Below are 107,184 nucleotides of genomic sequence, written 5' to 3'. Positions count from 1 at the left end.
TCCTGGACCACTATAGTCCCTCGTGGAGCTCTCTCAGCGCCTTGGCCTGGCGGACCTGCAGGATGGCCATGGCGTAGAGAGAGCAGGCAGTCTGGCCCGCGGCAGCGCAAGCCTTCGACACCAGTGATGCTGAAGTCCTACACGCTTTGGACGGTAGAAGTGTTCCACTCGGGGGATCTCGACGTAGCCTTTGGCTGCCCCAAGATCGAGGGACGGGATCTTGGGGCAGTCAAACCACAGCTAGTTTGACTGTAGCGGGCCGTGTGTGGAGCCCTTCAAGTTTTACATACCTCCTCATGCACCTCCGGGACTAAAATGGCACCCAGGGTGGGCGCGGTTTGCACCGCGCTCCAACCTCAGGAACCACGTATCCACGGGTTAACAAGGCTGACATCACTTCTGCTTCCTCCTGAGCTCGACCCCCCTGGGGGGAGCTCAAATTTGTGTTGGATGCCAGTCTCCCTCCGATGCTGCGAGCGAAATCTCATCTACGTCACGCATAGTTTCCGAGTGCGTGCCTGAGGAACCGGTCGGTATGCCACCGCTGGTTGGGGAACGTTCAGAAGAGCGAATCGGGGTGCGATCGGCCCGTGAGCACTTGGCTGGCGGGTTTACGTTCGCAGAGTTCCCCACATCATTAACGCTGCTAACACATGCGGACTTCGGGGCCGTAGCCACCGATGTCACGGCCCGGGTAGCAGACGAAATGGTGGCTGGTTCCCGTATGAAGACCCTGCATTTGTGCAAGAAGCACTTTTTTCGAATCAACCAACCAACATTTACCGTTCCATATATCCATATATCTCTACCAGCGCGTGTCGATGCGACCCCTAGGTCGGCACCTAGAGCTCCCGGTAGCCGGAAAGGTTAAAAATAGAAGTTCCGGACCCGGTGGCCCAGCGGCTAGAGGCGTTGGCACAAATGGCCATGTTCAACATATTGTAATATAAGATATGTGGTGAATTTTGAGCTGTAACATCATCACAGAGAAATTTTGTGGATATCACTGGCTATTTTTACATTGCAGAAAACACCTGGATTTCTGGCCTCAAATAAAAGAGGGAATACATTCTCAGAGATTAAACGACTTCTATCTCTCTCTACTTTTTTATATAAATAAAAACTCAGCTATGTATACTGTGGTAAGCTTATACTTTTTTTTTCCTTATGTACTTGTAGCACAAACATTGCAAGTTCGAGCCTAAATACCAGCAGGGATTGTAGGTAGGGAGAGTGAATGATCAGCACTTTCAATACCACGGCTGTAGTGAGACAGTAGAGCAAGGCACCGATCCCCCAACTGCTCCCATATGACCCATCAATGGCTGCTAACTGCTCTGGATGTGTGTTCACGGTGTGTTACTCACTGCTGTGTGTGTACACTTGGATGGGTTAAAGGCAGAGCACAATATGGAACACCATACTTGTCTTACATCACATCACTTTCATGTTGTTCCAACTGCTTCCGTTGTTTACCTCATTTGTAAGTTACCTTGGATAAAAGCGTCTGCTAAATGACTAAATGTAAATTGTTTATTTCATTCCTTGTTTGTTACAAAACCAAGACAAACAAATTCATGAGAAAAATTATACCTGTATTTCCTTGAATCTTTGAACATGATTCATGCAGTTGTAACCGTAAGAAACCTTTATAAATAAACTACAAAGAAATCACAAAGGAGAAATATTCTGCTCACACAGCATTCCAATGACGTGGTAGTTTTGACAGCGATGTTGTTTGTATTCTCTCACCTCAATCTCTATGGATACTGAAAATCTATTATGATATGGAGCCACAAGAAACAGCAGCGACCAAACAAATCCTTTACTATAATCTAATGCAATATAAATTATAAAAGGGATAGAATTCTGCAACTATTTACATCTCATCCCCCCTTCAGTCCCATAGTATTTATTTTACCTACTAATGCAGTACATGGGGAATTAGATCTGTTTGGTTAATGACATTCTTCCAAATATCTACCTTTGTGTTCTCTCACCCCCCATTGGCATTTTATTCTTGTTTTAACCATAAAATCTTTTTTTTATATAATTTTTTTAAGAAAACAAGACTTACTATCTATCTTTCATTTTATAATGTATCTTGATTTTGAAGCTTATGGATGCTTGCGTTGCTCGAATGTGGGGAAAGGGGCAGTAGGGAACCAACTTCTTAACTTTTTTTTAGGTGACTTTTCAACTCTCTTTAAAATTGTAAGTGCTTGATATTGTTTACTCATTTTCTTAGGGTTATTGTCTGTCTCTTTTTTTTGTACTGTATTTATCTGCTATTATCAACCGTCAAAGTTTGGTTACAGTGCTAAAAGACACAAGAACAGAGAACAATAGTTCAAGAGTTTTGGAAGTTTGGAAGTTTTGCCGCAGTGGCATTCAACTAAGATGGCGCATTTTTCAATGCTTGGCGAAGTGTATAGGGGTGAGAAAATCTGAAGATTCAGACTTTTATGCAAGACTGCTTCATCGCAAGCTACGTTCTTCGTTAAACAGTGCCTAAACCCACGGAAAATATGTCTACTAAGTCTCGCGCACGTTCCGAACGTGGTTTGTCTCATGACGAGAGTGAGACGACTAAACGGACACTACAGCTCGTCATGCAGTTGAATGTTAATTCAATTGTTTTTGGTACGAAACTGTTTTTGTTACATTTTCAGATGTTTGTGAACGCCAGACCACACATGCCCAAAGAAACTTAAGGAGATATTTGGAGCTGAGATAACAAGGCTTGTTTTTGAAGCATTTCCAATTTATGGTGAGTCTGCCATTGCCATGGAAAGATTTTGACGGTTTGTAGCTGGTCTTGACCCTGTTCTTCAACCAAAATGTTATGAACATGGCGCTATTAGCCTAGAAGAAGCTTTAGCTGTTGCTTGTAAGTGGGAACGAGCAGATGAAGTTCTCAGGCCTGCACCTCTTCGCCCTCTTATCCAAAAGACCTGTCTGTCACCATCAACAACTTTGCCCAGTGAATCAGTTTTTCTAAGGTGCCCACAAAGACCACTTCACCTGGGGACGTCTCTTGAAGTTACTAACTGCTGTCTTAGTCTAGAAGTCAATCAATTAAAGAGACAGCGCGAGTTTTCATAATGTTTTTCTAGACACAGGCTTGGAAATATCGTTGATCAATGAAACATTAAGACTGTCAATTCCTTCTCTCAGTAAAAAGCCCATTCAAAAATCATTTATCTTAGCAAAAATCTATGACAAGTGATTATCTTGACACTTATGGTATGTTGTTTAGAACCAATAGGCTTGGTGAGGAAGTGTTTTCTCATAATGTGCAGGTGGTTAGGAATGCAACATAGCCAGTTTCGTCGGTTGTGATTTTCTTAGCATACATCACTCTGTAATTGACCTGAGAGAGAATCGTTTGGAACTGTGGAATATGTCTGTACCTCTTTTGTGTTCACAGAATATGGTTCCTCTTAGGAGTGTTGCAGTGGCTTTGGAGCCTATTCTGATCCCTGATAGATCCCAGGTGAATGTTTTGGCAAAAAAATCAACCCAAGATTGGTGAAAAAGAGTTCACATTTTATTATGGTGGACTCTTAGACCCTGATGTTCAGACAGTATCGGGTCTTTTTGTAGCAAGAGCAGCAGTACCCTCAGTGAAAGCTGGTGTGACTTGTGTTCACTGTGTTCACTGTGGCACAAGGCTAGGTGAGTTTCATTTATTAGTAGCTCAACCAGGCAAAGAGTACTAGTCAAGCGAGAATGGTGCTTACATCCCCGGGCGCTGCGGAGGATCCACGGGTCGGGTGGATCGGGTAATAAAAAATACATTCTGTTTAATTGTGGATGGGTCGCGGGTGGATGAGATCAGTCATTAATGATACAACTATTAACAACATTTCTTTAAAATACAAATGTGTTTTAAAAGCAGTTTCAATCAGGCAAACGGCAATTGTCATGTAAAAGAAATACGCGGGTGGCTGCAGTAGAGGGGGGTCCTTTTCTTAAAGTAGAAATGGAGGCGAAACAGATCCGGGAGAAAATTAAAAAGGGAGAATTAAAAAAACAAACAAAAGGTAGGAAAGAAACGTGCCGTGTTGGAGGGCTTTAGCGAAGTGGTCAACGAAGATGATTCAAGTGCTGGGTATGTGAAATGCAACAGCTGTGATGCACTGTATGTGTATGAAAGCCACAAAACTGGTCCCTCGAATATGGTCCATCATTTATTGGCTAATTCGAAAGGCCAGTCGAGTCAGACAAACAGTTTAAATTCTTATGTCCGTAGGGATAGCAAAAAAATACCGCTGGACATTAAGTCTAGTCTCGTGGACGCATGCGCGGACCTGTGCTGTCTAGATATACGGCCCTTCGATGTTGTCTCTGGCAAAGGATTCCTCCAAGTGGCCCAAACCCTTATTAATATCGGCGCCAAGTACGGTGCAGTTGACGCTGATGACATCATTCCCCATCGCCAAACTGTTTGTGACAGGACAAAGCAAAAAGCTGCCACTGGTAAAAAAAAACTTTCAGAGGCCATCCAAAAAGTTTTGAAATACAGTAACAAGAGGGCATATACTGTTCTTACATGTCACTATAGTGGCATCTGGAAAGTCACATTCTGGCAACGGTGGAATTTGACAGTCATCTAAAAAAATGCAGAAAATATCCATGATCAAATAACCACTGTGTTAATGAGTTATGGAATTACAGCAGACTATTTTTTTTTGTCAGTGACCAGGGACCGAACATTATGGCTGCACTTCGGACCTACCAATGGGTTCCTTGCTCCGTACACACGCTGCACACTGTGTTAAGACACATGTTCAGTGAAAGGAATGCACCAGAAGGCATCAAAGACCTGCTGGAAATGATAGATACGTGCAAAAGCCTGGTGACATTTCTGAAGAGAACCGGTGCTTTTGCTAGTTAAACACACACTGTCATTCAAGAATGGGAAGTTTCGTTGGAACAGCAAATATGACATGATGGTATCTATACTAAAACAGTATAGTGAAATCAGACAGCTCCTTGAAGAAAAAGGCCAGCTGCATCGGATGGAGGACATCTTTCAAGACAAGCTCACTCACTTGATCGAATTCCTCACTCTCTTCAAATTAGCAATTAATGAGCTTGAGGAGAAAAATACCCAACAATTCACATGGTGTTACTTTGGTTTTTCAAATTTAAGAGACACTGTGAAACCAAGTTTGGAGATCCATCATACATAGTCCTTCTCCGTAATCGCGCATCCAGCCTGCTTGACGATCAAACACAAACGATCGGCAAGTTTCTATGTCCCAGATTTAAATCATTGAAGATGTTCACTCCAGAGAGACAAGTGCGGGAGTTTATGAGTGAGGAACCCAGTGTCAGCCAGAACGCAGAAGGCACCATTCTCTCCTCACCAGCGGCAGAACAAGGTAGTCAAAACTGTATTGAAAATTTAAAACATTAATTATTACAGTTTTAAATGAATACAATAAATGAATAATACAATCCATGTATTATGTTATTTTGTCCCGTATTACCTTCGCACATAGACCACTGAAACTGTTGGTCAGTGTGCGCTTACGAGTTTAATATCCCCCATTGCAGCGGAACATGGCAGCCGACGAGCGAAAAAACAGGAAGTGGACTTCGCAGAATGGGAAGAAGAGACACCCAGAATGATGGATGAAGTGGAACAATACTGTTTTTCAAACTTTCAGTTAGTTGAGCCCTCAGAGGAAAATTTGCTTTTATTCTGGGAGAAACAAGATCGATAATTCCCACAACTGCGGCGCCTTGCTAGGAGAATCTTGTGCATTCCTGCAACAAGCTGTGCAAGCGAACCGTCTCAATCCTGACACAATAGATGCGATTCTGTTTTTGCATAGTGCAAAATAAAAGGCAAAGTAGCTAATACTCTAATATGGCATTCAAGCTGAATTGGCACCGTTTTGTTATCGGACTTTTTTCTATATCTGTTATCTTGAAAAAAAAAAGTTCTTAATTGTTACTTTTCATATCTGTTGAATATTCCAAATTATTTGAGCTGTGTTTGTGGGGCCAAAGCCAAACTTTTTGTTTTATAAATAAATGTTAATTTAAAAGCATTTTACGATTAATGTATAATTTTAATATCGGATATTGACAGATTAGATCTAACATCACTGAATCTGATAACATCATGCTTAAAGAAAATAATAACATGAATTAAAGTGACGATTGGGTGCGGATATCTATATCAGAGACTGAGGTTGACAGGCAGGTTAAGCAGCTCCTTTTCCAAGATGTCATTGAAAAAAGTCCCCGGGCCTGCCCTGTCACTTTGGTAAAGAAAAGAGTTGGCAGTTACAGGTTCTGCATTGATTTCAGGAAGCTTAATGAAGTTACTATCAAAGACTTATACCCCTTACCTTGACCCTCAGATGCGCTAGACAACTTATCTGGTGCATGCTGGTTTAACACGATTGATATGTCTAGTGGATTATGGCAAGTGGAACTAGTCCCTAAGGATAGGGAGAAAACCACTTTCTGCACAGGCAGTGCTTTATATCAGTTCATGGGTTTATGGATGCCGCTCTAACTTTCTAACGACTTATGGAGCTGGTGCTTCGTGGCCTTCGTCGGAAGGTTTGCCATGTTTATCTTGATGACTTGAACATTTTAATAGTCTAGATGAGGTTTTCTGTTGTTTCCTCTCTGCAGATATGAAGCTTAAGGCCAGCAATTGTCATTTTGCATGGAGTGAAGTGTCATATTTGGACCATGTTGTGTCGAGCCACATGAAAGTGTCCTGTGACAGTCCATTAATGCAAACAGACCTTTCCAAAGAATTGATGCTGACATCACTGATCAACCTGTAACTTCACAGGGTAATGAGTATGTATTGGTCGTAATGGACTATTTTACTCGTTTTGTAAATCTATACCTCCTGAAAGATCAGTGTGCAACAACTGTAGCACAGTGTAATTTGAGGATTATATTAAACAGCATGGGTCCCTGAGATAATTCTCACAAATCAAGGTAGACAGTTTGAGTCAGACTTAATCCAGCATCTGCGCTGTCAACTTGGCCTTGAAAAAACCTGCACCTCTCCCTATCATGCCCAAGGGGATGTTGATTTTGTGTTTTTGGACGATCCAGCTCAGAGGCAGAATAAGCTGGCTCCTAAATGGAAGGGGCCATACAAAATGCTGAGACGAATGGACAAGGATGACAGCCCGGGTGTAATTTGTGAGATCACAGATCCACACAATCCACAGTCAAGAAGGTGGGCGGCTCATCACATGGATCTTTTAGCACTTTACCTGTCAGTTCCTCACCAAACATTGTGCCGCCTGTTGTGGGTTATGCTAATACATCTTACTTCATTCCCCTCACTGCATTACCAGGAGCTTTGCCCTTCCACCCTTCCACCCCACCGTATGTGCCTAACAATCCTGTAAAACAGCCTGCTGATGTGACAAGAACTGAATGTCAAGTTCCAATTGTTTTGGTGCCTGAGCTGGAATCTATGCCACGGCCTTGTGTTTCTCCTACAGCCTCTCAGGCTCTCAGGGCAGGTCATGTCAGTTGACCCGTCTCACCAGACTCGTAGTGGCCGTATGGTAAAGAAGCCTGAAAAGTTTAGGATTTTCTTTGTTGATAAGTTTTGCACCTGTTGTGTGTTTGTTGATCCACTGATAATTTAGTGTATTGTATATGCACATAACGATTTTATATACGATATTGTGTATTGATTGTAATACAGCATATGCAAAATGTGTTCTGATGTTAGTATTGTCATGGTTTAAATCACCTGATGTGGTAATTTAGTTGCAATAATGTTATGTTTTCTTTACTGTAGTGTTGCCATTTTGTCGAGTTTATACTGTTGTTGATGATGTGAATGCTGTTTGTAGTCTATGTAAATGGGTTATGTACTTGCACGGTATTATATTACGATATGGAATAGTCTTCCCTGCACTGTCCGGGAGGCAGACACACTCTGTCAGTTTAAATCTAGTCTAAAGATGCATCTTTTTAAACTTGCATACACTACACTTCCCTAATATAAATCCTCTGAGGGTTTAGGCTGCATAAGTTAGAGCAACCGGAAACAGGAACACTTCTATCGACGACTGATGTACTTGTTGCATCATAGAGTGCAGAACAGTAGTCTACTCTCAGCCAGTCTTGTCTCATTGTTCCAATGTTACCACAGTGAGCACGATTTTATTTTATTTCTTTGTTTATTTTCTATTTAATATTAAAAGATAAATGTAACTCCATCCAGGGTGTATCCTGCCTTGATGCCCGATGACTCCTGAGATAGGCGCAGGCTCCCCGTGACCCGAGGTAGTTCGGATAAGCGGTAGAAAATGGATGGATGGATGGAAGATAAATGTATGTTGAACTCTAGTTTAACATGTTTTAGTTAAAAAGTTATTTTGTGCATCGGTGCATGCGACAGGAAGTTAGAGCGCAAGTCTGTCCAATGTCTCAAAAAAGCCAAAGTGCAGTGCCCTTAATGCACACTAAACCCACACTATCTTGAATAGTGCTTCTGAGCGATATTCAGGGATATTTGCATCCCATCATGCATCACGTTCTGGATATATCATGAGACTATTTGCTGAGGTCTCGGAAGATTTTATGGAAAGTTTTCCATAAAGTTTTTCCTTTTTTTAAGGTTATATCCTTATTTATTCTATGCATGGCTAACATGAGTTTTTCTTTTGTTTTTGATGTTTTTGGGTACTGCTGCTTTGATAAAATAAAAATAAAAAACTATACAAACAAATCTGACTTGACTCTATAATTAATTACTGTAGATATATCATATAATTTCTTTACAGTAGGCTGCACGTTTAATTGGTGAAAACTTCAGTTATGTAATTTGTAAACCTGCATTTTATCAAATACTTAGAAACGGCAAATTAATTATCATCACATGATGGCACTTGCTAAGTTTGTCCTTATACAGGATATAAAACAATACATGCTCACTTGGGATCTTCACACCCACTAGAACATTTGTGCCAAAAAAAGGGAAATACGTCATGAAAGTTGTCAAGTGATCAAGTGCAAAGACTGCAAGTGGGGGTATTTGGACACAGCCAGAGACAGAGAAGCAGCGAGTTTGAGTTTGCGTTAAGTGGCTGTTGTGCCTGATGGCGATGTTTCCAAAAGTAAAACTGAGGAGCGTAAATCTACCCGGTGTAACCTCTGTTTTATTTGTGTTATTTGTATCCACGTTAAAGAGACTGGAGTGTTTACAGCAGAAAATAAGGGTAATGATAATACAAATGATATAATGTATGTACAAATGTTTTTTTTTTGATTTATGATTTAAAATACATTTAAAACTATTAAAAATACATTATATTAGTTATGTTTGGTATAAAACGTTTCACTGAAATTTTTAGTGTGACTATAATTTACCTTAAAAGGAAATCTATTTAAAAAAAACAATCCAAACAAATACAGTACAAGAACAAAGATTGTACAAGATGTACATTTGCACAAGTCAGAATCCACCCATGATCCAGGAGCACTGCATTCTCTCTTAGACAAAGCTCAAATTTGTATTATTCATGTAAACCAGGAAATTAAAACCTACGTTCTCCATTCTATTTTAAGACAAAAATAACTTATTGGCTAAAACAGTGGTAGCTTTCTAAATTGTTCAATAAATTCGATTAAACTTTACAGCGAGCAAGAAATCTTGAACCAGACTTGAAATCAGCAAGGCCTAATTTCAAATTTTCAAGTGAGCATAATATAACGTATCAAATGTAGAATTTTTTTTTGATTTGTTCAATGTACTGTTACACCTGTGGACCGGTTGGTGTGATATAGTGGGACCAAAACAAAAAGGTGAAAGTTTTACAACTATTTTTAATGGATACATATTTTGGCAGTTTGCAAGACATATCTAGGCCTGTATATAAATATGTACAATTTATTATATCAGTCATTATGGCATGTTAATAAAATCTTTTATTTCAGTGAACAAAAGTGACACACCCTTAAAACAAAAAACAAAAGATGGGTGGAGTATCTGTCTTATGTCAAATTGAGGTCAGACCTCAGCCAGCATGTATTTAAATCATTTATAACATTGTGAATGCTTACATATCCATTGCTCAAAAGAATTCAATTTAGATGTCACAGCGCTTGCTTTCATCTGATCAAAAAATTGGAAACATGTTTCGCCTTCTTGTATGTGTTGGATTGGCTTTACTGACAGGTAAGATGTCTTCTTAATTTTAAATACATATCTATATGTATAATACTGTCAAATACTGTAGTGTAAAATGGCATGTGACATGAATCATTCTTAGAGAAATGGGATTACAAAATAAAAGCACCAATCTGGCCCTTCTCCTCTTATCTTCTGCAGTCTTGTGGGATGAATTTAAATAACTGGCATTTATTTAGAAACTATTCAAAGATGAAAAACTTTGAATCTTATTTTGCAAATATTTTTTCAAACTTGTCAGATTGTTTATTTGTAATTTAAATTTTTTCATTTTATGTTTGTTTTACAACATAGTTCCCATATCTTATTTTGTGTTTTTTTTTCAGAGTTTGAATGACATTACTCTTTTCTCAGAGTGGAAAATTGTTAAAAAAACATTATTGTGTTAAGATTTGAGTGAACAATGTGATGTGTCATTTACATTAAGCAGGCTCCTTTATCTCTAAACCTACAGCGATTTATGATAGGAGGCAATAATACAAGAAGTGCTACAACAGATTACAAGTTTTCAACCATGCTTGCAAATACCTGTTGAGACATAGAGTAGGGTTAAAGAAACACAATAAGCATGTTACAGACAAATATTCAGGAAAAATATGATAAAGGAATGTGGCTGACTGGACTGAATTTGAAAGATCCTTCATGAAGTAAAATGAGCATATAGTAAGAGTGATTTTTATGCTGGTGTACCTGTTGAAAAAATAGTATATGCCATATGTTTAGATGCTGGTTTGCGCTGGTTTAAGCTGGTCATAAACTGACCATATGACCAGCTAAGGTCTTCAGTGGCCTACCTCAGTCTAGCCCTAATCCCAAAATGAAACTATGTTAAGGGATAAGGACGCGCAACAAACTTGGCCTGACAGCCCGGAGACAACTGATTACACAAAATGCTCAAAGCAAAGATAATGAAAATGAATTAACAATATAATTACAACAAAAGATAATAAACCAAACGGGGAACCCGCGGTTCATCACGTGAGCTGCAGAAGACTGCAAACAAAACATACCAATGAATAAGAAACTCTTCAGATTAACAAAAAAAAAACTTAATCATTCATACTCAAATCAACCAGCGAACAAACGTCTAGTTGTTAAGATGCCTTCATAAAAACTTTAGTTCGACTAAAAACACAATAGACAACCTTGAGTCTACGAGAGATAATCTAACAACAACATAGCAATGTTAAACTAAATTGGCGGCAGATGTCTTGAAATCTGTATGACGCAAGATTTCTATGCGCGATTTGAGTGGACGAGATCACGTGACGGGACTGATTACATGAAAATTAAAGTAAATAAATAAAGTAAAAGTACACCATTTTTAAACTAATTAAAAAGTACAATTCCTGGAAAATTATATAAAGACTCTGGATTATATCCAGACGTTCCCTTTCTGTCGGTCTCTCGACGTTGTGTCGAGAACGACAGATGGGGTTCGCCCTTGAGAACCAATCAACTCTGACTAATATAGAAAAGGCCAATGAAATTTGGCGAATGAAATTTGCATGCAGCATCTAGTTACCTTTTGTTCTTCAGACAAAGACAGTTGCCTTAAAGGTGAATGTATGTAAAAGCCACTTCCTTTTATACCCGTATGCACGTGTCACACAGAAATGGTTTACAGTGCTGTTTAAATTGAAAATTACTTCAGTAATAAAAAAAGGAGCATGCTAATAGAAGAATCTATTGTATTGATTTCATCCTCCATATTTTGTGGGGTGATGTATTTTACTTATTTAAATACATAACATAAGCAATGGATAAAAACACAGCATGATGTATTCATAACTTACGTGTAGTGTGGCCTAACGGACCATAGAAAAATATACGTTCTGGGAAGGTTACTCTGGTTCCCAGAAAGGTTTTTTAGGTTTGTTTTTGGTTATCTTTACGTAAATAAAACGTTAGTTTCATAGTTTCTATAACGTTAGGGGAACGTTCCCTAAGGTCCCTAATGATAGCATCTACCTGTCCTGTCATGTTGATGGAACAATCTGTCATCTCCATTGAGCGGACAGATTGTGAGGAGCGAGCTCTAAATGAAAAACATGGAGCTGAATATTTGGACCTTTAACGGTGTAAAAAGAGAAAGTTCCCTTTCTGTCGGTCTCTCGACGTCGTGTCGAGACGACAGATGGGGTTCGCCCTTGAGAACCAATCAACTCTGACTACTATAGAAAAGGCCAATGAAATTTGGCGAATGAAATTTGCATGCCGGTCTCCACCCCCAGATATCCGGTATAAAACGAAGCCAGCATTCATTTACCTTTTGTTCTTCAGAGCCTTCGCTCATGACTATGAACAAGACGAATTCAACAAATTCTTCTCCTACATTGCCGGATCTACGACGTAGAGCAGTGGATCGTCCCGACCTGCAGCGACCTTCCCCTGGGCGTCTCAGCGGTTCCAGAGGTGTTAGAGATATTTTCCAAAAGGTGCTTTTCAGGACTGAGCACTGTCCAGCGGGGCAGTCCCGCTGTTCTCTTGGGTTCGTTACCCTCATCGAGGAGGGGGATGGACATGATAGGTGCGTCAAGTGTCTGGGCGTCCTGCACGCTGAGGCAGCTTTCGTTAACACATCTAGCATGGACTGCGGGCAGATGGTCATACAAAAGTTGCGGTCATGGGTGGCTGTCTTCCTCCTGGAACCAGCTACCATTTCGCCTGCTACCCGGGCCGTGACGTCGGTGGCTAAGGCTCCGATGTCCGCCAGTGTTAGCAGCGTTAGTGATGTGGGGACCTATGCAAACGTAAACCCGCCAGCCAAGTGCTCACGGGCCGTTCACACCCCGACTCGCTCTTCTGACTGTTCCCAAACCAGCGGTGGCATACCGTCCTGATCCTCAGGCACGCACTCGGACACGATGCGTGACGTAGATGAGATGTCGCTCGCAGCATCGGAGGGAGACTTGCTGGCATCCGACACTGACGACTCCGAGCTCCCCCCCCCAGGGTGGTCAAGCTTAGGAGGAAGCAGAGGTGATGTCAGCCATGCTGACCTGGGTAGCCGCGAGTATTGGGTGCCAGTATATGCACTGTCTCTTCCCCAACGCTCTCGGCTGGATACGTGGTTCCCGGGGTCGCAGCGCGGTGCAAACCGCGCCCACCCCCAGTGCCATTTTTCCCGGAGGTGGATGAGATGCTGTGTAAGACTTGGAGGGCTCCACTCACGACCCGCTCCAGTCAAACCAGCTCCGGCTGCCTCACTTCCCTCGACAGTGAGGCATCCAAAGGCTATGTCGAGATCCCCCAGGTGGAACGTGCAGTTGCGGTGCACCGGTGCCTGCAGATGGCTGCCACCTGGGGGAATCGGCCATGCCTACCGCCCAAGGCGTGTAGGACTTCGGCATCATTGGTGTCAAAGGCTTGCGCTGTCGCGGGCCGGGCTGCCTCCTCTCTCCATCCCATGGCCATCCTGCAGGTACACAAGGCCAAGGCGTTGAGAGAGCTCAACGAGGGTAAGGCCGACCCGGGTATAATGCAGGATCTCCGGCACGGTCCCTGGGTCGGACTACGTCCACGGTAGTGGTACAGGAGAGACACCTCTGGCTGAACCTTGCGCAGATGAGTGACACAGAGAAAGTCCGCTTTCTTGATGAACCCGTTTCGCAGGGTTTGCTGTTGGGGACACCGTCGAGGATTGCGCTCAGCAGTTTTCTACGGTGAAGAAGCAGACAGTGGCGATTAGCCACATTTTACCGATGTCTGCTTCATGCATTCCATGCGATCTCCCCCAAGGGCGAGACCATATATATTTCCACAAAATTCCTCCCCCCGGGTAGGAAGTGGCCTCTGCAGCGCATCCCTAATTAAGGAGGTCACTCTCACCCGGTGAAAAGCCGATCCGGACGGCCTCTCGCCAGTAGGGAGCTAAGGCCTCCGTCCGTGAAAGGTTACCGGTCAGGGCTGTACTCATCTTTCTCCAAGAAAGCACTGAGACCCCCCGACCACCACACTGGAAGGTTACAGTTTCGCGAAAGCCTCATGCAGACACGCCCAGGACTGTTACCGTCGCTTCGCTAGAGATTGTTACGTCTGTAACCTCAGTTCCCTGATGGAGGGAACGAGACGTTGTGTCCCTTATGCCACAACACGTATCGTCCTCTGCTGCAGTCGTGTGAGGCTCTCAGGCTCTTCAGAACAAGAGGTAAATGAATGATGCAAATTTCATTCACCAAATTTCATTGGCCTTTCTATAGTAGTCAGAGTTGATTGGTTCTTAAGGACGAACCCCATCTGTCGTCTCGACACAACGTCTCGTTCCCTCCATCAGGGAACTGAGGTTACGATTAACCTAGACTTTATTAGCAGCGATATGAAACCTCTACATACTACTCCACTTCGACTTACTTGGAGAATCACAAACATATATAAGTGGCAGGTATGTTGTCTATGAAAAATAGAAAAACACATTTTTAAATTGTTGAATTTTGAACAACTATTAGTTTACTCCAATTTCAAATTCTTTTTATTTGGAGTCTTGATTATGTATCCAGAATACACGCAATCCGTTACTACCCAGCTCTGCTGATAACAACCAAAGTAAACCAAGAAGAACCATTACAGAACCATTACTTGGCTAAACTTGCCTCAACAATATTTAGAATTTAGACTGTAGTTCACCTGCTAGATGTCAATGTCCCACACGGATTCTTCAAATGTTACAGGACACATTTAATAAAATTATTTATTAAATGAATTATACATACAATGAAATTAAACCAATAGTTTATTTGATACAATTATTATTATACAATAAAGTAATAATTTATAAATTAATATGAATATAAATTAAATAAATATAAAAGTTATATTTTTAGCCACTACCCAGATCAATCAAAGACCAGAATTTAACTTGGGCCCAGGAATTTGTGTCTGATTAAACCATCTATTAATAGTAAAATCAGAAAGCTAAAAATTAAGGGGAACACAAAATTTTTTGCAAAGGAACTTGGAGAGAGTAAAAGCTTTAAAATATTTTTGTACACTTTCATATTTCCATCACCTATGTCCCTTTAAGGGCTCAGTCGCTTCTGGCTTGACAGTGTGAGGTAACCTTTTAGATAAATAAAGACTTGCATATCAAAATTATAGAAACATATAGAAAATATCTGAGTTTTAAGATTAACGTTGCAACAGTGTCTCGGCACAACATTTCTGTCTGTACATGTCTTTAATAAAATACTGTGCCATTGACTTTAGACCAGGTTTTGGGGGGTTCAATGGCGCAATTGTTTTCAGTTGCTATAATATAGCAACACACCAACAATGCACAAGAACACACCACCATACCTCAGACCTATATGCCCATTGATGAACAGATAGGCACAAGTGCATTTGCAATTGGCGTGGTGGTTCTTAACATGAAAATGATAACTGCGCTGGGGCTGAAACTAGTAAAAAAATACTTGCACAGTGCCTGGCAACGCTTCGAATAGGGTGTATATTAGGGCCCTAGGTAAAATGTTGATGATCTGTACTATTAATAGGTGGCAGTAAGGAACAAAGCTCCATTTAAAATACTTAAGACAATGCACTTTTGCTGAAACCATCGAGAACAGTGTTGGCAATTGCTTGTGATTTATGTTTCCGTTATTGGCTAAAACTTTAAACATTGCGCTTTTGTAAGTGTACGATGTATAAATCCATAGTGTGCTTTGAAAGAAAGCGCCTTTCTCTATCAGCAGCAGCGGGTGTCACCCTTTGTTTCTCAGATCAGGAATATGTGGTCTCTTTGCTCTAATGGTTAAGGAAAAAGTCAGGTCAAGTATTTTTTTATGTTTGTAGTGTATGTTTGATCATAAACGGATCATCAGTTCTACATAGTTGCCATCAGTGGATTCCTTATGAAAATTTGGCATTCGATGGCATTCTATTTTAATATTACCACATTAACCACTACTATATTTACAGATTAGTTACTTCTTATTGTAATACCTTTGATGTTTAATTGTATTTTACATCTAAAATAGTGGAATCTACAACTACTGCACAATCAACTACAACTGAAGCTCCAACAACTACAACGACTGCAACAACAACTAAGACAACTATCACACCAACAACTTCAACTCCCGCACAAACAACTACAACTACTGCACCAACCACTACTGCACCAAAAACTATAACTATTGCACAAAAAACAACAACTATTGCACAAACAACTACAACTGAAGTATCACCAACAACTACAATTATTGCACAAACAACTACATCTGAAGCACCAACATCTACAACTACTGCACCAAAAACTACAGCTACTGCACCAACCACTAAAACTGAAGCACCAACAACTACAACTATTGCACAAACAACTACAACTGCTGCACAAACAACTACAACTATTGCAAAAACAACAACAAATATTTCACAAACAACTACAACTGAAGTATCAACAACCACTACTACTGCACCAACAACAGCAATTATTGCACAAACAACTACATCTGAAGCACCAGCAACTACACCTACTCCACCAAAAACTACAACTGAAGCATCAACAACTACTGCACCAACCACTAAAACTGAAGCACCAACAACTACAACTATTGCACAAATGACTACAACTGAAGCATCAACAACTACAACTACTGCACCAGCAGCTTTGCCTCAAATCAATTGGGTAATCCAAGTTTGGGATGCAAAAATTTGCGAAATCCTATATTGGTATGCAGAAACGTTTTTATGTGCCAGATGGTATTATATAAAATGTTGTCATTACCCAAAAACTACAACTACTGCACCAACCACTAAAACTGAAGCACCAACAACTACAACTATTGCACAAACGACTACAACTGAAGCATCAACAACTACAACTACTGCACCAGCAGCTTTGCCTCAAATCAATTGGGAAATCCAAGATTGGGATGCAAAAATGGTTGAATTTGGCAGATGCTATTATAAAAAAATCTGTCTTTACCGAAAAACGACAACTACTGCATCGACAACTCCAACTGAAGCACCAACAAATACAACTACTGCACCAAAAACTACAACTGAAGCATCAACAACTACTTCACCAAAAACTACAACTGAAACATCAACAACTACAACTACTGCACCAACGACTACAACAACTGAAGAACCAACAGCTACATCTACTGCACCAACCACTACAACTGAAGCACCAACTAATGCACTGACAACTACAACTGAAGCATTAACAACTACAACTGAAGCACCAACGACTACAACTGAAGCACCAACTACTACAACTGAAGCACCAACAACTATAACTACTGCACCAACAAATACAACTACTGCACCAAAAACTACAACTGAAGCATCAACAACTACTTCACCAAAAACTACAACTGAAACATCAACAACTACAACTACTGCACCAACGACTACAACAACTGAAGAACCAACAGCTACATCTACTGCACCAATCACTACAACTGAAGCACCAACTACTGCACTGACAACTACAACTGAAGCATTAACAACTACAACTGACGCACCAACGTCTACAACTGAAGCACCAACGACTACAACTGAAGCACCAACTACTACAACTGAAGCACCAACAACTACAACTACTGCACCGACAAGTACAACTGAAGCATCAACAACCACAACTGATACACCAACAACTACAACTGAAGCAACAACAACTACAACTATTGCACAAAAAACTACAACTGAAGCACCAACAACTACAACTACTGCGACAACAAGTACAACTGAAGCATCAAAAACTACAGCTGATGCACCAACAACTACAACTAATGCACCAACCACTACAACTGCATTACCAAAATCTACAACTACTGCACCAATCACTAAAACTGAAGCACCAACAACTACAACTACTGCACAAACAACTACCGCACCAACCACTAGAACTGAATTACCAACAACAACAACTACTGCACCAGCAACTACAACTACGGCACCAACAACTACAAACACTGCACCAACAAGTACAACTACGGCACCAACAACTACAACCACTGCACCAACAACAAAAACTACTGCACCAACAACTACAACTGAAGTTCCAACAAATACTGCACCAGCAACTACAACTGAAGTACCAACAACTACAGCTATCGCACAAATCACTACAACTAAAGCACCAACAACTACAGATGAAGCACCAACAACTAAAACTGAAGCATCAACAACTACAACTGAAGCACCAACAACTACAGCACCAACAACTACAATTACTGCACCAACAACTTCAACTGAAGCACCAACAACTACAGCTATTGCACAACTCACTACAGCTGAAGCACCAACACCTACAACTGAACCATCAACAACTACAACTGAAAGACCAACAACTACAACTGAAGGAACAACAACAACAACTACTGCACCAACGACTACAACTACTGCACCAACGACTACAACGACTGCACCACTGATTACAACTACTGCACCAACAACTTCAACTGAAGCTCCAACAACTACAACTACAGCACCAACAACTTCAACTGAAGCTCCAACAACTACAACTACTGCACCAACAACTTCAACTGAAGCTCCAACAACTACAACTACTGCACCAACAACTACAACTATTGCACCAACAACTACAACTGAAGTACCAACAACTACAATTGAAGCACCAACAACTACAACTGAAGTACGAACAACTACTGCACCAACAGCTACAACTGAAGTACCAACAACTGCAACTACTGCACAAACAACTACAACTGAAGCACCAACAACTACAACTATTGCACAAATCAATACAACTGAAGCACCAACAACTGCAACTGAAGGAACAACAACTACTCCACCAACGACTAAAATTACTGCACCAACGACTACAACTGATGCACCAACAACTAAAACTACAGAACCAACAACCACAACCACTGTACCAACAACTATAATTACTGCACCAACGACTACAACTACTGCACCACTGATTACAACAACTGCACCAACAACTTCAACTGAAGCTCAAACAACTACAATTACTGCACCAACAACTACAACTACTGCATCAACCACTACAACTACTGCACCAACAACTACAACTGATGCACCAACAACTACAACTGAAGCACCAACAACTACAACTGATGCACCAACAACTACCACTGATGCACCAACAACTACAACTGATGCACCAACAACTACAACTGAAGCACCAACAACTACAACTGATGCACCAACAACTAAAACTGATGCACCAACAACTACAACTGATGCACCAACAACTACAACTGATGCACCAACAACTACAACTACTGCACCAACAACTTCAACTGAAGCTCCAACAACTACAACTACTGCACCAACAACTTCAACTGAAGCTCCAACAACTACAACTGAAGAACCAACAACTACAACTGATGCACCAACAACTACAACTGATGCACTACCAACTACAACTGATCCACCAACAACTACAACTGATGCACCAACAACTACAACTACTGCACCAACAACTTCAACTGAAGCTCCAACAACTACAGCTACTGCACCAACAACTTCAACTGAAGCTCCAACAACTACAACTACTGCACCAACAACTACAACTGATGCACCAACAACTACAACTGACCCACCAACAACTACAACTGATGCACCAACAACTACAACTACTGCACCAACAACTTCAACTGAAGCTCCGACAACTACTGCACGAACAACTTCAACTGAAGCTCCAACAATTACAACTACTGCACCAACAACTTCAACTGAAGCTCCAACAACTACAACTACTGCACCAACAACTTCAACTGAAGCTCCAACAACTACAACTGATCCACCAACAACTACTGCACCAACAGCTACAACTGAAGTACCAACAACTGCAACTACTGCACAAACAACTACAACTGAAGCACCAACAACTGCAACTACTGCACAAACAACTACAACTGAAGCACCAACAACTACAACTATTGCACAAATCAATACAACTGAAGCACCAACAACTGCAACTGAAGGAACAACAACTATTCCACCAACGACTAAAATTACTGCACCAACGAGTAAAACTGATGCACCAACAACTAAAACTACAGAACCAACAACCACAACCACTGTACCAACAACTATAATTACTGCACCAACGACTACAACTACTGCACCACTGATTACAACAACTGCACCAACAACTTCAACTGAAGCTCCAACAACTACAATTACTGCACCAACAATTACAACTACTGCACCAACCACTACAACTACTGCACCAACAACTACAACTGAAGCTCCAACAACTACAACTACTGCACCAACAACTTCAACTGAAGCTCCAACAACTACAACTGATCCACCAACAACTACTGCACCAACAGCTACAACTGAAGTACCAACAACTGCAACTACTGCACAAACAACTACAACTGAAGCACCAACAACTGCAACTACTGCACAAACAACTACAACTGAAGCACCAACAACTACAACTATTGCACAAATCAATACAACTGAAGCACCAACAACTGCAACTGAAGGAACAACAACTATTCCACCAACGACTAAAATTACTGCACCAACGAGTAAAACTGATGCACCAACAACTAAAACTACAGAACCAACAACCACAACCACTGTACCAACAACTATAATTACTGCACCAACGACTACAACTACTGCACCACTGATTACAACAACTGCACCAACAACTTCAACTGAAGCTCCAACAACTACAATTACTGCACCAACAATTACAACTACTGCACCAACCACTACAACTACTGCACCAACAACTACAACTGATGCACCAACAACTACAACTGAAGCACCAACAACTACAACTGAAGCACCAACAACTACCACTGATGCACCAACAACTACAACTGAAGCACCAACAACTACAACTGATGCACAAACAACTACAACTGATGCACCAACAACTACAACTGATGCACCAACAACTACAACTGAAGCACCAACAACTACAACTGATGCACCAACAACTACAACTTCTGCTACAACCACTACAGCTGAAGCACCAACCACTACAACTGATGCATCAACAACTACAACTGATGCACCAACAACTACAACTGATGCACCAACAACTACAACTGATGCACCAACAACTACAACTGAAGCACCAACAACTACAACTGATGCACCAACAACTACAACTGATGCACCAACAACTACAACTGATCCACCAACAACCACAACTGATGCACCAACAACTACAACTGAAGCACCAACAACTACAGCTATTGCACAAATCACTACAACTGAAGCACCAATAACTACAACTACTGCACCAACAACTACAACTGAAGCACCAACAACTACAACTGATGCACCAACAACTACAACTGATGCACCAACAACTACAACTGATCCACCAACAACTACAACTGATGCACCAACAACTACAACTACTGCACCAACAACTTCAACCGAAGCTCCAACAACTACAACTACTGCACCAGCAACTTCAACTGAAGCTCCAACAACTACAACTACTGCACCAACAACTTCAACTGAAGCTCCAACAACTACAACTACTGCACCAACCACTTCAACTGAAGCTCCAACAACTACAACTACTGCTCCAACAACTACAACTGATGCACCAACAACTACAACTGAAGCACCAACAACTACAACTGATGCACCAACAACTACAACTTCTGCTACAACCACTACAGCTGAAGCACCAACCACTACAACTGATGCACCAACAACTAAAACTGATGCACCAACAACTACAACTGATGCACCAACAACTACAACTGATGCACCAACAACTACAACTGATGCACCAACAACTACAACTGAAGCACCAACAACTACAACTGATGCACCAACAACTACAACTGATCCACCAACAACTACAACTGATGCACCAACAACTACAACTGATGCACCAACAACTACAACTGAAGCACCAACAACTACAGCTATTGCACAAATCACTACAACTGAAGCACCAACAACTACAGATGAAGCACCAACAACTACAACTGAAGCACCAACAACTACAACTGATGCACCAACAACTACAACTGATGCACCAACAACTACAACTACTGCACCAACAACTACAACTGAAGTACCAACAACTACTGCACCAACAGCTACAACTGAAGTACCAACAACTGCAACTATTGCACAAATCAATACAACTGAAGCACCAACAACTGCAACTGAAGGAACAACAACTACTCCACCAACGACTAAAATTACTGCACCAACGAGTAAAACTGATGCACCAACAACTAAAACTACAGAACCAACAACCACAACTGATGCACCAACAACTACAACTGAAGCACCAACAACTACAACTGATGCACCAACATCTACCACTGATGCACCAACAACTACAACTGATGCACCAACAACTACAACTGAAGCACCAACAACTACAACTGATGCACAAACAACTACAACTGATGCACCAACAACTACAACTGATGCACCAACAACTACAACTGATCCACCAACAACTACAACTGATGCACCAACAACTACAACTGATGCACCAACAACTAAAACTACAGAACCAACAACCACAACCACTGTACCAACAACTACAACTGATGCACCAACAACTAAAACTACAGAACCAACAACCACAACCACTGTACCAACAACTATAACTACTGCAAGACAAATCAATACAACTGAAGAAACAACAACTACTCCACCAACAACTATAATTACTGCACCAACAACAACAACTACTGCACCAACCACTACAACTACTGCACCAACAACTACAATTGATGCACCAACAACTACAACTGAAGCACCAACAACTACAACTGAAGCACCAACAACTACAACTGATGCACCAACAACTACAACTGATGCACCAACAACTACAACTGATGCAACAACTAAAACTACAGAACCAACAACCACAACCACTGTACCAACAACTATAACTACTGCACCAAAAACTGCAACTACGGCACCAACAACTACAACACCTGCACCAACAACTAAAACTACTTCACCAACAACCACAACTACTGCACCACCAAGTACAACTGTGGCACCAACAAGTACAACTGTTGCACCAATAACCACAACCACTGCACCAACAACAAAAACTACTGCACCAGCAACTACAACTGCTGCACCAACAACTAAAACTACAGAACCAACAACCACTGTACCAACAACTACAACCCCTGCACCAACAACCATAACTACTGCACCAACAACTACAAATAAGGCACCAACAACTACAACCCCTGCACCAACAACTAAAACTACTGCACCAACAACTAAAACTACTGCACCAACAACCACAACCACTGTACCAGCAACCATAACTACTGCACCAACAAGTACAACTGTGGCACCAATAACCACAACCACTGCACCAACAACAAAAACTACTGCACCAACATCTACAACTGAAGTTCCAACGAATACTGCACCAACAACTATAACAGCTGAATTAACAATTACAACTGAATCACCAACAACTACAAACACTGCACCAACAACTTCAACTGAAGTACAAACAACTGCAATTGACGCACCAACAACTACAACTACTGCACCAACAACTACAACTGAAGTACCGACAACTACAACTACTGCACCAACAACTACAACTACTGCACCAACAACTACAACTGAAGCACCAACAACCACAACCGCTGCACCAACAACAACTGAAGTACCAACAACTAAAACCACTGCACCAACAACTACAACCCCTGGACCAACAACTACAACTACTGCACCAACAGCTACAACTGAAGCTCCAACAACTACAACTACTGCACCAACAACTACAACTACTGCACCAACCACTACAACTGAAGCACCAACAACTTTAACTAAAGCTCAAACAACTATAACTACTGCACCAACAACTACAACTACGGCACCAAGAACTACAACCCCTGAACCAACAACTAAAATGACTGCACCAATAATCACAACCACTGCACCAACAATAAAAACTACTGCACAAACAACTACAACCGAAGTTCCAACAACTACTGCCCCAACAACTACAACTACTGCACCAACAACTACAACTCCTGCACCAACAACTACAACTGAAGTATTATCAACTACAATAGCTGTACCAAAAACTTCACCTGAAGTACCAACAACTACTGCACCAACAAATACAATTGACGGACCAACAACTGCAACTACTGCAACAACAACTACAAGTACTAGACCAACAACTAAAAATGAAGCACCAACAATTACAAATACGGCAAAAACAATTGTAACTAGAGCACCAACAACTACAAGTACTGCAAAGACAATTACAAATAAAGTACCAACAATTTCAACGACTGCACCAGCAACAACAACTACCCTACCAACAACTACAACTACTGCACAAACAACTACAACTGATACACCAACAACTATTGCACAAACAACTACAACTACTGCACCAACAACTACAACTGAAGCACCGACAACTCAAACTACTGCACCAACAACTACAACTGATACACCAACAACTACAACTGAAGCAACAACAACTACAACTATTGCACAGACAATTAAAACTACTGCACCAACAACTACAACTGAAGCACCAACAACTCAAACTACTGCACCAACAACTACAACTGATACACCAACAACTACAACTGAAGCAACAACAACTACAACTATTGCACAGACAATTACAACTACTGCACCAACAACTACAACTGAAGCACCAACAACTCAAACTACTGCACCAACGAATCAAACTGAAGCACAGACAACTACTGCAACAACAACTACAAATACAGCACCAACAACAACAACCCCTGCACCAACAACTAAAACTACTGCATTAATAACCACAACCACTGCACCAACAACAAAAACCACTGCACCAACAACTTCAACTGAAGAACCAACAACTACAATTGAAGCACCAACAACTACAACTGAAGTACCAACAACTACTGCACCAACAACTACAACTGAAGGACCAACAACTGCAACTACTTTACCAACAACAAATGCACTCACAACTACAACTGAAGTTTCATTAACTACAACTGAAGCCCCAACAACTACACCTGAAGTACCAACAACTGCTGCACCAACAAATACAAATTCGGCAGCTTCACAAACAATTTTAAGTACTCCAAAATTACTAACAACAACTGCTCATGCAACTCTCAAGGTCAGGTTCTTTGATGACCGGAATACTACTCAAGTGGAACATTTTAACAGGGTAAACCCATATTTTTACTTTATTACTATATTCATTTTTAAGATTTTTTCCATTTATTTTTCCGTTTTTAAACATTTATTATTTATTTATTTATCATTTATTTATTATTTTGTCAGTATCAAGTTCAATTTATCCAGCTATTGCAGAAGGAATGCAAAATACATTTGGATATTACTATTACTGCATTATTTTTTTCATTGTCAGAATGTGTTTTTGTTGGAACATTTAAATGACTTTTGAAAGTAAAAGTTTCCAGGTTGGTTTAAATCCTTAGTCAACTATATTAGTTTTATAAATGCACATGGCACTTAGATCATGTAGTCATTAAAGGTACATTATCTCCTTAATGTGACCACTATGCTGTATATTGGCAGTTGACAGACTAATATGCAAATTTGTCCCATGGAGAGATGGCAAATATAAAAAACTAACAACCAAGATAAATCTTTGATATGCTATTTATATGATAATATAAAGATATAAGATAGAGAATATGATAGCCAAAATTTCTTTTATTATGTCACAACATGGACACATGGACGATTTATTTGTGAACTACCCAGATACACTTCAGTGTTTCCCGCACATAGACTTAATATTTCAGGGGTGAATTCACAAATGTAACCAAATAATGTTAAAATGCTTATGAATACTTGTTTTACAGCTTATCGGGATTATTCAAAAAAATGTTAATTGGGCTTTCAACATTACTGTGAAGAAACTTGTTTAATGGACATCTCAGCGCAGGCAGATTCAATTTATGCAGGTACAACTCCTTTCTACTTAATGGCAGAAGACCTTCAGAACTGTTTGTCGTGGTTGTTTTATTTCCATAAACCACTGTTCAAAATTAGATTTTTTTTAAAAAATTTACATAAATTGTAAATAAATACAAAACACATTTTGGTAATTGATTATTTTTCAGGCAAGCATTCTGATTATTACTTTACTACACTATTATCATATTAAAATCCATAATATTAAAATGTAGTAGTTGTTCCTCATCATAGTTGTTCCAGCCCTGCATCCCAGCCGGGTTCCAGCCCAGCAGTCCTACAGGGGACAAGGACAGTCCCTCCAAGGACTTCCCCTGTCAAAGCTCCTGGGGCTCCGCGCTCTTGCGCGTCCCCAAGGGCTAGAACTTCCCCACCCATCCCCACCCCTTCTGGACTTCCCCCAATGTTCTCTTGTGCTGGTTCATTGTACGTCTTACCTCGTGTGTTTGATGTTTTCCAGTTTTATGCTTGTTCTTCGTTCCTTGTTCCCGGTGTCCTCCATTGTCTAGTAAGTGTTAGTTTAGTTTTTCAAGTTTTTGTTTTTGTTTTTGTAGTTTAGTTAGTCCTTTTTTTTTTGTTTAAATATATTATCTTGTCTTGTTTTCCCCCTCGTGGGTTTTGTTTTGCCTTTTTTGTCCTGTTTGTTATATATAATAAATACCCCTGTTTACCCGTACGTCTGTGCCTGCCTGCAATTGGGTTCTCCCGCATTGTCTTTCGTGACATTACTGTGGCTCAGTGGTGGAGTCGGGAACTCGTCAAGCCGGAGGCCCGATTCCCGTTCCTGACTGTTTCAGCACAGCCTTAAAAACTAGGAAACCATTCAAATAAATAAATGTGGCAATTTAAAACTTTTTTGTTGCAGCTATCAACTTGCACACCCGAAAAAAATGGCTTACTTTTCATTTCTTTTGAGAGATCATATGGCTGGAAATATGTCTAGAACTTGACAACCCTTCACTAGTTTATTGTCTGTTATCGATGAGGATGTTTTTTTGTGCCCTTAATTATCTGGTGCTCTGTTTTTGTTTTTTTATGGATTTATTTCATCCATGATGATGTGGAAACTGTATCATTTTTTATCTTATCTGCCCTACTTAGCAGACCTTCCAGCCGGTTATTGACTTTGTTCACCCCAAGCCCACAGTAAAATCCCCCCGGACTCCGCACTCTTGAGCGCCTGCCCCTAAGACTGTCCCACCCTGTCCCAACCCCTCTGGACTTTCCTCCATGAACTCTGTTGTTCACCTGGGGGTGTTCATTAAAGGGGCACTTCTGTCATGATTCTGCCTCTCCATGTCATGTCTTTCTTGATCTTGTGGCAGAGACATGACAAAGCCTTAGGTTTTGTGAGGAGAGAATCATATTATTGTCGAACATGACTAGTGGTGGGCCGTTAATGGCGTTAACGCAGCGAGACTCTTATCGCGCGATAAAAAAATGTTGCCGTTAATCTATTCTCAAAGTTGGGTTGGGAGCTGGGTCTATACTACGCAAGCTATGATGACTCTCCCCTTGATATTTTTAGCACAACAAAACCTATACTGGATTATAAGAACATTTAAAGTTAAATTTATAATATGTTTATTGCTACTTATAAGTGATGCAATTGATTTTCAATTTGCATGCTCAAAATCCATTATACTCTGATTAATAATTATTAATTACAGTATTGTATGGTTCTGTAGGATCTGGCTAGACCAAAGGTGACCATTTGGCCATCGTTAAACACCATGACCTCTCAGCATGAGTCTAAATGGCGCCAGCAAGTCTGATCCAACTGCCCTCTCTTAAAGCACCCATCATTTGACAAGGATAGATTCCAATACACTCCCCTGGACTTCAAAGGAGTCCCAAAGAGGAGGGTGGGGTGCTCCCCCAACAAGGACGGCAGATGTTTCGAGAGATGAATTTGGCAAATGGTTTAATTTCTCTTGAAATGTCTGTCTTTTACCTTTTACCACAAAAGAATAGTTTAAATGGATGTACATCTATATCTCCACATTGTATGTTTGTCCCCATGTTAATCAGCCTCGCCTATAACCTCAAAAGCATGTGTGTTTAGTTGTATTCTGCTTATATTTTCATTCTTGTACAAACTTCAGGTCAATGTACTTAAAATCCTGGCATATTTTATATCTAAATGTTTTTCTCTTCATTCCTTGAAATATGATGTATAGCACAGTAATGTGTTTTATACCATACTCATTTTATGTCATTCTAAGAGTTTTACAGTGCCAAACTTCTAAGTGATCCTAAATGCAAATGAGCTAATAAGCTAAACAAGGAAGCTTGATTTCACGCCTTAAATCATCTCATCGCATTGGATTGCCCACCTTGGAGGGGCGTGAGCCCCCAGGCTTAAAAGATCCGTGAACAGAACAAACAATGCTCTTCCCAGTGTTCACGCATTTCATGTTCAAGAACACCTCCTGAGACCTGTCTCTCTCTTCAGAGACAGTTTCTTCCAGCAGTTACTTTGGCAAAGTTTGTTTCTACCTTCGTCATGCTCACTCTAGATGTTGTGTGTGAGCTCTTGTTGTGGGATGTACAAAATGTCTTCTGTGACACACAGTGTGATGGGTATAGCCTTCCTCTACTAGATATCTCCTGTAGGCTCGCCATTCATCGGTCACAATGCTTGTGGCTCTCTTGATAACAACAAATTAGTGCAGACAGGAGGAGAAGGGGTTTCTCCATCCGCTGCCTGGATTTGGGTTCTTCTTCATGCTTAATGCTTAATGCTTCAATTTTGAATGGCACTTTGTTTGATATTGGTGCATAGACCTGTATAGTATATTAAATCAACTAAAATAAAAGGTAGAACAATTTGACCTTACTTGTTTAATGACTGAAGCCATTTTCGACAATGTCTCACTGCTTGATGCAACACCATCCTTCCATGAGGTCAAACGGTCTCATCCGCAATCCTTGTGAAAACCTTTTTGGAACAAAGCACATTCATTATTTAAGATAAGCAGAAAAATAAGTTTGTGTGTATATATATATATAAACAAGCAGATGTGCATTAACTTAACAACAGATGTGGAAAAAGGTGGCTGTCAATTTTTTAAGTCACATGAAAGGGTCCTCAAATTCATGGCAGAAATAAACCTATTACTTTTACCAGTCTTAATATGTTTGTTTGTGTGTATGTGTGTGTGTATATATATACGTGTATTTATAGATATATTTCACGAGTCAACCTACGCAGATAATATAGTACTTTGAGGGTATGCGTATTTGGCATGCTGTCGGGGAGAGGGCTCCGAGCTCGTTCATTCGGCATTAGCCTGAACCCGGAACATCCCCCCCTTTTTGTGTCTTTCTGGAGACGAGGGGCTCCAGTTGAGGAGCCGGGGTGGTGGTGGGATGCTTGAGACTGAAGACAAGTGAAGGTAAGACGTCTTGACTATTTATAGAGAAACTCTCTCTCTCTCTCTCTCTCTTTGAAGTGATAGGTTGATTGTTGTGATTACTGACAGCCGACCAGCCGAGTTAATTATCTGCTCCTGCTCCTCCCGAACTTAGTTTAGTTTATATGTATATGTATATATATAGTATAGTGTGTATACACTGCTCAAAATAATTTTCCCCATAAGACTTGGTTCAATTTGAGCACTGGCGGTACCTGTAATTTAACTCCAGGTGGTCCTTAAGGCTTCTGTTTGATTTGTAGAATATTGTGTCTTTACGGACACACACTCCACGGTCTCGATGTTTCCTGCAGATCCTTATTGTGATATTAGATAATTATTTTATTTTGAAGGTGCCTCTAGGCTTCAAAACGTCTTGGTTACTTCTGTAACCTCAGTTCCCTGATGGAGGGAACGAGACGTTGTCGTTCCCTCCATCAGGGAACTGAGGTTACAGACGTAACCAAGACATTCCCTTTCTGTTGTCTCTCGACGTTGTGTCGAGACGACAGATGGGGTTCCTATGGAAAACGCCACAAACGCTGTATCGTGTCACAATCTCTAGCGAAGCGACGGCAGCAGGTCTGGGCGTGTCAGCACGAGGCTTTCGCGAGACTGTAACGTTCCAGTGTGCTGGTCGGGGGTCCCAATGCTTTCTTGGAGAAAGATTGGTACAGCCCTGACCGGTAACCTTTCACGGATGGAGGCCTTTACTCTCTACTGGCGAGCGGCCGTCCGGATCGGGTTAACATCAGGTGAGTGCAACTTCTTTAATTAGGGATGCGCTGCAGAGGCCATCTACCCGGGGGGAATATAGTGGATATAGAAATGGTCTCGCCCTTGGGGGAGATCCCATGGAACGTGCACAGTGATTAGTTAACCGCGAGGTGGATGTCCACCTAGGGAAGGTCATGGGTTACCAGGAGTGGGAACCACCTCATGAGGATACATCAGACGGAACAGCCCTCGGAGTGGGTGTTACAGATGTCCGGTAGCACTAGGTCGGGTAAAAGCTATCTGTGATAGTTCATATGTTCTCCTGGCCTAAGGGGAAAGGCTGCTCTGCCCAGCTAACCCCTAGGGGGTGCTTGCTTAGTGATGGATGGAATGCCTGTTCAGAACCAATGGTTGGGTAACTCAACTCAACTCAACTTTATTTATATAGCGCTTTTTACAATTTTCATTGTTACAAAGCAGCTGTACATGATACACATTTAATACAAGTATGAATTATAAAGCAGCCCCCCCGGCCAGGCAGATAGTGCAAAACAATATGCAAACGGTGGTGAGGAACCCAAAACTCCCATCGAGAAAAAAGCCCTCAGGGAACCCAGGCCCAACCAGGGGATTCCAGTTCCCCTCTGGCAAAAGCTGCTGCCTCTGCACAAGCTCAACAGTGCTTGCACAACAAGGCTTAATAAAAATATAAAAATTAAGGATTTAAGATTATCATTAACAATCTAATAGCATTTGAAATGTTGTAGGAAAAACAAAGTTGTCGCGTCCTTTATCCAGCTCTATCCTCTTAGCTCTTGTCAGGTCACCGCTTCCCATTCTCAGCTCTGCCATCAGGTCTGGGCATGAACTGCATCCTGCGGTAACCTTGGAACAAAGAGACAAGACTGGCTGAGAGTAGAGTACTGTTCTGCACTCTTTGATGCAACAAGTACATCATTTGTTGTTGGATGTGTTCCTGGTTCCGGTTGATCTAAATAATGCAGCCTAAATCCTCTGAGGATTAATATTATGGAGGTGTAGTGTATGCAAGATTAAAAAGATGAGTCTTTAGTCTAGATTTAAACTGACAGAGTGTGTCTGCCTCCCGGACCGTGCAGGGAAGAATATTCCAAAGTTTAGGCGCTAGATAAGAAAAGGATCTACCACCTGCACTTGATTTTGAAATTCTAGGTATTACCAACTGACAGGACCCCTTAGAGCGTAATGTACGTGGAGGTCTGTAATACAATAGAAGTTCATTCAAATACTGCGGCGCTAGACCATGTAGGGCTTTATAGGTAATAAGCAAGATCTTAAAGTTAATGCGATGCTTTATAGGTAACCAGTGCAAGGTGGACAGAACCGGGGTTATATGCTCATACTTTTTTGTACGTGTAAGAACTCGAGCTGCCGCGTTTTGAACCAGTTGCAGTTTTTGTAATAGGCCCGCAGGGCAACCACCTAGAAGTGCATTACATTAATCTAGTCTTGATGTCATGAATGCATGAATTAATTTCTCTGCATCTGACAGTGACAGCATATGACGTAATTTAGATATATTCTTTGTGGCAAGGGGGGCGTGATTTAGCACGGTCTGCGGAGAGAGGGCGTGTCGGGAGAATGACGGTTATTAAGCAGATCAACGCTATAGTGAAATCACCTGCTTCTCGTTCTAGTAATTGGCGAGGAGACGCATTTAAGGCACGAAATAGGAAGAGAGAAACGAGAGAGAGACGGCTGAGAAACATACCGAAGGAGAAACCTCGAGGAGTGGACTCCAGGACTATACAAAAGAATCTTACTCTACGAGAGAGGAATATATCACAGTGACTGTGTCAACCCGGAAGTTGAATACCCGGAAGTGGATTGTAAAATAAAGTATCTTTTGTTTCTCAGCCACGCCGACCCCGCCTCCTTTCTTCCTTCATTATTGAACCTGTTACATTCTTAAAATGGAAAAATGCAATTTTACAGCTGTTGGCGACATGGCTTTCAAATGACAGAGTACTGTCGAATACAACGCCAAGATTCTTAGCTGATGACGAGGATTTTATGGAGCATCCGTCAATCGTTAAGCAGTATTCTTGGTTGTTACGCATAGCAGTTTTCGGTCCAGTAAGTAACACTTCTGTTTTGTCCGAGTTTAGTAGTAAAAAATTGTTACTCATCCACATTTTTAAGTCAACTATGCAATCCTTTATTCGATGAAACTGCTGGGTTTCATGAGGCAGCCCAATTTGGAAAAACTCTTGAAAAATAAGGACCAGCTTCATGTATCTCATTAGATGAGACTTGCTGCACTGCTTTTAATCGTGATCTACTGTAGAAAATAATTGCAATTTCTCCTTAGGGGTGCTGTAGTTAGTTTGTTCAGCGGATTTCACTACAGGTTGCATTGTTATAATTTTTTCTCTTATATCTTGGATTTTACTCGTGAAGTAGTTCATAAATTCATCACTGTTATGCTGATAATCAGAATCTGACGTTGATGACGACTTATTTATTGTTAATTTAGCCACGGTGTTAAAGCTCCAGTATGTAATAATTTTGTATTAAAATTTCAGAAAATAACTTGCACAGTGTGATATATTTCCTCCAGTTGTGTACTTACAATATTTCAAAAGTCTCTAAAGATTTTTTATTTCAGAGAAATTCCGATTTTAAATAACCGGCCGTCCCGGAAAAAAATGTCGCCTCTCAGTGACGCAATGTCCGCTCTATACTTTCTTCCGGTGTAGACCAGAATATCACATGGTCAAATGCGGAAGTGGTTGTTATGGATCACGATTATTCTTTGGCGAGTATTGAAGTCCCCGTAAAACAGAGGCGTCAATATTTTGATACACGCAGACTGTGTGACAAACGGAGGAATAAAACCAGGATAAATATCGGCCAGGCGTTTTCAAGATGGAGAGAGCTGCGCGACAATCTTGGACTTGACAGAGACTCTGCTCTCGCGAGTGTATTGATAGACAGGTAAGCAAATCAATTATTTATTTTGTTATTGTACAAGTACAAATTCCAGTGAGGATGTATCTGTGTTTCCCTGCAACAAATGCAACTGTCAATAATAGCACTTATAAACAAAGTTATATTGCTCTTTGTACTAAGGTAAGGCTTTTTATCACGTGTGGTGAACGAGATTATGGCAGTACAATTAAATACAATCGGATACGTGTTGTTAACATAATATATTTAGTCATTACTTGCAAATGTTCGTTCAAATTTAATTTTAGAACGATTGGTTTGAGCACGTTAAACAACACGGCATTAACCATAAACACGTAACACTGCACAACATTAACCCAACAAATCATTTAACAAATAGCTGTAAGTTGTAACGGGATAATATAGCATAACATTTCACGTTCCTTGCAGTTCATTAATTATGATGACATAAAATAATACGATCAGATATACAGGTAATACAAAAACTAATAAATGACCTCATCCGTGATCATGATTCGTTTATCCAATTTAGATACATCGCTATGGCGAAAACGCATTTAAAACGACATCTCCCATCGTCCCCTGCTTCATAGCGTCATCAAGCTTCGCCTTTGTTATTGTTGGAAATGCGCCCTCTTGTGGTCCAATACCAAGGTTACATACTGCAGCTTTAACTGAAAACAACTTGTACTGATAAATCTTAAAGTTGATGAGTGCCTGTGTTTTTTGTCTCAAAATGCAAATGCAAAAGTAATGTTTATTTCAAAGGCAAGTTTGTAAAAGTTTAACTTCAATGACTTAACATAACAGTCTTTAAGTATAAACCCTGTCTAAACCAAGACCATAACTTTAGAAAACATACAATACAACATTAACATGAAACGTGAGAAAGGTACAAAAAAGTAACTCACCACCACCACTGCCTGAAACAAACAAAAATCTGAAAACATGCATGAAAGGGAGATACATTTTCAAAACATAAAAAAGACAACAACATTAAACAACATAACAACATTTAATAAGACGACAACATTAATATGCAAAATGCGCCACAAATCTCCAAAATAGAGAGAAAGTGACAGACACATTATCAAAACGCAAAACAATGCAACAACAATAAACAAAACAACAAAATTATAATGCAAAATTTGTTGAAAATCTGCAAAATATAGAGAAAAAGACACAATTACATTTTCAAAACACAAAACAGGGCAACAACTTTGAACAAGACGACAACATTAATATGCAAAATTTGCCACAAATCTGCAAAATAGAGAGAAAAAGAGATCAATACACAAAACAAGACAATAACATTAAACAACACAAATACATTAAACAAGACTACAATGAGGGATGATTCAATGGAGGTTTTCATCTGATTTCAGGTCAGACGTGCTCCACAATCTGATTTTGCAGCATATTCCAGCTCTAAAACTATTCACCTTCAGTGTATATAACGTGATCTTGTTTAAAGGCCTGGCGTCTTAAATTAATTCTAAAAAGACCACTGATGGTCTATCACTTAATCACTATATGTACTTTAAAGAGTACCATGTTTATGTCGAAAACCATGATATTAACACATTTTTGGCACATTTTCTTGCTTATAAAAGGGAAAATTATAAAAAGTCTTGTTTTTGCTAAAAAATAAATGTGTGAAGCAGTGAGAGCAGAGGCAATGATGTGGTTGTATGAGTTCATTCAAATGTTCAGGTTTACAGAGGCCAGTTATTTACATGTTTGTAAGTGCTGGAGCCCATCTCTCAACAGCCCAGAGTTTGCTTGGGATCCGTCAAACCTCTGTGGTCACTACCTGAATAGGAAAATGTTTGAGGTTTCTATTTCTATGAAGATTTATTCACCTGTGCTCAAATCATCAATATGAAAACATCTTCTACATGGTCAGAGTGTCTGGAATGATTCATGATTCATGATTCATTCAATAAATTCTTCATTGATTTATTTGTTCAATGCAGACAGAATAACCCCTCTATAGTTTAGATTAGTTTAGTTTAGGAATTATCAAGAATGAACCTTTCATTCACTGCAATTCCAAGGGTCTCAGTCAGCTACGCAACGTGTTTATTTTAGCATCTATTTAGTATTATTCAATCTTATAATTAGAACTTAAATAACAGAAACATTAAGTAGGAGAAAAATAATTTGTATGGTACTTTTATTTCAACTTTTACTAGCATTAAAACATTTGGTCTTGTGCCAGTGTACTGTAGGTTTCTTAGCCACATTTGAATGACCAATCGGTCACACCATTTGCCAGCCAGTATTCCATTAAAAAAAGATACAGTGGCTTGTACACTTTCCATAACTGATGAAATGCTTGTTTGCATTTCTTTTCTACATAGTAATATTTATACATGAAAGTGTATGATAAAAGCATCTCCCCATCAGGTGATAACCTCATCATTTGATTATACAAATGACTATGGGTGTAAGTAAGATCTATAAAATGTTAGTATTTAGTATTTCCAAAACTCCACTTCATAAATGAGACAAATATTCCTAAAACCTGTTAAACTAATCCTGTTCAGTAAGAGACTAATGGCTTTTATCTGTCTTCCAAGATCCTGGGTAAGAATATCTGAATTTATGCTTCACTTTTTATATTTGACATTACAGGGAGCACTTTACATTTGATATTTATGGTTCAATATAGCTGTATTTACATGTGATAGTGTTTTGCTCCTGTTATACTTCAATAATAGCTAAACTGGAGACTACAGTCTAAACCATGGACAACCACTCTCATCTGCCTCATCACTAACTTCTTTCTGAATTGTAAGATTTCTTGTTAAAATAAACACAATATCATTCAAAATACTATGATTTTAGACCCTTAAAGTCTTTAGACTCGAGTTCTACACGATGCCGTTGAAGAACAATGTTTGACTTGCATCCGACGAATCCTTCTTTTTCACAAAAGGTTCTTTGTGATAGAAATGGGCTCTTAGGATTATAAAAAGTAAGCAAGAAATTGAGCATAAGAACCTTTGACAGAATGGTACTATGGGGAAACAAAAAAGGTCCTTCTATGGCATCGCTGTAAAGAACCTTTTGTAGCACCTTTTGTTTTTAAGAGTGTATTTGTGTTCACTGGTGAATGCCAAACTACATCTTGTAATTCCTGATTTGTGCTTTCAGCTGTGTTACTAAGATCCGTGGAGGCATTAAACTGTTCTCAGCCAACAACAAAATCTCTCCTTCAAGCGATGAAAGCAGAAGTCATGAGCTACAGGGAAGCAAGACCGGTTATCAACCTACAAACTCCTACCAATGTCACTGTAGACATGACTCTCTATGGGATTTTAGGAGTGGTAAGAAATATGTGTTGCTTTGAAACTTAAACGTTTAATTCAAAACTTTACATTAAAGCATTCATTATTGGAGAATATTTTATTATTCCCATTTCAGAATGAAAAATTTCAGGTGTTGGAAACATATCTGTGGGTGAGGCTGGTGAGTATGACATAAACTTTCGGCAATGACTTTGTGAGACTATGTCACATTTTATTCAATTGTATCTAAGACATTAGATATAGACAGATTTTTTTTTAACCCTTTTAAAGAAAAAGATTAACATTTAAGTATTTGGGCACCAGGCATGATAGAATTAAGTTTTTTTGTAGACTTGGCAGATTGAAGGTTTAAGTTGGGATCCGGCTGAATGCGGAGCAAATAAAATCTCACTTCCACGAGAGACAGTATGGATTCCAGACATTGTCATCAATGAATTGTAAGTTGCAAAGCATAAAAGGTTAAAACTAACTCTGATTGGGTCAAAGTATTTAAAGACTATTTGTTAACATGTTACAGTTTTTTAGTTTTTCATATTTGTCCAAATATTGTACATTGTCATTAAAATATGCCAGAACTTTTGAGGAAAACGCATTCAATCAGACAAGCAGGATAGTTTACCCTAAAAAAATGTTTTACTCACCTTTAAGTTGTTCCAAATCTGTATAAATGTGTAAATATGTTTTTGAAGAATACTTGTAATCCAACAGTTCTTGGCCACCATTGACTACTATTAGGAAAAAATTACAATATAGTCAAAAGTGCCCCAGGAATGTTTGCTTTCCATCATTCTTCAAAATGTATAATTATTTGTTCAACAGTACAAAGAATTTATAAAAATAAAAAATTTGTTAAAACAATTCAAAAATGTTATCAAAGAACTGTTTGGTTACAAGCATTCTTCTCAAAATCTTTCTCTGTGTTCATCAGAACTAAGAAATTTACACAGCTTTGGAAGAATTTGATGGTATGTAATTATGACAATATGATTTTTTCGGTGAAGTGTTCTTTTTAAAGTCGGCATGAAATTCAAAATGATCATTCTAATAGTTTTACACAGTGATGAAGTATTTATTAGAAATGATCAATTTGTGCACATCGTTATTTATTTTTATGCGATTGCACTTGGAATCTTAATTAAAAACGCTAACCTCCTTTCAAAATGTCCTCTTCTTACTTCTGGTCATGAGGAATGGTGAGAGGGCGGGGCTGCAATGTCTGACAGATTGCACGTTCAAATCTTTTTCCTTTTAACAATCCATTCAGTTGTAGGTGGATGAAATAAAAAAAAATCTCATTTCTAAAGTCGTTTCACTTGGGTATAAGTCACGATACTAAAGAAAAAACAATCGCTACTTCTGTTTCATACTGACTTTAAGCACCTGTGTAACTTTAACCGTTACTTTACAGCATGGATGAAAACAGAGCACCAGAAACACAGTACGTGTACGTTATGTCCAATGGTGAGGTGAGGGACGGCAAGCCATTTCATGTGATCAGCTCCTGTAAACTGGACATCTACATCTTTCCTTTCGATATTCAGAACTGCTCGTACACGTTCAACTCTTACAAACACAATGGTGAGTAATGTGACACTCCACTGTGAATTGTAGTGTTTGCTATAATCCATGTGATGATTTTGTACCTGATGGTCTCTTTCTCTGTAGTTCAGGATGTTCGGTTGTCATTCTATAAATCCGTGAAGCTAGTATTCAAGGAGTCTTTGGAACTCATGGCGACCCAAGGAGAGTGGGAGCTAATTGACATGCTGGGAGAAAAACCCGAACACACTTATGAAGAAGGAGGATGGGATGCACTTATAGTTCATGTTTGTGGCATTTTTAAAAAATTTAAATTAGGCCGGTCAATTTTATATGTAAATTTGGCACGATTTTCTGTAACAAAGATGTCGAAGTTCTTTTACAACGAATAGAGGGAAGTGATGTCATAATCCTGCCTCACCTTGTCATGATTTTCTGGTCTTATAGCAGGGTCATGACAGTCCCACGTGTTTTGTGTGCAGAGAAACATATTATTGTATATGCGTTCTCTCCAGTCCCGTCTTTGGCCCTCTCGTTTCCTCTTTTATCTTCCCATTAGTGTTTCATTCCCCACACCTGTCCCTTGGTAATTATCCTTTGTTTTTCTCCCTATATAACGCCCTTGTGTTTACTATCCTGTGCTCGTTCATTTTGCGTTTTGGAACTACAGCGCAAGCACACAATACATCATAGTATTATCTCTGCATAACTGTTGATTCACTATAAGTTTGTGTTGTTGAGGTACCTTATGCATGTACACACTGATTTTCAACAAAACACAAAAATAGATAACTTACCGCAACTTACCTTCATTTATAAATCATCTTATGTTCAAAGCTTTTTCAGTAAATATCGATTCATGTTAAATTGTGATTTAAGACATATATTGAGATTAATACATTTGTCAGACACCAAAGTAACATACATTGCATTCACAATTATCTTTCTACCAGGACAGGTATGTGTTTTCCCTGGTATTCAAACCCATAACACAAATTACATGGTTATGTACAATATATACAATATATATAATATATAGTTTGTGTAGATGATTTACAACATAGCTTGTTGGTTAAATGTGTCTTTTTGAAAGGAGACTTCATATTGTTATTCACTGTTGTGCACTATAGATTGTGTTGAGACGTCGAGCTGCACTGTATGTGGTGAACCTCTTGATTCCCAGCTGCTTTCTGCTTTCTGTGGATCTGTTCAGCTTCTTACTGCCTCCTCAGCATGTGGATCGATCGTCCTTCAAAATGACTCTCATCTTGGGTTACACCGTATTCCTGCTGTTAATGAATGACCTCCTGCCTGTCACAGGAAACACCTTACCTCTCATAAGTTAGTTTTCAAACTCTCTGTATTCCCTCTTTAACCTGATGAAAAGATCAAGACAGCTCGTGTTTACTGCAGGCTATTTCAGTAACAAGACTTAAAAAATGTGTTGTTTAACACCGTCCTAGCTAGCATGTGCTGCTACTGTAACGACACCAATATAAGATCAAAGGTTATTTCGACTAAATGAGCGACACAGAAATCAGTTTGGTTTTTCGGATATATTTTGCTTTTCCTGGAGAGCTTTAACAGGTGTGATATTGACGTTACCATCAAAGTTTCACTAGAATTCGTAACTATTTGACATATTTTATGTTGTTAATTCGCTTAGATCCTATTTGTATGTCCTGTCCACTTTATTCTCGGTTTCCACTTTCACTGCCATATAAATCATAGTTGCGTTAATTTACATGAAGAGCTGCACTGACCGATTAGTGTACGACATTGTTCTTGCGATATTGCTGACATACGTCAATCGATCCATGCAGCGCTGCATGCAGTCAAACTCAGCTCAATGGCAAAACTCATACATGACACTGTTGTTGTTTCTATCAAGTCTCTGTTGGCTAACGTTGTAATGCAATGGTTATAAAATGTTTTTTGATTACATCATGCATGAACATGATTTGATCTTATCAAATTGATTTATCGGCAGTGGAGGCAAGGACTAAAACTCTCATTGTTCCATGCTCCTTCACACAAGTTACGCCTTTGTTATCGATTCCTGACATATTTTGTGCCTTAAAGCCTGAAAGCTAGACCGCAATAGCATCTACTGAGCAGTGTAAACTATGCTCTACTCAATTCTTGTCGATCTGTTCTTCAGGGCACATGTTAAACTATAAAAAATATTGTACACCGTAAAATTAATTTTACAGAATTAAAAATAATGATAATAAAAAATTGCTTAAAATGTTAAATGAATACATTAATAAACTGAATGTTATTTCACAGAATTTTTCTGGCACCCCATTTGCTTGAATATAACTTTTTTTTACATTGTACTACTTTTAAGAAGATGCTTAAAAGGTTCTTCACATCGATTCCATTAGAATTTTTATAAACCTTATAAACACCACAAATTAACCTTTTTTGAAGCAGAAATGTTCTTCAGATGTTAAAGGTTCTTTATGGAACCAAAAGGTTCTTCTATGGCATCAAAGAACCTGTGGTAGCACGATTTTTAAGAGTGTAAAGTAACCCGTACACCAATCTGCTTCTCTCGATCTAGATTTGTTCTTCTCTCTCTGCTTTGCCTTGATGGTGACAAGTCTCCTTGAAACGGTTCTCATCACTAATATCCTGTGCGGTTCCAACCATTTTCCACCATTACCAAAGTGGATCAGAATTCTGGTGCTTAAGTATCTTGCTCGACTTGTGTGTATGGAGCAGATGTCTTGCGATCAAAACTCAGAAGGTAAGAGTGCTTTTAAAGTCAACATATTGTTTCCTTTGGCATGTTTCCACAGCTTTTGTTTTGGACCCGATTATGTTGATGCTCTAACAGCTTAAAAGCTGTTTTCCAAACTGGGGTGTGTCCTAGACCTAGGGTTGCATCATTCTGAGAGTTAACACAAATGAAAAACAAGGAAATTGCAGGTATATAATTGGCTATGAGTGGCAATTTACATTGACATAATTATTGCTTTTTGTTTTTTGCCAAAAGGAAACACACCTAAGATTCTTGTCTACAGTAACAGCATGACTGAATACTCAAAGAAAGATTCAGTTTGTTCATCCCCAGTGAGTTTCCAGGAACGGTGTCTAGAAGAGATGCAGAAGCTGAGGAAAGATCTGCTGGCTATCCGCCGTCAGGTTGAAGAACACTTCAGTAATGAAAACAGGACAGATGAATGGATCATGTTCGGTCAGATCATTGATCGTCTGCTCTTCATAGTGTATTTTATTTTCGTCACTGTGAGCTCAATAACAATATTGGTTCTGTGGATACACTCATCCCGTCTAGACAAAAACCCTTAGTTTACTTCTTATCCTTTATAAACTTTTTTGTTTTCTTGTATTGTATGTATGATCAAAACACCTTTTGTTATAGTTGTTTTATTATAGGGTGGTACAGTATGTAAAAAATCTTTCAATAATATCATCAAAAACTTAATGTTAAAAAAAATGTTACTTGTTCTTGTGTTCCTGTTCAATATATGGTATAAATAAATATATGTTATAATACATGATAAATATGATCTGTAGATCAATCTATTTCTTTTTTTGTAACTGCTTATTATGCTGAACCCTGAAACTATTGTTTCTTTTGGTGGAACAACATATGAGAAAATAAAAGCGATAAACTTTATAAAGAGCCGTAACAGTTCATGCGTGAATGTTCTTTCCTCTCATTAAATGTGTGACACAGGAAATGTGTTTTTCTTCTGGTGGAAAAACAAGGTGGACCTCTAATGAGTTCAGGTAAACTTCTCTTCAGCTCTTGAAACAGGATAGGCCAGCAGCTATCAAAGGTGTTAAACAACATGTACAGTAACCAACATGACGGTGCAAGTAGAGAGTCATTTCAGTTCACTTGAAAGCAGCGTTAAGTTTTAAATTCAAGAAATATCAAAACAGACAGATCTCTCATAGACTTGGTAACAGAGGATTATGGGTCATCTTCAGCATCTTTTGACATGTTTCATTCTATTAACAGGTAATGACCCACTCATTTGCTTCTATATGTATTGGTGTCGTGCTGCTTGGGGTTAGGAAGTTAGGTATTCTAGGAAGCTAGTTTGTGTTTGGAAGTCTGGTAGTTGGTCTTGACATGACTTTAAGAATCTGTTTATTCTAGAAGATATCTGTAACAATTTGTTATTGTTTTTTTAATTTGATGTTAATTTTATAATTAAAATATAATTTATTTATAGTATATCTAATTGTAGTTAAAATAATAGTCAAATTAAAAGTCTGTTTATTCTAAGTGATTTGTAACAATTGTTTATTGTTTTTATGTTATTGTTACTTTAATTAAAAAATATATATATTATAGTTTATTAGAGTTTTTTATAATTATTTATTGTTTGGTACATAAATAAAAATGTTTAGTAAAAAATATTGTCAAATTAAAAGTCTGGTTGCACTTGACATGACTTTAATTTAAAAACTGCTGATTTTAAAAGATCTGTCACAATTTTTTATTCTTTTGTTTGGTTATTGGTATTTTAAAATATATATATATTATAGTTTATTGGAGTATTTTATAGTATAATATATTGTTTGGTACATAAATAAAAAAATAAGTAAGAAAGTATTGTCAGATTGAAAGTCTTGTTGGTCTTGACACGACTTTAATTAAAAGTCTATTTATTCTAAACTGTAACAATTTGATATTGTTTTTACATTTTTTGTAATGGTTATTATATTATTAAAATAACATATATCAATAGAATATGGTAGTATCATACAGTATTATATAGTGTTTGGTTAATAAATAATTGTGGTAAAACAAAATTGTCAAATCAAAAGTGATGAGTAAAACACCCCTTTTTAAGACTTAAAGCCAATTTCTGTATTGGTTTTCAGACGACTGTTGTGATTTGTTGTGGATAGACCTAGTTTTACACATACTGTATACATAATTTTTAGAGCCACTGAACAAAACAATGTCTACAAATTAAGTGGAAACCGTCTGGTCTGTCTTTGTGATTAAAAGCATTGCCGTGTCTGTTGAGTTTGCTCCGTTGTGAAGAGGGACAGAGTGGACCCACGTATGAGTCTCTACAGCAGGTCTTTGACAGAAAGCCCATAAGACCGACTGTGAACCTCAGCACCCCCACCATAACCAACATCTCCTTCACTCTCTATGCTATATTAGGAGTGGTGAGTTAAAAATGGGCAATAACATACATTATTAAGAAATTATGAGTTATAAGATATAAGTTTTTAAACAATTATATTCAGACATTTTAGTGCAATTTGCTATTGCCCTAGTGACACTAGGATTAGGGGTGGGGTTAGGGGAGGGTCTTTAGTATTGTCTAACAATCGTACGTTTTTGTATGAATTCATACGAATTTGCCACCTCGTAAATGTACAAATTCCTACGAGATAACATTTGATTGTTATATTTACCCTTATAGTTATAGCCTATAGCCTAAATACCTTTAAATACCTTTCTTGTGTGAGCATCACATTTCTTTGAATTGCATGTCAGTGCACCATGTGAGCTTGGCCAATACCATGCAAATTTCAACATATTCATAAACATTATAAATTCAGAATAATTGTACCTAAACTGTTTTGCAGAACGAAAAGGCACAGATTCTTACCACCTTCCTCTGGCTCAGACTGGTACGTTTTTAAAGGCTATAAATGGACGTTTTCCTGACACACACATCTGGGAGACGTCTTTTTTTGACATCTGCAAGACGTATTTTTTTTATTTTTGCTCATCTGCATTACGTCTCTTAGATGTCTGCTGTCAGAAGGTCATTTATTAGATGTCTGTAAGATGCTTATAATGTACAATGTATGTAAAACTACCTTTTCTAAGACGTTTATCAGACGTGATTACAAAGCACATGTTTTCCAGACGTGCCGATCTTTAGCAGACATCTTACAGACGTACCTGTGCTTTCTTTGCTTGTGTTTTACAGTACTGGATCCATGAGTTCCTCATTTGGGATCCAGAATCGTGTGATGATGTTAAGAGAATTTCCCTTCCTGTGAAAGACCTCTGGACACCTGACATCATCGTTTATGAGTTGTAAGCGGCTCTTCTAGGAGGCTTGTGGATGTTTTACACACAACAGAGAAACGTCGATTTGCTTATAGATTTCTTTATTATCGCAGCTGCATGTAGATCCAAGAAGTTTTTGGAAAATCACGAAAAAAAAGAAACAACACTTAAAAAATAATACTATGCAACACAACTATGAGACAACTCACAACTTACTAACATAACTCATAACATTTGCTTCTGGTGTTTTTTTATCTCACGGGTGTCTAAGAGATCTCAGTTGTGATATTCTTTGTTGTCGAATCAGTCACAGGTATATCTCATTAATATTTATCTCTGTCTTTCTGCACAGTGTGGATGATGACGTGTCTCAGGCTTGCCCTTACGTTTACGTGAACCACAACGGAACCATCCGCTATGACAGGATGTTGAGGCTGGTTAGCGCCTGTAACCTTGAAATCTTTAGCTTCCCATTCGACATACAGAACTGCTCTTTCACCTTCGGCTCCTACATGCACACCAGTAATGTTTCTGCCTTCATGTGTCCTATGGCCTATATCACGTTTTATTTATGTGTGATCATTTTTTTAATTAAATTAATACACATACGAGAATATTGCACGTATTTCAGTGCCCGTATCTGGTTGAAACTCCGTCAAATAGGTCCTGCACGGTATTGCATCTGTTTAACATTTTGAAATAGGAGTCACACTGTTTTCAGACTCTTTGTCTGTGCCTATTGTATTGTAAGGTGATTAATTGGCCAAAATAGAGAGAACATGCAGTATAATAAACACACAGTTATAATATTGTGAATTATTTTGGCCATGATAATCGCGTAGTGAAAATCAGCAAACATCACACGCACATGTGTTTGCATGTAACATTAACACCTGTATTCTCTCCAGTCAGGGATGTACGTGTCAGCCCTGCCCTGTCCTTTAATGAGATGACGGAGAATTCAAAGCTATACCTGCAGGCCAGTGGAGAGTGGGAACTGGTGGTCATCTTGGGGGAAGCGAGCATTTTGAACTTCGGAATAGATGAATGGGACATCATCACTTTCTGGGTGAGAAATGAACATGTACAGACATATTTAATTCAGACACACTGAGTTTTTGGAATAGCATCCTTACTTATTGCTACTTACTATTACAGTATAAACAGTAGTATGTATGCTGTGCACATTATGCAAATTTGTGCGTAGAAACCTTCTTCACAAAACATTCTTCAGAATAAAATTCTTATCTGAATTTTAATTTAAGAAAAAAGATAGGAATGTTATGTATTCTCGAAAAAGCTTCTGTTTTTAAAACTTTTCTCAAGATTAATTTTAGACAAAAATGAAGAAGAATCAAAATTCTTGAAACAAAAGCTCTCGTAAATATCATCTTAAAATCATGGTTGTTCTTCATATCAAAGCCCAAGATGTTGAAGACATGTATTTGGTTGTTTCACGAGTGAAGTGTATTGAGCCAGAATCATAATTTTGACATTTACTTGCTATTGAGGATTTTTTATAATCCTATAATAATGATAAGGTCTAGCTCCCTCTCTTTTATTATTAAAAAACGGTGTGCTTTTTACATTTATTCTGGGACAAAGCGACTAGAAACTGACAGGGTCACAAATATTATGGGAAGTAAAGCACAAAAGGTTTTATACAAATTTTGTAACTCTTGCTATCATTTTAGCTAACGTGCGATTGTTAATGCTGTTTAACACATCACATGCTAATATATATGTTAAATAAGAATAAATGCAAATAAATGACTTTCTTACTCATCTTTTTTTCTTGTTTTCTAGTTAAAATGTCTACAAATTCTTGAAAATCAAGATGCATTTTCTTGATGAGCAAAATGACCTAAGAAAATAAGTCTTGATTTTAGCAAAATGGGTTAAGCAAAATAATCGTGAATTAAAGTTTACCTTTTTCTAAGTCACTCAATTCAAGATTATTTTTCGTAGGCAGATTTTTTGCTTGTCCTAAGCACAAATTCACTTTTCATTTTCAGTTTCCATGATATTTTTCTAGACATATGATTTCATAATAACCATGAAGTTATAATATGATATTATGATAGTTCTAAAAGCGTGACTGGCTGTGTCTGTTGGTTGGCTAAAAAGCATGAGCCAATAAGATTTTTATCATATTTAATGTTGCATTTAAAAAATGACTTAATTTAACAATCCACCTCTGTTACGATTAACCTGTCCTGTTTCTTATTCATTAGGTGGTAATAAAGCGACGGCCAATACTGTATGTGGTGAACTTGATCATCCCCAGCGCCTTTCTCATGATCATTGACATTCTGTCCTTCTACCTGCCACCACACAGCGTGGATCGCGCGTCCTTTAAAATGACCTTGATTCTGGGCTATACTGTTTTTCTGCTTATCATGAACGACCTGCTTCCCAGCACTGCTAATGGAACACCTTTAATAGGTCAGTCACACATTACACACTTGTTAGTGGCAATGTGTGAACGATATTAGACCTTTACCCACAAGGGTTTGTAAAGTACTTCTGATTGTACTGTATTACTATACAATAAATATTTTAAGACAATTTATACTAAGGTTTTATAAAACGAAATAATTACAATTTTAAAGCCCCACTGAAGTGCCTAAACATGCGCTGCTTTGGTTGTTGCAACAAAACATTTTGCAACTCTTTCTGGATGGTTCTCAACCTGTTTCACAATGTTTAACACAGGAAAATTCTTCATCACCTCCTCAGGTATCTATTTCTCGGTGTGTTTGGCGCTCATGGTCATAAGTTTACTGGAGACGGTCCTCATCACCTGCGTTCTCCATCACAACACTATGAAGTACAGGGAGGTGCCGCACTGGGTTCGAGTGTTTGTGTTTGGCTTTCTGGGCAAAATCATTTGCTACAGTTTTCCAGATGACCCTTTTTCTAACCCACCAGAGAAACAGGACACTAATCCATGGGTTACTCCGTCTTCAGAATCAACCTCCAGTCAACAGACAACCAACAGTGAGATGACATTGATAGCAATAATATAAACTGTGAGATGCTTAATGTACAACATTTAGATGCTATATTTCATTTTTGTGACCTATAGGCTCTGGAACCATGACATTGGATGTACCTGAGCTCAGGCAGATCAGTCGGGATCTTCGAGATATGCATTCGTATTTCTCTATTCTACGAAGGCAGGATCAACTACAGGACCAGTGGTGTCACGTGGGCTACATCCTGGACTTCTTTCTGTTTCGCATTTATCTGCTGATCATCACAGGCTACGCGCTTGTGATTATATGCATGTGGTGGATCTGGATGGAGCAGTAGAAAGAGGTCAAAATGTTAAGATACAATCTAAAAAAAAATCCTGGCAGCTGGGGCGTTAAAAAATTCACATAAAAGATACAATGCTTAAAATTTGCGGTATTTTTCTGTTATTTTCGGGTTATGCCCATATTTTCAAAAGCAAACTGTAACAAAAAAATCTTGTAAAAACAAATATTTTCCAGCAACTCGGGCACTGAAATAAATCGGTTTTCCCGTTTTCTTGTAAATTTGCAGTCTTTTTTAAAATTTTATTTATAATTTTTTTAAATCTGTAAAATCGGTCATGTTTTTAGAAGTTGTTCCCTGTATTTTTATTATTATACAATGTCAATAGGAAATTTTGTTGTTAAACCTTCTCTGGTCCCATTATGTTTAAAGACAACTTTCAGTTGTATGAGCTCCATTATAGCAGTAACAACTATTTTAGATACCCTTGGCCTAAAACAACATGTTTGTCTTGTCGTCTAGGATGGGGGTGGTTCTTGGCCACAATAACCTGCAACGTGGACCATTCATTATGCTAATAGCAACCAATTTTGGCTATGCAATAAAAATAAAATAATTTCCAATTTAATGAGCAACACAAAGACAATGAAACAGTCTAAACATCTTTAATAATTTGTTACATAGATATATAACAATAAGAAATTATACTGTATATTTTATTTACATTTTCTGAAATAGTGCACTTTGGCTCATTAAAAGCCCCTGAATAAAAAAGGCAATCCAGTTAATTTAACAATACACTTAAGTGAACATCAGCAGGATCAAACTGTTACAAATCTAAAGGAAAGCAAGTGTGTCCATTCATTCAGTCAGTGCATTCAAGTTATATACCTCAGAATAGCACACGGTTGTTATTGCTTCAAATATATTCACAGCAGCAAACAAATGTGATCCAGAGTACAACATTTCCAAGTTAAATCATAAACAGATAAAACTATGTAGTGAATTATAACTTATTAATGTAATAAATTCTCTTAAGCAAACAACGCTTTGGTTGACTCGTCTTCTTTTACACAAGTACTTTCATTGGACAGATATGGGTCTCACTTCAAGATCATTTCTGATTTTGGATGGAAAGTAAGATGTTGGAATGATTGATAAGTCATACATTAATACTATTCACATTTCCACGAGCATTATTAAACTAGTGCAAATTAAATATCCAAGGAATTTTTAGAACAAAGAGAAGGAAAACATACAAACAAAGTGCCATTTTTGGTAGGTGCAAAATGTTCAAGCAAAAACATGTCAAATGTAAAAATAATAGGACCGCATTCTTGAAGCAGAACAAACACTGGAATAATTGTTCGTGAAACTATTTTTACGAAAATTCATGATTCGCAAGAACAAACGTTTGGTGTTCCTTCTATTCAATTTGCACACGTTTACAAATGACTAAAATAAATTTGTCATTTTTTATTTCTGAAAAATATGTTTTCAAGAACGTGGATAATACATTTGTTTTTACTAATTGTAAGTAAAACCAAAATGTTTTTGAAAGTTAAAAACGGCTTTACAAGTGAGCAAAATACATAGTTTAAAAATTTCTAAATTAGTTTCAATATGATTTACGCAAGAGTGGTCTTACCAATTATTCACAGTATTAGTTCTGTTAGTTTCTCATCCATGATTTTTATGATGCACTGAACTAAATGTACCAATGCATATAATAATGTGCCTTATTTATAAGGTTTTATAGAGAAATTTGTTCTGTTCAAACTTAAATGAGTTTTATTGTAGCAGTGCACTTCCGTAGTAAAAATTGGAAAGCTCTTGAATAACCAACACTGTGCAAAAACCCCCATAGTTGCATTTCTGCCATAAACAAACTCCATTAAAGAGGCACATGACAGTTATTATATTACAAACAAATATGACAAACAAAGAGAAGAGGCGACAAAAACATGAATACCCATGAATGGCCCACTTTTAGGAGCATTGAGGGATGTAGGCGATAGAAGCAATCAAAATAGGGCAAATTGTAAAATGCAGAAACGCATTGTTTACACATAAAACTTCATAGCTTTGATATTCTGAAGCTTATTTTGGATGGAAATCAGGTAAGTGTTGCTGAAACCAGGCACTACATTCACGGTTTCATTGTGCTCTTAACAGGGTTTTGGTTACTTTGTGTGCTAGGTCCCGCTTGCCTGCTGCTCTCCGTCCTCCTGTTCCTCCATGTTCTTACGAGCCATGCGCTCCCTTCTCACTGCCAGTCTCTTACAGCGAGGACACTCCTTTCCACTTTTGAAACATGTCTTATGATAGCATGCACGACATTCTGTGAATAAAAACAAAAACCAGGGCTTGAATACTGTACATACTGTATACTGTGTTGTCAAAGTTGACAAAAACATTTGAATACTTTTTATTAGTTATACATTTGCAAAACCCAGTGACAAACATTAATGGTGCCTAATAATATTGATTTATGGCAAAAGTAAAACCGCAAAATGTGGAGATACGAGGTTTCCAAAGGACAGAAGTGATATCCCCAAACTGTTCTGGCCCTTTGCTGGGTCTCTCCAATAAGGTCTCACACTCACCATCACAACGCAGGCACTTGTTCAGCTCGTAGGGGAAGATAATGTCCTTCTCATTTCCACAGAACTCACAAATGAAGCCCTTGGCTTGGCAGAGCTACAGAGAAACACAAAACCAAGCAAAAGAACCAAGAGATGAAAAAAAGGAGGTTTGTAGGCGTGTTTCTGGCCATTTTTGCTAGCAATTTTGCTGCATCCACTCACAAAAATAAAGTTTTTATATATTTACGGTAGAAAATTCACGTAATATCTTCATGTAACATTATCTTTACTTATTATCTTAATGATTTTTGGCATAAATCTATTTTTTTTCCATAAAATATATTGTTGGCTATAGCTACAAATATACCCGTGCTACTTAAGGCCATGTTCAGACTTGACCTCTTTTTGACAAGAAAGTTGACATAGGAACTTTTTTTGTTAAAAAAACGCTGGCTGCGTTTTGTTACAAAATAGAAGCTGAACACCATGAATCTTCGGAGTCTGTGCACAAAGGCAGCTCAGAGAACAGATAGCAGCGTAACTGAAGTCTATTCGAATTATAAACAGAGAGCGTCTTTGCAATAATAAATATTCTGAGCTACAGAAAAAGATGGCAGCGCTGGCGTTTAAAAAAAAAATCGCTCAGGACGGTTTTTGAAAACACGGTTTAGTCCATAGGATTACAATGTAAAACAGACGCTAGGAGCTTCAAAAAAGAGGTTAAGTCTGAACACGGCCTAAAACTGGTTTGTTGTCCAAGGTCACAAATATCAATTGGAACAGATTGTAAATCAATTCCACAAAGCATTAAAACAGAGTTTTAGAACTGTCTTATTAAGGGTCATGTCTGTCCTCAACTGTCTCTCACCACACAGTCTGTGACGTGGCTGGAGCCAAGGCGGAGCAGGTCTCGTAGCCTCGGGGCTAAGCTGCCGCTGCGTACAGCGGTGAGGTCATTGAGAGAAAAGAGGTGCAAGTCTTCTGTAAGATGTCCTGGAAGCGTGTCGAACTGATCCAACACCCTGTCAACAGAATGAGGGCTTATAGGGTGATGTTTCCAAGCATCATAAAGAAGAAAAATGCAGGAAAACACTCACTCTTTAGACAAACGACAAGTTTTTAATAGATTCTTCATGTGGTTTAGCTGTTCTCTCAGTGCCTGCAACAGAAAAGATGAATTTGGTTTTAATAAACAGCTAAAACAAGTAAATAAAAAGATGAATCAATCTAATCCATAATAAAATTGGTGCTTACATAATACTTATAATACATGTCTGTGTATATAAAATATATACAGGTATGCTTTTATAAATACAAAATTAATATGCACAGTAAACAGACATTTATTATGTTAACACGAACTTCTATTTTGGATGCAATTAATCGTGATCAATCGTTTGACTTCCCTTAAAAAATATGCATTAACCAATGTTAACAAATCCTTTATGAAGAACAGTCAGAGCTGGGCAACTTCACACCAACGTTTGATATTTTGGTTATGTGTTCGTATGGAAAGTGTATATGTTCAAGAACAACAACAAAATGTGCTTACTCGCACTGTATCCAGGGCTTTCATTTTCTTGTACAGGGTGCTGTTGATGTCATGCAGGTTGAAAAGAGGGTCTCCAGCGATCTTGGCCAGTAAATCTCTAGCAAAGTTGCTGACGTAGCTTTTACTGAAGTCCCACTTCCTAAGGATCTTTCCTGGCAGCAGAGCCTGTGCGTTCTCATGACAGCACTGACAGAAGAACCGGCCCAAATACTCACAGTACCTCAAACGCTTGATGTAGTCTGTAACACGGAAAGAGTTTTCAGCTAAACGTTTAAAACAGGAATTGTATATGTACATCATCAAGCTTGGACACACTGAAATGTTTCTCATGATCATTCGATCCAAATGGGTTTTTTTGTATAAAAATATAAAGATGTTATATTCTGAAATGTCATTTTGAGACTGATTTATTTGATCTCTTGAATATGTATTATACTATTGATTTTTACTACTTGATTAACGCTAAAATGAGTAATGTGTCCTAAGGTATGGCAACACATCCATGGATTAAGATTTTTTAGGTTAAAATATATATAAACATTAGAGAAATCATCTATATGCTATATAAAGTATCTATGTTTTTATAAACAAGCCATTTTATTTTTTGCCGATACTAATACATTTGAAATGGTTCTGTGCTGTGACAAATGCGTTGTAAAAGCACAAATATTTCATGTATTATCTCATTTAATAAAAGTTTAACGATTAACAATTTACAGTAATGTTGTACTTGTAAAAAATAGTAAATGCAATAACTAGAACTAACTACCAATGAGCAATATAGCTTTTCAACTTTTTTTATCATTTGTTATCAATCATTCATGTTAGTTCCAAAGTTATTATAGTTTTGTTGTTAGTTTTATTTATATTTTTGCCCAGTCATTTTTATTGACATTTCACAGTATAACAGAGTAAAGCTTATGAAAAATACCATCAAATAAACATATTACTCCCCCACCCCTTACCCCGGCTACAACAGAGTCCACCGACCCTGAACAGTTGAGTTTTATTAATATTTTAATTTACTTCTATTTTTTGTTATTTTAGTTACATATTTTTTTGCCATTTTAACAATGCTTTTGTCATTTTATTATTTATTTTATTATTTTTATGTTGCTATATAAGATTAATTTATTTTAATTTAGTCTTAAAATGTATTTAAGTGGCAACATTTAAAATGTTCATTTAGTTTAAGTTTTTCCAATAATTATAAGGCTTTTAATTTAATCAGATTAATACCAACAAAACCCAAAACTTCTAACTGATGTATATATTGAATATGTTTTATACCTGGATCGATTCGAGTGCCGCATCCAGCACAGCGGTAGTTCTGCTTGGTGACCTCAACTTTCCTCCTGATCACACAAATTAAAAGACAAATTAAATGCGATTTTAAGGTTGATTATTAAACACACCATCGAGTGAAGGTCTTACTTTGGAGCCGGATGAATGTTGAATATGATCTGTGGTCTCGGGGGAGCCCACTCCAGATTTCCTCGGACCCGGATGCGTAGTTTGTAAATGTCTGCGTGTTCGCCGTCGTCAGGAGATATTGGAAGAGAATCTGGTATTGGAAGAAGCTTTAAAAAGACAAACAACGATAAAACTGGTTGTATGAAAATTTAAATGTAATAAAAACTGATATCAGCCAATATTAGCAAATTTTGAGATGATCTGTGCCCCTGTTGCAACACTCAACCAGCTTAGCTACATGTACTTCACGGGCTTAAGGATGGTACCTTCTGAGGGGCATCCTGTTCTGGGACCAGCCAGTCCAGCTCAGAGGCAGCAGGAAGCTGCATGCCCTCAAACTGTCGGAGGAGACCCATAGCCACTGACTCGGCTGAGTTAGACTGTAACATTGATGGAGAACTGTGCGGAGAGATATTTCATCATTCAGGGCTTTAGATTACTTACGCAACTGCACACTACTGAAATTCAAAAGATCTGAGAATCACGTCCCAATAACTAGACAACACGTCAGAGCAAAAATACTGTAAATGCTGTCATGTTAAAACAAAGGTAGAAACAAATGTAGGAGTATGTATGATATCAACATTACTTACATGGACTCTGAACTGAGGAAAGATCTACTGCTGGATGTTACACTGCGTTTGATATCCGCATCTGAGAAACATCAGATGAAACAGTTCATCTATTAATATCAATAAGAGCTGTTTAGTGATCAATATGTAGACCACCTTTTTAAGGAATATTTTACTTTTCTGTTTTTGAAATACTGTTAAATATTTAGAGTTACATTGATCAATATATATTTGTATCTTATTAACTTATTTTCTGCATATTACAGTTCAATTGCATTAAACAACAATTTATGGCATAATGTCGATTACTTGTATTTAAAGGGTAAGTTTATGCAACAATTAAAATTGCCATTATTTACTCATCCTCATGTGTTCAAACTCCTGGTGGCTTTATTTATTCCATAACTATAACACAGGCTTTTTCTGTGCGTTTTTATTTATAATTATACTGGAATGAGACATTCTCTGAAAAGATAAGCAAAAGCATTACAAAATAATTTCAAGTGACTTGTTCCATATATTCCAAGTGTCCAGGAGGCATATGAATGGCTTTGTTGAGAAACAAACTGCAATATAATTCATTAATGGATGCTTCAAATTGAACTGCATTTTTGTAATGCAATGAAATGTAATGTAATGAAAATCTGTAAAAAGAATAACAGAAAAAAATCTGTAAAATTACGAGGTTTTATATATTTAATGTGGATTGGTGATGCATCAGAGGTCATCCCTTAGTGTTCACAGGAAGAAGCACTTAAAAGAGTAGTTCAACTTTAAAATGAAAATTCTGTCAACGTTTACATGCCCTCATGTCAATTCAAACCTTTATGAGTTTCTTTCTTCCGCAGAACACAAAAGTCTTTGTGTCCATACAATAGAAGGGAATGGGGGCTGTGCTGATCTTTTGCCAACATTTTTCAAAATACCTTCTTTTCTGTTAAGCAGAAAAAGAAAGTCATACAGGCTGGAAACGACATTAATGGCGGAATTTTCATTTCGAAGGTGAACTATTCCTTTAAACACAATCGTACGTTGAGTTTTAATATGCACCCAAGGACAATTACATTTTTATTTTAATCTGGTCCAATATGGTTGTACTTTTAGTATCTTTTGAAATTAGAGAACACCGCAGAAATATGAGAATGACAGCACATGAAATGAAGATGCCAGAAGGGTTTGGATGATCAAGCAAAAGCAGGGAAAAGCAGAAACAGTCATTGCTCAAATATCTGTCAAGGTGACAACACACATCCTGACCCACAACCCATCATTCTTATTAATACTCGTTTTTTAGACACGTATGCAAGCAGCAAAGACTTTGAAGCTGCAAACATGACTTCCCATCCCCCCTTCTGTCTCTGGTACCTGAAAACAGGGACGCGAGCGACAGGGATAGTCCGATCTGAGATACCGCCAGCAGGGATTGACCTTCACTGCCATCTGAGAGACAGAGACATCGCTGAAGACACGGCCACATCCAACATAACAGTGAACTTAAAGTGATTGCTGTGTCTGTTGTCTGCTCTGTCTCTAACAACGCCTATATTCACCACATCCTCCTCCGGCTTATTGCTTTAGTGTAGAATAAAACTGCAATGACCATCCTGCTATTTCCATCTTCAACACATGAATAAATTACCAAGCACAAAATGATTAAAAGTAAAATTCATGAGAGAGTGAGTGAATGTTATCCATTAGAATCTGGTAATGTGATTACATATTTTAAATCACATGACAGGGGTAGTGAAGATTGTGGATGGATTGGATGATTATATGATCACGAACAGGAATGAAAACTTTGCGAGGCGATTACCTCGGAGCTCAATGTCCTCCACTTCTCTGTCTGAGCCGGAGTCAGAGGGGTGAAAGGAATCCTGGGAACTCCTGCGTGAGCCGGCGCTGTCAACAGATGGAACACCTGCCGAAACCAGACAAAGATAAGACATATTTGCTCTTCACATTTACAGTTTTTCAAGGTTATTATAGTTTACAGAAAATGATAGTTTGAAAACATTTCTGTTTATTGATATCAACTAAAATATTGGCCTAAAAACTATTGAAAAAAAACTCAACGATTTTAATGAACCGAATTAAAAGGCACTAAAATTATAATAATAAACTAAATATATATCTATCTTATATAGCAACAAAAAAATAATAATATAATGTCAAAAGCATACAAAAAATTGATAGGAATTTTAAATAATTTAAATTATCAATAAAAAACAATAAAACTGAGGACAAAACTGTAATACCTCTGTTCTACATTGTGCATAAATTAATAAAAAAATGATCAAATTAAATTAAATTTAAATTGAGTCATTGAAAGTGTTTTTTTTTTTCAAATAATCATATATATTTAGTGAGTGAAAGCTATTCAAATGACTAGTTTAGAACAGAGATTAAAGTTCATCAAGAACATGTTTTTAATTCAATGAGTCACGTAAAATGTCTTCCAAAATACTTATTTTCTAAAATCGAGCAAAAATTTCAAACATTTAAAATATTATTTAATTATTGAAATAAACAGGAAGTATGTATAAAAGGAAATAATGGCCCACCAACAATGAAGCCTAAACAAAAAGGTGTCGGCCATTTTGTGAAAACAAAAAAAGTCTACATTTCTACCATGATCATTTCCATTACATAATGAACGGTGAGGTGGTTGAAATGACACCAAAAGTGGCTAAATCTGTTTCTGACGGATGTATTGTGTCTGTTGGACATTGAAAGCGGACAAATGAAATATTTTGTTTTTTGAAAACTCACCGTGATGTGAAGCAGCAGTCGGGGGCTGCAGTCGGCTGCGTCGTATTAGTTGTCTGCGCAGGCGGATCTTTTGTTTGAGTTGTTGAATCTCAGAGTCGCTATCGCCCTCTTCCTCCGCCTCATCATGCGGCCTGCGCATGTTACACTTCATCAGCTCAATGGCGGCTATCAGAGACTCACAGATACTGAAGTGGGCGTTCTCCTGCAGACACATGAGTTTAAGTTATAAAGTGAACAGTATAAGACAAGAACAACAATGACTGCGACGAGGACATTTGACTTACCTTTTCCAGATCAGCACAGCTGCCGAAGTCTTGTTCTGAGAGGTAACTGATCAGACTCTGACCCTCGGAGGGTCTGCGAAATAAACCGTCCGGGATACTGGTGTCATGGAAACCATCTACAGGAACACAGAGACTTAATATATAACAATGTAACAATATACTTCCTTTACAGAAATATCAAAAAGGTATGACAATTTGGTCTAAAAGGATTCTGACTACGCTGTCATAACTTTACAGAAATGTTAACAATTGTTAGAATTTTTTTATATCTTCAATGCATTAGTGTATTCAACCTAGAAAAGACAAGTGTGATTTTTTGTATTTAAAGAAATTTCGTTAATGTTGTAAATTTAATTTTTAAACAACAGCATATTAAGGGTGTGCTTCATATCTTGATGAAGCCTGTGTTGTCATTTTTAAAATACCGCACAATTAACAAAAAATGTCCTACTAACTTCTCAAAGCTTTCAAGGTTAATCTACCGAACTCAAAAAAAATCAGTTCTGATTTACAATGATTAATTAAATGATCAAACTTCCTATTTCTTCAACTAAACCCCTTTAATGTCTTGTTCTATAACTTTAAGCTGTAAAACGAATTATACTTCCAGACAAGCTATTGTTATACAAGCATGAAATTAACTAATCTAAATACAGTTTTAAAAATTGTTGCAATGCCACTGGCAGCCACTAGTGGCACTAATTTCAGTTTTTATAGATTTTCTGGAAAGCAAGCATGCATGTACTCACTAGACTCCATATAGAGAGAACTGTGAGTGCTGCTATCACCGATCTGAGGTGAAAATGGACCACAGCTCTTCGAACATGGTGTATCCATAACCGATTCTGTAAAACACAGATACACAAGCCAGTTCAAATGCAGGTACATGATGTTAAAGAATACATCTTCCCAGTTTCCCCACCTTTCCATGAGAACAAACATTGATGAAAATGTCTAATCTGAATGGAGGAACAAAATAAACAAAAGGATGTAACCTCTTTGCCTGAGAGGTAAAACCAGAAACTTTTTTAAAGTTACTTTTATGTACATTTAATAAAATATACCAAAAACACAAATACGAAAGATTACAATTAAATAAAAACTTTTATGAATAAAAAAAATATGGAAAAATAATATAAAAGAACACGAATGGCTCACTGCTTTAAATGAAAACAGACCAAATGACATGCGAGAAACGTAAAAACAAAATGCTGCAAATAGAATTCATGCGAGGGTGTCAGAAAATGGATGGTTTGGACAAAATGCAGTTTCAAAGCACTGCAAACCTGCGACAGGGTCCTCGATAATTATGCTGATTTTCCTGTGACCCTCTCCTTCACATACAAAGAGATAGAAGAGAAAGAGAGAATAGAGTTGAAGTAGTAAAGATAGTACCCAGACACCCACAGCAAGATCAGAAAAACAGCAGAAAAATAACAGCACTTACAAGCAAGATGTTAAGATTTCATTTAAATTAATACAAATAAAAAAAAAAATCTAATTTCATTAGTGAGTTAGTGTGTTTATACTTTATATTTTCATGAAATGTTTGTAAAAACATTATGCAAATTCATATCACTTCAATAAAAGATGGAAAATGATATTTTCTGGGTACATTAAAGATGACTAAAATAAATTGATTCACTGAAATGAATCAATTCACTGAAATGAATCAATTCACTAAAATGAATCAACAGGACCCTCTGAATCACATTTTTTGCATGTTTTTTGATGCACAACTCGACACTGATTTGATGAGGTCTTCCGCCTCAAAAAACATCTTTACCCACCATTTTTTAGTTTGTGAGAGATGCCCGTATCGGACAGAGACCGTATGTGTCCCCTGGTGCTCCGCCCCATGTTCTTCTGAGCCTCTGAGAAAGAGCAACGTCGTGCTGGAGGTGGAGCCAAAGCCATGTGGGTGGAGCCCTTTGCTTCTTGGTGTTCACTGCTTTGAGTGGAGCTGGATGAGTCCCGTCGTCTGTGCTTCCCCAGATTACCGATTGCAAGATATTCTGGACCGTCATCCAGATCCGCTTCCCCGCAGTCGCGGATATCAGCCGGAGCGGGTGACGTGGGTTCTGTAAAGGCGATGTGAGGTATTCCCGTGTCCGGGGGGCTCTGATTTCGTCCACACACCCATGGCGCCCTCTGCGTGGTGGTGGACGGCAAAGAATCTGAAGACAAACACAAATGTAATGCGAATATGAGGAATGGTCACATTTCTTCACCACCGCCCACTTTCCATCACCAGAGTTTTGGCCAAACAACATGGCATTTTCTTTTTGTATGAGGTCTTTATGTGCGCAAAAAAGCCAGCGTTCACAGAGCGTCCTGTTGTTCTCGCTCTGAAATCTGCTGACCTGAGCTGTTAGTGGAGTGTGGGGTGCTGGGAATCTCCGTCAGTCTGCGGCACTGCGAGTCGTCTGCAGTTTTCCAACTTCCTGTCGCCCCTGGCAGCAAACACATACTCTGACTCTTTAGCAAACCCAGGGATGGAGACTCTTTCAAGTGCGAAAGCTGTAAACACACAAGAGATGGACGAAATTGACAAATCTGTATGTTACGATTAATTGCATCGAGAATAAAAGTTTGTGTTTACGAAAGTCTGTGTACTGTGCATATTCATTTTGTATTCATAAACACATACATGTAAATATATATATATATATATATATATATTAGTGGTGGTCATAGATTTTTTTTTTTAATCTAGATTAAAATGGCTCATTTGAATTCTGCCGAAGGCATTCAGAATGTGTGCTACCCAAATAATGACTAAAAGTAAGTCTTTGAGAACGGGTTTCTCAAGCCAGGTGGCGCATTAGACCAGGGGCTCATCTCCTGTTTCCAAAATGCATCACAAACTGCTTGAGAAAGCTGTTCTACTATGATAATTGGTGATGAAAATTAAATTATGTTCAATAAGATGAACTTGTGTTTACTTCCGCATTAGCTAAGGGATGATTTGCGTTTAGGTGGTACTTGAGACTGGAAGAGCTCCTACAGTACATTTACATTTAGTCATTTAGCAGACGCTTTTATCCAAAGCGACTTACAAAGAGTGAGGGAGCAACAAGCGATATGTCATACAGGAGCCATAATACATTAGATCTCAATACAAAGTTACTGGTTTCAACTAAAGCTAGACCACTACCTGTTGAGAGAAAGTTTTTTTTTTAAACCAATTCCGCATTGCACAAGGTGCAAACAACCTTAGTCTTGTCGATGTTTCTATTGAGAATTTTTTCTAACTTAAAAATTAATATTCCCTGAAGCAAACCCGGCGGCTTCATAGCTGCATCCATGTTAGCACGTCACGTTTGATGCGATAATTTCACAGTAACGTTATGTTGTGTTCAGACCAAACGCGAATGGCGTGTCAAGCGCGAGTGATTTATATGTTAATGCAAAGAGCCAATAGACCTACTTGCTGTGCGAATCGCGCGAATGAAGCCCTGGTTATGAGATGATGAGGCGGCTTCTGCTACCTCGAATGACGCGAATCACGCGAGTTGAAAAATCTCGTTCTCGCCCCGTACAGTGCAGTTAAGCTGGTATACATCCGCGCTAAAATATCAAGGTGAAAGTCATCATAGCTTGCGTAGTATAGACCCAGCTCCCAACCCAACTTTGAGAATAGATTAACGGCGACATTTTTTTTATCGCGCGATAAGAGTCTCACTGCGTTAACGGCGTTAACGCCCCACCACTAATATATATATATATTAAATGTTTATATATGGTTTTGTAAATATAAATAATATGTACATGCAAATATGTCCCAAATATATACATGTACAGTATCTCACAGAAGTGATTACACCCCTCACATTTTGGTAAATATTTTATTATATCTTTTCATGTGACAACACTGAAGAAATGACACTTTGCTACAATGTAAAGTAGTGAGTGTACAACTCAACACACAGCCATTAATGTCTAAACCGCTGGCAACAAAAGTGACTACACCCCTAAATGAGAACGTCCAAATTGGGCCCAAAGTCAGGCTCATATTTTGTGTGGCCATCATTATTCTCCAGCACTACCTCAACCCTCTTGGGCATGGAGTTCACCAGAGCTTCACTGGTTGCCACTGGAGTGCTCTTTCACTCCTCAATGACAATATCAAAGAGCTGGTGGATGTTAGAGACCTTGAACTCCTCCACTTTCCATTTGTGGATGCCCCACAGATACTCAACAGAGTTAAGGTCGAGAGACATGCTTGGTCAGTCCATCACCTTTACCCTCAGCTTCTTTAGCAAGGCAGTGGTCATCTCGGAGGTGTGTTTGTGGTGGTTATCATGTTGGAATACTGACCTCCGGCCCAGTCTCCGATGGGAGGGGAGCATGCTCTGCTTCAGTATGTCAAAGTACATGTTGGCATTCATGGTTCCCTCAATGAACTGTAGCTCCCCAGTACGGGCAGCACTCCTGCAGCCCAAGACACTTCCACCAACATGCTATACTGTAGGCAAGACACACTTGTCTTTGTACTCCTTACCTGGTTGCCGCACACACTCTTGACTGAGCCAAATAAGTGTATCTTGGTCTCATCAGACCGCAGTACATGGTTCCAGAAATCCATTTCTTTCATCCTCTGCAGCAATGCTGGCAGCACTCATACTACCTATCTATTACCCATATACAACCTCTGGATATGACGCAGAGCACGTGCACTCAACTCCTTTAGTCGACCATGGCGAGGCCTGTTCTGAGTGGAACCTGTCCTGTTTAACCGCTGTTTTGTCTTGGACACCATATGGTCGTGCTGCAGCTAAGTTTCATGGTCTTGGCAATCTTCATATCTCCAAGGCCATCTTTATGTAGAGCAACAATTCTTTTTTCAAAACCTCACAGAGTTCTTTGCCCTGATGTGCCATGCTGAACTTCCAGTGACCAGTATGAGAGAGTAAGAGTGATAACACCAAATTTCACACATTTGTTCCACATTCACACCTGGGACGGACCTTGTAACTCTAAAGAATCACATGACATTGGGGAGGGATAATGGCTAATTGGGACCAATTAGGATATTTTCACTTAGGTGTGTACTCACTTTTGTTACCAGCGGTTTAGACATTAATGGCTGTGTGTTAAGTTATTTTTAGGGGACTGATAATTTACACTTTTACACAAGCTGTACACTCACTACTTTACATTGTAGCAAAGTGTAATTTCTTCAGTGTTGTCACATGAAAAGATATAATAAAATATTTACTAAAATGTGAGGGGTGTACTCACTTCTGTGAGATACTGTACATCTTTGTGTATATAAATACAAAATGAATCTGCACAGTACACAGACATATAACATTATGTAACACAAACTTTTATTCTGGATGAGATAAATCGTGATAAATCGTTTTACAGCACTATTTTAGTTGTTAAGATGTAATGCTGTACAACATTATACATATGTATGTGCACTAAAACATTCCTAAACAGGTCCTTTTTACTGTTCTTCACAGTTCTTTTGGATTTTAATCCATTTAGTCTAAAACTGTGTCTACACTGGACGCAACACAACACACATCTTGTTCTAATGGCATCGCACTGCATCCAGTGTGGACAAAATTTTAAATGATATCCCTAACATGTACAATGTTATATACAAACAATGTAATGTAATTCTATTATTTTAAAACCCACAATTAGTAGAATATTATGGTATACCGTACATATCACAGTCATTCCTGCAATTTGAACTCTATGACAGCCAACTAGGTAGTATCTTGATGACATATGTTGCAAAAGAATTTCACAACAACAATTTTCAATACATCACAACAAACATATTGGCCTGTTAGGGCTAGTATGAGTTGCTGGCCTTGTTCTTGTATAGCAGTGTAATATCTTTATTACACAAACTGTTCCTGACCTTTTGTTTGCTCGGGGATTTATTAGATAAAAAGATCTGTGACAAAGAATTTGTGCCAGACGTTTAGGTCAAAAAGGTCAAAGGCCACTGCCTATTCAACCTATCAAACACAAACAAGCTGTTGTTATCTTACATGTTTCATTATGAGACCTGCATTCAGGTATAAGGATTTCTGACGATATTTTGACTTTGGCCACCATAAATCGAAGTTTGGAGATTTAAATCTCTTTAAAGTCCCTGTGAACTATAAGAGGTGATCAGTATCCTGAGTAAAATGGAATATCTACTAAAAATTGTGGGCATGGCTTGTGTTTTTTCACCATACAATTTTTGATTTCATGGTGACATGGTTCAATAAAAAGGTTTTAAACGGAAATTATATCTGAAGAATGCTGGGTTATGGATATATAATACAAATCAACAGTTCTCACCCGGACAGTGTCGATGAGGGCCAACAGTCGCGGGTTATTCTGCTCCACCGCCTCCAGACACTGGAACATTGCACTCACATGTGGCTCGCTCAAAAGGAATGCCCCATCTACAAAAGACGAAAACAAATTTTGATAAATACCATCACAATGCAACCAAAATGCTGATGTGCGGATGTTGTCGTACTGTTGTAGTATTTCTGTATATTTGCTCTGTGGTGAAGTAGCGGCTTGAGCTGTGCAGATAAGATGTGACTTTGTAGACTGTGTAAGAGCCAGCGTTCAGCTTTAAAACCCTCCCCGAAACACTGCATGCCACTGGTCAACACAGGCTCCAACTGACTGAACTGCAAAACAAATTCATTCTCATTTAAGATGGCACAACAACAGAAGTGGGAAATCTTACTCGGTTGACAAATACCTGTTCTACATGACGGGCCAGATGAGGACAGAGGTACCGCACGCACCACACAAAACGCCAGTAGTCTTTTTGTTTGTAGTAAACCTGCAGGGTGAAAGAATAAGACCGTGTACCGCAGTGGCAATTTTTTGGCCATGTGTTCGGCATGCATTGTGTAAACTGTTGTATAAGAACACGGCAACACGAAAGCATACTGCAGGTTTATCCATACTTTGGCCTGGAGTAAATCTAACATTCTTTTTGGTTAGATACGTCACATGGGTAATTTATGATCTCCCTTAGAGTACAGAAACTAAAAGGATGAAGAAATGAAACTTGTTCAATTGGCCACACAGGCTATTTGTGTCTCATACTTCCTGGTATATCATGTTGTTGTTTAGGATAATGTTCCTGGGTGGCAATACTATTTGTATACATTTTTCTTTCATGTTTTTGAAAGAAGATAGCAGTTTTTATCATCAATGAACATACAGCACCTGTTCATGTTTCAGGCCATGACCCAGGATATTATTCATGTCCTTGTGCAGGCGCTGAAGACCCCCATAGCGAGACCACACATTGGGATTGTTGGTTGACAGCAGCCCTTCAACGGTGGTCTTCAGATTAGACAGAAGCTTCCAGTGTTCCCATCTAACAACAAACACGTGAGACCAATCAGACTGGTCATACTCATAAAGTTAAAATAATAGAATTGTGCCAAAAAAAAAGATTAAAAAACTCATATTGTGCTCTTGAGAGTTAAATTGCGCTATGGAATAGTTACAACACCTTTGATATAATGAAACCATAGTTCATTTTCATAAGTGCTAGAATAAGATTTAGCAATGTTTCAGCTCTTTCCTATTGTAGAATAAGATACACAAATAAAAACATAAACAGGAAATAATGATATTTCAAACATGACATTAATGTAAAAAGTTAAATAAACACTACTATACCTAAAGAAAGTAAGCATTGAATTTGGATTAGATCTATGAAAACACTTCAAGTATTTTTATTATTATTTAGTGATGTCGTCTGGTATTTAACAGCTTGACGCGAGTGCATCACGAGACTGAAGATGTGCAGTCAATGTGTTTGCTGCTAGAACATAAGATGCTAACCAAGTACGAATCCTACTATGATTATGGCGTATTCATAAATATTTTAATGCGTCAGTAGCCTTACTTGGGAAACTTCCTGGATTTTCCGTTTTGCTATTGGTTTATTCTCATACGAACCACCGCCCACATATCAACGGTTCCATTTCGGCCAATCAGAGATCTCTATCGAGCGTAATTACAAGTCATGAGCATAGCCTTCGTTGTAATACGATGTATAAACTCACTAGCCGGCTAGCTCAATATGAATGTTTTAATCGATAACGGTGTCAGCAAACAAGAATGTTGTTAACAGATTATATATGTGCATACGCAGATATTTTTAAGAGAACGAGAAGGTGAATGAACAACATTTGGCTGAATAACCGAAACCTAAACACCTCTGTATCTAACTTAGCTGTCAAACTCAGAACTGCGATATATGTTCATTTCATTTACCTGCGCTCGCCCTCTTCCGACTCCTTCGATATTTCCATCAATGCCCCGGTCAAGTGTGATTATTTCAGCCAGATTTTGATCACAGATCAGACTGAAATAGAGAAAATCTCCAGAAAAGCAGGAGAAGGTGTTTCCACTGGGCGTCCCGCACCATAACAAGACAGAGAAATGTGAAGCCAGCGATAAAACGTTTACACGGGAAGTGCATTGCAGGAAGAGCGGAAGCAGACTTATTACATGTAATAAAAGTTTCTGATTTCATCTAAATAAAAGACATGAAAAATTTCAAAATCACAATGACATAATTTATCTTTAAAGTAACGACATAAACACTATTTAAGTTTCATATTGTTTCTGTCGTTTTTTTGGAGCTTGACAGAGGAGCTTGGAGTTAGTGGAAAGAATGAGTAAAATTATATTCTTTCATTTTTTTCTATTGTTTAATAAATCGTAACCTATATATTCTAAGCTATGTAACGTTGTATTTGATGAGTTTGGTTTGTTTTGATTTAAGCCATAATAACTAAAAAAACTAACATACAACTAACACAATAAAAACATGATGACACAATAAAAAACACATGATTTTTAGAACCCAAACTCTTAATATAGTGACCAGACGAAATACCTTCTACATTTTAATATACATTACATGACAGCCTAATGGTAGCATATTACATTTGGTATTGCTTAATTTGTATCCGGATTTCCTTTCGCATTTCACAAATTCTCTATTGTCCATTTCTATAAATGGTTAGTGTTGCAACTTCTGTTTTTAACGTGTATTCTTTCAACTGTGCTTTTTACACTCCTTCAACACATGACGGCGCTGTCCAACACACATAGTTCCGAAAGGCGATAAACTTGTTTTATAAGTAACTTCAGTATATGTGACACAAGCGTCAAACTACAAGAGATTTCCACTGAGTCACACTGTAGGCATGTCATGTCAAGTTGCTACAAGCAAGTTATTCTTAGGTGCACAATATTTGCATAGAGAGGTTATTGCCAAAGGAAAGATAACGTGATTTGGGGGTCAAAACTATTTTCACTAGAAATAACCAAAAAGTGTCAGCTTTATGTGGGTATTTTGTGAGAATTACATAACAGACACTATTTCATAATATTAAGATAGAACTGTTATTTTAAAACGTTGAAAAGATGGAAAATGTTGCAGACTTGGCTGAAATGTGTTGGCACATATCGGCTCAAGCCCCTTTATTTGCATTGTTCACCAGCATACTGTATATAGTCATACTATTTAACACCAGAGGAAAGGGGGCATGTGCAAAGTAGTTTCTATATTTGGCAACATGTCTATTGGCAGAAATAGCAATCTTAAAATATTTCTTGTTGACAGATTCTTCACACCATTCCAGCTGTCTTAACTTTAGGAATACTCATTCATCTCATCCACCCACCCACAGGTGGTTTAAATCTATGTAAATAAACTACTGCTGAAATTCCAACATCTTTCCTTTCTGTTGTGAAGTAGGTCATTGATTTATTTGGGGTCTTCTGTTTGCTATTTGTCTAAAACAGCAAGAGGATAACACATTGAGTTCCTAGCATTAAGTGACTTATTTCTTTAAAAGCTTCTTTCCTTCTCAAAGTACTTTTGGCAATTGAACCCAAACCAGTTTGAGATCAAAGGATTAAATCACTTTTGCATAACTCATATGTCGCCTAGCAATATAATAATTATATTTTGTTCTTATGTGTTATGGTTTTACTAATCCTTTTTATGTTTGATTTTATCATATGCAATATTTGTATGACACAATGATATTCTCAAGGCTCAGTGATCAAGCACAATACATTTTGCTTGTATACTACATTTCCTTCACCAAATATAAAATAAATCAAACCACATGTTCGCCGGATGATGTACAATTTATGTTTGTCTCTGACGGCAAAAATAAACCAGACTGCTGTAAAGCACATGATATAAGAGGCACAAAAGACATTTAAAACAATGGACATGCCCTATACCAAAATAATGACTCTTTCTGTGAAATGCAAACTTTCACAAATTGATTTCTACTGATCGTTTGGGATGACAATTTACCTTTTATGTGTAAGTTTAGCAATCACTGTAAACTACTATTGGAAATACTGTATTTTGTACATTTTCTGCAATGTATTAAACATTTGATGTATATTAACACAAAGCATTTAAACAAGATGGCTCATTTTTACCCATTATCAGGGTTGTATTACCGGGGCCAGAAATTACCCTTCACCGTCCATACTCAAATAATATGGTTCACAGACTTCTTTAAGTTATTATGTTGAATAAAAAAATTGAGGTAAGAAAACAGTCTGAAAAGATCATGCAGGACATGCCAACCAGCAAACAAAGGATTTCTTGACATGGCAAAGTAAAAACAAACTAAAGTCAGAAAGTGTGCATTACAAAACAAATCTACAGTTTTTCTTCTTTGGTTACAAATACATATGTATGAACAAATTCACAGCTTTTTCCCCATCCCAGGATTTAAAAAAAGGGTATTTCAGATAAAATTATAAGTGAAGAATGTTGGGGAAGTATGGTATACTTAAAATTAGAGAAATACTTGATAACTGGTGCTCACCTGTACAACTGGTTATAATACGTTATAATACAATCTATACACATATACATTCAACCCCGATCCATCCAACTATACAGGACTGTATATCAACGATAGCAAAGATTATTCAACCTTTCCAGATGGAACAGTGCCATGGGGATATTATTGCCAAACTAAGTTGTCGATGCTTTAACATCTATTTTACAATTTCCAAACCAAAGGAAAGTTTCTTAATATAATAGACCTCTGTTACATATTTTTCATTTACATTATGAAAATAGCAGCCCTCTAATAAATATATGCAAACTGTAAAACTAAAAAAAATCATGCTGTAGAACGTTTGCTCTGGAAAAACTCCCATCCTTTCCATGCTAGTTACAACTTCAGTGTTTGTCTTCACCCGCAAAGTCTAGGAATAGACGCACACTGTATCCCTCCTACTAAATGGCCATCTCAACTTCCCGTTCTCTATTCCTCCCATCAGCCCATGCCCGGGACAACCTGCCGCAACCCTCTTCAAGCCAAACGCGAGCTTTTCCCAAAATGATTGTCTAATACTGGGAAAGCCAAGCAGCATGTAAAATCGAAGCATGGTTCTCCACGACATGGCAAACAATACCATAACTAAAATCTCTTTTGCTGATTGCAATATGTTTGTGCATTTCTTTATACAAGTCTATGGTAATGAGTTTTTCACGCTGTGGATACGTTGGGTTGTGGGGGCAAGGCCACGAGTTTGCTTCCCTCCTGTAAGATGTCGTTCACTTCTGTCTGTTGGGGAGAAGTGCTTCCGGGGTTGTTGAATGGAGTCAACTGTTCAGAGTTAGCCAGAGATTTTAATACTGCATTTTCTCTTTCCAGAACAGAGTTCCTTTCATACAGCTCCTTGATCTGTTCCTTCAAGACCTCCACCTCCTCGCGCACAGCGTACATTAAATGGCTTTTCACAAGATCCTGAGGAAAAGTGGAACAAATTTATTAGTTATACACATTATTTCAGAAAAACAATAAAACGATCTGAAAAAAATCTTACCATAGCTTGCTCTATCTTGTTATCAATGGCAACAACACTGGCGCCAGAGGCACTGTAGAAAAAACAAAGACATTATTTATAACAAACATCCACTTCTTAGGAATATTCAAGTCCCGTCACGTCCATGACATCATATCAGACGAATCTCACCCACCAATAATTCAGAATTCCAAATTTACATGACATTTCCTTGTTATGCTTATCAGCACATGGTGGATAAAATCATACACGTTATGATTAAATCTCCAGATAAAAATACTTAGCAGATATGCACATACTTTCATTTCAAACCACCAACCTACATTAAATACTATTGCGCAATATGTCATATTCATGCAAAAACAGAACATATACAATATACACCATACACCATGTTTCCTTATTATTAATAAAACAAGCTTGAACCTACTTGCGAGATAAACTTTTCAATTCCTTTTAAATCTTGCCAGTTGTTGGTCCTTAAAGCAAAATGTTCATTATAACTTTCGATGAGCTTAACTGCTGTATGATTCGACCAAAACATAAGAATCCCGTTCAGATACCCCTATGAATAATTTGAGTAATCTTGAGTAGAAATTACAGCGTAAAAAGCAAGCAAGTGTTCTTGCGTTTCATCTGCGCTTTATTTATTGCGGGTCTATGCATACATGGTCAAGCGGACCCTTTTGGTTGTTGCGTCGCGTCTCAAGCCCTGCGTTATGCTGAGTAAATTTAAATATAGTTACTAATGTGTAATAATGTTGAATACCGTCCTGCTGTGTTTGACCACAAGAACGTATCTCGCGTGAACGTCCACATACACATATGACATTAATGGTGAGTAAATAAAAATGAATAATCTTCTCTAGCTGGGCATCTTTAATACAAATGCAAACAAACCTGTAATGCATTTAAAGCATGACACTTTATTCAAACGTAGTTTATGACATCCATATTCGGTTTACGTTACTATCGAGACGGCTCGTACGTGACGCATAACACGTACATTTACCTTTGAAAACTGAAGATAAAACACTTCGCGTTTAGAAACAACAAAGAAGGCAACAAAGAAGGCATTAACACTCAAGGAAAAAGCAATGCCTCCGAACAAGTTTTGTAAAAAAGTAAAGCCAGAATCTAATCTTTTGGTATTTTGTAAAACATTTACCTGCATCGTTTGGACGCTATTAATCTTGTAGAACATGTAGGAGATGATCCTGGCGAGTAGGGCAGGCAATAGCTCATTTTTGAGCGCATGTTGTTCAAGGGTTTTAGTGTCAGATTCAGTCCTGTCTCTCTCTGTGTTTGTATCGTGGAACAGGCGCTCTGCAGGATTTATGGAATGTGTGCTCGAGCAGGGGGTGTGGCAACCGAGGGGGCGGGGTCTGAATTCAGCACGCTGTACACGAGGAACACGCTTGGCTCTGTCTGGGACACCACCGTAAAAGTTGAGAAAACTGAAGCTCAACTCTGATATTGCTTGTAATTGCTCATTTACTACAAACTTGTAAAATTACTTGAGCTCATTTTTTACAATTTTAAACTACAAAAGACTTCCATGCTATTCTTAAATGCATTTAAATTATACCGTTTTTAGACTTGTACACTTAAAAGATATGAAACAAAACTACACGTCTCATGATGGATGTGATCTTAGACACCTTTATAAAACAATAACTTTTTCAATACAAATGTAAAGTGCTTGCAAAATCGTGATAGCAGACCTAATTCTATCAATGCAAGTCACAGGTACAGAAATAAATTTGACACAAATACGCCATTGATAAAAGTGTGTTTTTCTAAGAACAGTTACGGTTCTGTTTACAAGTTATGATTTTATCATTCTGAGAAGTCAATGAGAAACTCCAGAACATGATCGTCAGTCTACAATTGAATTTTGGCCAATAAAACATTTCAAAGGACTCATGCTCTACATTTCCTTCTCTTGGACACATGACTTTCTTATACAAACAGGTACCTGCATATCCTTACAAGGAAACAGGTTCCGGACCACAGACGTCAAGCAAACATGAACACGCAAACTGTGACATTTAGGCAGAACACAGGTGTCTCACAACCTGTGTAAAATCTCCTTAATTTCACAATCTACTTAATTTAAAGCTTTTCCTCGGTGTAGCTTGTTCAAATAAAAAAACTTTAGAATGCCTGCCTTCTGTTATATGCATGTATACGTTCAGGCATATCAACTTTGGTTTATATTCTGATGTTGGAAAGCAACCTTGGAGCGACAATGTGAACAGTATGAAGAAATGCCATTGCTTGCTTATTGCTTCTATCCTGAACTCAAACAGCTAGTAAAAAGTAAGAGAGATAACGTTTAGATGAGCAGGTGTCAACCGGCATTTCTTGTTAATGAAACCATAAAAGTTAAAAAGTAATAAGTCAGTTTGGTGCAAACCACAAAAAAAGTTTTAGTGACTATCAACGTCTTACAATCCTTCTCTTAGCAACACGTTTTACTTACTGCGATGCCATAAAGTCAAATACATGTTGAATCCCGAACAACAACAAAAAAACAGCATTCCGATCTGACCATTCCAAAGAAAACTTCTTCCTGTAGCCTACACAGTGGAAAAACTAAGACGGCATTATATTTCCTGTACAAGCTAGCGATTTCCAATGAAATCCATAAACTGCCTCATACCTTAAAACATTTTCTATATGATGAACAGTTAACTTAAAGTAGCAAAGTGGGTTTTGTTTACCAAAAAAGGCCCCACGGGAATTAATCGGAAGCCCTGTTTTTTCAGACACCCTTAACACAACAAGTAAATGATGATGCATCTACTTCAAATCAGAGTCATGGGTGAGTCTTTCCTCACATGTAAACAAGTCTAGAGTCTTGAGAGATGCCTTTTATTCATTCGCCAAGCTGTTACATAAGGTTTTTGGTCAACAAACAGCTGGCCACAGAACAGATGGCCTAAAACCAATGACCTCCGGCCACTGGCCTGAGTCATGCAGACTGCTGTGATTGATGTGGATAAACCCTGGTGTTACCTCCATCCACATGCACTCCTACAAGTGCCTCCTGCTGCTCGGCAGTGTGCATGTTCTAGCTTTGTCAAAAATCTTGTCTAGTCTTTAACCACTATTGATCTTTAACCAAAAAGACAAATAAACAGTGTTCATAACCACAGCCTCACTAATATAATTGCTCATAGTGAGGGATTTGAAGAAAGCTAAATAAAATTGAAAACTACAGTATGTAAATGGTTATTCATACAGTGACTATAAACATGAATGATCTCAAGTTTTAGAATATACACACTCATGGTTGCACACTTCATCTCAATAAAGTTGTGTGTCCTGTACCACATTAGAAGAGCAACACCATTATAAGCAGATGTCTATGCCAGGATTGAACACTCGTGATAGCATTAATTTTTCTAACCAATTTGTTTCCATTTACATTTTTATCCAAAGCTTACATTGCATTATACTATACATTGTTTGCTAGTATGTGCAATCCCCTGGGATCAACCCATGACCTGCTCTAACCACTGAGCCACAGAAAAGTTTCACGAAAAGTTTTACGCAGTAATTTAATTCCATCTTTACGTAACCGTACAAAGATACAGTCATCTTTTATGTAGTGTGATTTGATAATGTCTTTCAAGGTATTTGGTTTCTTTCTAAGTATTTGTTCTTATAAATGATTCAATAAATATGAATATAAACATGCCTCTCAAATCCACTTCAGGAAGAAGGTTCACAATCATTTCCTTGAACTTTTCTAATTTCTCGGCTCGTGATTTGAAATTCCAAACTTATTAGAGAACAGTTACCAAAAATAACAATCTTCAAAATCCATCTTATTTTCAGTGGGATCTGTCTGTAACAACCCAGAAACATGTGGACAGAGATGAAAGAACATGATAATGGTTTAAATAAGCACATAAGATGAAACAGAAGTTTTACATATCTGTCATAATGATGACTAATGAACGTCACAGAACTACTCAAAGTAATAAACGGCTAAAATAAAAAATATTTATCTAAACAATAAAGACTTTATTGTTGCAAAAATTATAGCTTTTCCTGTGGTTTTGAATGTGTTTTTGAATGCATGACGTGGAGCTGACCTGGGATCAGCATCACCTGGGCAACAGCCCGGCAGCTAGCGCTGATTGCGCTACACGTGCGCTGGATTAGCTGCTGGGCATAAAGGCCGCGTGCACAGAACACTCAAGGTCCTGGGTCGAGAGACAACAACCGCTGTTCCCATTCGCCCCAGAGTGGAAGACAGAAGGACAGAGAGTGAAGCAGAGACAAGGACCTTCATTCATGGACTGGCAAATTATTATTTAAGAGCACCCCGAAGTTTACCTTTTGGGACCATATATTTTATGTTGTTTATTAAATTCCCCACTGGGGCTGCTTGCACCGTTGCTCTGTGTCTGCCGTGTCTCTTACCCCTTCACAAATGTAAGTATTAACGGTGGGAATCACAGCATACCTCACGATAGATTGCTCACGGTGCCTTTTATATCATGATGCAATGATACTACAATAATCGATTTATTGTTTGGCAATTCTATAACGATACATCACGATATCGAAAACAAGATGCCAGTGAAAAGGTTAAGTGCAAAATTTGTCCTTTTATTCAGGTCCACAATACATTTTTCAGTAGGTAAATTAATAACATATTACCAACATGAGTAACATTTCAAATAAATTAAACATGTTATGCTCAAATTAAAAGCTTATTGTTGTAGTCGGACACATTTAACACATAATAAATTTTATACTGGCACATTTCTAAATGTAACGGCCCCTTATTTAAACCTGGGGACATCTTAGTGTTAACCAGCTTAAATAAAATAAACCTAAAAAACATTTCAGTGCAGCAACTTTAAGCACATTAACGATCATTCACAAATATGCATGGAGTATAATTTATTTCACATGCAATGCTAAACTCTTTCTCAGACTGTTCACGTTAAACCTCATTTTTGTTTTATTCATTAAAATATTGATATTTGGCGCAGCGTATCGATTCTCGTATCGCACGTAGAAGGTCGACAAAACATTGCAATAACAATATATTGACACCCCTACTAAGTATTACAAATCTCAGTATTACATCTCTAAAACCCAGGATTTTAAACTCTCCAAGTTTAATAAAAACGTTTTGAACATTGTGATTCTTTGAGGACAGGAATGAACACGTAACAGTATCAAATCTAACCATCGGTAACATAATCTATCCTTGTTTTTTTTTTTTTAAGAATTCTATCTTTCCCACCAGCGTAATGAGTCACACAGAAATGCTAAATCCTTTTGGCTCAATGACAGTACAAACCTCCCTTTGTACAAAGACCTACCGAATTTTCAATCATAATCAAATGTCAATTCCTGCCTCTAACCATCAAGCTGGTACGTGATGTAAATGATCACATTTAGTACTGAGCAACACAAAACAAAGCGCTTCTGTACAACACATAACACGCCTTACAAAAAATTCTGATCATATTAATATCAGAAATTAGAAAACTGTAATTAATATAATGCAAATTGTCCATGAATGTATTTTTTGATTGTGTAGTGTCATGTTTATGGAGAGACTAATGTATTTTCCATAGCCTTATTAGACATGTCTTGCATAATAAACGGGGCCCTTCTCTTATTCATTCATAAATTACTTACATCTAGTGGTGCACATCTAACGCTGGCATGCAGTCAGCCAGGGCAGGCTGAGGTACGTGTGTATCATGTACTTCACTTAGTTAGCGTTGCAAATCTCGACTGATGACTGTGTGTTCCACTGCGTGTCATGGGTTATATAGAATTTTTCACTGTATTTCTAAGGGGAGATAACGTCAACATTGTTACTTATCATTGCCATATACCAACACATGTCTACTGGACAATTAACAAAAGTACAAAACATAATTGTGTTTACAGTACATTAAACGGTTGGATCCAGAGTCTGTTAGGGTTTACTGTCAATACTGTCAGTCAAACAAACAACAATCGTGCCAATAAACATCAAAAGTTGCATTTGTTACAGATATCAGTGACGTGATCATAAAAGCCGCTTCTGGAAATGTCATGCTCACTGCAGCAGTGCATGCAGAATCATGACCACCAACAGTGCAAAATATTATGCACACAGACATCATACCCATTACTGATGACCTTTGATCTGCAGTTGGGGAAGGCTTGATAGAAAGCTGTGGAAGGGTTCCTTGGAGATTAGAGAAAAAAAAGAAAGGATAAGATGTGAAAATGATGAAATAAGAATAACATAGGCGATAGGGGAAGCTTGACAAACAAACCCTTGTTTACACTATATGAAATATATGATCTGTTAAATTTGAAAAACAAGATGCCTATTATAATTGTCTTTCAATAAAACGCTGCCATGAATAGACATTTATATTGAAAACGCACAGAACAGTATTTGTAACAGTTAACAGCACTGTGTGGTATCAGTGCCCTTAGCAGGAGCCCTCAAGGATTGATAGTTCAGAATGAATGCCAAACAAGTCAGAACAGTCATCAGTGTGACAAAGACGGATCCCCTTAACAAATGAACACATTGATTTACAGCCAAGTTTTTACAGCTTAACTAAAAGCAGATTAATTCAATTTCCTTCGCCTGATCATGCAACACTATGAATGTTACAAAACAAGCCTTATCCTGTGACTCGCAATGATTCAAGACTACTGATGACAGAGTTGTAACATTTGGGTGAACTATCCCTTTAAATTTTCTCAACTGATTTGCAAAACACAAATTCTGAATGTGTCTTTCCACCATATATGACAAGTGATGAATATGACAAGTGACGATATGAAGTTTCCTGGGGAAATGAAGCTGGCAGAAAATTAAAGAGCAAGAGGTTGACCTGGTTATATCTACCGGATATGCGAGCCAAGTTTAAAACCTTTTTTCGCCACAAAGAATCTTTTGTGAAACAGAACATTGTTAACAATCAAACACACAAATAACTCAACAGCTGAAAGTAATTAACTCCTTTTGGCAGTTTTGTTGATTTCTGTCAAATGTTTCAAGTTTAAGTTACACAAAAAACTTTCCAGCGTTTCCGGTTCGGCTACTGCAAACTGTGCTGTTCATTACGTAGAAAACAACCTGCAAAAATCCAACCATATTGTACCATATATTATAGTTTTAAATCTTCGCCTGCCCGACAATTTGATTAGATTACGATTCAGAGGGTCACGATTCAATGCATTTAGTCTGCCTTTATTCTTAAATAATACAAATACCTCTCTTACAACCTTTTATCTGGCAGCTTTTTAAAGCAAAATAATAATCATGTTTTTTTGACAATTATCTAAATGTCTAGAATTATACCTATATGCTTAAAGGAAGAACTCAGCAACACTTGCCAATACAAACGTTTATAAATATAGTAAACAAACACACAATACACAGAGCGGCAGTGGGTCTGTTCATGTAAACGGACTTAAAATGTGATTTTGCCGCATGTCACATCGGCACTCAAAACTACATCAACAGATCATTTACATCTATATGTGAAGAGTCTGCTGTGTCTCATACAATGGTTTGAGGTCTGCTTTAAAACATGCGGTCTGATAAAGGTCTTCAGCAATAGAGAAAACCACAATGACACGTAGTTATGAATCACAAGGAGCCTGACTGAATAAACCAGTCTTACTAAATGAGCAAAACTCATTCACACCTTGCATTCTCTGTGATTCTGAGGTGGCACGTAATTTGAAAGAAGCGGCTACCTCTAATTTCTCTATGCAGGAAAAACCCTGTTTTAAGGCACTATGTGAGTTTATTAGTAATGGTCTAACTTCCGCCTGAGTACGTACAAACAGAAGTGCCACTTTACCATTTACTTCTAAAAGTCACTTTTGTTAAAAATCTATAATTTCATTCTGTGCATCGTTTCAGTTTTTTTTTTTTACATCGGCATCACAATGCATCTTATAAACTATTATTTTCCACAGCTCTACAATATAGACAGGTAAGTAAAGATGCCCAACAACTTAAACAAAAGGCTAAAAGCAACTTTCCATTTTCTAAACTTGTGAACTTTGTAACGCTTTCTACAGTAATCCTGTATCATTCACCCGTGCCTCAAGTGTCATACCATTTCAATCAGTGAGTTAGCAGTTTAAATGTCTCAACTGTGTCTAAATGTCACTTCCTCTTCAAAGCAAAGTCTATAGAGGAACTGAAAGTGATGAACGAAAGATGAACATTATTACCGTCCATTTCCAAGGTACTAAGTGCTGAGGAAGAAGTGCTTAAAACTGTCCATTTAACTTCAGTGACTCCTAGTTTCAGTTTCTTTACTACAGAAGTTCTCAAATCTCATATCGGATGCACACAAATTTAGCCCCAACCACCTCATACTCCCCTGCCTGCAACTTTCCATTAATCTTAAAGACCTTGTTTAGCTTGTTCAGGTGAGTTGGAACTAAACTCTGCCGAAAAGTAAATCGAGGGCCAGGGTTGAGAAATTCTTCTCTACAAAGTTACAACAGCCATACAGTTTGGAACGTGCAGTAGACAGAGAGGCTTGCTTGTGTGAAGTGTGTTTGTCGTTGTGCTTGTTCGTGTGTGAGGTTAACTAACACACTATTTATTTTCATCTATATTTATCTTTTGCGATTTAAACTTGTTTTCAAACAGCATTGAGTCCATTTATCCAGAGCCCTATGATCAGCGCCATGTGGGATAACATTGAAAGAATTACGAAAGCAGAATTCTACTATTTCCATATGTCATCATCTTGTTCTGCGTGTGTACGAGTGAATGAGCCGCAAACTTTAACATGTTACAAGTGAGACACTCATGGATTTGACTGCATCTCAGTCTACGAGACATGAACACGTCATGAAAATCATCCAAAGAGTGGTTCTGAGTTCATATAGGGTTTCACTGTTGGGTGAAGCCGCCGTCAAAAACGCTAAACCTCAAGCGTCTTTGCAATGACCCTCCAAAATAAGAGTAACGAATCATTTGAGGTCCTACCGAGTGTCCAACTTGTTGTTGGACACTCCATAAACCAAAGTAGGACCTTAGAAATTATATGATACTTACTCTTTAATGTTTCTTATTTATAAATTTGTATTATATTGCATGTTGAATGTAATATGGCAATGTAATGTATTAAATGGGTTAACTTTTCACAGATATCAATGTATGCAATCTCTAAAAAGGAAAAAAATTGTATTGCTCTTTAATAAGTATTAATTATCCGAATACGCGATTAATCGATGAAAAAATCAGTAGAATACACGATAACATAAATAATCGATAGCTGCAGTCCTACCTGCAGGACATATATGCTGCCCTGTACAGTACTGCCCTGGTTGCGGTTGTCTGCTACTGTACAACTGACAAAAACATCATTCAAGGAGCTCCCTAATGTGGCTCTAGAAGTTCATACAAGTCAGCCATCTCTCGAAGATAAGCAGATCCATTATAAGATATATAGTAATATATAAGATCATAGTAATACTGGAAAATAAAACATTTTACTATAAAATAAACATACAGAAATGAAATGCCAACAGTGACAATAAGTCAGTTTAACAAAACTTGCCTACTGTCCTCACCTCTTGTTTTATATTTAACCCTGAAACATATTTGGCACAATTTGTAGAAATGTTTCAGGGCATTATATATGGCTATATTCAGATTATCAATGGTTTGGAATGGATTGAAAACTACATTTACTAAAAGCAGGAATCTCAGAATGTCCTGTTCTGTAGAAACTGAAGTCAAGCTACTTACGAGACTCCACACTCACAAAAGCAGTGAAAAAGATTTTATTTTAAAAGCTGAATAAAATGATCAGGGTTACGTCTTCCATAGCTCAAAATACCAAATTACAGTATTTATTATGGAATATGCCATCATTTTATAATTCAAGGCACTCGTCAAAAATGAACATCACACATGCAGACCCCAAAACTAATGAAAGAATCTCCAGTGAAGGACTACTGGATCTAAAACCTTTTAATGACATAGAGCTCATAATTCTATCTCAGAGTTATCGCAAACACACACTAAAATGCAATACTAACAATAGAATCCTGCATGCAGTATACAGTGGCTGTCATACTGCATGACATATCAGACAAATAGCTGTCAAGAGTGGTTTAGTTCACAGAACAATGGTTTACCAAAAGTAGATTGGGTCAAATGTGAGTTGTGGATCATGACAATGTATAGGTTTAAAACTTGGTTCCCATGAGCTAAACATGTTAAACAATGTAACTGTAGCAATCAAAAGGACTGAAAAACTTTCTTGGCTATGGCATGAATGTACCTTTTAAGATCAGGGGGCATACGTAATTGTTCAATGTGACCTTAAAAAATGAAGCAGTTTAATGATTATTACAGTAATTTGGAGTAATCAAAAAAGCGGCCATAATAATACTTCTTAAAACAAAATGCTCTATCCCACACTGAATATGTACAATTTAAGACATGCATTTCCAAACATGTTTAAAAGTTCACACTTTTTAAAGGCTTGGTAAGAACCTAACAGCATGTAAGCAGAACAGAATGTACAGATTTTTTTGGACTCCCACCAACTAGTGACAGAAAAATAACATCCTCCTAATGCAACACATCATCAGGCAGATGTTACTTATGTTTTGAAGGGCATATCAGTCCTTGTGCAGAATGTGTAGCACCTTCTGCATATCACAAGATAGGAAACACTACGCTAGCAGCTCCTAATCAGTCTAAAAAGACAGTTCAGTTGATCAAGAAAAACATGTGAAAGGAAACGTGAGTCATCAAAATAAATCTCGAAAGAACTGAACAATGAATTGAGTAAATGTGGTTTGTAAGAAAAGATTGTCAAATCTGGTGTAATTCAAAGAAAATTACACAAGTGGAAATACTTGAGTCATGTTTCGGGGACAATGTACAGTACTGTGTCCTATATTATATCACAAATCAAATAGTGCTTGATATAAACACAAAAACAACACTAAACTTTCACAGTCAGTGTGACTGTTCATAGAAGATGATGTATATGTACTGGGATATGGACACTTTAAAAGCGTGCATTCGTAAAATATCAAACTAAGTGGCATCTGCAAACAAATTAAAGTAGACCATATCTTGCTTAGTATGACATTTTGCTAAGTCATCTTGAAACCTGATGGTCTAAATGTGACTTGTTAGTGAATGTGTGAAGTCAGTTCCCCTTAATGGTGTGTTCACTAGGTTTTTAATCGTGTTGACAATGTCAGTTCGGTTCAAGTCACTTTTAAGCGTGGAATAAGGGGGTGGACCATCTTTAAATGCCTTACACAAAACACAGCAATGTTTGTTAAATCTGCTTATAGAAAATCAAGTAGAAACGATGGACCTTAGGTGTGAGTTTCATTTTTTTATATAATGTAATTGATCTATGAAGTCACTGTATATTTCCTATAAGCTACAAACGTAGCATAAATGGCTCTTACTGACACGCCCCCGATACGGAAAACTTAGGACTTAAAGAAAATCCAGATCTTCCCAATGGTAAAAAAGACTAAAATACGATCTATCCAACACCACTTGAACGCAGTTCACACAGATATCCTAGAAGAGTAACAACAGGTGTAATACATCATATAACCTTTGGACGTGTTCCATTAAAACATGCAATGACAGCCATACATTTGTAGTATGGCAAAAGTGTAAGAAAATACACGTTCCATGAACTTTTGAGAGTTGGGAGGACATTTTTTAAATAAATCACATTGAACTAAAGTATTTAAGATCTTTACCCAAATAAAAAACCCTTCAAAACAGACTGGTGAGGATCATGAAGAATGCTTATTTACCTGTCTTCATCCCCATCTATGGGAATAGATATTCCGAACAGACTGTTGACAGCAGGTGTGGAAAGCTGCAAGCCATGGGCATCCAGGGTCTTTGTGCCATCTTTTCCTATGATGAAAGAGCTCCGAGGTAGCGCTTCAGACATCCTCTGGTTATCTTCAGCCTGCGTGATGCCTGTTGGAATCCGGCTGAAGCTGAACGGGCTGCCCAGTCCCACCACTAAACCGCTGGGGATTCCCTGGAGCTGGTTCTGTTGGGACTGCGCAGCCGGGACCGGAGTCTGGTTTGGCATGCTTGGAGCGGTATTAGAGGCACTGGACATAACAACAGGCACATTTTGTACACCAGGGACAACAGTATGGGGGGTGACAGACACAGCCACCGCTGGCTGGATGAGTGGCACTGAAGCTTGCGGAACGACAGATGGGACTGACACAGTCCCTAGAGCCGAGCCAATGCCGGGCTGTTGTAAAACCCCCTGAATGTGCTCTGGACCCCTTCCATGCCCCATCGTGTCCACAGACTGAGAAACTAATCCCAGTAAATGAGAGCCTCCCAGTGCAGGTGTCATGACAGGTGAGACGCCCCGATTCAATGGTACCCCGAGCGGAGGGGAGGTCAATGAGGAGCCATCCAAGGGATGCTGGGATCTGAAGTCAGGTTGATTTGATGCAAGGATGTTACTGGGATTATTTGCCTGTTTACCTTGGTATATCGGCTGTGGTTGAGTTGTAGAAGGCATGCTGGGAGATTTGACATGATGAATATGCGCACCACCGGTCCCCACCGGATAAAAACTTTGGGTTGCGAGGCCTATTCCCTGCTGCGAAATCCCATAACTTTGATGCTGAAGGTCTACAGAAGGATTAGATGCATAACCGCTGTCAGGATGAGGTTCAGCGGCAGGTACTGAAAGCACAACAGGTGAAGCCACCAAACCCGCCGCGTTTCCATGTCCATCATTGTGGTCCAAAGTGCCAGCATGTTTAACATTATCCACAGTCCGACTGGATGAAGAAACATCTGTTTCTTTTTCGTAAAACTCACTGCAAGTCCATCTACCTCTTTTAAAGGGCTCAGTACTATGGTCTAATTTGATGACCCTGAAACGAGAACTGCAACTACTAACTGTAGCAGAACTGCTAACTGACGTGGATGCCTGTGCAACACTAGCCGTAACTGAAGGTGAGTGCTGGGAAGACCCGGCAGCAGTGCTCATGTGCCCTAGAGCCCCACGGACATTTGGGATCATATGAATGGCACCTGTGTGACGAGAACAAGGTGTTGTGAGACCGTCTTGCACGAGCGAAACACTCGCGCCAGATGTTTCAGAGTCGTAATGTAGCGTCTCGTCATATAAACTGACGTCGCATGTTTCCGCCTCAAAATCTCCGCTTTTAGATATGTCATATATCTCCGAGGAGGACATGTCTTCGGTTCTCGACTCCGGGTCATCCAAGCTCTCGGTGTCGTCGGTGATGCTGTTGGTCGCCACCTGCGCCTGCGTTACGCTCGTGATCTGAAAGCAGCTCTTCTTTTTCGACAGCATTTTTGACATTGTGGCCCCTTTGAGTGTGTAACTCCGACTTTAACGGATTAGGTGGAAGCGTCAAGCTTCAAGTGCACTAACAGAAGTTATATGAAATTATATCATAAAATATTCCGTTAGCGTAGCGCTAACTTCCGACTCCCTCAGAGCTGTCAGTGCGCGCGCGTCCTCATGGCTGCATTTTAGTCCTTTAAAACACGACGACAGCTTTTCTTCGGCTGTGTTTAACCTCTCCGATACCGTATTCTTAATTTCCGTGGCCTACACGAAGGCCATGTCCCGGTGTGAGAGTTTCCCTCAGGCCGCTGTCGCGAATGAAACTCCAGTCACTCGAGCCTGAGGAGGCGCCTTCAGTTTTAAACACTCCCTTGTCTTCGAAAACACAAATCCTCCTTAAAACGCGCCGGAGAGACATCTTGAGACATAAAAATACATGTTCGCTAGCCGTTTCACACTTTGAGATGGTCTGTTCGTGGTATACTGACTGTTCGTTGGTCTATCGGCTGTGTGTAGAAATCTCAAGCTAACGGCGGCTCTTCCTTTGCCGTACACAAGATGGCTACGTACCACACGCGCTGCCCTATGGGAGGACTGCGCACAGGCGTACGTAAACCAGTCAGGAATAGACGTCTTTACGCAATGTTCTTATTTTTACTTTTCGCTTGGTCGCTTTAAATGTGAAATATCTTTTTGCGTTTGGTGAAGTGAGGATTCACAAATATTATTCTTTTTTCAGTCTCTGATGTCGTTACCAGTATTCCCTAGGAAAAACCAACCAAGGTTTATTATTATAGTAAAAAAATTTAAGTCTTATTTGTGAGGATCTGTTTTGCTATATATAAACCATGATTCATTTTCGTAAGGAATAGTTAATACGGTTTACATGCTTTACGTTTGAGCCATTTAATTTTGTTATGGTATATTTAAATGAACTCATTATTGTTTCTGAAGTCATTTTTCTTCTTGACAATTATGGGATTTTCGAGCAATTTTTATGTAAATATGGGAACTGGCGATAGCACGATATTCTGCAGGGAGTGTTTTACACACAAACACTTCATCTCTTTTTCCCTTATCATTATAGTAAATGTGCATGCTAATCACAAATTAACCATATTTTAACCAAATCATTATCATGTGGTATGTACAAATAATGCTTTATTCTCCTAGTGGTTATTGTAAGACATTGTAAATGAATAGCAGAAATACAACTATAAATAATTATTTAATTAAAAAAAGACATTGAATAGATAATGATCCCTAATTTATTTTCTGTCTTGACATTTTCATTTTCATTTGCCATTACATGTGACATACGCAAATTGATTAAAAAAGAATTTACTTTTAAAATATATAAAAAGTATGTGCTAAACCTTATTCTTAAATTAACCCAACTTTTTAAAAACCTTTCACAACATTAGCCTTAACTTTAAATGAGCGTACATTAACATGACACATTTTTTAAACTGAATACAATTCGAAAAGGATTTGCATTGCTTGGGAAATTAAGATTTGTATATTTAAATAACCAAATCAAGCATAATTCCATTTTCCATCGAAACTTAATTTGTCTTTTCAAATTCAGTGTGCTATGTCATTGCTATTTGATCAGATTGCTATATGGTTGCTTACTGGAAAGTCAGATGAGCCCTCCACCCTGCAATCTATGGCTCAGATGCCTCCTTCAATGTAAGTCTGTGGTATTTTGTACTTTTATCTGATCACATAGACAATTAACCAGAACCCCTCTTCTGAATATGCAGAGTAATATAAAGCTCCATTCATGTCTGTAGCACTGTGAGATGAGCAACAAACTCCAATACTTACGGTTGGGTAGAATATAAATACATGTTACATACATATTTGGTCATTTTACTCTGCGTTTCTTATAGGCAAACCACAGGTTTGTCTTTGTTTAGACTTTCAGAAAAAGTTCTTGCTGGGGGCGAGAAGGAATGCAGACAGAAACATCTTTGCTGGAGTTTGTTTATTAGTTTAGGTCATTATTTTAGGCGTGAGGCTATTCTAACATGCAGGGGAGGCGGTGTTTGCTTTTGCGTTTGCCCATCCTCTCTGCTGCCCAATCCAAATAGCAGTGAAACGTCCAGGAAAAAACTCAGCAGGCTTTTACAATTAGAATTTACCCAAAATCTAAAAAACCACTTACTATCCAAACAAATAGCTGACATTGTAATATTGAATACGAAAATGATTTAAGATTGAATGATTCGAAGAGCTTATAAATCATAAATATTCAAAATATCAACAAACTTGTTCAAGAATTCCAGAGTGAAGTTACACAACACACAAAACTGTTTATTGTATCTGCTTTGGTCCTGTGGTGAGTGGAACACGGTTGTTATTTTAGCTGGCTGCATTTATGCGTGTATGTCTTAAATCAGTTTGCATTTTCCCTTTTGAGGGCTTTGAATCAATCGTCTCAAGACAGGTGCTATTTATCATGTCCTCATATACAGGCATTCTTTGTTTTCATGTGCTGGACACTGTAATGGACACACACTGTGGCTTTAGGTCGGTTCATACCCAACCTTTCCAGGATATAAAAAGTTGGGAGGGATTTTTCTAAATTTAACATCTAAACTGGGAAATTGCTCGTTTTACGGACTGATGTGAGCAATGTCTGGTTTTATCTGGCTCGCAGTGACTGAACTGAGCAAACTTAAATTCTGTCATCAAGTTACCCACGTTTTTTTTCAAACCTATTTTCCCTTATTCATCTGTGAAACATGAACGGAAATGTTAGAAACATACAGCTTCAATCACCATTTATGTTTCAGAAAATGAGTTGCACTGACGTTTTTTTCTGCTCTGTTTAGCTCTTAGCTTTACCAACCCTTTGGATATAGGAAATACACTATGTGTAGTATGCTGGATATTAGTGTAACTAAATTTGGCAAGGCCAACATTAAGTGGTTAAAAAGTGCAAAGAAAACATGTTTGTTTAGTTTATTTTGTGCATTGTAATTCTTTGCAATATTTTCATAACCTCAAATATGAGGTTTAACTGAATGAAGAGATCGTTGTTCAAACTAATAGTTCAAGGAGAGTCAGCAGCGATATCTAGTGTCTGAGCTGACCAAGGAGAAGATTGTCCTTAAGAATGCTTGAAAACATTTAAGCAATTTATTTGACTTTTCTTTATTTCTCCACATGAACGTTAGGGAGCTAATTCATTCTTTATTTTCTTGACATTGACCACTGATGCATTACCTATGCTCCATCTAATTTGTCCAACAGGATAACAATATTTCAATGTGTTCCTCTTATTATACATAATGTAGTTAATTTAAGTGTATATAAGAGGTAAAATGAGTAACACATACCTATAATATTTCAGAGTCCTGGAAAATATTAACATGCGTGCAGAGCCTCTGGTAATTTTCTGAATGATGTGGTATTTTTGCTGTCATTCTTGCAAAGAGCCCCTGCAAGGTAGTTTTCAAACATTTTGCACATTTTTTACTCATGCGTTATTAAAAGCCTTGGGTTCATGTTGAAATAGTGGGTGTCTGTTCTATTGCTTTGAAAAGCATATATGTCTAAATAAACTCCTGGGAAAATACAACTCACATGTGCTGTGTAATGACATAAAAACTAAAAAAAAATCAATGTAAAGTGATTCAAAATAAAAAATGTCTTTAGTTAAAAAGGTTTGGTAACCTTGGCCCAACTGTAGAAACCTAAAAGTTGTCATTACAAGATTTGCCCACAAGAGGTCCTAGGCGTGCTACGATCTCAACGCTTCAGTATTGTCAAACAGGCTACAACTTAAAACATTCATATCAATATTTAAACACGTTAATTAAGTAATATTTGTTTTATGGTTTTGGAACTAATAAATAATTTAAATGAAATTAGATTAAATACTTTTAAACGCTTTTCGAGGCTTACATTTAGACAGAAATTATATGATGTCAATAAAGTAACAAATCGTTACTAAAATATTTTTTTTTAATCCATTCCAATATTATGCGTCCCCTTTGTATATTAGCGTACAATGAAAAAAATCATCAAGATAAATAGGCGTCGGTGAAAGCGACTAATCTGTTTTAAGATTTGAAGATATGCAGCGAAAACACGTTAAAAAGAAAATGATGTTGTACTGTACTTGTTTACAGTAGTAAATCTTCCAAGCAACAGCTAACTTTCTTGTGTCCAGTCTATGTATCCATCCGCGCCAATGATTCAATCCTAGGACTTCATCCGAGGCACGCCTGTGCGGAGGGATATCTGAGCGACTACACCCTGTACTGCCGGGACTCTCTGCAGCTCAAACTCATATTAGAGAAGGGGGCGTGCGGTACTTCAAATATACGGTTACGGCAAGCCGATACCGTATCAGACTGTCAGTCCCGACTTTTAAAAAAAAATCGTGTGCACGTTGGAAATCGGGGGTCAAATATGTCGTGGCAGAGCTACGTGGATAACCTGATGTCGGATGGCAGCTGCCAGGACTCCGCCATTGTTGGGTACAACTCAGATGCCAAATACGTATGGGCAGCGCAGGAGGGGGGGACGTTCGTAAACATCACGGTAAATTAACGCTATTATAAACATTCTTTGTTCTCTCTTGTCTTCAGTGATGGTTGTGTGTCAAACAGAGACCTGCCTAGCAACACAGCATTTTGGTTTTCGGGGGAACTGTATTTGAATGCACCTACAGAGCCTAGAAATTATGCAGATTTTAAAAGGTTTCAAAATGCTAAGACAAGATATTACGTTGTTTTGGGAGGTCCAACATGTCACCCATTTGAACGTCCCGAAAACGTATTTGATTTGTGCACGCGTCAAAATGTTTCTTGTCATCATCTGTGGTGAACTTGCATTGATTTGAATCACTTCTGTGTCGATTAGGCTCTCCGTTTAGTAGAAATAGGGCCTGAATGGACCAAATGTCGAGTTATGCTAACATTACACTTTTTTCACGTCGTATTATCAGCTTTAAGTACACGAGGTCCGTTTTATTTGGCGCGAAGCTAACATATTACACACACACACACACACACACACACACAAATACATTGCTTTGTTTAATGCGTCAAAAGTCGTTCGAGTCAAAGTAAAATTTGTGACTGGGGACTTCTTAAAGTTTTATAAAAATTGTGCATAAATAATGAGAGCGATGCTGTTGGTGCAAACAGGCCAATTCAATCGACCGGTCAGATTCAAAATTTCCTCAGACGGATAAGCAAATGCACCAACATACCGGTACACACACGTCATTAAGCTGCGAAATGTGCGCAAACGCGTTTAGGAATACGAGGTGTTCGCTGCATGCACTCTTCCCGTTGTCCAAGATGGCGTTCACTAAATGGGTGTGAATTCATCTAATAACAGGCTTATTTATGACACTGTTCTTTATGGCAATCTTAAATCCGGGCGTACATTTTTTTTATACCGCTGTTACTGTATAGAGGTTAAGCCTTTTGTGTATATAAATTCATTATATGTGGATTCGCATTAATAGAATGAAAAGGAGATGGGAGTCTTCATGAAGTTATACTTGCATAACCAGACCCTGTCTAGCTCTGAACGTAGATCTCCGGATATAACTTTATTAAGCAGAATCTAACTGAAGTCTATAGCTTCTTTTAGTTTTATGTGCTTTGGCCTCAACGAAAAGGGATCGGCCTGTGATGCTAGTCTAAACAAAACAGCTTAACATTTACGCATTTGCCAAATGCTTTTATCCAAAGCGACTTACATTGCATTATACTATACATTTGTATCTAAGTATGCGCTGTCCCCTGGGATAGAACCCACAACCTTGGGTTTGCAGCACTATGCTGTAACCACTCTAAGTCTACATTCCACTTTGATAGTTCGGTTGACTATTCACAGATATATCAAGAAATTCCATCTAAGGGTGTATCGGTACAGATGACATTTGCTTTCATCATGATCCAGAAATATTTTCTCTAAATAACAGTCTTTTGTTGTTTAATGTTCAAAGCAGATCATTTGTAGTCATATGTAGGGCTACATAGACTGAATGCAGTAGGGCAATAGACAGATGTTAACATATTAAGTAGTTTACTTTAAAGCCATCTAATCATTGACCTTAAAGGGACAATTCACTTATAAATGAACATTCTGTCATTATTTACTCACCCTCATTTCATTTCAAACCAGTATGAATAAACTTAAAAGGCAGGAAGAACTTTGAAGAATAAATATTGATGTAACCAAACAACATTGACCCCAAAGACCTCCATTGTTTGGACACAAAACAAGAGATGCGCGGTTAATTATCGGCCATATCGGTATCTGCCTTCAAATGGGCATTTTTAATGCTATCGGTATCTGATGATATATTATAGCCGATAAATTATGAATAAGGAAAAAAAGCAAATTGTTTGAAGGCGATTGTTGTAGGAATGCTTTCTGTCTTGAGACCTGTTACACTTTCGATTGATAACACCTTTTTGGGTTGCCCTGGAAGAACATCTATAATTAAAAATAATAATATATATAAAATAATTGAAATAAAAGTTAATGTTATACTAACATTTAGGGACTTTATATTGGCCAATATATCGGCAATCAGCGTCCAATGTTAAAGAATTATCGGTCATGGTTATCGGCCAAAACCCTAACCATTCTTACACAAAACAACTGTTACATTTCTCGAAAATATTTTTTTGTGTTCGACTGAAAAGAGTCATATATATAAGTTTTGATCAGCTTGATGTTAAATAAATGACTGTGTAGGGAACAGTTAAAACACTTAAACAGTTCAACTCTTGATGTTCGCTATTTCTTTCATATCAGCCCACAGAAATCGACATCCTAGTAGGAAAAGACCGAGAAAGTTTCTTCACCAACGGCATGACCTTAGGTTCAAAGAAATGCTCAGTTATTCGAGACAGTCTTCTAATCGACAATGACTGGACAATGGACATAAGAACAAAGAGCCAAGGAGGAGAAGCCACATACAACATTACTGTCGGCAAAGCAGCCAAAGGTAGTGGTTCATTTCTCCTATTTTCTCGTAATGACCTTTTTATTAGTGAAGTTACACATGTATATGTGTTTTGTGTGAGAGGTAAGTTGATAATGTAGATGTCCACCTTTCCTCAATATGGCCTTAAATGGCCTAAACATTGTAGATTAGATGGTCATTTTTCCTGGAATTTGTGCATAGAAATAAATTACATTTTAGTTTTAAGTCAGATATGGAGCACATTAATGAGTTAAATTAAACACTTTCTTTAAGCAGGTTCATAAGATGTTCTGAATATCGAATGGTTTAAGTCAGACAAATCTCAGTCAGTCCTTTAGTTAAGTGTCGCATAGTGACACCACTGTAATGTTTGGGTGAATTACATAAAAAGGGTCAAGAAATGCCTAAATCACGTCCACTCACATCCTTTCCACAGTTGCCAGTATAAATTTGGAATAAGAAAAAAATTACACGAAAGATATTTACATTGTTAATACATTTCTACAGTATACATCATTTTGATTCAGTTTCCTGTATATGTTAAATTGTTATAAAAAATGTCACATTACAACAAACCCTGAACAAAATAATCATCAAAATATTTTTAATACTATATAAAAAGCTTCGTTTTTATTGTAAAAATTACTTTAATTGCAATTAGTTGTCATTTCAAACCGTATTTTATTCATCAAATGGCCATTCTTTAAACATACTTTTTAAGCCATGATTTCAGCTCTCATGCTTATGGAAGTCGTCTCTGGGACCTGTAGATTTCTCCTCGTTTGCATGCATGTTTCTGCCAATCTTTCACAAAAATCTTGGGTATGTCGCTGTTTAAAGTGTGAGGGTTTCCTGTTTCCTGAAATCAAAACAAGTTTCTTTGTAGCTTTTCTGAAGAATCTCTCTTTAATGTGTTCTGTGGCATGTATTGAGCAGAGGTACTAACGCATGCTTGAATGTGAAAAATCTGAATATACTGAGTCTTCTGTTTAACATATAGGTTTGAGTATTTGAAGTTGGACCTAAACTAAATGCGAAAACGAGTGTGGTCTGGGGTATAAGTTATTTTAGCGAAGAACCTCCCACTTAGAAGCCTGAATGACAGTTTAGGTACGATATCTCTAGTCATGATATCACAAGTGTATTATTAGAGTTAAGGTACATTTTATGCTTGAAAACACCATGTGCCTCCAAAAGTACAGATTTGAATCACTGAACTGTGCAAATGCACTTTATATCTCTATTTAATTAAATTCATGATTTCAAGAGGGCTGCAGTCTATCTATCTGTCTATCTGTGTGCAGGTTATCTTGGCTGGGGATCTTTTCTGTCCTATCTCTAAATAATCTTGGTTTGGCTTTTCCCAAAGCTGGGGTTTTCCTGTCCTCTTAACTTCTTTTCTCTATCTTTTGTTTCAGTCTTGGTTCTTGTAATGGGCAAAGAAGGGGTCCACGGAGGCGGCTTGAATAAGAAGGCATTTTCCATGGCAAAATACTTGAGAGATTCGGGGTTTTAGTTTTTCTTCTCTTGATTAAGTAGTGAAATTAGGGGGGGAAGAAACAAAAGACAACAAGTCCACCCACGTTCCCAAAATAAGCTGTGAAGGTTTTTTTCTCCTTGAAACAGTCACATTTAAAGTTTTCGGACATCTTAAGGGCAAGGAAGGGTAATGAATCTTGACAACAGCTTTTTTTTTTAAGTTGGGGTAAATGGTTTCTTTTTTTGCCCCCATGTTTGTTGATTTCTGTTCTTGTTTTTTTCCTTGTGTACTTCAGCGTTGGTTATAGTCATGGGCAAGGAAGGTATCCATGGAGGGCAGCTCAACCAGAAAGCGTTTCACATGGCTGAATACCTGAGGAAAGCTGGATATTAGGACACCTCCCACCCCTAGCAGCTCATTTTCCCATTGCTCACTACTTTAGATGACATTTGCTTTGTCATCCATTTTCTTTTGCACATTTCCTGTTGTTCTACCCCAAAGTCATCCTTTCGCTATTTGTTCATAACCCTATCCCCTTTACTCTGTTCTGTTTTTGGTTCCCGGTTTGGCACTACTGTTATGACACTAGATGTATTTTTGACCAAGGGCTTGAGTAAAAACTCATTCCTACTTCCTAGACCTACTCTGGGAAAAGGTCAACCCAACGCATATCTTTGAGACTACAAAGTGGACAGTAGTCGGGGGTAGATGCTTTACATATTTTGAAGTCTGTGCAGGATTGACATTCAATTCCGTGCAATGAAACATTGAAAATTTTTAAAATAGAATTTCCAGTAGACGAAGACTTGAAACCAAACTTCATTGACTGGACTGCATGTGTGTCCCGCACAGCCTCATTGCCTAAGGTTCATTGCTTTAACATCCAATGTTACAACCACCATACATCCCACAACAGAAACACTACCTGGATAACACTACAATTCCTCCATTATTTATCAACTGATGCATCTTAAGAATCTTTCCTCATTTCACTGACAACTTAAAGATCTGGTTGGGCGGCTTCAGGAGGTTTTGCACTCAGTTCGGCTGTCAGTTAAAGTGCAATGATATGAAGCGGTAGCATTTCCTCACATGAGTTCATTACTACATCCATCTCTCATTTAAATCTCCATTGACATTCCATCATTGGCGTAGCTCCAGCACTTAACTTTTTCTCTCATGTAATATACAATTTTTTATTTTCAAAACTGCCATTTAAAAAAAATATATATAGTTTGAAATTTTCATCTGACCAATTTATGTTGCCTCTGAACACTAGCGTAGCATCGGACGTCAAGCTCGCAAATAAGACTCGAGCTGTCTCGTTTTGTCCGCTTTTACTGTTAACACTTGAATTGATGAATTTTTTCATCCCATGCTATGTCCCGATGGAAACGCATTCAAGTTGTCAGCTGTCTATTAAAATGATCTGAATGTCTGTCACAAATGTCCAAATGATAGCATTAGTGTATGACACTCAAATCATAAGAGAAAATGTGTTTTCTGTGCCATAACGTAATGAAGAACATGTTGCTATTGTTAGGATGAATATAAACAACTTCCAAGTAAACAATTCATCGCCACTTTGTTCTGTGGGATATTTGTACAGATTCCAAACCTCTGACTTTATTTCGTTTCTTTTCCTTATTCTATGTTCATATATCTTGGATACCGTCTGATGTATGATTTCATATGCATAAACCAAGAAATGCCATAAAGGAATTTTAACACCTTGTTTACAGGTTAAATAAATTTATTCCAATCAAAACAAATTGTCAGTTTTCATTGATGCGCATTTATATCATGACAAATAAAATTCTACTTGATTGTTTGAGGGGAAAACGTTGATGAAAATGAACGATGTTTTTTGTACAGTGTTTAGCTGTACAAAAACTTTAGTAAGTTGACCCTTCTGGGGATAATACATTTTTAACCATACACCCATACATTTTTTTTTGGACAAATAAGACAAAACCAGCAAAGATTTAGAATTTTATTCATGAAGGAAAATGAAAAGACTACTTGAAAACTAGAGTGAGCAGAACATTACATTTACATCAAAGCAACATTTAAAAGGCAACCAGACATCTTATACAGTTTAGGTTATCAAAAAACCCTTTCATATCTACATAACAAACTATAACTTACAGTATTTCATTGTGTTACCTTATTACATTTCCAAGATCACTTGAGTGCTTGATATTTAGAACAGTTAATTTTGTTATTGTTAACTAAAGCTGACATCAGTATTGGTGCATCCACACATTTTGTGGACCCATCAAAGTCTTTGTCGTATAAAAACATGCAGTTATTTTTGCGGTTGGACACACGTCTGATATGAGTTTGGCATTTTGTCAGCACGTAATCAAAGCACAATTTCTATTTTAGAGCAGGTTGGCGAAAATGTTGCATTGGGGGATCGTAAATTATAAAACGTTTCTGCATAGTTTCAAGTTTCGCAGAGCTCTAGACAACACGTTGTGTACATAAAATTTGTTACGTTAACGTATAAGTGATTGTGAACTGTTGCTCCAGGTGCATTGAAATCCCCACTAAGTCCGTGTTAGCTTTGGCTAACATCTCAAGCGTTTGCTTCCATGTCCATGTCCGGATGCCCCTGCTGCAGCTGAACCACCACCGTTTCCACGGTGACTTCCTCCTCGCTGTCGGTTGTGTCGCTGTGCTCGTCGTAGTCCGATGACTCCGGTTCGTGCTGGGAGGGTGAGCCGGACATGGTTCCGAAGGAATGGGCGCTGGTCGAGGCCAGAGATCGTAGCAGAGGCGTATTTTCAGACACTTCGTTCTCCTCGGCACCGCTGTCACCAGATTCAGATTCAGAGTCCGACCCGCCCTCGGACGGCACTACTTTCTGCTTACACACTGGACAGGTCTTCTTGGTTTTGGTCAGCCATGGGTCGACACATTTGCAGTGGTAGGCTAACAAAAGATAGAAAGAAAACTAGTTTCAAGAGATCCTGATAAAAAGCAGGCTGATCCATTTTTCTCGAAGTTATTTCAAATATAGAGTTTGTCTGGCAGCAGATACGCTATTCACTCAGATTACATGTTTGGATTTCGATTTGTCGTGAAGGACTTTCTTTTTGTCAGGGGCGGTTTAACAGTGAAAGATCTAGGAAAACACTCACCATGTGAGCATGGCAGGACCCGAAGTTTCTCGCCTTCTTCATACTCGTCCAAACAAATGGCACAAACGTCATAGGAATCACCTGTGAGAAGTACAAGAAAGTATTTAACTCCACCAAATTTATCTAATCTATAGCATAGTCGAGATTATAGAAATGACTTCCATTGTCGATTGGACAGCTTATGTGTATAATAATCAAAATGAAAGAAGCTACACAATGTTCTTCGCAAATTGGGTTTCCAATTCTCATTTTTTCAAAACCGTAAAGATCAAACACATGAACTTGGCATTCTCTACAGCTAAAGACGTTAGTAATGATGATGCCTCTCAAATGTGTAGCATGTCTTTTTGGATTCTGGGTGTCCGCAATCAAAACATCCCAGTCTTATAAGTCCAGGAATTTGTCTTGCCCTCCCTTGAAATTCCTCAGTTTTTTTCACTTTTCCCTCCACCAGTGAAGAAGTCCCTCTGATGTTTATATAAGCAGTAAGCGAACACGCTTTTTTGCCGTCTCAAACTACAGTGGCATGTGACCATATATGGGCACGCAATAACTGACTACAAAACATCATGACTGATTGAAAGCAAGCATTTGAGAGACTGCTATGAGGGGTTTCTGGTTTGTTCGGTTCACAGGCTACATGACTGTGAAATTCTTTTCAAAACTGACAATGTTGAATTCATGGTTTAAAATATATAACGTAAAAGTGCTTTGTGTTCTTAAACCTTTTAAAAGCACTTCATAATACACTTTAAAAATTAAATATATGTCATACATCTTGTAATAAACCAACTTAATAGCACCATGAATCCAAGACTCCTTTTACAAAGTAAACTGTTATTTTTAACACCGCCATCTTGCAGAAAATTGCAATTATACAGTTTATTCTATATATTTTACAATTTTCCAGTTTTTTTCCCTTATTTCTATACTTTAATGTCAATATTAATTTGTATTACTGTAAATGTGCTTTGCAACAATGCCCTATAGACATATATTTGAACTAAGCAACAATACAATTTACTGCAATGATTTTAAGGCATTTTTATTTGACAATATGAACATTCTCATGAAACCACTGAAACATTATGGCAGTAAAGATTTGAATTATAAAACCTACAATTCGGTGGTAATAAAATAATTGTGTTCTCTACCTCGGACAAAACATAATTTTGACACAGGAATTAGTCAGGAATTAGCCTTTTCTGCTCATTCTCATTATAGAAACACATCCTGATTTGTCTTTGAGTGCATTATATGTTGTAATATAAAAAGTGAAAAAACAATTGCATGTTCTCAAATGAACAAAAATTATTGAGGGAATATTCATGTATAATAAAAATGAAGATATATTCCAAATTGCTACCAGATTAGCAGAATACTTTAAATGTTTATAGTTAAAGCGTAATATTCTCTTGTCACGCTGTGTACCCAAATTTTCCATTCTCATTACCGATGCAGGTAGTTTTCCGCATTTAAAAAATATATAATTTTCTATTAAAATATACTTTATTAACTGCTTAGGCATTATGGCTTCGCATTTTTTAAGCAAAATGTGCTATGGGATTGACAGTTTTAAACTGTAATTAAAAGTTTTGAAATGAATGCCTTTTTTAATATGTGACACCTTGTTTTAAATGAATATAAAGGAAATTTATTGATACAATTATTTTTAAGAAAATCATGTTTGACATCTTGGAACAAAGATTTTGTGAGAATCACCCAAAAGACATTGACAAAAGTCAAAGCACTGCATTACTTGTTTGTCAATGTTTTCTTACATATAAAGAAGAATGTGAAAACAAATCATGGATTGGATTTCACGCTGAAATGATGGCTCTTCTGAAAACAAATCATTCTTTCAAATACATAAATGATTTAAAATCATCAGCTAAATTGCAATCTGGGACTGCAAATGGATAAGAAATCTCAAGACACAGCGACACATGCCATCTTAAAGCCTGAGACAGCCTGTTAAAACATGTAATCTGCATTTCCTGCACCGGTCTGCAGCCATGTAAAGAGTCATTGACGGTGTTTCCGGTGGGTGCAGAAACAGCAGCTGCAGTGTCGTAAGACAGGAAGATCCAGCAGGTCGCTGTTCATTCGGTTAGTGAGACAGACTGCAGCAGAACGCATGAATCAGCACAGCGGGCGGATAGAAGAAAACAACGACTCAGCATCAGGAGATGCCATGAGCGGAAAGAGAGAGAGACAGAGAGGAAATGTGCTGATGCCGTGTGTAAGGCTCGCTCTTTTATACGTGCTTATGTTCTTTCTATTCCTCCATTATACCGTAAACAGCATGAGCATTTCTGCCAGCACGGCTAAATATTCCACAGTACACAGCACAGAATACTCTATCCCACAATGCAATGTGTTCAAGCCCTCTACATTTTGATCCCCCTTTCCTGTCAATCATAAAGACAACTTTTCACTAGACGTCTACATACAGTACATCACGTCTCATAGCAGATATAGCTTGTCAACAGACGCTGATGTATGCAGACAGTCAATGGTCAATATTTGTTTATTTGGTTTTAAAATGGTTTGATGATTCACCATGAGGAGGTGGAAAACTGAAAACCTCCGGTGTGGGAGGAGAATTCCACATTTCACCCACAAGTCCACACGTGTCCACAATGCCAGGCTGTCCGTTCAGTGTGGATTTTTATTTACGCATCTGACGGATGCTTTTAGCCAACGCATTTTTGCCAAAATACACACTTTGGGATACCTTACAACTAGTCTTGAGGAAATCCTGTATACTTAAGTTGGTTTAGTTCTTATGGAACAGATGAGAGGAAGGATGCATCATTTCAAAAAAGTTTTACCATACAGCTGTCAAACAGATGAAACGCAGCTAATTATAAAAACTATTTGAGGAAATATTGTAACATGCAAATAAACTGTCGACCAGTGTGATCCGTCCCTACCAGTCGTGTAATAGATACTGACAAACAAGACTTCATAAGTCTTATTTGAATAATAAAACGGATTCAACAAAGTATAAACTTTATAGCCAAAGTATACTGCCTATCACAGAAGTGAGAAGCCAATGGTTTGATACAAGAATGAATTTTAACTAATCACTTCAGAAATCAGCATTGTAACTTTTTATTGTGTTACACCTGTGAATCTTCTCAGCATTGATTTAAAAAGCAATTTAAGATACATCTTACCTTTCTTGTACTTGTGAATTGGGAGTTTCCTCAGCTGGTCTTTGCGCAAGCGGCTTCTCCTGGCTCTGTGTCTGTCCTGTACAAACTTTGTGATCTGAGAATGGATGAAAGTAAACGTGAGGATAGATATAAACGATTTTACTTTTTTGACATTAGGCGCTTTGTTTACTCACCATGAAGACTACAATGAGGATAAGGCAGATACCCACAATGATGAGGAATGGGATCAGGTAATATTCCAGAGGCAAACTGAAATCTGGCATGAGAACAACATGACCACTGAAAACAAACAAGGCAAACGTCACATAAATCAGTGGCTTTGCAGAAAGTGCAGGTGTTCTGATGGGTGGATCTGGCACATCTGAGTCCAGCCTGTGTTTGAGCTTTTGATAAGAGGGAATCGTATTCACGCGAACATGATGTAAGTGTCAGAACTAAAAACGCCCTTGTTACTGAGATTACATCTGATATTGACACCAGGCCCAGCGAACGCCAGGTTCTGGAATGCACATATCTATGACAACATTGATAAGTTGAACACCACCTCTACAATATCAACGACTACTTCTCTAGCTCCGGCCACTGGTTCGCGCATGACAATTCTGAAGTTACACTGGTGGCGCGGAACCAGATAGACAGAGCAATTAATAAACACACATGCCGTTAAAGATAGCTAAAGGAATGGCAGAGCAATCTCATGTGAGTAAAATATTTTTTAACTATGAGTCACAAGATTAGTTTTACCTGAGGACCTCTAGTCATTTGTATTAATTGCAGAAGTTGTCTGTGATCTTAAGCTCGTGCAAATCGCCATCTCTGTGATTTGGTGGGCTAATATATAATTTTTCAAGGTTTTATCCACTGTTTATGAATAATGGAGGCTGCTTTGAAGTAGTTTTGGTATTATTTCGGGTGCTGGGTGATATCCATAAATTACCAGGAGTCTCCCTTTTGTTTATTTATCATGGAAACTCTCAAAACATTTGAGACCCACGATCGCGGTGATCTTTTGTCCGGTTCGGGATCACGGGTCTCAAATGCTGACATGTACAGTCATATATCATTAAACACCATACAACTATAGGCTATAAAAACTATAAGCAAAGCCTTTCCACCACATCACGGAGATAAAAAATACATTTTTATCCTAGCAATTTAAGTGTTACTCATCTCTAGTAAGTGTCTGTTTAAACGGTAACGTATCAATACTGTAACTGAAGCTCTTACCCTTTCTCATAGATGTAATCCTGTTTGAGGGAGTTGGCTGCTTCTTCACCAATAAAAACTGAAGGAATGTCTATCTGCTTCAGAAGATCAACTGCAATAAAATAAACAGAGAGACATACTTTAAATAAACCTCATTAAATTGAACCGTTAAAATTTATTTATGTACAAAAATATAGACTTCATTTGCCACATTTAAGAATAATGGTAATGTCATCAAAACTATTAAATATGATTAAATAACACAATCTGGTGCAAAAGTTCCACAGTAGACGGATGTCATATATAGGTTTATTATCATGAAGGTAAACAAATGATGATAGAATTGTATTTTTTCGTGAACTATCCCTTCAGTGTTTTTGGAGACTCTGTCTATGGTTGGTTCCGAATGACCATCACTTTTGTTCATCATGGTATCTCAACATTTCAAGTTGAACAACATGACGGCTCATTCAGAATTCATAAACAGTAGCTATATTCAGAGCATTTGGGGCTGAGGTTATGAATCCGGCCATTGTCTGACAGCAGAACACATGAGCTGGTGTTTTCACTGCATGTTTAATGCATTCGTGTGCAGAAACGTACGATCATTGGATCCCATGCTGATTAAGTCATCAGAATCCACATTGTGGACAATCGCTGCCTTGTAGCCGGCCTTCTGCGCATGAAGGACCTATGAATTACACAGAGATAGATGCATTGTGTTCAAACTAACACAGGAAACATGCATGCACTACTCAAACCTACATACACACAGTATTTGCATGAAAAATGTACGGCCCCCTGTTCTGCTTTGTGTTGAAAGGATCATTTGTGACACTACGGCTGGACAACATGGGTATCAACTACTAAAGAGTATGAAGAGGACAATAGTTCCAATTCCATGACTGTTTTGTATAAGGCAGAATTCAATGTTTTTTTTTGGGTTTTAGGTACAAGTCATTTTAACAATTTGTATATTTATTTCAGTGTGGAAGAAGCCAGTGCCTTATCACTGCTAAACAGCGGCCACTCAAGGCAGACATGATACTTGCAAAGGATACAAATTTTATTTTGTGGAACAAAACCAGGATGAATACAATCTTTTTTTTTATATTGCTGTTTTTCAGCCCAGGTACAAAGAAAGAAAGGAAGAAAGAAAGAGAGAGAGAGATTTTCAGCATATTATAATGTTTTGTAGAACCAGAGATGGACGTCTTTAGTAGCTATATTAAACTCGGCAGGAAAATGGATCTTGTGAGCCAGAGTTGAGAACCACTGGGTTAGAGCATGGCGTTAGCAACACCAAGATCATGGTTCGATCCCAGGGGATTGCACATAGTCAGATACAATGTATATTATAATGTTATGTATGTCACTTTGGATAAAAGCGTCTGCCAAACGCATAAATGTAATGTTAATGTTTATATTTATCAATATTTGTCATTCTCATCTATATATTTTTTTGTATGTTTTAATATGTGTTTGGCTAAAGGGTACGGTAGGCTTACATGTGGGTGTTTGTACAAGATAAGGATGGCACCACTTCCGCCTCATTTTGAGCCAGGAAGAACCCTTTATGCATGTGTCAAATATTGCATCATAAACATTTCACAGCCCTGTCATTGAGAATACATTTATGATTGATAGCTCATCGTGAAACCTGAATGTTTAACCTTGTCAAGCAGTTTAGTGCTGTACAGGAAAACAATCTTAAAGTATGCTTTTTGTTGGGCTGCCTTTGGCAGTAGTCCAAAGACCTCCAGGTGAACAGAACCTGTAGGCAGATCTCATAAAGTCTTTGCATAGTTTTGCCACCAGCATGAAAGCGTGTCTTAAGAGAGCGGGGGCTGATTTGCATACAGGCGGCCTTTGCATACATGGAGAGGCTTTCATGTCACATGCCTTTTTAGTTTTAGTCACTGAGCTCTCATGTGAACAGGAGAATAAATGCAAAAAACATCACTCATTGTTACATTCCTGCGATTGCTTTGAGCTGTTAACTTGATGCTAACTCAAAAAAAAAAACACATCATACACAGTAAATCTCTCACAGAAAATACAATAAAATTCTGACACGCTTCCTTTAGCTTTTATTGCTTCTAGTGAAAGATTACATTGTCAAGAGCCGTTTTAGAATTTATAGACCTTCTGTCCCCAAATTTAAGACCTTTAATAATGAAGACCTTTTGAGAACCCTGAATACTCTCAGTCAGTGATACAATATTTATTGTAAAGATGGGAAAACCATCCAAATTAGGGTTCCTCTTGATTTATTTTAACTTTTTAGCACTGCATTTATCATATTCTAGTCATTAGATAGAAATATAAATCCATACTGATGTATGGTTTCACCTCTACTGAATATCACTGTATTTTGTTTGACTGAAAGAAGACAGTCTTCTGGGTTAAGAACAACAAGCGCGGGGGAAACAGGTTTTTTTAAGGCACCATGTCATGTAAAAACAAACTTTCAGGATCTTTACTTATTAGCTCACTGGACAGTAGACAAACGGCAGCTGTGTTCATGCTAAGACGGCATTGATACTAGTGCCTTTTCCTTTAAAAGCGTGTAATTGTCGCTACTGTTACGCCTGGCATTTACACTTATCCAGAGTTTTTGACCCCTGAAAACAGAGAGTTTTGGAAAGCAGACCAGGTTTTAGTTTGAAAACTGTGGGGTTATGTTTCTGTGTAAACGGACGAAAACGGAGACTTTAGAGTATCCAAGCGTAGTTGCCCACATTCGCTTACTGATTGGGTCGTCTGTATCATTGCGTTTGATTCCCTGATTCCTTCAGAAAAATACAAGAGAAATTACACGATGGAAAAATTCAAGAGAGATTTTTCAAGTATGGCTACTGAAGTCCCTGAATTTGGTCACATGGCCCACTTCTGCCTTACATCTCATTCTCTGGTATTGGTCAAAAAACATATATGACTTTCTTTTGACTGAGCATTTTACTGTACAATAATTTCGTAAAAACAACTGAATTATTATAACACAATATAAAGAATTTTTTCCATACATGCAGAAACATAGTGGAAACCTACACAAGTGCATGTTTTTCATGTTTTCTGTGTGGGAAAATCTGCAGAATTCTGCCCAAAACTGTTCACAAAACAAACCCACATGTGCAAATGATGGTGTTCAAACTCTGTTGTAGGTTCATGGAGTTTTCACAAAGAAAACCTACCTTGATGTCGAAATTACAGTCGAAGCGCTTGATCAGCACTATGAAAGCGCTGGTGAGGTTATCCCTCAGGGGCGGAGGTTCGATCGGCTCGCAGGCATTCTCCGGACGGGCACCAATCAGGAAGCCCTGTGTAGACATAAAACCAATGACTGTCAAACTGATTTCCACCTATTCAGAAGAAACGGAATCACACATTTTGTTTACAAGGTTGCTAGGAGTAATCTAGGGTGTTGCTAAGGTGCTCTGGGTATGACTTTCTTTCATCCCTGGAACACAAAATTAGATAATTTGGAGAATTCTTTGTGTTCATATATTGAAAGTCAATGGGGTCCAATGTTGTTTTGGTTACAACCATTCTTCAAAATATCTTCTTTTGTGCTCTGCAGAGGAAAAAGGTCATACAGGTTTGAAATGACGCAAGGGTGAATAAATGATGACTGAATTTTCATTTGTGGGTGAACTGTCCCTTCATGATTTGGGCTGTGTTTAAACCCCAAAAAATAAGCAACAGTGATGTTTGGCTTAGAAAAAAGTGTTTACTCATTTCAATAAACTCCCCTTTGTTTAGAATTAAATAATCTCGGATCACTAATCCTTGTTGTCAAATCTTTGACAGAAATGCTAAATCTCTTCTAATCTTTTTGTTTAGACAGGAGAGGCAGAGCTAGGTTGGACAAAACAAGACCTGTGTTTGTAGTCAAACTGAAAGATCAATGCAATGTCATCCAGATAATTTAGGTTAAATCCAGGTAGTATGGTTAAAGTGCTCTAGGACTGCACACCGTGTCAAATCAATACTTTAGATACTTCCTTGTACACTAGAGAGAGCCATCCTATTACTTGTAACAGGAAAATTGCTTCTTTTGCTGAAAGAAAACATGTTTAGACACACTTCTGTGATAATGGTAAAAGAAGAAGAGACAATTCTACAAAAAAGAAATAAGGTCTAGAAATAAACAACTGCGTAAAGGAAAACATTGAAACAACTCTGCACTGACTCATGTCCTTTCAATGAACCCTTACAACATTACTAAAAGCTTTCCAACAGCCCCCTCTGCTGGAAAACAAACATCAGCTTTAAATAACAACACATACAGAAAAACTCCAAAGTAAAATCGGAGTTGTGGCAATACAATAAATTATTGGGAATTTGGCTTATCAGACATAGGATTACACTTTTATCTTGGCTTCTTATCACCTTAACATCTAGTTTAGTCCCTTAGTGAGTAGAGCGTAAGGAGATTTGTATCTCACTGAACTACATTTAAGCATCCATCTCAAGAATAGCTATTGAATCTGTTCGACTCACAGTTCTTCTTCACTTTATCCAGAATTACTAAAACGCATTGTAACTGGGGAATTGTTTTCTCTCCGCTAAACAATGAGGACAAACTTTCTGTGATTGAATAAGTGGTTATTGGGCCATGAAAAACAGGCAGGCATGTGTCCATCACATGACTGAAGATGATTCAAAGTAGGCCAGAAAAACAATATTCCAATGAGTTAAAAACAAAGTTTGATTCATTAAAGGTTCTAAAAATAGGACTATTTGACTGAAAGCACAGGCAAGCAAAGACAGCCCGGTAGAATAAACCACACTAAATATCTCACTTCTATCTCTTCTACTCTTAAAAAAAATCTTTTTTTTATTGCACTTAATGCTTTTTGTTGTCCTCATGTGGTTCCATTTGCTTCCATTGTTTAACTCATCTGTAAGTTTCTTTGGATAAAATCGTCTGCTAAATGACTTCATTCTGAAGAGAAATTAAAAGTACCAAATTTTAAGGGACAATTCTCCCCAAAATGAGAATGCGTTCATTGTTTATTCACCTTCATGTCATTCCAAACTTGTATGAGTTAATTCTTCTGCAGAACATAAAAGAAGATATTCTTGAACCCCATTGACTTTCACTGTATGAGCACAAAACCACCGAGAAATTTCTCAAAATATCTTCTTTTGTGTTCCACAGAAGAAACAGTCATGACCAGCCACTCGTGTTTCAAAAACTAGTTTGCCCCCCTGAAACTGGTTAGCCCAGCATGTTGTGTGTCTATCTTAATAGGACAAGGTAAAAGTATAAGAAAGTATAAAAGTATGAAAATCTCATTTGACTTGGTCTTAAAAATATGCTTTGATCTGCGGAAATCAAAGTGAAATTCACAACAACAAAGAAAGATAACTGAATGTGTACCGAAAGGAGAACTGGCTCAAACAGTTGTGAAGTAATGTGATTTCGGCATAGTTATCACTAACACATCATGAGGTTTGATGTGTGGTTCTGTCTCATACAGATAAGGAACAGAAAACCTGCTTATTTGAGCAGCTTTGAAAATTTGATCAAACACTCATTTCAAAGGTCACCGCAGAGTGAAAAGACACAGAAATTTTGTCTAGTCATTTTGTGACATGGACGAACAAATTTATTTTATTAAAGGTCATTTTTAAAATGCAACATCTCTAAAAGTGTTTAAGGGTGACCACACTTTTTTACCAACAGTCCTTCAGAGTTTTTCAATGACACTGGTTTGAAAACAGTTAATCTTTTGCAACTTTAATGCAATGGGGACTCCTTTATAGAAATCAACAATTTTTTTGTTTGTATTTAAACAACAAAAGGGGAGGCTATACCAAATAGTAAGAAAAAAATCTGTGACACTTCGGAGATATTCTTGTCATAAAATAAAGGTTTAGTAACCTGTTTATAGTGTTTTTAATCATGGAATTGTGTGTATGTAATGTTATCATCAAATTTTATATAGCACACTCACCTTTAGTCCTTCACTGGGCAGCCTGTAGCCAAACCGAGCAGGAAGATCATCAAAGTTCTCAGTTTTATTGTCGAAGGAATACTGAAAAACAAAAGCAGTTATTAAAATGCACATGTACGTAATGCATTTCATTCTCAGTTGAAAATCGTCTATTTATGAACATTATAAATGTCGTCATGTGCATTACAAACAAACCTTCATTGTTTAATTTACGTTAGATGAGCAAAAAGCAAACTGTGTTTCTGGCTCGGAAACATGATGGATTTTGTCGAATGTTAACTCACTGCAGTAATCGAGTGAAAACTTACTGCTGATATATCGGCCTCCACAGGCAGAAGATTGAGGAAGGCAAAAATCTGAACTGTGAAGATGGTGTAAATCTGGGTGGCAGAGAGCATCAGCATACCCAAGGACAGCAGCATCTTAAGATCGGCTTTTATTTCTCCTGCAAATGCAAAGAGAATTGATGTGTGCACAGGGAAATTCACACACTTCCCCTTTTTAACCACTTTCTGTTCCTAAGAGGTAAATTCAACCCTGACTGCCCATTCAGCTATGATAGGACAGTTTAAAATATATAAACTTTATATATTTATACTTTTTATTTTTCCTATTCATCCCAATGGATGTAGCTCAGCTGATTGCTTAGGGAGATACTTGCTTGCGTCGTTTACGAGTGGAAGTGGCTGGGCACTGATAACAAGCTAAACCTTTAAACCTATGGTATTGGTGAATCCAACCGTGTGACACTTCTTCTTTACAGCCTCAATTCATAATTTTTGGGGGTAAATATAAACAAGCACTTATTAAGTCAGTATTGAAAAATGTCATTGCACCGATTCAAACAGGAACAGGAAAACAGGAAATGTAATTTTGATGTAATCCAACGTCAACATAAGTATGTAGAGTAACCTGCAATTTAAAGATTAAACAGAGATGGCGATAGAGAGGCCATCTCTGTTTAAACTTTAATAAAAGAATAAACGCTTTATTCTGGAAAGTAGCTGCATAGTGCATACACAAGCTCTGTTTACGAATAAATCCAATTCTCTTTTATAAGCATTACGCCAAACTTAATGTGTCTGAATTTGCAATACTTGAAAAACAGCAAGTGGGAAATACAAAATTGAACCCGTAGAAATTCCCTGAATTCGCTACGATTCCATCAACATTTTTAAGCATGCTTCAGGTGGATGCTTTGTCAGATTCAACAGTTTATTAGCATATATGAGACAAATCTACTAATAAAACTTTTTGCTCATCCTTTAGAATGAAATGTTAAATCGAACGTAGAGATAGCCTCTTGCGTATGAGGAAACAGCATCTAGCTATTCTTTTGTAAACTTTTTATAAAGCAAGGGTTAGTAAACCATGCCAAGTGTTTCGACACTTATAACCAGTGTAAAATACTTTTAAAATCGTACTTATTTGACATTGTTGCATAGTCACCAGAGATGGTGGGGTAATGCAGCAAACTGTTCCAGGCAATTCCATGCAAATTCCAAACTTACCATGAAAAAATAAAGTTTTTTTAACAAAGGCTTTTACTATACTGATAGCACTCGTGTCAACATTTGGTGGTTAAGTGCCCATGTGAGGTCTCCAAGTTTTCAAAGGATTTTTTTATTTTAGAGCATGATTTTCCATGGACAGGATTGTCACATCCATAACGGTACTTATTCCTCATACAGTAAATGGGCAAATTAAGTAAAACTAAAGTTAAGTAGCTGTTTAATGGTTTAAAAAGAGTCATTTCCTTCTTAATTTCTTGGGTATTAATGCATTTTTTTTTTTATTCAAAGAAATCCTACAAAGTACATACTAGTTCCTGAAAACCCGTGTCCATTTTTGTCACATCCATAACAAGTTTATTTCTGGGGGGTTTTAATAGAAAACTTGTTTGTTGACTGATATTTTTCTGATGTTTAGACTCTATCAGCAAGGGTTTAGCAAAATATAAACAGATGGTTCAATATATTCCTAACATATGCGTTCTCTGACGTTTGTATGTCACACCCTAAACGCAAAATATCACATCCTTAACGGAATTGCCCTTCTGTGCTTCAGCGGATGTGATGACTGCTTTTATTATTATTAAACATATACAGAAATAATTATGTTTACAGTTACAAGTGTCATACCGACCAATGATCTTAATGAAACTATTAGTAGTATAAATTACATCCACCCTAAATAAACCCTAATATAGATTATCTATATTATTATATAAAGGTTACAAACGAGTAACCCCTTATCATTTCTGATGAAATGTTTTGTATAATTTAACGTCACTCAAATAATACAAAAATTGTGTTATTCCAACCTCAGCTTGTACACACAGGCCAAAATAAATAAAGGTTTCGCAACTTACAAACGACTCTTTATATAAACATGTTAAATAATCGAGCAATTGTTAAATGTCTTATTTGGAAACGTCACACAAGAAGTGTTATACATCACATTTAGTTTGGACTACATTAGCATGCAAGCTAACAGTAAACACTGAAGGGGAACTCCAGCTTTACTTTAACAATCTGCCTTCAATATGCAACACGATCAAAAATCGACACGTCTAAAATTTTAATACAGAGCATAAAAAATACTCGAAACAAACATGAATCCAATCAAAGATAACAAAGCTGTTATTCAAAAGACGAGATTCTTGCTTGGTTCGCGTGCACAAATATAAAAAATGGCATTATTTAATGTAAAGCCTTTTCCTTACCGTTACATTAGATCGCTTCCTTTATCTCCGTGATATGATATAACAACGGTGTCATTACAGTTGAATGAAATTAGAGTCTTACAGCACTTCGCTACGACCTCATATCGCTTAGCAGGCCAGAATGTCAACACAGATGCAAAACACCCCCACACGATACAGAGTTGACACACTGCGCCCTCTAGCGCGCTGTGGTGGAGTTGATTGATGCAGCGCTGCGCAGAACGATCGACAAATGACGTCAAGGTATCGCGATGAAGTTGAACTTGCCCTGTGACGACATTTGTTCCCTTGTTGGAGACATACATTAAAACAAACAAACATTTCAACATATTGAATGAAAACCGGTATTTGATGTACAAGTGGAAACCCACCACAGCAAGCAGCTACAAAATGATTGTATGGAATTCTCGTAGCGAATTAATCACAAACAACTATGATTGGTTTATTCTGAATAGCGATGAGAAACGTAGAGTCTTACACGTGACATTGCTGGTCATGTGCTCTTTCAGGTTAATAATAACGCATGAATAATAACCCTACAACAAAACAGTATTTTCTCGTTTGCATCGGACAAGGGTGTGGAATAATGTTTTAATCATGAAAGTAAAATGAGGCTTTTTGAAAATCTGATTAATCAAAGACAAAATCTTTTAAAGTTTTTTAAAATAGTCGTTAGTTGCAGCTCTAGTTGGAGGACGTTTTGCTTGACAAAGAAAAACACATGTAGATGCATCAATAACAAAGAAAGCATTAATA

At 37.9% G+C, this 107,184-nt stretch overlaps 8 protein-coding genes across 15 annotated transcripts; 5 read left to right on the top strand and 3 right to left on the bottom strand.

Annotated features, from left to right (window-relative positions):
- The first annotated feature begins 10,058 nt into the window (after positions 1 to 10,058).
- Positions 10,059 to 21,013, top strand: LOC130430690 (mucin-5AC-like). Its single transcript, XM_056759831.1, has 3 exons — positions 10,059 to 10,186; positions 16,174 to 19,145; positions 19,411 to 21,013. Exons 1-3 carry the CDS (start codon positions 10,102 to 10,104, stop codon positions 20,233 to 20,235), a joined length of 3,882 nt encoding a protein of 1,293 aa, XP_056615809.1. The 5' UTR covers positions 10,059 to 10,101; the 3' UTR covers positions 20,236 to 21,013.
- A 1,054-nt stretch (positions 21,014 to 22,067) lies between these two features.
- On the top strand, positions 22,068 to 28,925 carry LOC130430689 (mucin-2-like; the record flags this gene model as incomplete). Its single annotated transcript, XM_056759830.1, has 3 exons — positions 22,068 to 25,310; positions 25,975 to 26,076; positions 26,321 to 28,925. Coding segments are annotated over 2 exons (3,309 nt in total), but the record flags the coding sequence as incomplete, so codon positions are not given.
- A 3,956-nt stretch (positions 28,926 to 32,881) lies between these two features.
- LOC130429493 (5-hydroxytryptamine receptor 3A) lies at positions 32,882 to 41,484 on the top strand. 2 transcript variants are annotated; one of them, XM_056758084.1, is made up of 9 exons: positions 32,882 to 33,195; positions 36,328 to 36,500; positions 36,598 to 36,642; positions 36,813 to 36,919; positions 37,891 to 38,060; positions 38,148 to 38,308; positions 39,152 to 39,362; positions 40,588 to 40,773; positions 41,023 to 41,484. In XM_056758084.1, the coding sequence occupies exons 2-9, from the start codon at positions 36,396 to 36,398 to the stop codon at positions 41,334 to 41,336; spliced, it is 1,299 nt and encodes a 432-aa protein (XP_056614062.1). In that variant the 5' UTR covers positions 32,882 to 33,195; positions 36,328 to 36,395; the 3' UTR covers positions 41,337 to 41,484. The 2 variants fall into 2 exon arrangements, with proteins under 2 accessions (XP_056614062.1, XP_056614063.1); XM_056758085.1 differs by lacking the exon at positions 32,882 to 33,195 and adding an exon at positions 35,704 to 35,964.
- Positions 41,485 to 42,483: 999 nt separating this feature from the next.
- On the top strand, positions 42,484 to 47,358 carry LOC130429495 (5-hydroxytryptamine receptor 3A; the record flags this gene model as incomplete). The annotated part of the gene is made up of 9 exons (XM_056758086.1): positions 42,484 to 42,514; positions 43,018 to 43,184; positions 43,611 to 43,655; positions 43,961 to 44,070; positions 44,396 to 44,565; positions 44,952 to 45,112; positions 46,278 to 46,488; positions 46,783 to 47,043; positions 47,132 to 47,358. Coding segments are annotated over 9 exons (1,383 nt in total), but the record flags the coding sequence as incomplete, so codon positions are not given.
- Positions 47,359 to 47,953: 595 nt separating this feature from the next.
- rubcn (rubicon autophagy regulator) lies at positions 47,954 to 65,149 on the bottom strand. Of its 3 annotated transcripts, XM_056757950.1 has the most exons (22): positions 64,808 to 65,149; positions 63,746 to 63,899; positions 63,270 to 63,353; positions 63,036 to 63,195; positions 62,852 to 62,958; positions 58,903 to 59,059; positions 58,330 to 58,716; positions 57,826 to 57,873; positions 57,289 to 57,384; positions 56,540 to 56,655; positions 56,256 to 56,457; positions 55,300 to 55,404; positions 54,852 to 54,926; positions 53,508 to 53,568; positions 53,181 to 53,313; positions 52,876 to 53,021; positions 52,732 to 52,796; positions 51,442 to 51,680; positions 50,987 to 51,048; positions 50,758 to 50,911; positions 49,911 to 50,004; positions 47,954 to 49,645 (listed from the first exon to the last, which is right to left on the bottom strand). In XM_056757950.1, the coding sequence occupies exons 1-22, from the start codon at positions 64,843 to 64,845 to the stop codon at positions 49,500 to 49,502; spliced, it is 2,829 nt and encodes a 942-aa protein (XP_056613928.1). In that variant the 5' UTR covers positions 64,846 to 65,149; the 3' UTR covers positions 47,954 to 49,499. The 3 variants fall into 3 exon arrangements, with proteins under 3 accessions (XP_056613928.1, XP_056613930.1, XP_056613929.1); XM_056757952.1 differs by lacking the exon at positions 54,852 to 54,926; XM_056757951.1 differs by lacking the exon at positions 57,826 to 57,873 and having other exon boundaries at positions 64,808 to 65,144.
- A 1,532-nt stretch (positions 65,150 to 66,681) lies between these two features.
- tsc22d2 (TSC22 domain family 2) lies at positions 66,682 to 82,323 on the bottom strand. Of its 4 annotated transcripts, XR_008907600.1 has the most exons (5): positions 80,216 to 82,323; positions 74,544 to 74,606; positions 69,561 to 74,222; positions 68,414 to 68,465; positions 68,249 to 68,334 (listed from the first exon to the last, which is right to left on the bottom strand). XR_008907600.1 is itself a non-coding variant. In XM_056757954.1 (4 exons), the coding sequence occupies exons 1-4, from the start codon at positions 81,769 to 81,771 to the stop codon at positions 68,074 to 68,076; spliced, it is 1,932 nt and encodes a 643-aa protein (XP_056613932.1). In that variant the 5' UTR covers positions 81,772 to 82,323; the 3' UTR covers positions 66,682 to 68,073. The 4 variants fall into 4 exon arrangements, 2 of the variants coding, with proteins under 2 accessions (XP_056613932.1, XP_056613931.1); XM_056757954.1 differs by lacking the exon at positions 69,561 to 74,222 and having other exon boundaries at positions 66,682 to 68,334; XR_008907599.1 differs by having other exon boundaries at positions 69,561 to 74,606.
- Positions 82,324 to 86,004: 3,681 nt separating this feature from the next.
- On the top strand, positions 86,005 to 91,985 carry pfn2b (profilin 2b). Of its 2 annotated transcripts, none has more exons than XM_056759728.1 (3): positions 86,005 to 86,316; positions 88,555 to 88,747; positions 90,145 to 90,591. In XM_056759728.1, the coding sequence occupies exons 1-3, from the start codon at positions 86,185 to 86,187 to the stop codon at positions 90,240 to 90,242; spliced, it is 423 nt and encodes a 140-aa protein (XP_056615706.1). In that variant the 5' UTR covers positions 86,005 to 86,184; the 3' UTR covers positions 90,243 to 90,591. The 2 variants fall into 2 exon arrangements, with proteins under 2 accessions (XP_056615706.1, XP_056615705.1); XM_056759727.1 differs by having other exon boundaries at positions 86,009 to 86,316; positions 90,502 to 91,985.
- A 200-nt stretch (positions 91,986 to 92,185) lies between these two features.
- rnf13 (ring finger protein 13) lies at positions 92,186 to 106,582 on the bottom strand. The gene is made up of 10 exons (XM_056759383.1): positions 106,429 to 106,582; positions 104,012 to 104,148; positions 103,704 to 103,784; positions 100,935 to 101,060; positions 98,344 to 98,431; positions 97,762 to 97,852; positions 96,708 to 96,813; positions 96,535 to 96,628; positions 93,353 to 93,433; positions 92,186 to 93,143 (listed from the first exon to the last, which is right to left on the bottom strand). Exons 2-10 carry the CDS (start codon positions 104,123 to 104,125, stop codon positions 92,788 to 92,790), a joined length of 1,137 nt encoding a protein of 378 aa, XP_056615361.1. The 5' UTR covers positions 104,126 to 104,148; positions 106,429 to 106,582; the 3' UTR covers positions 92,186 to 92,787.
- Between the last annotated feature and the right edge of the window lie 602 nt (positions 106,583 to 107,184).

The sequence above is a fragment of the Triplophysa dalaica genome, chromosome 10 (genome assembly GCF_015846415.1).
Source record: "Triplophysa dalaica isolate WHDGS20190420 chromosome 10, ASM1584641v1, whole genome shotgun sequence".
NCBI classification, from domain to species: Eukaryota; Metazoa; Chordata; class Actinopteri; order Cypriniformes; family Nemacheilidae; genus Triplophysa; species Triplophysa dalaica.
The sequence above is the reverse complement of the archived record's forward strand: the minus strand, read 5'-3'. Positions and strand labels throughout refer to the sequence as shown.

What these genes read in the sequence shown, in the direction of transcription:
- LOC130430690 (XM_056759831.1), top strand. Translation starts at nt 10,102, where the DNA reads ATGTCACAGCGCTTGCTTTCATCTGATCAAAAAATTGGAAACATGTTT. An exon ending in TGGATTGGCTTTACTGACAG is followed by an intron (nt 10,187 to 16,173) that starts GTAAGATGTCTT and finishes CATCTAAAATAG; the next exon opens with TGGAATCTACAACTACTGCA. An exon ending in CTCAAACAACTACAATTACT is followed by an intron (nt 19,146 to 19,410) that starts GCACCAACAACT and finishes CACCAACAACTA; the next exon opens with CAACTACTGCACCAACAACT.
- LOC130429493 (XM_056758084.1), top strand. Translation starts at nt 36,396, where the DNA reads ATGAAAGCAGAAGTCATGAGCTACAGGGAAGCAAGACCGGTTATCAAC. An exon ending in CAACTCTTACAAACACAATG is followed by an intron (nt 38,061 to 38,147) that starts GTGAGTAATGTG and finishes CTTTCTCTGTAG; the next exon opens with TTCAGGATGTTCGGTTGTCA. An exon ending in TTGCGATCAAAACTCAGAAG is followed by an intron (nt 40,774 to 41,022) that starts GTAAGAGTGCTT and finishes TTTTGCCAAAAG; the next exon opens with GAAACACACCTAAGATTCTT.
- rubcn (XM_056757950.1), bottom strand. Translation starts at nt 64,845, where the DNA reads ATGGAAATATCGAAGGAGTCGGAAGAGGGCGAGCGCAG. An exon ending in TGGCCCGTCATGTAGAACAG is followed by an intron (nt 63,196 to 63,269) that starts GTATTTGTCAAC and finishes TTTGTTTTGCAG; the next exon opens with TTCAGTCAGTTGGAGCCTGT. An exon ending in AACAGGATGCCCCTCAGAAG is followed by an intron (nt 53,022 to 53,180) that starts GTACCATCCTTA and finishes GTCTTTTTAAAG; the next exon opens with CTTCTTCCAATACCAGATTC.
- tsc22d2 (XM_056757954.1), bottom strand. Translation starts at nt 81,771, where the DNA reads ATGTCAAAAATGCTGTCGAAAAAGAAGAGCTGCTTTCAGATCACGAGC. An exon ending in TCAAAGGTCATCAGTAATGG is followed by an intron (nt 68,466 to 74,543) that starts GTATGATGTCTG and finishes TTTTTTCTACAG; the next exon opens with TGCCTCTGGCGCCAGTGTTG. An exon ending in ACAAGATAGAGCAAGCTATG is followed by an intron (nt 68,335 to 68,413) that starts GTAAGATTTTTT and finishes ACTTTTCCTCAG; the next exon opens with GATCTTGTGAAAAGCCATTT.
- pfn2b (XM_056759727.1), top strand. Translation starts at nt 86,185, where the DNA reads ATGTCGTGGCAGAGCTACGTGGATAACCTGATGTCGGATGGCAGCTGC. An exon ending in GGACGTTCGTAAACATCACG is followed by an intron (nt 86,317 to 88,554) that starts GTAAATTAACGC and finishes CTTTCATATCAG; the next exon opens with CCCACAGAAATCGACATCCT. An exon ending in TGTCGGCAAAGCAGCCAAAG is followed by an intron (nt 88,748 to 90,501) that starts GTAGTGGTTCAT and finishes TGTGTACTTCAG; the next exon opens with CGTTGGTTATAGTCATGGGC.
- rnf13 (XM_056759383.1), bottom strand. Translation starts at nt 104,125, where the DNA reads ATGCTGCTGTCCTTGGGTATGCTGATGCTCTCTGCCACCCAGATTTAC. An exon ending in TCCTCATTGTAGTCTTCATG is followed by an intron (nt 96,629 to 96,707) that starts GTGAGTAAACAA and finishes ATCCATTCTCAG; the next exon opens with ATCACAAAGTTTGTACAGGA. An exon ending in AATTCACAAGTACAAGAAAG is followed by an intron (nt 93,434 to 96,534) that starts GTAAGATGTATC and finishes TACTTCTCACAG; the next exon opens with GTGATTCCTATGACGTTTGT.